Consider the following 121,896-nt stretch of genomic DNA (forward strand, 5'->3'; position numbering starts at 1 on the left):
AAACAGAAGTGGACTCTTTCGTGCATGTGAATTTTTGTGTGTGTATATGTGCGTATGTTTAATCCTGGTAGTTAATCTTTGCTTAATTTTGACTGCTTGATCTGCAAAGGCACAGACGTGCATTAAGCTCTCCCCACTGCCTTCCCTGTCTCCCCAGAGACACATCCTCTGGCCTTTGCCACCCTCCTTACCTTGTCATAAAACTAAAGTAATGCCACTTCCTGGCCCCTGTGATTTAGGACTGAGGGCCAGCAGGCTGGAGACGTTTTCTCTCTGATCCGAGAACCAGTCCCACGGCTGCTCACCGTGGCTCTGTTTGTACCAGCCTTGCCCTCCAAGGGCTGGATGGTACGCAGTCTCGGCCTCCCTCTCCGGGACCCAGCCTCCAGTGGGAAGACAGCTAGGCTTCCGCCTCGTTCCCATGTCTAGGCTGAGCTGAGCATGTCTAGGCATGTGGCAGCAGGAGCCAGGCTCTGAGAAGCGTCTCACCGGAGTCAAAAGCAATGGCTAGGACACACTTTGAGGAGAGATTTTGAAGAGCCTGGGCACTGGATGAGCACTGCTCAGGTAGGGACACACCATGCCAGCATCACCAACTCCGGCCCCCCCAGTACAGTTCTCGACTCCTCCTTCAGGCCCCAGGATATAACTCAAACTCTTTCCTCATTTCTGGTAAAACAGTGGAGACAACTAGGCACTTCCCAAAGGAATTTGACCGTGAAGCTTAAGGAAATGAAAGAAGAAAATGCCATAGACCATCAAGCTTATAAAATCTATGTGTTTCAGTTTCTGGAAGGTTCTGCCCCTCACCCTACTCGAGAGTTCCATTTATAGATGACTTCATATTATTTGAGATGGGCGCCTTCCTCCCAATCCCAACAAAAAGCCAGTGGGGGTGGGGAGAGAGGTCAGGCTTCCTGCATACATGTTTTCTGTCTCGCAGCCCTCATGGGCCAGGTTGTATAGGGAAGGGCAGGGTTGCCTGGACGGACAGGACTAAAGCAAGAGGTCTTTCCACGCAACTGTTCTTTCCTCTCTCAAACACGGGTACGTCACCTCCTTCCAGCCCAGCCCTTGTTTTCCTTCTAGGAGCTCACAGTTTAGTGAGGGAGATGGCTGCATACAATTAACTTACTGTGGGATCCTACCTTCAGTATCTCCAGACCACCGCCTAGATCCTGCATCATGTTTCATCGGAGAAACAACAGTCTGACTTTCCAAAGCACACACACAAAATGTCATTTACATTTTTATTGAAAATGAAATTTTTAATGGTGCCAGAAAGATGACGTTTAAGTGACTAAATGTGGCCTATGCCCCCCCACCCCCTCCCCCCTCCCGACAGGCATGCTAACGTCTACCCAGTTAGCCTGCTCCCTCTGCTTCTCCCACTACCCAGATCTCTATCACAAAAGCCCTGGGCGTCTGGTGGGCAAGAGGACACCAGGTCTTGGCAGGCTGCCAGAACGGGCAGGCGGGACAACTGCCGCTGTTTGTGTCCCCCGCGGGACAGCAGGCCAGGTGCAGTGGTGGTGGCAGTCTTCTCTCCTACCACTTTCTTCTGTCCGCCCCCAAGCACTATTGCTCCCCAGGGTCTGTACTGGGTCCTCTCACTTGGACTCAATTCACACCTCTTCCTGGACAACCTCACTTGCTCCCTGGGCTTACCCTGGCGCGGACATGCGGATGTCTCCCAAATCCCTGTTTCCCTGGGAACTCAGCTCCTGAGTGCCCGGGTTCTTCCAATATGTAAACTCCTCCCTGGGGGAACCTGGAGCTTGAGAGGGACCCGTGGTCACCTACCACGCTCTCTTTAGGACAGCAAAACCATGATTTTTAGGAGTAGGTTATTGATAATGTAGCTTGGAAATCACCCTGTGTTTTGTTTGCTTTTTGGTCTCCCCTCCCTCCCTGGCAAGTTGTGGCCTGGGATGGGGGTGGGGTGGACAGTGAATAGGCTTTTTGTGTTTCAGACCAGATTGGGCATCTCCAAAGCATTTATTTGTCATGTTTTTGGGCCCATCAAAGGATTTGGTTGGATTTCCTAAGAGACAGATCCCTGGATTAATTGAGTCATGTGTCCCCTCCCTGTGGCCATAGACTAAGACATATCTTAGTCTGGGCCTAGGACTACTGCCCACCCATGAACCAATCATGGTGGCAACTGATCGCGATTACGGTCATTGGTTTACGTCAGTCACTGGATACTCCTAGAGCTCACCCAAACCACAAGGCTCTCCCATTGCGGAGAAAGAGAGACTAGGTGGCAGATAAGTAAGCAGCCAGTGTCCTCTGCAAAGTTCCTCTTGAGCAATGGCTTGCAAACATTTTTTTGTACGTGATCCATGGTAAGACCCCCCCACACACAGCTGAAAACAGAACTTCCACAAACCAGTATTTACCCTTTGCTTGCTACTGGGAATACATGCTGATATTTTGTAGTCCTGGCTTCTTGACCAGATAACACTCAATTCTATCTCAGTTTTTAAAAATCCTGGTCTACATGCACTAGATTGATTTCACAACTCACTAGGGGGGGGTCACAGCCCACAGTTTGAAAAATGCTACTCTGAAGGTTTGCATGAACCGCTTGCATTGTTTAAATGGTTGTTAAAATGTGTCATAAATTTTCCAGGAATGTAACAGGGAAGTGTGTAAGGAAGTGGAAGTTGAATTAATGGAGAGTACAAGGTCATGAAGCATAGAGGGCGCGCCGCTTGCCGCTTATGATTCAGAAAGCAGGCCTTGAGAGCGGAGAGTTTTGAGTTCCAAAGTGGGACTCCAGCTTCAAGTAGTAAGCAGTCTGCAGGACTCTCCCCTGGAATACATCAGATCTGTGGCCACAAAGGACTTCTCTGGAGGCGGTGTGGGTATGTAATACAACTGGGTACCCCGAGATGTTTTGTTCCATGATTTCTGTTACCCAGAACCCGACTCCAAGCTCTGACTAGACTTCTTCGGCCCCTTGGTGACTGGATTATAGCGAGTAGACAGACGCTTTCTGATCATTCAAAGGCCACGCTAGCCCAGGCCGGTAGCCCAGGTGCACAGGACGTGTCTGTGTATGATGGGGAGGCTGCGTGGGGCAGTAAGGATGAATGGGCCATGTACCCATTTATGTAACATTAAATGACATACACAGGTTAAATAATATACTTTTAAGGATACATTGATATGATAAAATAATTCAAAATAGTAGTTGAGTAGATTGAGAGAGAGAGAGAGAGGGAAAGGACAAAAGAAGGGCCTTCAACAGGGATGGTAAAACATTTTATTTCCTAATCTAAGCGGTAGATACATGGCTGGTTGTTTTATTATTCATTAAACATTAAAGATGCAATGTATGCACACACACACACACACCTATTGGCATATGTGACAAAAATACAGTAAGCCGTGGACCCTATGCTTGGTGAGCTCAGACTCAAGTGGAAGACAGACATCATCACAACTAATATATTACACAATGAGATCGTAAGAAATATAAAGAAGGAATTCATTCTGGCTATTTATATGACCTTGGGTAAGTCATTTTATTTCTTGAAGCCTGAGGCTCTTGTGATATATTGGATACACACATGGATGGATGGATAGATAGAGAGATGATGGATATACACACATACAGAATGGGTTTATTGTGAGGCTCAGTTGATATGTGCTGCATGAGAAAATGTCTGACAAACTGTAAAACATGTGAGATAATATTATCACTCTGGGCATCTTTGCAACTGCTTATTTCTTCTGCGAAACTGCTATCCCACACAGTTTTGTGCTCAAGTGGCATCTGAAGGAAGCAGGTTGTAAGTGACTGTAAATTATTCTCAATCGCACATATTTTGTGTCTAGCACAATGAGACACAGAAATAAAAGCAGCACGGGCTACTACTGAATAGCTCGTGATTGCCAGAACAGGGACTTGGAGCTCCAGAGACCCCGGGGAGGGCTAGTCTAGGGGGACCAGGGGCTTTGAACTTGTGGGCTATGGGGGGGTGGTTAGTGCAGAGAGGAGAGTACTGTGCCTCCCCTTCCCCAGGGGCTCTTTCAGTCCAGCTAGCAGACCCCCATTGCCATTGTCACCCAGATCCTGGCAGGTGCTGCCCCTCCTTCATGCTCAGGCTGCAACATGGACACAAATCCCTTCTCCCAGCTTTTAGCAGCCTAGGAGAGCACAGGAGCACTCTGGCTTCTGAGGTTTGCAGGGCGAGCTCTCTTTCAGGAGTCCTGGGCCCTGTTCCTGCCCCTCTGCCGTAGGAAACGCCCAGCAAAAGCCAGATAGCAGTATAGCTCAGCGGGCTCCTTGCTCAGGGTCCTGATTTCTGGCTCGTTGCCATCTCCACGTGAGGAGCTCCACCCCAAGGTTTGGAGGTTTGTTCTCAGGAATAAAGTGAGAATTCATTATCAAGACTTGGGAGTTTAGGTTCAAGGCCACTCCAGGAAAATGACTCCTGGACTTAGGCTCAGAACGTTGTCTCTCTTGGGATAGAGTATGTCCCAGGGATTAAGAGAGACTGAAGGCCCAGGTTGCAGTTAGGCAGTTTATGAGTCCCAGCCGAACAGGTGACACGCGCAAATGGGGTAATTTGAGGAGCGTTTAATAAAAGGACCATTTTCAAAGGGATGCCGGGTATGGAGAGACCAGGAGGGAGAATGCAGAAGCCCACAGTGCTCCTGGAGGCAGCAGCGGCTGCAGGTGCTCTTACCAGCCCAGGCCTGAACGGGAGGGAGGTGCAGGGAGGAGGAGCCCTGGCGCCTGCAGAGAGAGGCCGGCACAGGATGCCGCTTGATGGGAGTTGTGCTTGTCAACGGAGGGATGCAGCCAGACCTTGGAGAGCCCAAAGACAGGAAACCTGGCAGACAAATCCCCAGACCTCGCACTGCTCTCTACGCCCCGCCCACCCCCCACCTCTAGCCAGTTGGCCTAACCCACCTGGGAGCCAAAGCACAAGGAAACCCAGTGCTGTGGAGGGCACAGAGCCAGGTGGGTCTGGAGGAGCAAGTGACCCCCAGGGCCTCACTGTAAAAGTGGGGGGCAGGTCGAGGGGGGCCAGCCTGAGCAGCACAGCACAACAGTTTGGATGGGGGAAACCAGAAGGTATCAGAGATGACAAAAACACTGTCAAGACCATCTTCAGACCACAGGAATTCAGAAATCCAGAAGGCCCCTGGGAGGCCGGGGCACGTCCTTGATGGCTGAATTCAAGTGTCCTGTGTTTAAACAAGGATAGAGGCACATCTTTGCAGAGATATTTTTGGCATGCAAGGATCTAATTCATTTAGCAATTTCCCTTGCAGCAGGTTGAAATTTCCCATCAACTGTTTTCAAGGACATTTAGAAGCAACGCTGTAGCAGACTCTCCATTATTTACTTTATGAAGCAGTCTTGAGTGACTTAGAGGCAAGATTCAGGTGCAACAATGCAGAAGACCTGGGTGCGAGACTTCACTTTGCCTCAAACTCACTATGGTCCTTTAAATCACTCTGGGCCTCAGTTTCCTTTTCTGCTGTGTGACAGGGTTGGCTGTGATCTGTAAGATCCCTTCTGATTCCAGCATGTTGACTTTCATAGAAACTATAAGATCAGAACAAGTCTTGACACACTGGTCTTAGCAATGATTTTTGGGGATAGGAAACCAGAAGCTCAAGCAACAAAAGCAAAAATAAACAAGCAGAGCTACATTAAACTAAAAAGCTTCTGCTCAGCAAAGGAAACCATCAACACAAGGAAGGGGCAACCTACAGAATAGGAGGAGATATTTGCAAACCATGTATCTGATAAGGGGTTAATATCCAAAATATATAAAGAACTCATACAGCTCAACAGCAACAAACACATAAAAGAGAACCCTGATTTTAAAAATGGGCAAAGGACCAGAATGGACATTTTCCCAATGAAGACATCCACATGGCCAAGAGGTACATGAAAAGATGCTTGATATCACTCATCATTGGGGAATGCATATCAAAACTACAATGAGATATCACCTCACACCTGTTAGGATGGCTATTATCAAAATGACAAAAGATAACTAGTATTGGAGAGGATGTAGGGAAAAGGGAACTCTTGTATGCTATTGGTAGGAATGCAAATTGGTACAGTCATTATGTAAAATAGTACAGAGGTTCCTTGGAAAATTAAAACTAGAACTACCATATGATCCAGCAACCCCTCTTCTGGGTACATATCCAAAGGAGCTGAAATCAGCACCTTGAATCTATCTGTGCTCCCATGTTCATTGCTGCATGATTCACAATAGCCAGGATATGGAAACAACCTAAATACACACACACACACACTGGAATATTATCCAGCCTTAAAAAAGGAAATAATGCCATTTATAACAACATGGATGAACGCAGAGGACATTATGTTAAGTGCAATAAGCCAGACACAGAAAGAAAAATCCTGTATGATCTCGCTTGTGTGTAGAATCTAAAAAAAGTCGAATTCATAGAGGCAGAGAGTAGAAAGGTGGTTACCAGAGGTGGGGAGGCTGAGGAAATGGGGAGACGTTGGGCAAGGGGTACAAAGTTGCAATTATGTGGTATGAATAAGTTCTAGAGATCTAATGTACAGGGCGGTGACCTTATTAATAATACTGTATTGTAGGGACGCCTGGGTGGCTCAGTCGGTTAAGCATCTACCTTCAGCTCAGGTCATGATCCCAGGGTCCTGGGATCGAGCCCCGCATCGGGCTCCCTGCTCAGCGGGGAGCCTGCTTCTCCCTCTGCCTGACGCTTTCCCCTGCTTGTGCTCTCTCCCTCTGACAAATAAATAAAATCTTTTTAAAACATAATATTGTATTGTATACTGGAAATTTGCTAAGGGAGTAGATCACAGGTGCTCTCATCACACACACACACACACAAATACACACAAATAGTAACTACGTGGAGAGATGGATATGTTAATTAGGCTAACTGTAGTAATCTTTTCACTATGTATATGTATGTCAAAATGCTGTACACTTTAAATATACACAGTTTTATTTTTTCAAAAAAGAACCAGTCCTGACACACCAGCGCAGCCAACTTGGCAGTCAGTCCGTGATTCCATTTTGTAAGTTACAAAATGGTTTCTTTGCAATCTCTCTTTAAAACTGCTCCATTTCTCTGATGCAGCAAGAAGGCAAGAGAAAATAATTGCTTTCCAGTGGACTCATGCCCATGAAAACAAACCCAAGGGCACTGCTGCTGAAAAGGATCCAGTCTGCCACACTTCCTATTTATTTGGCTTTGGAGACTCGGACAGAGCAGAACCGAGGAAGGCATGACACAGCGCCCTGAGTCATCACCTGAAGCGGCTCCCACCTCCCAGAGCCTCGGGCCGGCTGGTGCGAAGGCAGGACCTTCTCTCACCGCCAACCCTCGGTCGTACGCTCGTACGTGTCTCCACGGAGGAGGCCGTGGCGCTCACTTCCTCGTTGCAGTTCCTGCCCACAACGCGCATTTCTGGTTTAAGTTAGCCAAGAAAACAAAACCAGCCCGAGCGCGCACGCTTTCTTCGGTTCCTGGACTGCATTCAATCCGATCTCCGGTTGTGTTTGCCTAACTCCTTTTCCCGACTTAACAGAACCGGCGGTCTCACCTCCCCGCCTTCAAAATCTGCTCCATTCTGGTGGGGCTGCCAGTCGCAGATTCCGGACCCCCTCCCCGGGCGATGACGCCACCGAAGCCTGACCAATCACAGCCCCCCGGCCCGCAGCCTGGAGCCCGAGGGAGGGCACTGGGGGAGGGGGCCGGAGCAGCCGCTGGGACTTACACCAGGCTGAGCACGGGGAGGAGAGAGCAGCCTCCTCACTGCCTCGGCCTGGCTGAGCTAAAGAACGGGTCAGGAGCTTCTGGTGGCCACGCTTCCTGTGCCCTGTCCTCGCCAGGATGAAGCCACCCCAAGTAAGGGGAAATGGGGCCTGGGCACACAGGAAAGTCAAGATGAGTGATGCAGGGCAAGGCACGGGAGTCGAGGGCGAAAAACTTGACAATACAATTTGTTTACTTGGACACAGTGATCCCAATGCTGCCCCCCTCCCCTACCTTTGTACAAGCACCAGTAACTCTCCTTTTCTAGGTAAGCGAGTGTTAACTGGATTTCTGTCCCACATCCAAGGAAGCCTGAATCATACTGCAATTGGTCCCACACATGGGGATTTGTAAGTAATAAGGTAACAGACCCTAAAAGGTGGGACTGGCTCGGGCAAGGTGGTGCAGAGCCACCAGGATTCCTCTTTCCTGGGGAGAGAAGCTGGTATTCCAGGCCTTGGGTCGTCAGCAGCTGTTACAAGAAGTCTCCGTCAAAAGATGTCAGGATGTTGGAATGGGTCGTCTATGCTCTATCAAAAAGGATGCTTCCATCAAAGCTGGGCTGTTTGAAAGTGGAAGAGATCGGCAGACAGATAAAAGAGAAGCCCTTTCTCCTCACAGTAAGATTCCAAGGGTACAGAGCGCTGGATGACCTTTTTCCTTGAAGAACTGCAAAAGCGGTAGGTAATCTGCGGCTGGGAAGGAGAGTACTGGAGTAAAGAGGAAGCATCTCGTCTTAAAGCAGCATTGACTGCAGCACAGCCCAGGGCCTGCGTGGACCTTCCTCATCTCCGGAGCTTCAAGCCAGCTCGGGCCAGGAAGCTGAGTCCCCAGGAAATGGACACTCCTCCAGGCCTGTGGCCAAGAGAGGAAAGCCCTCCACTATGGGGTCTGGTTTGCTCAGTGGAATTCCCCCAAGGCCCCCAAGAGGCAGGACCACGAGGAGGGCAGAGGAATTTCCTCCTCTGCCAGAGAAGTGAGTTTTTGCCGTCTCTGTCCAGAAGGATGGGATATAGGTAGTTAGCTAATGACAACCGGGAATTGCTTCCCCGTTCCATTTTTTTAAAAATAAAATTTTGCGAACATATAGGGAGTGGTTTCGTGCATCATTTAGTCATAGACGGGAAGAGAATGAGTAGGTCTCATCGGCTTTTCAATTATAACCTGATACAACTGTTGCTTTTTCAATTATTCAACACATATTTATTGAGCACCTACTAAATGGCAGGTCTCTTTTAGATCCTGGGGATACAACAATGAAGAAAACAACCAACCAACCATAACTTATGACTTGGGGAGTCATTCCCATACCAGGAAGTAGGGACACCATCCAGGCAACCGGCCAGGCCCAAACCCCAGGAATCATTCTCTGACCACCGAGCCCTTTCAGGAGGCTCCTCCTAGATCCAACCCAAATCTGCCCACTTCTCACTGTGTACTCGGCTTAGCCATGGCCCAAGACATCATGGCGTCAGAGCTAAATCACTGTGACAGTTTTCAAACCAGGCCATTAGCCTCCATGTTGCCCCCCAGTCCATTCAGCACACAGATGTCACAGTGGTCCTTGCAAAACAAAAAATCAGTGCATACACTGTCAAACCTAACGGATCTGCTGAGAGCAAACATCTAGATCGTTGTTATCTATGTCAATAATAAAACGAATGCTAGCAGCAGGAGGCGAGTATGTGTTTGTGAGACTCTCTTTGTGTATATGAAGAGTCAATGCTGGTTTTGTGTTCTCGGACAGTGGAAAATATCATAATGATACACTCAGTTGTGTAATTTGCTGCCTCCGGAAAATAAATAAAACCAGTTCGTGTACCCCTCCCGCTTAAAAACCTCCAGTGGCTGCTCAGAGCAACCAGACATAAAATCCAAATGCCTTACCTTAGCTGGCAGGAGCGTGGGTGGTCTGCCACTGCCTACCATCCACCCTCGGCCGGCGCTCTCTTCCCCCTCACCGTCTCCTGCTTCAGCTCTACCAGCTTCTTTCTGCCCCTAACACATACCAACCGAGTTTGCATCGCAAGGCCTTTACCTTTGCAGTTCCTCCTTCTTGGGACACTCTTCCCCCAGATCTTTGCAAACCCATCCCCTTTCCATTGTTCAAAGGTTACAGGATACTCAGTGGGACTTTTCTTATTGTCCAGGATTTCCAGCTAAAGCCCAGAGATGAGGACAGAGGTTCTAAGCATCCCCACCCCCATCTAACCCCACACCCATAGCGCCAGTTTCCCCTGCTGGGGCTTACTGAAAGGTGTCAGGATGTCCCCATCAGCTGTCTTTCATGCCTCCTTTCTAATCTTCATGGGAGGACTGGGACAGAGGGAAAAAAGGTGGGCTAGAGCCAGAATCCTCTGCTCTGTGGGGAGAGCAGTGTTTGTAATGAGAGGTGACCCTCCCCCTAAGCCAAATACTGGGGAGGCGCCAAGGAATCAGCCATAGAGAAGGGGTCCCTGAAAGACCTGCTGTTGACAGCTGTGGCCAGGTGAGTAAAGGCCCTTTGTCCAGTTTCCTCTCCCTCTGCTCTCCACAAACACACTGGGAGAGCAGGACCTTGCAGAAGCAGGGAAGGGATATCCCAGAACCTGATCGCACTCCGTCCCCATCTCCACTCCGAGTAGTCGGCATCTGAGCTCAGGAGAGGCAGAGATTTAAACCACTTGAGATTGAAGTCTAAAGGTAGACTGGACTTGTAATCACCCAGGAGGTCATGAAATCTTCCTGGGTCCGTCCTGGGCCCATTTGCCCTCAAGGTACATTTCTCACCCTTTCTCAAACTTGGGGGTTGGGGACCTGATCCCGGCAGGCCACGCAGCCCAAGCCTCTGGGTCAGCTGACTTCTGGCTACTTTTGGTAGGTGAGGGATTGGAAAGCAGGAGGAAAGAACAAGTTCAGGCTTCTTCTTCCATCCTCTCTGCTTCCAGTGCAATTTCTGGCTGTGGGGTCTTCTTCCTTTAGGAGTCCCAGCTAGCATGGCCCAACTTTTGCTGTTTGCTCCTGGCTTCTGGACTTTGGTAACACATCCTCCTCCATTATGCCTCTCTTGATAATATCTGGAGAGTCTTACTGTGCCCTGTTCAGTTTCTAGGCCTTTCAATCACTTGTGTGACTAATTGTCTGCAGCAAATTTCCTCTGTTTCAAATACTTATAAAGAACTTTTTATCTTCTGGATGGACCTTTACTCATATAGTTCCCCACAGGTTTATAAGGGCCTATCCTGAACAGGACTGTGCTATAAATACAGCATCGTTGGGGACAGTATTTTTAAGAAATCAAATAATTTTATATTTATACCTTAATCAAGACATCTTAATACACCAGTTACAAATATCCCAACTCAAATGCTATCTTTTCAGAAGGGTATCTCAGCATCCCCTCCCCCAACCATATTCCTAACTTACTTTGTTTTCTTAGAGGAATTTTCAGTACCTGAATCCACTTATTTGTATATTTCTTTGTGTTTTTTTAAATATATTTTTTAAAAATTTATTTATTCATTTGAGAGAGAAAGGGACAGAGAGAGCACAAGCAGGGGGAGAGGGAGAGGCAGAGGGAGAAGCAGACTCCCCGCTGAGCTGGGAGCCTGACGTGGGGCTCGATCCCAGGACCTGGAGATCATGACTTGAACTGAAAGCAGACGCTTAACCATCTGAGCCACACAGGCGCCCCTATTTCTTTGTATTTGTATTGTCCATCCTCCCTTCTGCTGGAATAGAAGATCCTTGAGGGCACTCACTCTTTCTATACCCCTGTGTGCTCAGTAAATGACTAACAGTTGACTGAGCAGCATCAGGACCTGGTGGAATGACATGAACATCATCCAGAGATCTCAACTCGCAGCAGCTAGGATGTGACAGCTGGATGTCACTTTGGTTGTTACATCGGCAAGAGGGGCTGAATACATCTTTCCTATATGTGAGTTAAAGCAGCCTTGGAATTGTGTATATGGGAATTGTGGATAGAGAGAGACCCTCACATGCAAGAAGTGGGATGCAAGGGGTCTTTTATTTTTACTTGCCAATTTGCATTTTCTTTCTTCTGTAGCATCATCCTTTCTTTGAGGGATTGCTCTCTATCCTACTCATACTATCTAAGAATGCAGAATTTGGAAGAGATGACCAGATCTTTTATAATCTTTTAAATTTCACTTGTGGTTAGAATATTTAGGCTTTCTATTTATTTTTGCATCAGTTTTGCTCATTACATCTTCACAGCACATTATCCATTATATCTATGCTTTAAAATTCATTATCAGTAGATTGTATATAGAATCTTTTAATTTTAAAAATGGCTTCTGTGTCAGTGGTTTATAGACGGTTTCATTATAATCCTGTGATTCAGTGAACCACTTCAATCCATAGATAAAACTCTTTCAGCTCAGGATATTTTCTCTCATTATTTTGTTAATTAATATTTCACTTCTAGGGCGCCTGGCTGGCTCAGTCAGAAAAACATGTGACTCTTGGTCTCGGGGTCATGAGTACAAGCCTCACAGTTGGGTGTAGAGATTACTTAAAAAAAAAGAAAAAAAAAACAAAACAACTTCTATCCATTCCTCTTTCTGATTCTAAAATTCTTGTTACATAAATATTGGAACATTTTATCTATCTTCCTCTCTCTTATTTTTCATCTGATGAATTTATCTTTTTGTCTGTGTCCTGAGGGGATCGTATTCTTTTTTTTTTTTTTAAAGATTTTATTTATTTAGGGCGCCTGGGTGGCTCAGTCGGTTAAGTAACTGCCTTCGGCTCAGGTCATGATCCCGGAGTCCTGGGATTGAGTCCCACATAGGGCTCCCGGCTCAGCGGGGAGCCTGCTTCTCCCTCTGACCCTCTCCCCTCTCATGCTGTTTCTCTGTCTTTCTTTCAAATAAATAAATAAATAAAATCTTAAAAAAAAAAAGATTTTATTTATTTATTTGACAGAGAGAGACACAGCGAGAGAGGGAACACAAGCAGGGGGAGTGGGAGAGGGAGAAGCAGGCTTGCCACCGAGCAGGGAGCTCAATGCGGGGCTCGATCCCAGGACCCTGGGATCATGACCTGAGCTGAAGGCAGACGCTTAACCGACTGAGCCACCCAGGTGCCCCAATCGTATTAATTCTTGTGAGTTTATCTGATAACTCACTAAGTCAGTTTTCAATAGATATACATGCTGCAGTTGTATTTTATTTGGGGGCGCAGACAATTATTTTATTTTCAAGGATTGTTTCTTGTTCTCCCAGTATTCTATTTTGTGCTTTTTCTGCCCTCTGTCTTTTTACCGAAATACAAACTTGAATTGTTTTAAAAGTTACCTCCTGCTTTCTATAATAATTCTTCTTACTTGGCTCTGGTCGATCTTCTGGTTCCATTTTGAGGCCAGTTAATCTCCTCAGATGACTAACAGATGCTTGTTATTCGCCGGTCTTTATAAATCTGAAAGTCCATATTGAAAAGGACTGATGGGTCTTCCGAGGGCTGTGAGCGACTGTGCAGGTCACCGTGCGCCATCCTAGCTGCTCCTAGAGCACGTCTGCCTCCAGCCCCTACCGGTACGGTCCTGCGGACACCAGCAGCCGGACAGAATCACAGGCAGCCCGTGCCTGTGTCGTGTTGGTCAGATACCCGTTCGTGCCAGGTTTCTATCTCCCAACAAGGAGGTTCTTGAGGTTTCTGCCTGGTTGGCGTTGTTCTCGAAACAAAACCTGTGTGGCTTCCCATTAGATGGAGCCTGATTTAGCAGGTTTTACGGTGCCCAGCCTGGAGACCTCCAACTTGTGCTTGCCAGAGTCTACCCTAAGAGCCTTCTCTGGTAGCCTGAGCCCACTCTGCCTGGGCATGGCCACTCAGAAGCACTGGAATTGAACGCACCCCTGCCTTTCAGTGACTGATGGTGTGTAACTACCACAGTTCCCTTGTCTCTTAGGTGGGAAATTCTGTGGTGCCTATTCATTGCATACTGGCTCCCAGAGTTCCTAAGAGGAGAGCATGATCTGGTCATCCACAGTGGTGACTAGATGTCCCCTTTATAGCCTGCCTTCCCTTCTTTGTCTCACTTCCCCACTTCCCTGTCAAGTGTGTTCTGGGATCACCTGCCACATAAACTACTTGCAAATGAATGCTCATCTAAGGGGGAAACCAAATGACAGAGTGTGTCAGGCTCTTTAGAAGGTTCTCTCTCCTGGTGCGGAGAATGACCTGGAGGGGGAGAAGCTGGAGGCCAGGAGATCAGCCTGGAGGTGTGAGCAGCAGTCCCACAGAAGGTAAGAGAGGAGCCAACACCCCACTGTGTCTCGAAGACCAACACCTGCAACAGAATAGAGTGCTCTGCCAAGATAGTGGTAAAATATTGTGACATTTAGAAGAATAGAGGGCGCCTGGGTGGCTCAGTTGGTTGAGCGACTGCCTTCGGCTCAGGTCATGATCCTGGAGTCCCGGGATCGAGTCCCGCATCGGACTCCCTGCTCAGCGAGGAGCCTGCTTCTCCCTCTGACCCTCCCCCCTCTCATGTACTCTCTCTCATTCTCGCTCTCTCAAATAAATAAATAAATCTTTAAAAAAAAAAAAAGAAGAAGAAGAAGAATAGAAGTAGCCATCATGGAACTATCTAGATTTTGTTGACCTTCCTAGCACTTACTTTTTTTTAAATTGTTGTTGTTGCTGGTATTACTACTTCTAAGGAAGCATTCATTCAGTTAGTATTTGTTGAATGAATGAGGGAAGGAAGAGATAAATGACTCCTTGGCGGCTGGCTGGGTGGCAGGGCCATTCACTGAGAGAAGGCCCAAGGGAAAAAGAGCAAGTCTGGGAGGAGGAGTGGGGCATGCAATCTCCTCTACAAACATATCAGATAACAGGGCACTCTGGGTACTTTCTGGAACTCAGGGTGCCGGGCAGGCGCAGGCAGGGGGATCATCAGACTATTTCATAGTCACTGTAGCACGTGCTCCTGTCAATCAGGAGGAATCCAGCCCCAGTGCCAGAGCTGAATCCGGGAGCCCCTGCAGAGCCAGATGATAACACTTTAGCTGTTGGATTATGGGGAGGAGGGGCAGAGGGCGAGGGTAGCCAGAAGCTTGGGCCTCTCACCCACGTAGGGTCTCGGGGCAGTGGATCTTCACCAACAGGTATAGTTGTATCCAGCGTGTAAGGTGGAACCCAAGCCCTGGGCTTCAGGTCAGGCAGAGAAACCAGGCAGATTAGAAGACATCACCCGGCAAGTCAAGACCCCCAGCTCCTCCTTCCTGAGAAACATCAGGGTAGGCCAAAGACAGTGAGCACTTATGGATGCCTACTCAGGGTGAGAATACCCTTTCTAGAGCTTCCAACAACTTAACTCAATAGAGAGTAGTTTTCCCATTACTATCTCTGTTTTATAGATGAAGAAACAGCTGCAGGGAAAGGTTGAGTGTAGGGGACGATCTTCTGTAACTTGCCTATGATCACAAGGTTCTTTGGGGGCAGAGTCCAAATTCAAACCCACATCAAGGCCTGCCTATACTCTGCTGTCCTGCAAGTTGGGGATAAGATGGAAGGCAAAGGGGAAAGTCAGCCAGTAGGGATCGAAGAGCTGTGAGGGGCTCAGGGGTGTCTCGACCCAGGAGCTCAAGGAGTAATCAGAAAAGTGCTTCTCCAGCTGCTCGGTTAGGCAGAGGCTGCGCACATACACTTGCCTCACTGGTGAGGTCTCTGTGGAATTGGGGGAGAAGGAGATATACACGAGGTCCGCAACAGTCTGTGGCAAGAGAATGCGTTTGGTGGGTTTAAAAAGTGGGGAGCATCATCTGTCTTTGAACTTCCAAATCCAAACATAGTCCTGGGTACAAAATCATCATTCAAAAAGCATTTCGGAATGGATGAATGAATAAACAAAAGACCTACTTGATTTTTCTCAAGCAAAGACCTGATCCCATATCTCATCTTCTTAAAATCTTCCCAACATATGCCACCGATTGCGGGATCCAGTTCAAATGCCTTAGCCTAGAATTCAAGGCCAGCGAGATCTCACCTCTGTCCTTCATCCACCACCACACCGCCCACACTTGGCACTTCCTGTGTGTGCTGGGATTTTTGTTTGTTTGCTTGTTTGTTGTTTTCTCGACTTCCCGAGTCCCCATTTTCTGGTCATTGTAAACCTCACATGCTGGGGGGAGGAACCATTCCTTCTGCACAGCTCATCCTGGGTGGAGCTGCCGATCCCAGTTCCAGGCACACAACCCAGGTGGGCCGGATCAAGTCCTTTCTGGGAATTAATAAAGTCCCAGAAGGGAGAAGTCTCTCTCCTCTGAGGCCAGTCTCTGCGGTGGTGGGGCAACATAAGCCTGGGGCTGTCTGTGATCAACCCCCGCCACACGAAGAACTCTTGCTCCTCCCTGGAGGGAAGGAAGCCAAATACAGAGAAAAGCAGAAGCAAGACAGCAGACAGACAGTCTCTCTCTCTCTCACTCACACACACACACAGAACAGACTAAGTGACCACATCACTTGAGTTTCTTGCATTCCCCATCCTTCCTCCTGGTTTCCAGAGCCAATACATTCCTTTCTGCGTGTTTGCTGTTTTGTGTTTTGGCTTGTGAATTTGGCTTGTGTCCCCGTTACTGACTAGCATTCAGCGGACGGTTCCCTGAAGCCCACGCTGTCTCCTTCTGGCACTTTCCACAGGTTCTGACAACATAGTGCCTGCTGTACCAAGTCCGGAGGCGCAGGGCATGTAAGAGGGGCTCTTGTGATCCATCCTCCTGGTTTCCTCGGTTCCCCTCCTGGCACCAGCATGGGGAGGGCTCTGACTAAAATGGATGGCATCTTCACTTCGCGTCCTCAGGAGCCACATGCCCCCCTCCTCTCTCAGTTTCTGTCCATGCCAGGCAGCTCCCAGCCCCCCAGGCCCAGGTGGGCCTGTCCTCCACAATCCACTTCTGGGACTTTCCAACCTGTAACTGCCTTTGATTCTATGACTCATTAAGAGATTCTCATCACTCTTCCATTTAGGAAGCCCCTAAGTGGAGGTTCTGGGCTGTGTGCTTTTTTCTTTTTTGTCCTCAATTTCCTTCCTACCTCAAGGACTATTTGGGTGGATTCTCTTAGCCGAGTTTCTGGGCCAGCCCAGCTGAATGGGAGGAAGTATCCCTCTGCATGCCCCTTGCCTGGTGATTCTGTCTCTCCTGCGGGGCCGAGCCAAGAGCCAGAGCATCACAGACTTGGAGCTGGAGGGGGCAGACAGGCAGCCTCCTGCAGTGGCTCCTTGCAAAGAGCTGACACAGACCGAGTCTGAAAGTTGCCCCACCACTCACCAGTTAGGCGACCTGGAACAAGTGACATCCTGAGCCTCAACTTTTTTTTTCTTTCATTTGTAAAGTGGAGCTAAAAATACCTACGTTGCAGGGTTATTAAGAAAGGTAAATGGGGGCGCCTGGGTGGCTCAGTTGGTTAAGCGACTGCCTTCGGCTCAGGTCATGATTCTGGAGTCCCGGGATCGAGTCCCGCATCGGGCTCCCTGCTTGGCAGGGAGTCTGCTTCTCCCTCTGACCCTCCTCCCTCTCATTCTCTCTGTCTCAAATAAATAAATAAAATCTTAAAAAAAAAAAAAAAAGAAAGGTAAATGGGCCTTATAATAAGGCTGATGTTTAATAGTGGGGGCTGATATTAGGGTTTTTTTATTCCAACCCCCTTGAAAGAACAAGGCAGGCTTGCCCAAGGTCATGCGTTGCGGCAGTCACGGTTCACCGCGTTTGCCCTGCCCGGGTTCTTCTGCCCACCCCGCGCTGCCCCCACCAAGGGGGAGACAACAGGCAGGCGCACAGGAGCATGCCGGGAAATCCTCCTGTTCTCTGATCATCTCCTGAGGGCTGTGTAGCAGTGACAGGGTGAGCAAACCCGCCCCGGGGCCACTTCCACATCAGCAGTGGAGAATAAAGGAACTTAGGGCAAAGAGTCAAACAGAAGAAAGTGCCTGGAAAAGCTGTTTTTATGTTCACTTACGTGGAAAAAAAATCAAAGTATACAGCACGAAGATATATGCGCCTCAGAAAAATTCATCCTCATGAACCTGTTGGTTCAACGGCAGTTGTAATCCGAGAGTTGCCCCGTGGAGGTCATAAAATCGGCGGGGGGGGGGGGGGGGGGGGGGCCACCAAGGGAAAGGTAGTTATTTTGCGCTATTTCTCTTCTAGTTTCAGATCATTTGGAGTTCAAACTTTTCCAGCAAGTCAGAGTTATATAAACTGGTGCCATACTAAAATATGATTGTGTAAAAATATAAAACGCCTAAAGCACGATGGCAATAATATTTTAGGAAATAAACATTAAAGGCTGGTAATATCAGAAAATACAAATGGGATCATTTGAGCAGTTCTGTCTCTCTGTATGAACAGCCAAGGACGGCTGTATATTATGAAAGCATGAAGAATAAAGCGTTCAGTCGGCACATAACTTAGAAAGGGTAACATGTCTAAACACTGACTTTGTGAGAAAACATGAAGGACATCTTACACTCAGCAACAATGGTTAAAGGAGGAAATTTCTTTCTGAAGGATGCAGGGGGGCAGAATGCCAAGGCCTTTGTTTTCAACTCGCTCTTAACCGTGTTGGGATGTGTTCACACTGCATGGGGTCTCCTGCAGAATCTAGCACCAACAGATGGATCAGATTTTATTTTTGATCTGAGTCCTTTATGTCTTCAGTTTGGAGTGTATTGAGGTATGTTTTCTTTGGTTGCTGTTGTGACGAATGTGTAATAAAAAACTAGTATTTACAACATTTAAACCTTTTAGATTTCAGTGTCAACTCTTCACATAAGAAAAACTGGAAAACGCTTACGAATCATTGGAAGGTCATTACTTCCTGGCATCTGTCATGAAACTGTTTTCGATACACAGAACAATGAGCCTATTAGCACAGCTATATGTTTTCTGGTCGAGAATCTTCCCTGTGCTCAGTGGGGAGGCCAGTCCCGTGACTGCCATGTCAGCCGTTCGCCACGCTTCACAGTAGTTATCCACAAGACGCACTCCATGGGGGCTGGAGCCGTGCCAAATGACCTTCTGGGGCCTGCAAAGGAATTGCGGCACATTACTTTTGATATGTCACTTCTTTGTGGTGTACCTCATCGAAGAACAAATTGGCATAAGTTATGAATCAAGTCCAACTCTTGAGCCCTTCATGGTCTGACCCCACCACTGGGAGCGTCGCTCTTTCCAACTAGCTGAACACCCTGTCCTCCAACCCCACCAAGCTCGTACCTGCTCTCAGACCATTCTCTCTGCTTTTGTGAATCTGAACCTTTGCTCACAAGGTCCCTTAGTCTGGAGTGGCTTCTCTTTCCTTTTCAGACCAGGGATTCCTTCTGGTCTTTGAAAGTCCATTAAATGCCTCCTCTTACAGGCTGCTTTCTTGACTGTCAGCCCCAAATAAGGATAAATTTTTCCTCTATGCTCCCATCATAGTATCTGTTACTCCATTTTACAATTATAGTGTTCCGTCTAGAACTGTAGCTAGTTGGTGATTGTCCTCCCCTGTAGACTGTGAGCCTTGTAAAGGTTTGGGGTCATGTAGCTTATTACTATGCCTTCCAGGTGGGCATCGGGCCTGGCATAGGGTAGACACCGAGGAAAGCTTTGCCAAGTTGTTCTAATCTTTTCTTTTTCAGTGAGGGGCTTGAACTCATGAGCCTGAGATCAAGACCTGAGGTGAGATCAAGAGTCAGACACTCAACCAACTGAGCCACCCTGGCGCCCCAACCAAGTTGTCCTAATCTTAATAACACACATTGTTTCCAAAGAATTAGAGCCCAGCTCACAGTACAGGGTTAAAGGGTCCCCAAGAACAGTGTTCCTTACCACTTGCTGAGTGCCTGCAGCCTGTTAGACATTTGCACACTTACCATTTTAGGCTCACAGCAATCCTGTGGTACAGATAGGATGATCTTGCCCATTTCACAGGGAGGCAGCTGAGGCTCAGAGAGCGGAGGAAATCTGAAAGGTCCCTTATTAAGGTACTGGCCTTGGGTCTCCTGGCTGCAAGGCCGGGGGCTCTGTCCACAGCTCTCAGCTGCCTCGCTGAGGCTCTGTGCCAGCGACAGCCCTGAGGGGCAGCCGGTAAAGGCACCTCACTGTTAGAATGTCCCCTAAAACTGTCTATCACACCACATACTTACCAGGAAGGATCTGTCATCACGTCTCGGCCATCAAAGGAGTATATTGGAACATGTGTATTGAACTGACCTCCGTGGCCAGAAAAAATTGAGTCCCAGTTGTTGAAAAGTACTTGGCCCTGTGGAGACAGAAATGGCACATGGAGTCACTGTGCTATGGGCCTTCTAGTGGACTAGCTATTTATTCATTCCTCAAGGCCGAGAGGCCACCCCATGCCAAAGCCACCAGCCCCAATCCCAGAGCCTGGACAGAGCAGGAACTCAGGAAATGTCTATGGTTTGATTTTACAATCCATCCTTGAACGCTTTTGGTTTTATTCTTTATTTCTTGAGGTACTTTCTCTTATTATAGGTGTATAAAGGCTCCTCCCCATCAAAACTGTGTTTTAGGTCTTTATTAATTTTTGCCTTTAAAAATTTTCTACATATATATACGCCAAACTTCACATTTGTGCCAGGGCTTGTCCAATCTGCACTGTAGGTGATACAGAGATGACTCTCTCACTCCTTTTCCTGAAGGAGCCCAGTTTCCTTCAGTTATTTGTATTCCTAGAATACCGGTCACCTGAGTGGGCGAATGTGGCAGAACAGAACCTCAGGGAAAGAGACAGAAAGGGCCAGGTGTGGGGTCCGGAGGTACCAAATTGGAGCATGGGGGTCACAGGGACTTAAGGGTCTCGAAGTACCTGTGAGATACAGTGAGAGATCACAGTCTAGGATGTGTGTGAGCAGAAAGAGAGCTGTCCCTCTGTGGCCTTGAAGGAGCCAGCTATTTCCATGGTGGAACAGGGGGTCATACAAGGCCCTGCCTCACCAGCGAAAGGGGACAGAGAATTATCTGCCAGGTTCAGGCAGCTTAGATGTGCCGAGAGGACCAAAGTAGGGGGCAGGACAATGTGGCTCTGGTCTGGGACCAGTGCTCACCAGTTCTTTTCTGGTGCTGTCCAGCCCACGCCCTACAGAGAGCAGCCTCGGGTGGAACTGGGAGCCCCAGACTGGGTGTCAAGGACTTGACTTCTAGTTTCTAGTGACTTCCGGCAAACTCCTTTCTCCCTCTGTGCCTCAGTTTCCACATCTGACAATCTGAGGAAAAAATAACTCCCTCTTTTATTGGAAGCATCTATTAAGATAATGGGTATAAAGTTCTTGGTACTTGTCTGCTCCAATAGTTGTACCATCCAACCATGGTAAATGTCAGGAAACTGAGGCACAGAGAGGTTCAACTGACCCACCCAGGCACAGAGCCAAACAGGGACAGGCGGGGTCTGGAACCAGCACACTTCTGATGATGTCAGGGAGTGGCAGCTCCTATGGTCCCTGCGGAGCCCAGGGCCTCCAGGAGACAATGGGGAGAATATTTATGTTTACCTTGAGGTTCACTATGGGAAGGCTGTATCTCTCTGCTTTCCTCACAACCGTGGAGAGGTCTTGCAGATGGGAGGATAAGAAGGCCCGGTAGGTAGACAACAGCCCCGCAGCCCTGGCCTGCTGGAAGCACTGCAAATCAGCTCGAAGGTCCCCGGAGAATGGTGTGTTCAGAGCAACCAAGTGCAGCTAAAAAAGTAAGTGAGAGTTAAAAGAGTTAGAAGCAAACTCCAACCCGCATGCCCATCTCAGGCTGCCAGTACGACCCCGGACTCCCTGGGACGCAAGGCGCTACAGGTGGTCGCATTGAGCCTCTTCCTGAGGGTGGCGTTCCAGCCCCGGCCTGACCGTCTCCGGGGCAGGAGAGCTCGGAGCCCAAGCAGCCGGCTTCGGCTCTCTGAACAGCTCTACACGGTGGCAGTGTCTTCCGTTTGGGAGAAAACAAAACAAAATAAAGCACTTCAGAGATCTGAATCCAGTGTGCAGGCCATTTGCTGGAGACTCCTGGGTCTGCCCTAGTTCAGCTTCTAAGAGGGTTTTAAGCCAGCTTTGGTACTGGATCCCAGAGCTCCACCAAGCAATCTGGCCTTGCCCTTTCCTCTACCTCCTGAGTAGGCTTGGGGCTGATCGTGAGGGACCAGAGGGAAAGGCACTGAAAGGAGAAGGTTATGACATTTCTTGCTAAGACTGCTGGGTAGACCCTTTTAGGAATGAGGGGTCACACCGTAACACGAGCCTCACATTCCTGCCACCTTAGGCAGTAGCCAAAATAAAAGTCCTTCCATAGTCTGTTTTCTCTCACACTTTCTCTCCCTAAACCCTTCCCTCTCTCCTGGCCTTCGTGCTGTGCCCTCTAGAGTACATGTGTCCAGGAGTAGCCCTCTCCCTCCTCGTTGTCACCTCAGGAGTGACTTCGATCTCACCATCAGAGAGCTGGGGAGGGCTGGTGCAGACCCTGGGCCCAAGTCTCCAGAAAAGAAAAATACTCCAAAATATCTTAAACCAAAAGACATGAAATGAGCCCTGTGGGGCAAGGCAAGAGGTGGTCAGTGCTTCTCTCTCCATTCCTGCACTGCCTCTCCGGTCTGAACATCCCCAGCACCAAGCTCCTACATGGCCCGACACCGAGGGTTGCCATATTGGCATTCTCTGGCTCATCAAGGGTCCGGCCAGGTGGGCACAGCTCACTGTGAACCACAACATTCAGACCGCCCCATGCAGTCCCTGCACTTCTTGGGGCATTCTTCTCTGTTTTGCCACCCCTTTCCTTCCCCATTTTGAAGAGAAGAGACTCCACGCATGCCACACCTCCCAATTTCTTCCTGCTTATTCATCCCTGGTTCGGCCTGTATCGCCACACTAGATAGAAGTCCAGGTCAAGCACATCCCTGCCCCCACCTGAGACAAGGCTTCCCCTGCAGTGCCCCCAGCAGCAGCCCGAGGATGGGGAGGGGGTGGCAGCATCCTGCTCACTCACCATGACCGCTTTCAGGCCACCAGACTTCCAGCCCCACACGAGCTCTGTCTTCCTCCCCGCCCACGGATCTGCAGACCAGCACCCCAGGGATGAGGCCCCATGGTCTCATCACCCTCCAACCAGCACGCATCTGCTGGCTAGACCCAAGGGTGGTCAGCAGAAGATGGCGTGCCCATAGCAGGGGACACCTAGGGAAGGTACAGAGGTACGTGCAGAGCTTCCCTGCCATGCCTCCAATCCTACACATCTCCACCTCTCCTTTTTTACAAAGAAACATAAAGAACTGTCTGGAATGATGGTTGTTTCCAAATGGCGAGACTGGGGGCTTTTGTGCCCTCATGTCTGTATTTCTCTTAGGGCTGGGACATTTTTAATAACAAATATGCTATCGTTTTTATGAAGACAATACTGTTTCAACAATCAAGTGTTAAAAGGTTGATCTGGGGGATGGGTATAGTTTTGGTAAAGTTATCGGGGATTTGCTGTTTCCTTCTCCATTCTTTTTATTTACTGTCCAAATTTTCTACAAAATATGTATGACTTTAGAATTTATAAAATACTATTTAAAAAATCCTTCAGCTGCTGCCCTAATTTCTCCCCTTCATGGCTGAGCTTTTGGAAGGGTTACCTCCACACGCTTCTCTCTTTCCTTATCTCACCTCCCATTTATTCCTCAAGCAACTGGAATCTCGCTGGCATCCCCCCATGCCTGAGATATGCTCTTCTCTGCCTTCTAAATTTGGAGGACACCGTTTTGTTCATTTGACGGACCTCTTGGCAGCACCTGACGCTGCTGGTTTCTACCTTGTTTGGCATTCTTTCTTCCTCTTGGGGGCTATGGCTTCTATTTGTCCCCATGGTTCTTCCATCGGTTCCTTTTTGCTTTTGCTCCTCACACTCCAATGTCTGCTCAATGTGCAGACACTCTTTTGGGAATCCCACCACCCCTCTCACCCTTGCCATGGCTCGGAGGAAGCCTCCCAGGTCTTTATCTCCAGACCAGGCCCCCCGATCCGACTCCCTCTGGGCGGCCTCCACTCACATATCCTACGGGGACCTCAGACTCACTGGTGCCCCGATGAGGTCCTGCCTGATGAGTGGCAACACCACAGGAAACACATTTCGGTGCGAGCCCAGGCCCTGTTCTTTGAAAATGCCCCCACAACACTTGCTCAGAAGAGTGGCCTTAGGCCATTCAATCTCATTCTCTTGGTTTTGATTTGGCGGGGAGTGGGCAATGGGGCCAAGATGACCTATGTAGACAACCTCTCCCAGACCCTGAACTGAGTCAGGCAGTACCGGGCTCTGCAGCTGTAAGATCGCCTGGAATTGAGGCCATGATCAGCGCCACGGCAACTCAACATGGCATGCAAGCTTTGTGGAGGTGACCTATGTCTGTGTGTTGGGATGGGGGTGGAGAGGAGGCAGGAAGAAAAGGCCTTGCAGAACCTGCTCTGTATGGGAGCAGGCTAACAGCAGGGACAGGAGGCCCACAGGCCCAGTTGTACTTCCTGCCGTTGAGTGTCAGGAGGTTCCTGCAATTATCTGAACAAGATCTTCACTTAAGCTAGTAAAGGAAAAGAGTCAGAGTTTTCATTCTGGCAACAAAATGATCCTTGGGAGGGAAACCAGCACCACTCAATTATCCAAGCAGAAACTTGGGCATCATTCCTGATCTCCCTCATCCTCACGGCCCCATATCCATACCAGGGACCAAATCTGTCACTTCCGCCTTTTTATTTTCTCTCCAATCTTATTTTCCTACATGCTCACTGCTGTGATCCTGGTTCAAAGACTACAACAGCCACCTAACTGTCTTTGGGCCCCGGGCCTGTCCCTGCCGATCCGTTTGTACACTGTAACCGAGGTAACTTCTGAAATGCCAATCTTAGAGACCCTTTCCTTGTTTAAGACCCTTCAGTAGCTCCCCATTATCTGATGCAACAGGTCAAAGCCCTTAGCTTGGCTTACAGGCCCTTGATGACAAGCCCTTGTCCTCTGCAGACTAAACTTCTCCCTTCTCTGCCTTAAAACCTGCCTCTTCAGCCAGGCTGAAGTACCTGCCATTACACTTACACGAATGCCCGGCACTCCCCCTTGACCCCCGCTGTCCCAAATCCCCTCTGCCTTGAATATGCCCACTCTCTCCCTCCCACCTGGCTCTCTCCTGCTCTCAACTTTCCTTTAGGTCTTAGTTTAGAGGCTCCCTCCTCTAAAGAAGGCAGAATTCTTTGACGTTCCTCGTACCCCCAGCACCCTGTGTGCACCTCGCCTCACTGACCTACCAACTGTTGTAACTACCTGTTTGCCCCTCTTGCTAGTCTCTATGCACCTCGAGGGGAGGGCCCGTGCTCCAAGCACGCAGCAAGCACACACCAGACACGCACGCAGCATGTACAGGGAAAATGCACGAACCGCACTTACTGCAGGCCTCTCGTAGCTGACACTTGAAAGCGGCACCAGCGGACGTGGAGGCTGATGTGGCTGTTATATAAAAGAGGAAAACAAACGGTCCTGAATAAGCATCCAATCTGTTCTTCAGAGCGCACCGAGCTGCAAGTGCGATACTTTACATAGTCTGTCATTGTCTTCGGGCCACTCTTAACTGCCAGGAGTTTCATGCCCCCCCCCCCCCCCGCCATGAAGACATGACCCTCAGGAAGGGAGGGGATATTCTGCCATCTTTTACAGAGAGCACTGAACCGAGGAAGCAGAAGACCTGTGTCTTAGTGCCAACTCATCCACTGCACAGAGCAGTCAGCAACTCAGAGCCTCAGTTTCCTGAACGGCAGGCTGGGGATAGCAAGACCTGCCTCAAAGGGTTGCTGTAGGGCCAAAAAAATGGACAACGGAAGTTGCCAGTGTTCTTATCAGGCAAAGAAGTCTCAGACTGCAAAAAGTAAAGGGCTCTTCTAGATCGCGTATGCCAACCATGATTTCACAGGGGAATAAACTGAGGCCTAGAAGGGCTGGAAGCCCATTGCCCAAGAGGATTCAGCTACGACACGGAAATAGCAGGTCTCTAGCCTCTGGGTCCGGTCCCTGCTCTGCCCTCCTGTGAGAACATTCTGTTGGCACTTGGTAATTTCTGGCCTTCCGCCAAATCCTAAACCATGCAGAGCTGGCTGGCCAGAGTTTGGAGAGCTTGGTTCTGGACACCAAGGGGGATTTTGTGGATGCTGATGAGCAAAGGAGCGATAAGTAAGGCAGGGCGACTACTCACACTGCTGGAGAGCGCAGGGGGCGGCAGGCTGTCGGCGGGAATGGGGATCAGTTCTCCTAGCTTCAAGAAAACAGTACATTGAAAATGACACATCCACTAGAGATTGTTAGCCTATTTTCAAAACCGGAAAAATGGCATTTCCAGGGGCAGTTTATTATTATTATTATTATTTTTAAAGATTTTATTCATTTTTTTTTAGAGAGTGAGCAAGAGAGAAACAGCACGAGAGGGGAGAGGGTCAGAGGGAGAAGCAGGTTCCCCGCTGAGCCGGGAGCCCGATGTGGGACTCGATCCCAGGACCCTGGGATCGTGACCTGAGCCGAAGGCAGACGCTTAACCATCTGAGCCACCCAGGCGCCCGCAGTTTATTATTTTTAGAGGGTATCTGGAGGCAGTTTGTTAAAAAGAAGCTCAAGAATTAACCTGTAATTTCTTCCAACCATCTCGGACCCGAATGAAGAACTCAGTGCTGTCCCTCAGGTAGATGAACGTCCCTTCAATGACCAAATGTGCTTTCTGCAGCATGTCATCCATGGTGCTAAATGCCGTAACCTGTCAGAAAATTTTCCATTCCCAACAGTGCAGTTATCGTTAGAGCGGTGACACGATTTGAAAAACCGGCCGTCGCGAATTCAAACGGGAGCCATCCCCTGACAGCCAGTGAAAAGGCTCTTTGTGCCTTAGAGACATATGTACCTTCATTCATAGCCAAAGGACATTCTTTATGAGGAAACAAAAACACCAATTGGTTTGGAGCCCAAACCTGAACTGTAATAAATCAATGAAAACAGGAAGATGATATTCCAGGAGCACAAAGACAGTTAGAAACTGTACACAGAGTTGTCTTTCTTGGGTCTTGGTATTAGCAAAACCATGGGTACATTTTCCCACTTGCATCTGTGTGAGCCACTCGGTGGCCGTGACGTTGTTAAATGTGTTTAACTCCTGCTAGTCCTTAAAGAGTTTCGAGTTTGTTTTAGTTTGGAATAAGAAACACAAGCCGGTGAGCAATTCTGCTTAGGTTTTGAATCTTTTTTGCCCAGCTGGGTAGCTGTAATAGTAAATACATACGAGAGGCAGTGGGGGTCTGTAATTTCTCGGTCTAGAAAACGGCCAAAGATTAGCCATCCATCTCGGCAAATCCAAGAGCAGCCACAAAAGCTACCAAAATCTACTGAAAAGCATCACACCTCTGAGAAATATTGGCCAAGAGAGCTTTTATTTTTCATCTCAACGGAGAAAGATCATAAAAAGTTAATTTTCACCTAGCCTTGAAAATAATGACTTTGTGCATTGAAATGGCTTAGACAGCCCCCAAAGGTGCGAGATAGCAACATTCCGTCAGCCGCTAGATGGTTTTTTCCTTTGGCAGCCACATTTTCCAACTAAAATCCAGCCAAGATCCCAGAGCATTTCCAGGACTCCTGACATCCGTGTGAGGTGTTTGTCCCTCTTCCCGTGCATAGTAATAATCTCAGAGTGCTACACTCTGCACCCACGGTGTGCAGGGTAACAAAGGTACGGAAGATAACCCCGGGGAAGGAGCGAGAAGGCGGAATGACCCAGGGGAGATCTGACCAGCACGGGGCCTGCTGGGATCTTGTTGATACTCTGGTGCCTATGGTTTTGGATGTAATCAAATTGGTTCTTGTGACAGCTTAGTCAATTAAGGATTAGAAGGGTGGAACCGAAGTCATAACTGAGTTTGTATTCTGTATCTTTGTACTTGGTAAGTCACCTAAAGAGATCGTATATACCCCCCGTGTGTGGAATTGTTCCAATTCTATGGCCACAGGGGCCTAATTCTTACCTAAAAGCTGTGCCAGCCCCTACACACTTATAGCTGAAGTTCTAAGGAAACCCACCCAGAGCAGAAGGAGGAATGCACACTGATAGTAACACTGACCAGATTTCTGGATCCGGGAAGCCCTGGCTGTCCTGGAGGGCCGGGTGGGCCTGGAAGGGCCACAGCTAAGACAAAGCAGAAAAGAGGAGTTACAAAAAGGCACCCTCTCTGCAAAATGGCTCCAGTGTCGGCTGGTCACCGAGGGGAGCACTCACAGCCCCGTTCAGAGCGCCGCAGAGCACTTCGCCTTGCAAAGTGTACCTGGGGGGCTCTGGGCCCAGCCCGGGACTCAGCCACAGTGACAGGTTTGGGAAAGAGCCAGGATTCTTGACCATAGCCCTGGATGAAACCAGACTAGGACTTCCCAGCTTTGTAAGTGAATGAATTCCTGTTGTTTCTTTTTTTTTTAATTCCTAGAGATTCTCTTTTTTTAAATTTATTTATTTGAGAGAGAGAGAATGAGAGACAGAGAGCATGAGAGGGAGGAGGGTCAGAGGGAGAAGCAGACTCCCCGCTGAGCAGGGATCCCGATGCGGGACTCGATCCCGGGACTCCAGGATCATGACCTGAGCCGAAGGCAGTGGCTTAACCAACTGAGCCACCCAGGCGCCCCGAATTCCTGTTGTTTCTGATGTTTGTACAGGTCAGTCTGAGTGGAGTTTCCAAAAATGTCCGGACTCATGCAAGTTACCTCAGCCTAGAAACAAGCAGGGAACTGCTGAACAGAGGAAGCAGGCTCAGAAAGAGAAAGAGAAGGTGCTGGGCTGCAGAAGCGGGGCAAGGTAGCGCGCTACCTTGCAACAGCTACGGGAGCCTTGGCCTTGGGGCCGGGAGACCCAGACTGCGGCCCCTGAGCTGTCGTTTCTCAGCTGTGCGATCTCAGGGAAACAGTAAGCCCTGAACCCCTGCTTCTTCACCTGGGAAATGTAAACCAGTTTTTCCTTTTCACTAGGCTGTGGTGAGAACAGAGAAAAGATGGAAACTAGGGATGTGCCTTGCACAAACTGCATAGCATCCAGCCAGAGGTTTGCAGTGTTTGAAGAGTCCATGCCCTCTTCCCTAGAAAAATGCACCTGCCCGTGCTCTCCTTCTACCTCTCCAAACCCTGTCCCCCCTAAAAATCTGCAAAGCTATTGGCACTTCAGGATGTTTTTGCAAGTCCCAGTAAAATCATTCTGAGATTTTTCAGGTGCAAGTTAAGTCCACAGTTCTGACACAGGACTTGAAAATCATTACATAGATGCTGAATGTCTGGTGAAGAGAGGGTCGGAGGACTTGGATTTGGACCCCAGCCGAGCCTCGACTAGTATTTGTGACCTTGAGCAAGTCTCCTAACCTCTCTGAGCCTCAGGGTCTTCATCCATGAAATGAGTTTTACAGTAATAGCCATTTCCTCTCTCTCCCAGGGTCGCTGTGAAGATTAGGTGGGCTGACTGATAGGAGAACATTTTGTAAGCTGTGGCTGGCCGTGCATTAGGTGAGAGGCAGTCCTTAGTCAGTGGGGCGAGGAGCCCTGGGCAGCATCTCATGTAGAGCTGCTATGAACAACAGATTCTCTGCATCCTGTAATGTCCTTCCTCCTCCTGCCACTGCTGCTCATCCCCCAGGGTTATGGTGGCACCTATGGTTTTAACTCCCCAGCACCTTCTCTCTTTGTGGGGCCAGGATCCTCACTTTCTCTTTCTCTTGAGATCTTTCCCGTCCCCCTCTACAAACATTTGGATTCAGAAGGCACTGTCCTGTTCTCATGTGATCCCACCTTCTGGCCACAGCTGACTGGTCCAAGGTTGGGCCTCTGGGCCATGCCAGGCTCGTCAGAATTCTTCCCTAGGACTTCTCTCCACCCCGGGACCTTTCAAACTAAAACTGAGAAAGAAGGCCAAGATTTCTAGCTGACTGTCGGAAGTCTGAGTTGTCAGTAACCATATTTCCCACCGTGCAGGGGATGTGGTCTGTGGTGAAGAAACGTGAAGCTAGCCTATAGAGAGAAGCCGAGACAGGAGATGGCCAGAGAATCCTCGCAGGGGCTGAGTCCCTGGTTCTGGCTGAGCCGAAGGTCCCCGCTGTAGGCCGGCCCATCCCACAAAGAATGATTCGCCTCCTTCTTCACATCCAAAACATTTCCCTTCTGCTTAAGCTAGTCTGAGTTACATTTCTATCACTTGCAGCCAAAAAAGCCCCAGGCTAAGTGAAAGGCCCAGTCCCAAAGTCACCTCCTGTGTAAGGTTCTCCCTGATGCCCCCGACACTTCCCTTCCCGGGGTATCCTTCCACTACACATGGCTCATGCCAATGCCAGCAGCAGTGACAATTCATGCTATGATCGCTGCTTTTTCACCGTGGGCCGAGGAGAAAGAACACAGGCTTCGAGCGACACCGATCTGGGTCCGCATCCCGTTGGTGCCCCTGACTAGGCGTGCGACCTTGGAGACGTCCCGTGGGTCTCACGTTCCTCATCTCTAAAATGGAGATGCTAACACCTTCCTTGAAGGGCTTTGTGAGAATTCCATGAAATGATGGAGGAGAGTAACGAGCGGAGTGCCTGGCGCTTGGTAAATGTTCAGTAAAGGGAGATTTTCTTCGACTTCACCCATTTGTTGTTGGAGGGAGTGAGGCAGCTATGGTTAGGGAGATTTTTATAGAGGGTTAGAATCAACGCTGGTCCTCGGGGCCCCTCAGGGCCAGGCGTTAACAAAGCAGCCAAGAAGTTCCCACCCACCCATGAAAAGATGTTCCACGTCATTAGACTTTAGGGTAAGGCGAATGAACACCACGGCGAGCTATCAGTTCACGGGCTCGGGCCTGGCTGGGATAAAACGGGTAGAATAACAAGGGTGGGTGAGAGTAAGCAGACAGTGGGGCCTGCCGGCGCTGCTGGAGGGGACGCAAAAATGGGGTAGCCACTTTGGAGAGCAGGCTAGCAGGTCCTCGAAAGGCGAAACAGAGTGACCATGAGTCTCTGCCACCCGGCAAGGCCACACCTAGGAGTACACACCCGGGAGACTCGAAAACATATGTCCACACAAGAACGTGTACGCGATTGTTCCTAGCAGCGCTGTCCCCGATAGCCAAGGAGCGGGAACAACCCAGATGTCCGTGAGCCGATGAGCGCGTCAACAGAACGTAGTGTATACACACCGTGGGCTAGTACTCAGCCAAGCACGGAGGTGCTGACGCACGCTACCACACGGACGAGCCTGGAGCACATTATGCCGAGGGGAAGAAGCCAGACACAGAAGGCCACATGTGGTGTGATTCCATGGGTATGACAGGTCCAGAGTAGGCAAAGCCAGAGAGATAGAAAGTATATCTGCATGCCCAGGTCTGGGGTGGGGGCTGGGGGAGGGAAAGAATGACTGCTCATTGGTGCAGGGTATCTTTTGGGGACGATGAAAATGTTCTGGAACTAGAGAGAGGAGATGGCTGCACGACCTTGTGAATATATTAAAAAAACACTGAACTGTACCCTTTGAATGGGTAAATTTTATGGCATGTAAATTATATATCAATTTAAAAAAAAAGAAAAGAAAGAAAGCTCTGTCCAGGAAATAGCTCTCTGTCATACAATGTGGCCCGGACATGCCACTCGGATGTGGTGACTGACCCTGAGCACAATAGCAGGGACAGCATGACTGACCACCATTCACGGTACTGACCTGCTCCAAGGATCGCTGGTGGTCCTGGTGGCCCTGGGGGTCCTGGTGGCCCAGGGGATCCAGGTCTTCCAAAGCCAGGAGGCCCAGGCAGGCCGGGAGCCCCCGGGGGCCCCTGGGGCCCGACGACAGTCTCCCCTTTCTGGCCCTATCAAGGCAAGAGCACAGTAACAAAAGAGAGAACGCAGCACCGATCTCTAGAGGTCCCAGCCCTTCTCTGTAAGAGGGTGTTTGTAAAAAGTCAGTAACTACCAGCTCTGGCTATTGCCATCCTCCATGCCGAGCGCAGCTCGGGTGGAATGAGACCTAGAGAACAGCTGCCCTGTCATCATGCTCAATGTCAACGCGTCCAACTCCAGAGAGCCCTGGACTCAGAGGGGCCCCGACTTTGCATTTCACAGATTAGGAAACTCAGGCACAGAGAGGGGATGGGGCTTGTTCGGTGTCAAAGCCAATTTGCAGCAGAGGTGGAAGTGGACCCCTGGTCTCCTGGCTCTGCTGGGTCCACCCTCACGCTGAGCTCTGGGACCAGAGTTTGCTTAGGGTTCCGGAGGGTCATGGTCTGGTCTTTATCTCACTGGAGGCATAACCCGAATTTCTCTCTTGTGAGCTGGAGAAACCTGGCATCATAAGAAGACCAAGCCTATCTAGGGGCTCCTCCTTTGATGAAATCTCAGAAGAATCAAATAGCCCCCTCTAAAAATATCTCCCTCACCTTCCATTCTGCCTTCATTATCTCATATGTTCACCATCAGTAACTCCGTGGGTTGAGCAAATTTTCCACCCCTGACATGAGTAAGGCGGTGTGGTCAGTGACCTGGAAGTTGCCTGAATGCGTATGGCCACGGCCAGCTCCCTTTCCTCCGTGGGCCTCAGCCAACCTCCCCACTGGTAAATAAATACGAGGGAGAGAGGCCAATGCCCAAGTCCTGCCTCCAGCTTATGGTACTGTGACAGACCCTTGACTCTCCAACTGCTTAGTCCCACTGGGGGGCTTCAGGGAAGGCTGTGACTCACTGAGGCAGATGGCGAGGAGAAGTCACTACTCACAACCAAGCCAGGACTTCCTGGTGGGCCTGGAGGCCCCGACACAGAGAAGTCACCGTGAGAGTCTCCTTTTTCCCCTTTGATCCCCCGGTCTCCATTCTCCCCCTGCAAGCAGAGAACATTCAGTAAGAGGAAGATGAAGCAGGCTATGATGTAAGCCCAAGCACTCAGAAACACAGGCCAAATGTTTGGTAGAGAAAAACTCACCTTCAAGCTGTTCAGAACATGTCTCAGGTAAGCTGGATCCACCGGAGGGCCTGAAAAAGAAATGCTATGTAAAATTCACAACTATAACCTCAGAAATTCAAAAATAAAAGTCTCCAGGGGCACCCGGGGGGCTAAGTCAGGTGGGTGTCCGGCTCTTGATTTCGGCTCAGGTCATGATCTCAGGGTTGTGAGACTGAGCTTCACATTGGGCTCCGTGCTTAGTGGGGTGTCTGGTTGAGAATTCTCTCTCTCCTTCTTTCTCTATCCCTTCCCCGATAGTGTTCTCTCTCTCAAATAAATAATCTTTAAATAAATAAATGAATAAAAGTCTCCAAGTTGGCAACCATCATTATTCCCCAGTGGAAGTGACCTCACATTGGTTTAGCTCACAGAGTGGGTACCGGACTTGGAGACACAAACGAGTCCTAGGCTGGGCCCCACAACCCAGACACTGTGGGATCCTGGGCATGTCGCTGGCCCTCTTTGGGCCTCATTTTGCACAGGAAGCATGAATGATTGGAACTGGTCTCTCTTGACAATGTTCCATCACGGGTATGTGTGGCCCATGACTGGGTCTCTCTAGAACTCCGTGGAGCTTGTGGTCAGGGTGGTAATAAAATGTGTCTTACTTTCTGGCTCAGCTGGATTTCTCAGGAACAAAAATCAAAGGCGAGATCCAGAGCAATAGTTGGAATACCTGGTGGTCCTTGGGCCCCCTGGTCGCCTTTTTCTCCTTTTGAGCCGGGAAGACCCCAGGATCCTTTTTCTCCTTTAACACCTGCCACCAAACACATAAATGTTTAAAAAAAAAAAAAAAGGAAAATCACCTTCATTCTATATGAAATGTTGTTTCTGAGACAAGTTTTCACACTGAGCCCCTTTAGCAAAGTCCATTCAGTACACGAAGGCCTATTGAAGGTATGAAATCCTTTCCTAAATGATGGGGAGGACAGAGGTAGATACATCAGACCCAATTCCTCACCTTGCAAAGCTCTGTCTCCTTGGGGAGACGGACACAGTGAAGGATAACGCAAGGCAGGATGGAGTGGGAGTGTTAACCTCAAGGTGTCCGCGGTGCATGGTGGGGGCCCAGCAGAGGCTACAGGTAACCCTCTCCTGGCCAGCTTCACGCACGCAGCCTCACAGGCTCAATACCCAGTCAGGCTCCCAGTCCCATCTCTTCTCTACCTGTGCAGCATGGTGGTGTAGGGGAGGGGAGGAATCTCTCAGGAGGATCCTCAGAGGACACCAAGGGTGCTAAGTATTCCATGTAAAAGTTGGAAGGATGCCAACTGTGTCCCCCACCACCATCTCTTACGATTTATGAGAAGCACCCTCTCTCTCCAACTCCTTCTATGGAGGAGAGGCATGGAGGGAGCCTTCTGGAACTTCAGCATTGGGGAAGGGAAGCAATCCCCTGTCCCCACTTTGACGGGTGGGGGAGACACTAGATCTCTGCATTCCTAGTTCCCAAGAGGTATGACAGATCAACCGAGCAGTACCCTTGAGCCTAGAGATGGGGTTGGGGGCTCAGGCTTCTCAGCATGCGGGAAGGGGTGTGAGCACTAGAGGCACGATGCCACCAGCTGGGGGTCAGCAGGGAGATGCAATCGCAGGGCCACGGGGGCATGCCTCCACTCACCCACAGTGAGATCATAGGCAGTGGTGAAGCCCAGAGAAGGGGATACTGAGCTCACCACCACCGATGAGGCTGCTCACCTCAGGGAGCAGGAGTAACAACCACAAGTAAGTAGCAGGACACAGGCTCGCCGGGGGCTGCCTGTCCAGAAACGTCTGTTACCTCCCCTGCCTCCCAGAGCAGCCCCGTGAGGACAGGAAACCACCGGGGATCTGAGACAGCAAATCCAGCTCTACTCTGCCTCCCCAAGATCCACCTTGCACCAGGGGCCAGGGGAGAGCCTTGAACTGGATTTGAGCGTGGAGGGTGAAAGCAGTCTGGACCCTGTAACCAAAAGCAACAGAAAAACCACGGGGCCAGATATCATCAGGGAGACCACTGCCTGGCGGGCCACGGACAACAGAGCAGAGCCAGAGGTCAGTCTTGGGAAAAAAATGACCTTTACCTGTTTAAATGGCAAGTGTTCAGACCTCTCAATCAAAAGGGGGACAAACAGAGTGACAGGGGGCGTGGAGACAGGGACCAGAGTGATTGCTCCCCTGCGGGCTCCTGTCTCCTGACGTACACCCTCTGTGGATATTTACTAATGAGACACCCAGAGCCAGCGCCTCTCACACTTTACTGTGCATACACCTCAGTGAGGAGCTTAAAGTGCAGCCTCTGACTCAGCAGGTCCGCAGTGGAGCTTGAGATGCTGCATTTCTAACATGCTTTCAGGAGAGGCCGCTGCGGCTGGTCCAAGACCACTCTGAAGCAAAGGTCTTCTGAGCTCCCATGGCCCTTCCCTGTATTTGTTCTTGGTACATTGCATTATCATGATTTCTAAACTAGCTCCATCTCATGGAGTCTAAGGGCCTGGGTGGCAGGAACGGTGTAGGATTCCCCTGCCTCAGCCCCATGCACGGGCTACACTCATGAACTATGGTCTCATGAACAAATTAACAAAAATGTGGACAAATGGAGTACTTCTTGCTAGCTGGAAGTCCCAGCCAAGATGTACATAACATACAGATGTGTGACAAAACAAAAAGAGGTGCCCAGCCCCACAGTGCTCGCCCAGCAACCCCTGCTCCCACCACATGCAGCCAGACTCCCAGCCATGAGTCTTAGGTCCAGCACTGGGAGTGGAGGCCACCTCCTGCAGAGCTACAAGGGTCTGGAAAAGTCCCACAGAACCATAAGGTGAAGAAGGGAAACTGTACCATGGAAGGTGATGAGTTCTGAATTCCCAGGATGAGTGGCGTCAACCTGGAGAGAAAGAGAGTCAAGGTCATAAAGTGTAAACCCTGTCCTGGGATTTGCATCCACAGGCAACCACTGTCCCCCGTCCTGGGGGCATGTGGTAGGAGGCACACCGTCATGGAGTCAGGCCCGTCTTTGGCTCTGGAGCCCCCGAAAGCCCTGAGCTCCCCAGTGGCCCTCAATGCACAGGCCAAAGCAGGCCTTCAAGTTAGGGGGTGGTGGGCATTATGCAGCCAGGCCCAGGGGAGACTCACTGGCTGAACAACTCTGCAAGGGGAAAGCGCAAAGCTTCGAGATCAATTGTGGCCAGCTATGAGGGTTCTTAGCCTCCTTTCTTGTGATTTAGGACTGATTCATGTGAAAGGTCAAGCCTCTGAGTGAGTGACGTACCCAGCCATGAGGCTGGGCTGGCCATGAGATCTGCTGCGGCATAGAATCAAGGATGCACGTAATGAATAGGAGCTGATGATGGTAGCGGTAATTAATAAGGGGGGTTAGCGTTTGGTTGAAGGGCTATTCTAGACTCCCCATGACGAGTCAGGGGTCTGGCACCCAAGTTATCCTAGATAATACTCCTTCCTAGTTCATTCCCAGATTCCTGCATTTTCTTATTTTTTTTTTAAGATTCTATTTATTTATTTGAGAGAGAGTGAGAGAGAGAACATGAGGGAGTAGGGTCAGAGGGAGAAGCAGACTCCCCACTGAGCAGGGAGCCCGATGCGGGACTCGATCCTGGGACTCCAGGATCATGACCTGAGCCTAAGGCAGTTGCCCAACCAACTGAGCCACCCAGGCGCCCCTGCATCTTCTTATTTAAAACCAGAACCACCTGTGACCCTGCTTTTAATACCCAACTTCACCCTTCGCCAGTTGATATGTGGGATCAAAATGACCCCTCTGGCACCAGGATCCTCCTGCTTTTGGGTGGAGGGTCACAAGCTGCTCAGGGGTCACCGAGAGAAGAAAGGGGGCAGGGAGTGGAAAGGAATCCCTAAGAACAACAATTCAAAGCTACGGATGAAGGTGGCAGTGCTAAGCTGATATCTCAAGGCGATGCTGATCGGGTCCTTCCACTCCCGACGTGGGTTGACATTGTGGTGGTGTTAGGAAGGGGCTGAAAGCAGAGGGGCTTATGGCACGACGGACGCCGTCATGGAAGACAGCAGTTCTTTTTCAAGCGTTCATTTTCAGAGCTGGTCCAGAAATGTCCATGGTGTCCGGCCAGGCCATGTGAAATCCAAAACTCATCAAAAATGCTCTGAGCTCATCTTTGGTTTCTTTTCAGGAACCTCATGACCCCAGAGGCCGTGGCTACGGCAAAGGGTCCTAGCACAGGCCGTGGTCACTGCGGTGGCACTTGGACTACAATCTCAAGTTTGTCGAGTGCTGCCCCGTGGTTGTTCCACTGACACCTACAACTGTGTTAGCAGAGGGGGCTTCAGGCACGAACTCACAGGGGCCCTAGAGTGGACGGTCTCTCCTTCTGTGTAACAAGCAGGTGGGATGCAGCCATCTCTCAGAGGCGTCCCTTCAGGCCATGGACGTAAACGTGACCTGGCTTGCTATGGTCCTCATGGAGATCTGGGAGCCAGCAGGCCCCCTTGTCATCTCAGTGGGTCCTACCATCTGCATTCTAGGCCAGAGTTCTGGGCCCTGGGCTGCAGACTTGGGTGCCTCATAATTTCAACCCAGACAGATGTCCAGGCAAACACTCAGCCAGACGGCATCATTTTAAAAGCTTCTGACCCAAGCCTCACCACCACACCCAATTATGAACCCACTTCAAGGAATCTTTGTAAACTGTCATTTGCAAGCTCCTGAGAAGGGAGGCCACGCCTGTTTAGTTCACCCCTGCGTCTCCAGGGCCCAGCAGAGTACTTGGATCTCGGCAAGCCCTCAAGAAATACTTGTTGAATGAATGAGAAAGTGATCACACATCGTTCTTGTGACTAATGCCTGTGCACGGGGACAGGCCCTCTCTCCCTGGCCTTCCCCATGGAAACAGGACCCTCCCAATACAGGGAAGACCTCAGCGACAGTGCCACCATCTAGCTGGGTGACCGGGTACGTGCCTGACCCCTGGGAGTCACAGTGCCTGCACCTGCTGCCTGGTGGCCAGGGGACTCGAGTGACGACCCCAGCTCTGTCAGGCCCGTGACCCCGGACAAGTCAGTGAGCTTGTCTGAGTCACAGTTTGCTGCTCTTTATAAAGTGGGCAGGAGAGTGCTGGCCAACACACCTGCTGGGAAGGGACAGGACACACTCGGTTGTGGGTCTTAGCCCACAGTTCCTAATGCAACAGACACTGATCGGAATTGCTTTATTTTCCCATTGATACTTTTAAGGGGTTTGTCTTCCTTCTTACTATGCTGCTCCACGCATGAAGCTAATGTGGTTACAATAACGAGACACTGCTCTCCTGATGCATTAAAAGCACGTGTAGATCCTGGAGTCCCTGGATCGAGTCCCGCATCGGGCTCCCTGCTCGGCAGGGAGTCTGCTTCTCCCTCTGACCCTCCCCCCTCTCATGTGCTTGCTCTCTCTCATTCTCTCTCTCTCAAATAAATAAATAAAATCTTTAAAAAAAAAAAAAAAAGCACGTGTACCTTTAGAAGATGCAGTATGTTTCATTGCCTCGGTCTATTACCTAGAAGTTTCTAGCTACTCACTTCAGGGTCTGTACATGTGATAGGAGACATCAAAGAGGACACTGATGGATTGTGGGGGCTCGAGGCAAAGACTGATCACCGTCTCTAGGTTGCTTTCTAGCCCAAGCCTGGTCTGTAAGGCCGTGACTCCACACTACTTACCGGCGTTTTGCAGTGTGGCCGGACTGGTACGGGGAAGACAGCCTGTGCGAAGTGAGAACAAGAGAAGCGAGGCCATCAGGACCCCCGACTCCAGCTTAGGCCAGTCTGGGGTCTGTTCCCCGCTGTCCCCTGAAGGTCTCCCTCCCCCGCCCCACCCAACTTACTCCTTTGATGTTAATCACAGCTCCAGGGGGTCCCGGGGGCCCTGGAGGACCAGGTAAGCCAGGTGGGCCCTGAAGGGAGAAGAAAGGCCATGCCTGAGTTCAGGTTATTGCGAGCGCAGAGGCACTGCAGGATATTTTCTCCAGGATTTGGGGACATGACGTGAAAAGAAGAGTCCTCTAAAGTCGACTAACTTCTCCCACAGGTAGGCCTGACACTTCTAAAGAGCACGACTGCATCCGGGACTCCCATGGCATCTTTATAGCAACCCATGGGGGAGGCAGCGGAGCAAACAGTCTCCCTGGTTTACAAATGGAGGCCGAGGCCCCGAGAGGGGAAGTGACCCGCTCAAGGCCACACAGTCGGAACTCAGATTCTGACTCCCAGAGCAGTGCTCAGCCAACACAGAAACCCACCACTTCTCCACCAGCACATCCCTACTATGGAGGGGCAAGTGGGGTGGGGAGGCTCCTTCACCAGACTTGGTACCTGGGAGAGTGCCTCATAAATGCAAAAATAAATGCAAAACTCTTGCTCAATAGCAGAGCTATTTTCAAAGCCAGGTCAACCTGGCCTTAGTACCACACAATGTTTTCTTCTCCAAGCCTGGATCTGAAGCAGGACCTCACAGTAGGAGGGGTGAGGCTCTGACCACAGGCACGAGGAGTCTGGCCTGCTCAGAAGCCACACTCATTACCCTAAGTGAAGGCATGAGTGTCTGCTTTTCCGAGCAGCTGCAGCGGGCTTGACAAGTGTGAGCCAGTCCCCACAAGCTTCGGGAAAACTGCATATCAGATTTCTGGACATACAAAGGAGAGACAGCGTGGCCCAAACAAAAGCAGTCTTTGCAGAGTCTGGTACATAGTAGGTGCTCAATAAACGTTCGCTTCCTTATTGTAGATCCTGGAAACTGCGGATGTCCCCAGTGTCTGCCATCTTGTGAGGCTCGGCCTAAGTAGCTGACCTACCTTTGAAATGCACTCACAAGCGTGTCCTGAGCCCCTAGGGATGTGCGAAATCCCTGGGACTGGGTACGGATGGAAGACGGGATATTACCCCAGGGCCAGAAGACTGGGATTTGAGACCAGATTTCCTGACTACACCTGGACTGCTTTCTCCCACTCTCCCTTTTGGGTCTGGACAAGGAAGCTTATGTTCCATTAAGGTGCTTTCAGTGACAGGGACCCTCCTGAGAGTGAGCTGGAGGACAGCGATGGGCTGGAGGATCTTTGGAAGTGGCAATGGAGGAAGGAGAAAAACATTCCTAAAGATACTGTCTGCAAGCCCCACTCGCTGGACCTGGCACTCTCTCGGTCCTCCTCTGGGCACTGGACTCAGGGCTCTGTCCCCGGGGAGTGCGGGGTTGGGGCAGTGGTCATGTCACTCACCGGCATCATGATCCCTTGGTCTCCTTTGGCGCCCTTGAGGCCATTCAGTCCTGGGCGACCCTGAAACCCACACGTGATGCCTTAGTAAACCCACTGCCCAGCCACTAGCCCGGCCCACATGTCCGCCCCTCCCGTCCAGTCTGAGGAACACCAACACCTACAGGTCGTCCGGGAAGGCCAAACTCTCCTTTGTGTCCTGGCGGTCCTTTGGGCCCCTAGAGGCAAAACAATTACCAGATTAGAAAAGAACAGAAAGTCAAGGGCTAAGGCGATGGGAGACACTGGCCTGACTTCACGAGCAGGGGTGAGGATGAATCACTGAGGGGAGGAAGGAGGACAACAGGCAATTATGAAGTATCCACCTGCCTGCCACCTTGTCTCCCAACCTCTCTGCTCTTGGCTGGGACCACCTGTTCCACCCCTTACCTCCCCAGGCGCTCCTGCCGGCTCTGCCCCACCCCAGACTCCGGACCCCACCCTCTCAGTCAGGGCTAACAAAGGAGCAAGAGGTCAGTAGTTCAGGGCCTCAGCCCCCAGGTAGCAGGGTGCTGGGGTAGCTTAGAAGCTGGACCTTTGGGATGCCTGGGTGGCTCAGCCAGTTAAGCATCTGCCTTCGGCTCCGGTCATGATCCCAGGGTCCTGACTGAGATCAAGTCCCGCATGGGGCTCCTTGCTCAGCGGGGAACCTCCTTCTCCCTCTGCCTGCCACTCCCTCTGCTTGTGCTCTCTCTCTTTCTCTGACAAATAAATAAATAAAAATCTTAAAAAAAAAAAAAAAAGAAGCTGGACCTTTGCTCTAGGTCTTATGTCCCAGGACTCTCCCTGTCTCCAACTGGAATAATGCAGACCTGCCTCACCCCTCATGGCAGCCCAGCCTGAGAACCTGCTCCAGAATTGGGCTTCTGCCTTGCTCCTACCTGTCTCTCAGGACCAGAGTCTTGGTCTGGCACCCCACTTCTCCAGAGAAGTCCTTGACCTGTGGACCCTTATTCATCCCAATGGTGGCTTTCTATGTCTTCATGCTTCTAGAAACAGTGCCCTGTTCCAATCTCCTGCAGGAACCCTCACACCTTCTGGCATCTGAGATACATACAATGCACACGATCTCTTCCCAGAAAAGTTCTCCCTCCAGTCTGCACGCTCCTACTTCTGTAGCTGGGTCTGCCCTGTCTCCCAAGGGATGACTAGTTTAAGCCAAGTCCCTTCATCCTGCTGCATTAACATACATGGCCATGCCCTGGAAAATGGCAAATAAAGCTGAGTGGAAACAGGCTCTGTACATAAAAGACCCAGCCCACATTACTCCTAATGCAAGAAAAGCAAGAACAGAAGGAATCACAGGACACGGGCCACTTGGTGGTATGTTCAGTGCAGAGCTTCTCAAACATTAGTGTGTATGGGCATCACCTGGGATCTTGTCAAAATGCAAACCCAGGGTGGGGCCTAAGGCTCTGCAGTTCTGACAAGCTCCCAGGTGATGCTGATGCTGCTGATCCATGAGCCACGAGTAACACGGCTCTAGGGAATTTGTAAAGAAGTGTAGGCTGTACCGGTCAGGAAGGCCACAGCTGCCCTATATGGCACCTTTATGCAAATTAGGAGCAGGTGCTCCCTTACTGTCTGTACCTGGCAAGCTGGGCACACACTGGGCCTCAGCAGGAACGATTGAAGTGGCCATCTGCAGCGGCCTGCTGGCCACCATTGCTAACTACCGCTACTTCCCATGGGACTGGATGCTAGTAAGTGATTAACCAGTGGTTAACACAATACTCCCCCAGTCTGCCTTAACCCACAGTTTCTCCCCTGCAGGCCATCCATTCTGCCTGACATAGAGGACCAAAGGCCTCAGAAGGTCCTTTGAAGGATGCACCTTGGAGGTTATGGGCCATTCATTCACCAAAGACATGTATACATCTGTGAGGTCCTTTCTCCCCAGGCCTGGGGTCCGGCTTCAACCAAACAAACCCTGTGTGCAAATCTCCAGGCCAAAATGCTTCCAAAGAAATGTTTCCTGGAGGCAGTCGGAAAACCCTGGACACAAGAGTCTGACAGGCTTGGTTAAATCCCCAGTGCACCACTTACAAGCTGTGTGACAATGGGCAAGCTCCTCACTCTCTTTGACCTTGGTGTCCTGGTCTCTAAAATGGGGATTCTGATATTCACCTCTCAGAGTGCTAAGGATGAAATGAGATGGCGTGAGGTATCAGTGCATCTGAGCCGCAGTGGGGGTCCTACACCTGAATTTTCTTGTTCTTTGTCGGGGCCGGGGGGGACGACAAGACAAGAGAGGTTTGTAGTTCATTCTGGAGAGAACTGGTAGCTTACAAAACCATTCAGCAGCCCAACTGGGTTACAGATTCCTAGAGCAAGTAAGGTGAGAGGGCCCTATGATATCATCTAGTACTAATTCAATACCTTCACCTTACAGAAGCCCAGACAGAAGTGGACTCGCTCAAGGCCTCATGACAAAGGAGCCGAAAAAGCAGAGAGACTCTCTGGGACTCCTCCGAGGGGCTCCCGGGGCAATGGGTCCTCAGCTGGCAAGCACGGGCAAGCACGGGGTACCTGGGCGTGTGCAGCACCATCCGGGGCTCCTCGCCTTCCTGGGCACACAGCTCAACCACACATTTGTGCGTCCCGCCCCCCCATCCTCCCCCCGTGGCATCTGAGTTCTTTCTGGCCGTAGAATGTGCTAAAGGTAATGTTCATCATCTTCCATGACCTCTTCCCCCCCACCCCGCCCTAGCCTCAGCCTGCCTGCTGGAAGATGCCAGTGTGGCCTCGAAGCCACCAGATGGAGTCACAGGACGGAAGCATCCTGGGTTCCTGAGTCACTGCTGGGAGGGGAGATGCCCGCCGAGGAACCACCACCGTGGGCTTGCGGGACTGAGAAACAAGCTGCTTCTGTTAAACCAGTGAGACTTTTACTACATTACAATCAGCCTACCCTAATCCTCACGCATCTTGCCACATCCTTTCTATTTTCACAACCAGGACAACTCAGTCTAATGGAGCCAAAGTATGATAAACCCCTCAGCCCCCAGGCCAGACCCGGCTGAGAGATGCTCTGGCTTACCATTGGTCCCGGGGCTCCGTGCACTCCAGGTTCACCCTAAAGCAGGGAGACAGAACTTGTCATTCAGAGGGACACAGCCTGCAGCAGGAACAAACATGGGATGCTGACGCAGCTGTGTGCCTTCAGGGTCTGGTGACGTGATTACCTTTTTCCCCTGCAGCCGTTCCAGAGGAATGTCCCCTGTCAGGATGGCACCTGGCTCTCCCTTCTCGCCCTGCAATTCAGAGAACCTTTCGATGAAGTGGGCCCCCCTCCTCACTGCCTCATCTGGAGCCTCCCTCGGCCCCCGCAGTCCTGCAGTCCCGCCCCCGCCCCTCCAGCCCCACCGCTCTGTCACTGGAGAGAGAACTGCAGCAGCCTCCTCGGGGGGTGCCCTCTGGGTCATCCCCTCCATACACCACAGGACCAGGCAGGGGTCCTGCAAGCCCCCCCAGGGCTCCTGCTGCTGACAGATCTGCATCCTCACCCCCTACCCTCCAGGAGCCAGCCTGACGAGGCCCTCCCCACCTCTTGCTACACGGCACCCCTCTGAGAACCTCTGGCTCCTCATTTATTTGGTGGCTGGCTTTCCTAACAATCCTTATTCTTGTTAAAACCTCTGCAACTGGTAAAGAGACAAAGGTATGAACACCAGAAGCCTCTCTCAACACAGAGGCCTTGTGTCTCCATGTGGAACTTTGTCCCCTAACTCCAGGATCCTGTGCAAGCCTGATCAGGGCAAAGTTATCTCAGATGCTGGGGAACTGGGGAGATGGGTAGACTGGTGGCAAATCCTGCCCCAAATCCTGTCCTCAGCAGAGCCATCTACTTATCCCAGGAAGCTTCCAAGAAGGTATTTGTGCACAGAGGAGGCCAGGTGGAGGAACCCTCTGTATCATTCTGAGGCTTTGGCTCGGAACTTCAGCGCTGGCCCCTGGGGGCTGGGCTGGAGCCCGCTGAAGTCTCCCTTCCACGGGGCCAGAAGCAGCCGGGACAGTGTCTTCCATCCGTCCCCCTAAGGCCGCACCTCATATTCGGACCTTACCGCTCCGCTGGTGAGGGATGGCAGTCCTGAGCACGGCCGCAGCAAGAAGGACAAGCACAAAAGCGTTAGACACAGAGCAAGAGAAAGTGTGTTTCCCGTGAGGGCTGGAGCATAGCTGGCTGGGCGCGCATCCCAGTTTTCAAGATGGCAGGAGATTAGGGCGATGGCGTGCAGGTCTCGCTAGAAACTGTGTTTAAGGCAAGAACCACTCTTGCTTGACCAGGCCTCCTCCCAAGCCAGAGCAGCTGCTTGCCAAAGGCCCAAGGCAGCCAGAAGCATCCCAAGACATCACCCCATGTGGCGCCAAACTTAGACCCCCAGCACACTGCACCCCTCCCCCCTAAGACTGTGGTTCAACACACGCTGGAGCCTCTGTTGGGGGGCCAGGGTGAAATGGTGGGGGGAGGAGAAAAGAGAGAAGCTTAATGCTCCCTCCTCTTGAAGACATACCCACCCTCCGAGACTCTCAAGGCAGGCTCCGGGGCTGCTCCTACTGGCTTCGCACAGATCTCCAGCACAGCAATGGCCATACTTTCTGTTGGCTAATTGCACGTCTGCTCCTCCTATGTTACTTCTATGTCCCTAGTGCCTACTCTGGGAAACTGGCTGGCACACCCCAGGGAACGGATATACGACGGATGAGTACACAAAGGGACAGATGAATTAATGACCCAGTCCCCAGTCATTGCAATCTGTGTAAGGATGTCACTCTCCGCCTTATCTATAAAAACCAACTGGGGAGTTAATTCTAAGAGGCAAATGTGGAAGGGTATAAAGGTCCCTTCAGTGTCCTGGGGGTTCCAAGGACATGCTTTGCATGCTAAATATTTATTCCAAAGCTTTTGGACCAAGACTGCCATCCCAATGCAGAATGCCCAGCTTATAATTTCTAAATATTAGCATGCATTGTACTTATTAATTATCTATTCTTTCATCCAATAAATGCCTTGGGTGCCATCTGTGTACCAGGACCTATGCTAAGCACTGGAAGTACAGAAAAGAAATTGGCATGTGGCCTGCCCTCAGGGAACGCACACTCTAATGGGGGTGCCCAACAGGGTAGTTAGACAAAGCACAGCACATGTGACAACAACATTCAAGGCACATTGAGTTCTTTTCCAAAACTGTGATGAGAACCAATTTCTCCACCCATGGCCCACCTACACCTTGGAGGACCATGGAAATTAGAAAAGTTAATAGCTGGGGAGTGACTGCCAATAACTCTGGAGTTTCTTCTTGGCATGAAAATGTCCAAGAATTTGGTAGTGGTGATGGTCGCACAATTTTGTGAATATACTAAAAGTCACTGAACTTTACAATCCTTTAAGGAGTGGATTTTGTGGTATATGGATTATAGCTCAGAAATTTTTAAAAAGTTAACTGGGGCTTTCAGCCAACTGGAAATTCTTAGCAAATTCTGGAGCATGATCTCACTCAATACCTGGCTCCCTCTTACCTGTTCTCCTTTCAGTCCTGGAAATCCAGGCACACCGATGTCACCTTTTGGTCCTCGAGGGCCCTGGAAGGAATCATCAGGTTTTTTTGTGACTTGTTAAGACGAAAATGTCTTAACCAAATGGAAGTATTTCTTTTTTTTTTTTTTTTTTTTCAAAAAGTACAAGGATAGAGAGTGTCATTCCACCGGTGGGAGGAAGTGACCATGAGCCATGAAGTTGTGGTCTGGTGGAAAGTAGACATCACTGAGTGTGAGCAGGTCTGGGGCTTCCTCCGACAAGCACGGCTGAAACAGCCTGGTCCTGCTGCCTCTGCTGGCCCCGTGGGTCCTTCCAGGCCATCCTGCAGCCGGCCTCCACCCACCATCCACCTTCCGTAACCCCTACTTCTTCTCTGGCTCCCTACCATTTATGGGACGGGATCCAGACATCCCAGTCTGACACCCAAACCCAGCCCAGCCAGCCTCGGCACCTCATCCCCTGCCCCCTGTCACCCCACCAGGTGCCTTCCCCTCTGCGCCTCCACCCATGCCCTTCCCCCTGCAGGAACGCCCATCCGCCCCTCTACAGAGCCAAGTTCTGCACACCCAGCCAGAGGTGACCTCTTCTCAACTCCAACAGACACTGAATACCTGTGACGATGACTCATAGCCAGATGTCTGCCCCAAAAAGGCTTACACGCTTTACTGCCATGGAGCTTTGCACTAGGCCTGTCCTCTCTGCTGGGTTAAAGGGTGAGTTACCCACAAGAGCAGTGGCTTTCAAATATTTGTTATTATTATTTTTTAGCAATGAAGCTCTTTTCTTTCCTTTTTTCAAACAAGACTTCAGTGAAAACCCAATATATAAAATATGTCAAATGGAGCTTTTTTATTGGAGGTCAGGGGACCGGAACCTGCCTTTGTGGCCCCCTCTTTACTCCCTAAAAGTGGCCCTGGAGGCTGCCTCAGGAACACAGAACTACTCATCTAGAGGAAAACGTATTCTGGAACATGCCACCAGTTAGCAGCCAAGCCAGGGCCAGAGCTCAGAGGTGTGGCCTCTTCTTTCCCTAACGAAGAGGCGTCCTCCACAGCTGCCACTCTCTCTCATGTGTCTAAGGTCTAGTTCATACGTATTTTCAGTGTCATCATCGGATATGTTCCTTTTACAAAATGTAAAAAGTTCAGAAAAGTAGAAAGAAATAGAAAAAAAAATCGCTTATAATTCCACCATCAAGAATAAATTTATGCCGCAGTTTTGATAAATTTCCTTCATTTATCCGGAGACAGTGCATAGGCCTGTCGGCATTGGGACCTTTCGGAGCTGTAGTGTCTTGGAGAAATCATATAGATTTCACTCTGGAGCCCTGAGCTTCAGCACATGCTCAACGTTTTAGATAGAACTGATCACTTTCTCCACAGAAATGCACATGCACCTTCCACAGTGGAAACCCCAATAGCGTGCACACAGACTATGGATTGTTGGACTTCTAGTCTGTGATTCTCCTTCCCCCATCCTCCATCGCTACCATCTTCTCACTTCAGGAAACCGACCTGCTGGGACTGTATCGACCATATCTATCTATCTATCTATCTATCTATCTATCTATCTATCTATCTATCTATCTATCTATCTATCTTAGACTGAAATGCTTGACTCATCCACTTGCGTTCACAGAAAGCCCATCATTGGCTCTGGTTTCTGCTGGTACTGTGGGAGAAAGAGATAAGACCCAACCTCCACAAGCTGTTCACAGTAAAATCGAGAAAAAAAGACAAGGACACAAATAACTGTTATTCAGAGCAGAAAAGAATCACAGCAGAGCTGAAAATAAAGCCTATGGGACTCAGAGGAGGAAAGGATCACTCCAGGTGGAGGTCAACAAGGATAGGTTACATGCACAAGATGGCATCAGAGCTTGGTCATGCAGAAAGGGAATGGCATTCCAGGTGGAAGGAACAGAATGAACACAGATCCAGGGCGCAGAGGGAAAAGGTCTATTATACTTACTGGAAATCCTGGCAGCCCAGGTATGCCCTCCGGACCCTGTGACATACCAAAAACCAAGCAGGCGGGTTAGGGGTAGCATTTCCAGAGCCAGCAGGAACACTGTGCCTCAGGGGTCCACCCCTCCCAGAACCTCTCAAAGGCCCAAGCATGTTCCTGCGGAGGTGGGGGAGGTGGGGGGATCTCATGATCCGTTTGTAGAGGAGGATGCCGAGGCCCGGGAGGGGAAGGAAACATGCAGAGTCATACGGCTAGTTAGTGACAGAGCCAGAAATTGTGCCCAGGAGCCCAGAGGCCCCACTCCCACCCCACCCCCAGGCAGGACTCTGCATTTGAAGTGGCTGACTCCTGCTCTGTGAAATCACTCAGTGTCAACCTCCACACATGTTCTTGGAGAATAACACCCTCATTTCTGAGGAGTGGGCCCAAAGAGTGCACTGAGGTATTTGGGAGTGGGAGTGGGGGCGTGCTGGTGACACTCAGTTCTTCTCCCTCAGAGAAGAATACACAGAGAGTCTGTGGTTCCCTCCCACATTGGCCAGGGCTCTGCCTGCTGGCTCAGGTACCCACGTACTCATTAAATGTCTGTGAGTTTGGCAGAATACATGAAGAGAGACAACTGGATAGCAACACATTTCTCAATACCCTATCTATACAGTGGGGTGGGAAAGCATGAGGGTGCTGGCCAGGACTTGAGTCCCTTCAGGGAGGGAAGGGCCTCTGAGTAGGAAAATCTTGGCCCTTCATTAGGACTGAAAAGGACCCTTGAGGGCCTGGATTTGCTAAGGGGAGGACAGGGATTGGTGGGGAAGGTGGATTCTAGAGGTGGGGAGAGGGAGAAGAGGTGGGGGCAGACAAGGCCCAGGGACTCTTAGAACAGAGAGGCCAAATCTTTGATTTGAGCCTGTACGTTGCTTTAGTAATAACCCACCTAATACCCTAAACCTATAATAGTTTGGGAAATACCAAGACCCCCTGTGAGATGACTTTTGCTTGACAGCTGGTTTGCTTTATGGGTTGATTACTGGGGTGTTTTGAGTGATTTTCCAGAAATCAAGGAAAGGGAGCCCCAGTAGATGTAATGCAAAAGAGACAGTGGAAGGACCCACCAACAGAGGTCACCCAGCAGGAAAGACTGGCTCTAGAAGCCTAGATATCTGCAGAAGCCTCGGGGAGAGCACCAAGGTCCCCCAGGACATGGGTGGTGGGGGTCCAGGCCAACCTCAGTGGGGACTGCAGGGGTGGGTGACCCCTGAAGACATCTGGGCTGCCCAGCTGTGGACGCATAAGCCTCAGTCTCCATGTGGGCTTGCAAAGAGTGCGCCATTTGCAAAGCAGGTCCACATGCACCAACCTCTCACAAGCTGCCCCAGAGCTGGGGAGGCATTATCAGAGAACAGGCTCAGAGGCTCAGGGGGTGTGTGGCAGACGGGCTGGAACCCCAAGGCGCCTCAGAACTCTTTCCTCTCTCCCCAGCTGTCACCAGCACATGCTGGGAGGTGCAATGGGGATGTATGGCACAGACTGCAGGAAGAAGCTTCCTTCCTCTTAGGTCCTGTTGTGCCACAGACCAACTCTGTGGACTCACAGAGATACTGTAGCTTCACTGAGTGTTCCTGATCCCTAACAGGGGGCTAGAAAGACTGAAGCAAGTCATGTTCTCTCCCTGTGCACTGGTTTTCCCATTAGCACAAGGTTAGGTCTCTTTAGGCTCTTCCCATTCTATGAAATGAGATCACGTTAAGAAAAGCAGGCCAAAGCCATCACATGGACATCAATGGGTTTGTTACTTATGATTCTCTGATTTCCATGACGCATACTTCTGACACATGAGACTGGAAGCTTCCACTGCATTGGACAAAACTCCCCGATGAAATTAGTGCAATAGCAACTTCTCAGAAATGCAAAGTTCTTTTTCCATTCTAGTCTGATATATTCTAGCTCCAGTGCTTCAGGAGCTAAAAGGGCGCCAAACCGACCCAACTTCACTTCCACAGGGGCCTCTGGGTAGGACCCTCGCTCTAGGGCAGCTATGGATACGCACCGGAGGCCCAGTGAGCTCAGGGATGTCCGAGAGATTCACGAACCCATGGGTGACGTTGCTCAAGGACTGAAGAGAAAGCAAACAGACAATGAGACAGAGGGCGGCACATGCCCACCCTGCTCCTGGCAGTGGAGGCTGTAACTGAAGTCACCGCAGTGTGACAAAACACAGGCGGACAGGATAACACCCTCCACTCGCTGCCAACACATCCATCCCCTCCCCCACTTCTTTTTTTTTTTTTTTTTAAGATTTTATTTATTTATTTGAGACAGAGAGCATGAGAGGGGGGAGGGTCAGAGGGAGAAGCAGACCCCCCGCTGAGCAGGGAGTCCGATGCGGGACTCGATCCCGGGACTCCAGGATCATGACCTGAGCCGAAGGCAGTCGCTTAACCGAATGAGCCACCCAGGCGCCCCCCTCCCCCACTTCTTATAAAACAGCCCTGAGCTGCTGTAGCACCTTCTTCTTTCAGTTAACCTTAAACTTGCACAATACGTGAATGCCTGCTCTTTTAAAATTTTAAACACCCGTCTAGATTTTTAAGCGCACACACACACACACACACACACAATCTCCACAGTAAGCTTACAGTGTTGGTAGTGTGTGTGTGTGTGTGTGTGTGTGCGTGCGCATCTGTGCTTGTGTCCATGTGCCTGTTTTCCATAAAAGGCATTCAGGCTGTCTGTATTATTTTTCCACTTCTTTTCTCCAACCCTACAGCATGGCCATCCTTCCACGTGGAACTGGTGGTATGGACATGTTTAGTTTTAAGGGATTGCTAAAGGGCTGTCTAAAGGGGCCGTACAATTTACACGGTTGCTAAAGCATATGATATTAACGATTTCATCACACCCTTACCCATGCTTGATGTTTTTAATCCCCCTCCCTTTTTTTAAACTCTAGTCATCCTTTTTTCCTAGTTATTTGGGACTTTTTATCTTTCTGTCATCTACCAGTGTGACATCGTTTGTCTCCAAAGGGCCACAGTTTTTCACCAATGTGATGCCCTAACATGAAGGGGACCTTGCTCTGGTCTCAAGCACATCCCAGCCTTCTCTACAAATTTCCATCACTCTCCATCCCCTCCACAGCCATCAGCTCCCTGTGCCTTGGACACACTCAGGTTTTCTCTTCTGAGCTGTGGCTCAGGTGTGCCTGCCACCTGACTTCTGGAAGTTCTGTCCTTCACACGTACCTGGTAAGATCCTTCTCAGCTCTCGAGTCTCCACTCAAAGGTACTTCCTCCAGAAAGTCTTCCTTAATTTCTCATATCCCAAAATATCTTCCTTACTTGTTCCCCCACTTATGTTCCTCTGCCTCTCTGTTACACCTGTTATAGTCATTCTCTTGACTGCAAATGCTGCCAACCAGGGGAATGTTCTGGAAGCACCATGCGAGAGAAGTGGTACTGGGGTAGGAACAGACATGCAGGGCGTGCTGGCAGGTGAAAACTCCAATGTCAGAAGCCAGCTATGGGGTGCCTGGGTGGCTCAGTTGGTTAAGCAACTGCCTTCGGCTCAGGTCATGATCCTGGAGTCCCTGGATCGAGTCCCGCATCGGGCTCCCTGCTTGGCAGGGAGCCTGCTTCTGCCTCTGACCCTCCCCCCTCTCATGTGCTCTCTCTCTCTCATTCTCTCTGTCTCAAATAAATAAATAAATAAAATCTTTAAAAAAAAAAATTAAAAAAAAAAAAAGAAGCCAGCTATGTGCCCTCTGTGTAACCACCAGCTCTGAAGGCCCTGAAGTTGTGGACAACCTTCTCGCTCCTTCAGCAGAGGCAGAAAATACATAGCCATACTCCAACCTGGATGATACTCACACTGGACAGGACCTCGATGCGACCAGGTGGCCCCCTGGGTCCAGGGGGTCCCATAATGCTGGCTCCATCCATGCCCCTGTCACCCTGGATACAACAGTGATAGTGGAAAAAAAATTCACTGTACATGAATAACGCTCCTAGAACCTGGCTGGAAATTTCCCCCACCCCCACCTCAGATCTGTAACCTCACCTTGGGTCCCTGGTCTCCTTTTTCTCCTTTGGGACCCTGGTAAAACAAACAAACATTCTTTGGTTTTCTTCTCTTCACTTTGCTTACTCCCCATCTATCCTCCCATCTTGCCATCTCTCCCTAAGCGCCCACATGGATTTTGCCCCCAGATAATAGGAGTAAAAGATGATGGGCAAATTCCCCTTCCAGAGTCAGAAAGAAGGAACACCCACAGAAGCTCTCTCCCAGCCCAGGGTGTGTGTCCTCTTAACCCTGAATCTCAGAGCCCTCTGCATCTGGAGGATAGGGAAGGGTCTTATTTAATCACGGACGGGGCTATGCTGCTTGCCCCTATGAGGCTCTTTCTCCTGGACTGGTATGCTCAGCTCTGGGTCCCATCTGACAAAGATAATGAGATCGGTCGTCTCAAGAGCAGGAATCATTGCAGGAGATGGACCACACCTCCCTGGGGCTTGATGCAGGGGGGAGGAGCACCTGTCAGGAGCGCAGAGTTCTGAAATGAGGAAAGGGTGAGTACTGAGGGGGCAGCAGGTAGGAGACAATGAAACAGAGATGCTTGATGGTAAGGGACGAGAGACAGAGAGGACTTTCAAGTTTTCCCCTACGGATGTCTTGTGCAAAACGTCTCCTCAAAGAAACAAGCTATAAAGAGCACTTGGTCTCCCCATGGCACAGCTGGAAGCTGAAGGCATGGAGAGGGAGAATTACTGAAAATAGCAGAGGCAGGATGGCACGCCCCCGCTTCCTCACTCCAGCAAGCCAGTCCTCCAAATGAAGGCTTCCAAACTCAACCTACACTCGGAGCCACTGGTCCGGAGATTCTGGGTTCGTGTAACAGCCTGATGCTTCCAGACCCTTCGGTATCCTGGAGAAGGGAGGAGAATGAGAATTTCATATCCAATTCCTGAGCACCTCCTGGTGCCAGGTGTGGAGCTGGGCCCTGGGGCTGGGCTCAGTGTGGGAGTCACCACCATCCTTGCTGTTGGACCAGTGTTCTGTTAGCTGGTTTTTCCAACAGTCCCCAGGGCACACTGTTCTTGAACCACAGAAAGGGGGGAAATTACCTCAAACCCAAGTCCCGTTGCACATCCAGGACCTGGGGGCCCTGGGGGTCCAGGAGGCCCCGGGGGTCCCATGACCCCAGGAGAGCCAACTTGTCCATTTTTCCCTGGAGGTCCTGGTAAGCCTCTGTTGCCAGGGTCGCCCTGTAAGGAAGATGGCAGGTTTATTGTGTAGCCCTGGGTTCACTCGTGAAAGAAGTAACAAACATGCCTGAGTCCGAAAATCATTCTTTGAACTTAAGGAGGTTGATGCGTTCTCTGATGGGCACTGCTTTGAGTACAGAAACTGCTGTCTTGCTAGTGGACATTTCACTTGGAGACAAGCCGAAGCACCCTGTGTGGAGGGCAGGGGAGGTGAGCAGACACGGCAGGTTGTCAGCCCTCCATCTCCAGCCACTCTGCTTTCCCAGAGCAGTTCCTGAGATCTGGCTCTCTCTGCTCCCTGACACGCAAAGGCTTAGCACTCCAGCCCAACAGTCCAATTATAGTAAACCCAGAGGAAGGAGAATGAGAAGAAAGCTTTTTCTTTTTCTTTTACCTTTTCACCGACTGAGCCATTAGGCCCTCTTGCGCCCTGTAAAAAACACACGCACACAAAACAAAAAGCACAAAAAGGGCCAATTAATATACATCTCATTTGGTATAATCAAAAGAAAAGAAAATGCAGAATTATCAACTCTTAAGTAACAGGATCTTAAAATGGGCTTATGTCTCCAAGCTGAGTGCTTGAGTCAGTTTTCTAGGCAAGTTACACTGAAAGCTTGAGATATCCATTTTTCAACTATTAGCTCATTACCTGGAGAAGTTGAAGATGAACCAGGGAGAGACTGTAGAGGAAGAATTCCCTTGGAGGATTGTCCGTGTCCTAGCCAGTCTCTTACCCCACCCTCCCATGATGCAAGTAAAGGGATATGTCCCCTACTTGAACCAAGAAAGGAGCTCTAAGAACTTGATATGTATTCCCTAGATTTTTAGAGATTTGTGGAATGATGACTGACTTCCTTCTGGATATATCTAAAGACCAAAAGCTGGCTGGGGTGGCCCCAGAATGGGGTTGGGGGGTATCGCTCTGAAGTAGGTTGCATGTCCATCCCCAATGGGGACCACGGTATAGGTTTAGATGGGGGGGGGTTAGATGTGGATCCCGTAGAATAGAGCCAGCTGTGAGCTCTGAGCAGAGGAGAGGGCCAGTGGGGGCTGGTGGCCAGGAACGGTCAACCACAAGAGACATGGCCCTATATCAGGGGACTGTGGGCGGGGGGCCCGCAGTGGGAGAATCTCTCAGGATTCACAAAAGAAGGAGCCAGGAAAAGGTCCTGACAGCTGATTGTGATGTACCCACCCTCTATGGCTGTGCCATTCTCCCCAGTCTCCTCTTTCCCTGGGCTGGATGGCCCTTCTATATCAAATCCATAGAAAGGACAGAATGGATAGTTCCAAAATAATATGCTCAAAAGTAAGATGGCAAATGACACTGAACCTGAAAATAGCAAGGAACACCAAAGGGAAAACACAGGAAGCTGAAGCCAGAGGCTTCGGTAGTGGAGAGAAAGCACAAGGGAAAAAGCATCCTACAGAGTGGTGGGTGTGGCTCTGATGGGCGGAGAGGTTGAAATTCCGGAGCAGGAAGGCCAGCAAACCCTGCCCATGCCCCCTCACCTCCCAGTGCCCGCTCCGACAAGAACAATAAGCGTTGTTTCCTGGAGTCAGCGCAGAGAGCAGAGCACTGAGAGGCGAGGGAAACCTGGGGAGGTCCAGGGGTACCCCTAACTCATAAGAGCAGTTGCTGAGGGGCCCTGCCTGATGGCACACCCCACTGTCCCTGTCTTCTCCCCAAAACCTGCAAGTCTCCAAAGTAGCCGCTGCCCAACTCCCAACAATCTGAACACAGAGGCAGAAAACAGACCGAAGAGAGGTTCCAATTTCAAAAGCAAACACACAAGCAAGAAACACCACACATCCGAGGGAAGGCAACACGGTGAAAGGGAGGCGGCAGCAACGGGGTGTCCGCCTGGGGGAGGAGCGGGAAAATCAGCTGCCAGTTGGGACTCTAAGTGCATACAATACGCATTCTCAGGCACAGAAGGGAGGGTGGTCCAGCCACGGAACATGGGCAAACCATCATGAAATGAGCACAGTGGCTATAGAAGAGCCCCTGGAGATCTTGGAAATTGGAGATTGGAAATAAAATTGGAGATCTTGGAAATAAAAAGGAAGTGCTCTATAGGGGCTGAATCACGAGAGATGCACCTGAGGAGAGAATTACAGAACCAGGCTGCAGCACCCCACCGCCGCCCCCACCCCGGGACATTAGGGGGTGACGGGAGGGCAAGGGGTGCTGGGAGAAGGAAGTGGTGGTGGCCAGGCTCAGAGGCTTCTCTGCTGACCAGCCTGACCGGAGAGAAACTACATGGGACTTTTCACCATGGGCAGAAACAAAGAATCGCGTTCCGGTTCCACCGCCTAATCTGGAGGCTACAGTTTCTGTGCCTGCTTTTCTTGGGTGTGACCAGCCACGTGGTCCTCTGCGGCCTGTCGCCATCTGTCCTTGAAGGAAGTGCCAACCTTGTGCACCGTTCCAGTAACAAGTCACATTGCAGTCAGGGATATTGTGACATAGAAGTTAAATTAGCCTCCTCTCTTGACTTCTGGACTCTAACCTCTGAAAACCTTATTGTGTTGCCAGCTGATCAGGTTAAAGAAAATTACATTTGGAAAGTGAAAAACAGTCTTTTATAAGTTACCTTCCCAGCTCTTCAAATCAAGAGTACATCTTGTAGCAGTTTCAAAGGAAGTTCTAGAAGGTATTTTGGACCTTGAGTTATTGGTCTCGGAAACAGATGCTTTTATCCAGCTTTGTACATGCAAAAAGGTATTTGGACCCATTCCATTGGCTCACAGATTCGGTGGCCACCATTTTGGAATCTGAGCAGACTGGCCTGGGGCATGGAAGAGCTCATATTATTGGAATTTACATGAACAGGTACAGTGGAAACTGGGAACTCCAATTACAAGAGTCAGCAAAGACTCCCTGCTCCCAAAATGATGGGGTAGAGCTATACTTCATTGCTCAGTGTGAGACCTGAGGATCTTGGAATTCCAACCAGCCAAGCTGCAGGGTTGGAGAGGCCAGTTCCACAACGGAAATACTGCAAAAGACCAAGGTGCAGGAGTGCTACAAAATCATGCTTCAGAATTCATTAGAAATTTCCGCTCGTTATGGTAACTGGATTTGCAAAGGACTTTATTAGACTTCAGTGTACAGGAACATCAAAGAACCTAATAAATACATCAGTTTTTTTTTCCTGTTGTGGTATCTGAGATCGCACAACTTACTGCCTCATGCGTGTCTATCAGCTGAGCTCATGGTGTTTGTTAATACGGATAACTTCAACTTGTTACAATTATAATTGACCATGGTCAATTTGGTTTGATGGAGGCCTGTAATCCTGATTTTGTACCAACATCTGATGGTTAAAGAAGATATGCAATAGGAAATCGGGCCAATATTGGAATGTTCAAGTGAAATAAGCTGTTACCAGCTCCAAACCCATTACTGGATCTTTGTTAAGCAATGCTCACCACGTAGGTTTTTGGGGGGCACCCTGTTCTATGGTGTGTAAGATTTAGAGAATTGCTCAAAGCCCAAGTAGGGTTCAGTGGAGAAAGGGAAGCTGATGATGATTTATTTGCATTTCCCCTCATCTCACGGGCAAGACAGAATCTACTATACGAGGCCCAGCAATGACATTTCGGCAGCTCAGTGAGATCACTCGAAGCCCGTTCCTGGGAGCTCAATGCCCCTCAGAAATTCTGGGCACTGAAAAAAACTTCAAAACACAAACTCTTTCCTGCCTGGCTGTCCCGGCACCTTTTGACACTGAAGAATACAGTGAATGATTCAAATTATAAAAGGAGGACAAGAGTGATGATCGCAGATGCTTCATGCGTGCTGAAGATCTGGGTGGCACAGTGTGCCGGACACAAAGCAGGAAGGGATTTTCCAGAGATACATCTCTAGTACGTTCCAGAAGCATTCTTTCCAGAAGCATTCTGTAGCTGAGAAAGCAGGCTACTCTTCGCCTGTTCCTTCATGGGCTAAAGATCTCAGGGCAGCTGCTCATCTTAATTAGGGGAAAATAAATTGAGGAGTATGCCTATCATCCAACTCAAAATAATCTATCTCATAAATTCTTAATGACCATCCACATTTCGATGACAGTCCCAATTTGAAAATAATGAATGTATAGGATAATATTTTTTTTTTTTGCCAGCCAAATAATTCTTTGGGAGAAAATTCTTTATTCTTTGGGGGAAAACTCCCCTTTAGACAACTGCCCAGACTGGTCTCCACACCCTGCAAGTGAGAAGAGAGGCTGCTTTCTGAGCAGCATGAGGAACAATCCCCCTACATGTGTCCACGCATTGCCTGGCAGGGAATGAGTCCCTTGTCACGGGAGGTGTGCAAGCTGAGGAACAGATACCATGGAGGGGAGGCAAGGATCAAATGTGTCACTGGATCCTATGTTGTGTGACATCCCGGAGACTGCTCATTTTCTCTAGCACCTTTCTGTTATTTGACATCCATACTATGCTCCTTGGTTTACTTTTGTCTTTTAAGAAATTTTTTTTTAGGGTGCCTGGGTGGCTCAGTTGGTTAAGCGACTGCCTTCAGCTCAGGTCATGATCCTGGAGTCCCGGGATCGAGTCCCACATCGGGCTCCCTGCTCAGCGGGGAGTCTGCTTCTCCCTCTGCCTCTGACCCTCCCCCCTCTCATGCTCTCTATCTCATTCTCTCTCAAATAAATAAATAAAATCTTAAAAAAAAAAAAAAGAAATTTTTTTTTAGGTCAATGTTATCTGCAAGGTTTCCTTCAAGCTTTCTAGATGCAAATTTCCAAGTCCTTCTAGAGTCTGCTTTCACTTGACCAGAAAGCATCTTATGCACAAGGTACAACAAATTCGGACTCTTGGCAAATTTGGGGGAGAAAACTGTAATTTATCTCCAACAGTGATCCTGGGCGAGCCTGCTGTCCTGAGCATTGCAAACTGTGTCTGCCCCGTGTCAGTGTGCGGATGTGGGCATGGGTATTTTTAAATACCAGACAAGCATGGGAGGGGTGTGTGGGGGCGGGTAGGGGAGAGTTGGTAAGAAGGACAGGGAAGAACAGTGTAGGTCTGTGATGTTTCCTGAAAAATCTAATTTCTTATGAAATAGTTGGTACATGTAAAATGAGTCCTATAAAGCTTGACAACTAGTTTCTTTCTTCTTTTTCTGAGAAATGAGCTTTCCACGAAAATCGACTTACTCTTTCAATTAAAATAAACACACTTGAGAGCTGATGGAAACTGGAAATTCAGTTCAGCGAAGATGGTGGTATCTGGGAAGTTAGTATTTTCCACGACTTCCTGCAGTGGAGTCCACAGGTCTTGCTCCCTATCCCAGCTGGGAGGGATCCTCCCTCCTCCAAACCCCAGTGAAACTCACTACTGCATCATTGCAAGGAGGTTGACCTTTTTTTTTTTTTTTTTTTGGTGTTCCATGATTCGTTATTTGTGTATGTACCTTATCTTGATTGCTCTCCTTTGCAGAACATGGTTTATCTCATCAAAGAGGCTGGAAACCGCTGTAGGGGCAGGAACCCCGCCTCCACAGCACCATGTGGGGTTTGCAGACAGAGGACAACAAACACTTACAGAGAATGAAGAGAGTGAGGGAACGGCCGATTCGCTGATCAAACGTGCTAACGGAGGCCTGAGCCAGATTCTAAGGACACATAGCAGTACTAAAGCTGTTTGTCACAGATAAGCTAACATGGGCTCAGCAGAATCAATGCTGTGCTAATGGGAAGTACAGGAAGGAGGGCTGCTTTCTGCTCATAGGGAGTATGAAAGGGCTTCTCAGAGGATATAACTGAACTGGCCCTTGGAAGATGAGGAAAGGGAAAGTCACCCAAGATGGCAGAAAGCATGTGCAAAGGTCAGGGGGTCATCCAGGAAGAGCACGCCCAGAGCCCTGCAGTAGGGCTGCTGGCTGACCCAGAAGCTGTGTGAGGGAGCTGCAGGAGATGGAGCTGGCAAGGCAGGTCTGGACTCCATCAGCATTTGGTCCCACAGGCAGTGGCTAGCCCTGATACCTTCTCAGCAGAGACCAGCGGGAGCCTGCTGCAGGAGGAGGGACAGGTGGGGCAGGTGGGTGGAAGCTGGATTGTGGGTGGGGAGAACAGGACACTGGCAAGAAGCCTGAGGCTGCCGTGCAGGTGAGGAGAGATGAACCTCAGATCAGGGCAGAGAGAGGCAAGGGATGTGGATGGCAGATGGGCCAGTCCTGGCAAGAGGTGGAGCACGGCAGAAAAGGGAGATGAAGGAGGGCTTAGAGAAGATTCTGCCGTTGAGTCCTCGTGAATGGGTAGATGGCAGCACCATTCATTGAAGCTGGAGATGCTGAGCTCAGATTTGGGCATCAAGAGCCCTGGGATGGAGACATCCAGCAGAGAGAGGATTTGGAGGGGATTAGAAAGGGCCATTCACCTAAGAGGCAAGGATGAGCCTAGAGGTCAGAGAGAGGCGGTGTGGGCCTGGTGGCCCCCATGTGTTGGACCCCTCCCACCCTGTCCATACCTTCTCTCCCTTCATCCCAGGAAGGCCGGAGGCTCCATCAGCTCCAGGCTGTCCCTCAGGGCCCTGGGAACATCAATGACAATCAGCCCACAACATCTCTGATAAGAATCAAGTATGAAGCCTTCCGAGAGAAGGAAGCCATGGCTGGGAGGACCAAGCAGGTGAGGTCAGTGGGTCCAGGAGCCTTGTATCAGTCTAGGCTGGAATGCCAGTCCCTGGCCCCAGCATGGCCACTGCTGACCATGCACCTGTGGATGAGCGTCCTTCACTCTGTGGGTGGCGTCTTCCTCTCTTGGGGGGAGCTGGGGGCAGGGTCGGACCAGATGGTCTCTGGGGGCCTTGTGTTCCAGGCCCAGCACTTCGATGTCCTAGGACTCCAAGATTCCACATGAGTCTGCATCTCCTATACTGACTAAGATAAAGCAGCAAAGCAGTGTGTAGGATGGTATATTTCTTGGTTTCTGCTTCTTATGAGTCTTAGCAATGGCTCAGCTGAGGACTTTTTGTTTACAAACATTAGCTAGCTGCTCACTCTCTGTTATGAACCTTCATGTTGGGGTCTGGGGTCTCTACGCCCCTCCCTGGCTAGAGGAAGCCTCATGGCCACGGAGAGGGGGAGACGACCCCAGTGGCTCACCGGGGGCCCAGGTTCACCAGCAGCTCCATCCTGTCCAGGCGATCCAGGGGGTCCCATGAAAACATCAGTTCCTGGTTTTCCTGGAATCCCAGGTGAGCCAGGTGGGCCCGGGGGGCCTGGGGGACCCTAAAAAACAGATACTCTGTTAAGAAACAGCGGGGGAGGGGATAAACATATACTCAGCATATATGTTCCGTCCATTCTCTCTGTTCCTCACACTAGCACTGCAAGTAGAGACTGGTGTTCGCACTTAGCCAATGGGGGAAACTGAGGCTCAATGAGATAATGTGACTTGGTCTGAGCTCACATACTCACAGCTAATTATTAGAAGAGCTAGGATTTGAACCCAGGTCTTTCTGAGCCCCTTATAGCAGGTTTTCTCCCTAGGTGTATGTATATGATAAAAATCCAATCAGAATTTTCAGAGGTGTCCTGACTAATTTAGTTTTCTGATTACCTGACAGAGCAGTCAAAAACTGCCTGTTGCTAACCCTTATTAAAACTCTTTAGCCTCCGGCTGGGTTGGCTGATCCCACCAGTCTGCAAGACCCATGTGGCTCCTACTCTACTTATCCAGTGAGTCCAGAACCGTTCCAGCCCTATCCTGAGGAGTGGGCCGAGGGGCACCTGAGTGGAGCCTTCTGGGTGGGGATTCAGCACAGGGGTTCAGAGTGAGGTTGGGGGCCTCGGGACAAAGCCACCAGCTGCAGCTGGAGCAGGGAGGTGCTCCCCAGGAACCAGGAACCAGTGGGGGCCCTGCCTTGGGCAGGAGGCTGAGGGAGCAAGAGCAAAGAGGAAGAAGGGGTGGTTGAAGAGGTAGGAGGGGTTGCCTCAGGGTAGGGAGGATTTCCAGAAGGGTCTAGAAGCCAAAGTGTGAAATACTACCTCGAGAAGAGGCCCGTGGTTCTCTATAATGGGTAAAGGGGATGGGGGCAAAGCCAAGTAAGAAGTGAAGGTCATGGGCATACTTCCTGGATGCCAGGGAAAGGGGGCAAGTGGTGAAGTAGAGATCCTGAAGAGAAACTAAGGCTCATATTCACTTAAAACAGAACAAAACTGATCAAAGTGGAAAATGCCAAACATAGACACGTGGAGGGGAAAATACAATCCTCCCGATTACTGGGAAGGCAGTCCCAGACACCAGGTTGTTCCACCCTCACACTTACTCTTAACAGCTCCCCACCGTGCACCAGGTCACCAGAGCCAGAGCCGACGTCCGAGCCCCAGCCCAGGCCGGAGCCCTCGGCCTCAGCTCCCACCTGGAGAGAGAGGAAATTCCCACCGCTTGGTTTCACCTGCCACTCCCTAAGGACAGCCTTGTCACCTTTCTGTGCTCTTTCACATCTTCTCAGCCTCCCTTCCTGCCTTCCAAACCCCTACTCATCTTTCAAGGCCTAGTTCCACTGTCACCACCTCCAGGAAGCCCTCCCAGCCCATTTCCAGGTGGAGGTAGAATTCATTTCTCCCTACTCTGTTTTCTCACCAACTTCTCCTGAGGTCTCGATTTGGTGGTAGGACCACCTGACTTGAAGCTCAGCTGTGTGTATGTCTGTCAGCCCCTCTAGACTAGGACCCCTCCGGGGTTGGCCCATCCCGAGATACCTCTGGATGCCCAGTATCTTAGCACACGATCTGGTACCAAGAAGGTACTCGGTGTATACTTGTTGAATGCCATCAAATTCCTCCAAAGAACAAAAGGGTATTTCTAAAAAGCCCTTTCTGGGACTTAATTCCTGAGCACAAGAACCAGGGGAGGCTGAAGTCAATCATGGAACGTGCATGGAGCACTCCAGTCTGGAGGTTAGGGCCGGGTTGAGATGGGTGGCAGTGGTTTGTGCATGCAGGTGGGAGAAGGGAGGCAGGGACAGGGGGCCTGCTGCCACTGAGGGACCGGCTAGACCCGGGGCTTGGAGGCTGACTGGCTGGGCCATGGGAGGCGGAGGACCACTGGAGGAGGTTTCCCGATTTCTGTCTTGATATCCAGGAAGATGGGGTGCCACTCCCAGAGGTGGAGCATCCTGAGGGAGGAGCAGGTCTGGGGCATGGTGATGAGTCATTTGGGATGTGGCTGAGAGATGTGTGGGCCATTCAGGGTGCAGGATATAAACGGGATGTAAACAGACTGCTCCCGAGCTCACTGAGGGTTCTGATAGAGGTGAAGGTCCCGGCGTGTCACTGGAAGGCACCCTGAACCTCAGCCTGTGCCTATTTCTCGGCATCCCCAGCCCCCTGCACGCTGTGTGCGTGCCGAGCCTGGATAGGGGGTCTCACCGTGGGTCCGGTAGGCCTGGTAGGTTCAGGGTGGCCAGGAAGCCCCTCACCAGCTTCAGCCTAAAGAGAACAAGAAGGTCAGTGGAGTGCTGGTCACACCCCCCCTCCACACACACACACACACACACACACACTGTCCCCTCTCCTCCCTGTAGAAACTACTCATGTTTAAGATGGGACTTATGCAGGGGTGAAGAAGGCTTTGATCTTCATGAGCCAGCCCAAGGGGCACCTGACCCACTCTGGGTTCAGGAGCCCTTCGTTTCTGCACCACATGCAGAGCGTGGATGGGAATGATGGAAGGAAGGAGGCAGTAGGGACCCTCCCCATCCCCTCACTTAGGGTCCCCCCGCTCGACACCCCGGTCCAGGTCCTGTGAGAGCATGGTAGCCAGGCCCAATGTGTCTCCCTCTGAAGTGGGTCCTGGCCACCCTGCTCCTCCCACCAGCCTTACAGCCTGTCCAGAGCCTTTACTGCTCGTAGGCCTGCCCCCCTGGGACCGGGGGCTCCTGGAGGGCAGGCCTGGTGCCTGAATCACCTCCAGGCTCCAGCGCCTGGCCCCTGGCCGGTGCTCAGGAAATGCTTCAGAGTGACAGGAACACCCACTTGGAAAAGAGAAGGAGAAAAGAAAAATGAAGCAGAAAATGAGAAAGGGCAGCATCCCAGGGGACATTTAGCTGTCACAGAGTCCAGAGAAATGGCTGCTCTGATAAAAAAGGTGACAGAATGGCCTGAGCCACCAAAAGGAATGGAAACATGAACAGTGAACTCGCACAAAACCTGTGTGGTGTGATGCCCTCCTCAGACTCCCTTACTGCTTCCCGGAACCCTGTTGGCATCTGAAGCCCACTGAAGAGGCCAGCTCAAAGTGAGGACACCCCCCTCCCCAGACCCCAAGCCCTCCTTCCCCTCCATCCCCACCAGCAGCCTCATGGGGCACCAGGGCCAGAGCACCCCCCATCCTGGGGGAGGTGGCGCGGGGCGGGGGGTGAGGACCAGGACCAGCATGCAGACGAAAAGGTCCCCAGAGCAGGCTCTGTGGGTGGGACCTCCGCAGGCTGTGGGGCTCCTGGGGGCCCTGGTCCTGGCTGCTGTGGGCACAGCCCCTCGGTGACAGTTTAACGTCACCGCTGCTTCCAGAGGCGTCTGTTATCATTCTGTGGTGACAGACACCAGACAAAACATTCCCACCAACGTCACCTCATTTTATTCTGACAGCATCCTCGAGGGGGTAGTCATCATCACCCCCATTTTACAGATGGAGAAACTGGAGCACAGAAGTGGTAAGACCTCTCTGGGAATCCTACAACTACCAAGAAGCAAACCCAGGTCTCTGAAGCTCCTGTGTGCCCAAGCTTTCCCAGAAAGAAAATCAGGGGCAGAGGCTGGAGCTTAGCCACAGAAAACACCAGAATTGGAAGGACCCTGTGATTACAAATGGGGAAACTGAGGCCTGCAGAGGTCAAGGTCTCCAGTCGATGAAGAGAGGTGGCCAGAACTGAGCCCCACACCATTTTTGTGGTTCTCCCAGACTCCCAATTCAGTCTCTTTGGGGCTCAGTCCTCTTACTGCCTCTGCTATTTCCTTGATCAGAACTGAATAGGTTAACCCCAAATAGCAGGCTCCAGGCACCTGACCAGAACCAATGCATTCTCCAGAATGGTCACAGCACCAGCCTTTTCTGCTTGGGGCCCAACCTGCCCTTTCTTTCCCACATGGCCTCTCTGAGCTGAAGACAAGAAGATGTCATTGAAACCTGGTCTGTGTCCCAAAGACATGACAGAGCAGCTCAGCTCTGATGTGTGAGCCCTTTAGCAAGCTGAGGGTGGCCTGGGGGCTTGCAGCGAGCCCCTGCACAGAGGTGTGGCCACCTAGCCTCTGCCATGCCCCTCACACCCAGCAGATACTAGGCTCTTGATAAGTATTCCCCAAGTGACTAGTGGGAAGACCTTAGACATGGAGTGACCTCATTTGGACCACCTGGACCCTGCTGACCAACTTCCGGCTCATGTCTGGACGGGGAGGTTGGGGACAGTGCAAAACACAAAGGGACAAAGTCCACACACTAAGGCTTTCACCCCTACTCATCTCCTGGGAGTTGTGTGACTATGAGCAAACCCCTAACCCTCTCTGGGCCTCATCTGCAACATAATTCTATATACGTAATTGGTTGGGTGTATGCCATGCGTTAGAAGAACTTTTCCATGCACTGATTCAGTTAATCCTCACCACAACCCAAGAGGTAGGTACTAGGACCCCATGTCACGTATGAGTAAACAGAGAGAGAGATGAGAAGAGCTGTGGCACAGCCAGACTTTGATGTCTCTTTCCCCCACTGGCGTGGGTGACTGAGAGTCACAGGGATCCTAAGGACATTCTGGAGTGGGTGCTCTCTTGGCTGTCCCTACTGTGCTTTTAAACCATTTGCTCATGAACTGAGGCTTCCATTTCCCTTCACTGACAGTTCCTGACATGGGCACTTAAGGGTGATCTGTCTTCATCAGTCACGTGCCAGGATGAACTATTATCTGTTTGGCTCTCCCTGTCCCTGTTCTCCCCCCTGCCTGGACTCTTCTTAGAGCTTTTACAAATTTCCACTGTAAGAGTCATTAACGCCCATGGTGAAAACACCAAAATGTATTAGGAACCTACCAGGCCTCCCCAGGCCTACCACTTTGAAGTCACAACTGCTAACATTCAGGGATTTCCTTCCAGAGTTTGTGCATGAGCGTAGTTTTAGATAGTTAAGACCACACGATGTACTCAAGTTTATAACCAGCTTTTATCATCTAACCTTAGGTTGTATTTCCCCCACCATTAAATACTCCTAACAAGTATAATTTTAAGAGCTGCATAACGTTCCATTATTTGAATATACTTTACTCGATCAACCCCCCTACGGTTGTCTAGTTAAACCGTGTCCAATTTGTTTTCTATTATGGGTAATATGGAGATTAGCAAACTGGTATACAACCAAGCCTTTTTACATAGCAGACCATCTCCTTTAGGATTAATTCCCAGAACAGAAGCTTCTGGGTCAACACTATGTAGCTTCATGGTTGTTAATATGTGTTAGCAAAGAGCTTCTCAGAAGTAGTAAGCCCATCAGCACGGCCACCAACACGGCTGGTTTAACTAGACAACCACAGGGGGTTAGTCCTGGACTGCTGTGATGCCTGTAGCCTGAGCTTCAAGGCTTTGAAAGTGCAGGTGACCAGCTGTGACTCTGGTCACCAGACTGTCCCTTAAAAATATTCACCCCTGAAGAGCAGCTCCATTCAGATTCACACCCACCCATGCTAAGAACCAGCTCTGGGGTTCCCAGTTCTAAAACACAAAGTTATAGCCCTTAAGTGGGGACAACACTGGGCATGCGTACAGAGCTTTCCAAACATTCCCGGACCTGCATCCTCGGACTTGACCTCCCAGCCATCCTCCTATAAAGAGGAGGAAATGAGGCCCAAAGATAAGAAGGGGTTTGCATGAGGTCACACAGGTACGGCCCGGAATTATAGAAACTCATGGGGGAAGGAACGTGTCAGTCACCCCCACTCAGCCCCGAGTCCCTGATGAGTCTTACAAGCTTCCCTGAATCCGGGATGGAGCCCTCGTGACATCTAGATGGGGTCTTGGCATCTTTGGCCAGCTCTGCCTGTTACAAAATTCTCATTTGAATTTGGGGACAATTTGGGACATGAAGCCAAGTGCCCCACCTTTTTACCTCTTGCTATTTCCTCTGCACCCTGCAGCTTCCTTGTGTGTTCCCAGGTTGCATGCCCCTCAAATGCCCAAATCTGGAACTTTATGAACCAAAATGAAACCCGCCTCTAAGCAAGCCAGGGGCAGGTCCCTCCCAGGACTCTGGCCTTTCTTTTTCTCCTCGGTAAGACAGGCCACGCCAAATCTTTGTGCCTCTATGCCACTTACCAGAGTAACCCCTCTTTCAGAAGCCACTGTGGGTATGGGCAGTGGGGGCCCCTTAGGGGGACTGCTGTCCAGCTCTTCGGCCACAGTGCCGGGCAGGGGCTCCTCTCTTGCGGCTGCTGCTAGGTCCTCCTCATCACCAGAGCCCTGAAAAGCAAAACCAACGAGAGGAATCACCTCACCTGGCCTGTGATGCAATGCGCAGCAGGCTGCCCGAGAGTCTGGGTGACTGTCATTCTTACGGTGCTAGTCCAATTTCACAACACTTGCTTACCTTCAACCGTCGTTACATGCGACAGGGTCATAGGAGCCCAGACTCATAATCCCCCTCCCACACGTGCATCTCCTCCTTCCCCCTGTCCCTAGCAACCCCTTCTGACTTGGCAGCACTCCGAGAAAATTCTTGGACAAAGCTAGGAAGTAGCAGGGTTGGGCACCTGATTCCCTGACCTGCTTCCAGGCACCCTGCTTCCCTCCAGTGGCGCCGACTGTGATCTGTGCTCTGCCAAAGCCGAGTGTTGGACTCGCTGCTGGGGAGGCCAGCGACTGTTCCTGTCTCACGACGCTGACCCCTCTCCCTGCTGTGAGCCAGACTGAAAATGCTAGGAGACACTTACAGAAGCGACCACTTGCTCAGGGGCCACTGTGCGTGTTGGGGGAACCAGGCCACCTGTGGGGACCCCGCGAGTCTCCTCTTCCTCAGAAGTGCTGAGGGGCATTTCTGCTGCAGCTGCTGGTGTTGTGAACATTCCTTCACCGACTGCACCCTGAAACAAAAATGGCATGAGAATCGGCCACTTCTTCCACCCCCTGGTTCAGCAGGTGTGTGAGTGCAGGGGAGGAAGCCACCGGGCCACCAGATAGATAACTCACATGGCCATAGCTTTGCTCATGCAAGACCCGCCTTGGCCCACAGAGCCCCGGAACCCTAGGCTGGAGCGCACCTCTCAGGTCAGGGCACCCATCCCCCGGACGCCCTTACGGCACACCGCTGCTGAGGGCTTTGGCCGGATAAGTGTCCGATGAGCCACCCAGGTGCTCCTGGGATGGTACTTCCTTGACAAAGTGGTATTTGAGCTGAACTCTGAAGGATCAGCCAGGATTAAAGGCAGGGCAGAGGGAAGAAAAGGTTCTAGGCAGAGAGGAGAGGGTCCGGGCACATTCAAGAAACTGAAGGAAGGTCAGTGAGGTGGGAGAACTGAGAGCCAGGGAGACAGTGACCCAAGATGTGGTCACCGAGGCTGGCCAGGCCAGACCCTGAAAGGCCTTGTGGCCAGGTTGGGGAGCAGAGTCTGCAGTGAGGGCAATAGGAAGCTCCAAGCAGAGGGCTGCCCCCACAGGAGGAGCCGCGGGAGAGGATGGAGGAGGTGAGGCAGGGGCCTCAGCCATTGTCTGGACTGGGGACGTGCTGTCTCAGTCCACAGGCTGGCACTGGGGAATGGTAGAAGGAGGCAGGTGCATAGTGGATTTAGGTAGAAAAATCAACAAGACCTGATGCTTGACAGGACGTGGGGAGTAAGGAATACGGAAGAGAATCCTGGATTGGCCGACTAGGGGGCAGTGGTCCCAATCTTTTGAGGTGGGAACACAAGAGTGGACACGAGGAGTCCAGGTTTGAGTCTGAGTCTGAAAACTTGCAGGACTGCCACTGTGATGACATTTTAGGGACAGACCTGCCAGGTGTCCTGAAATACTTGCATCCCGCCTTCACGAGCTGGGAACGCTATCTCCATGCTGCCTAAGGAGAGGGTTGAGGAGGCTTGGCCCAGCCCTTGACCCTGAACTTCCTCTGCCCTCTGACAGCTCAAGCTTGTGTGCAGAAATCGGCCACGGCTGTGCCCACCATCACCTCTTCCGCTCACAGCCAGGCTCCTCCACCCTGGTGGAGGGAGTGGGCCCCTGGGACCACCCCACCTCACTGGCTCTCCACCTGCCCCCAGCCTGGCTCCCCACTGGCCTGCTGGGGCTGTCAGCGTGTGCAGTCCCGGAGCCAACAGGGCTCCAGCACACATGTACCCAGGCCTCGGCCAGCTCCCCTTCAGAGAAGTGCCCCATTCAGGCTCCTCTAGATGTGCTGAGCAGAATGAAGACTGGTCCTCCGAGAAGGTCAGGACCTGCTCCAGCTATGACCTTGACCCTGCGGCACTTGGCACTCCTCACCCATGTCACCCCTTCCCCGGCGTCCTGGATGGCCGTGGAGAGGGTGGCTCCCCCCGTGGGTACACTGCCAGCCTTCACTTCCCCGGCGGAGCTCCCGGGCACCTCGGCCTCCCCAGCTGCAGCGGCTGCCGAGCCTTCTTCAGCATCTGCACCCTGAACAGAAAGACATCGCGAGGGAACTGTCGGCGGTCCGCTGTGGTCAGTGTGGCTGGAGGTAGCCGACGGCCCGGGCCCCTCGGGCGCCTGCACCCCCCAGACCTCACCTTGTGCCGATGCCGCAAACGTGGCACCCATGCACAAACCCACACCTCGCACACCACTCGGGGCGTGAGCCCCTGGCCAATGTGCCACCTGCGTGGCTCACCCCGTTCCTCCCCGCCACCCTCGGTGCTGCCCACCACAGTCCCTGCCATCTCCCTTCTGCTACTCCCAGAAGTGGGACTTTCACCGACGCCCAGTCGTGGTGCTGGGGCAAAACCCAGGGTCTCGCAATGCACAGCCTTCTTTCTCATTAGAGCAGTTGGCTGCCCTCACTGACCACTTGCTCGTCTCACTCTCCTTCCACCCCTCCCGCATCCCCAAACCTGCGCTCCCCACGGTCACCAACAGTCACCGTGGCAGATCCGCTGGGTGCCTTCCAGGCCTTTACTCACTGAGACTCTTGGCAGGATACGACATCGCTGACCAAACCCAGAGCAAGCCAATACCACCCATTGCCCGGACCACGACCCAGCCTCCGATCCCAGCCCCCGGCCTCCAGGCTTGCTTCTCCCACCCTTCCTCCACTTTCTCAGTCCTACTCTGACTAGGTCACTAGCCCTTCAGTGACTCCCCACTTCTGAACACACTCCAGCTCCAACTCATGGCTCCCAGGGCCTCAGGGGCCTCTCTAGCCACATTCCCCGCACCCCCTTGTTCACACATGGACCCTCTTTCCATGTTCCTGTTGATGCCGCCAGGCCTCTGCTCCTGCTGGCCCGCCTCCTAGAGCACCTGTTTCACTCCCAGCTGCCAGGCTCCTTCTAGGCATCCCCATGGTCCCGCCTTCAGCATTCTTTCCCCAGGAAGGCTTCCAGGAGCCCCAAGTCTGGGTTCTGGGCCCTTTTCGGTGCTTCTCCTATTGCCTCTTATAGCTCTGTCCCCAGGAACTGGCCTATCGGATTTACCTGTGCCCAGCATAACACATCACTCCGCAAACATCTGCTGAATGAGGCAACAGACCCCTCAGCCTCCAAATCAGTGTCTACTCAGACTTGATCCCACAAGGCCATCACTCCGCATTCTGCCGACTGATAAGGAAGACCTGAGATGCCCACCCTCCCCCAGAAACAGCATATGCTCTGAGCTACTTACCAGAGTGACCCCTTCCCCCATGACCTCAGTGGACAAGGAGAGGGCTGGCCCCCTGGTGGGCACACCACTGGTCTCTGCTTCCCCGGCGGTGCTGGTGGGCACCTCAGCCTCCCCGACTGCTGCTGTGGCTGCCAAACCTTCTTCGGCATGCACACCCTGAAATAAAAGCATCATGAGGGACCATGTCACTGGGCCCATGGCTCTGATCAGTGTGCCTGTCGCTGGACAGAAAAGACTGCTCACACCCCTCTCTCTATCAGCTTGCATTTCTGTAGCTTCCTTCTCTCAATGCACTTTCTTATCTATGACGTCACCCCAGCCCCACGACATTCCCAGAATCACAAAATCCCAGGGACAGGAGAGGTCGCAAGGCAACTGTATCTCCTGTTTGATTCCAAGCATCTGTTTGCACATGCCCAGTGACCGGGAGATCCCCGTCTCCTGAGTCAGCCTGCTCCAGCTCCAGACACGTCTATCTAGACACATCTGTCTCCCTGTGACCTTCCCTATGTGCCCATCCAGAAGCCATAAAAACAAGTCGAATGCCTTTGCCCCTGATGGAGATTCAGAGATATGCAGGCAACAACTCTGTCCTCCCCAGCCTTCTCCATACTGAACCCCATGATTCTTCTCTCCCTGGGACTCAGTTTCCTTGGGAAAAGCATAACCTTCTCTGGAGGTTACACAGCAGATGCATGAAATGGAAACAGCAGTTTGGCTGCTAGGGTCATCAAACTATGTTTTATCTCAGTTTCCAAAGGTTTTTTGTTTTTTTTTTTCTTTTAAATTTGAGGGGCGTGGGGGTCATTCTGTTTTGTTTTGTTTTGCAAAAAGTAGCTCTTTACCACTAAGCTTATCAAGGTTAGATTTCCTTGCTGTGGGATTTTTAAGGGGTCTATAATAAGGAGGATATAAAGTGGAGAATTTCCCAAATGTATTTGACCACAGAACCTTTTTTCCTACAACATGAATCCTTGCAGAATTATTGTCTTCCCCCCAAAAAAGAGAGAAGAGATGATGTCACAGGTTTTAAAATGAGACTCTTTCTGCCTCAAATTCAGCTGAAGTCCCAAAGGGCTTACACTAAAATACAATTAAGAACAATTAATTCATTGTACAATTAAGTACACTTCACATGCTAGAAGCAGGAACCAGACCACTTGTGTGGGATGTACTAAGAGACAAGAAAGGAAATCAGTTCTATCAGGGTTAGCCTGCCACCTGCCTCTGGGCTATAGAGGAAAAGGTAAAGAATTCCTTTGGAGACAATCATCAGTGTGCTGGGACTTTCTCCTCCCTTCTCCCCACTACAAACCATTTGTGAGCTGGATATGTGTTCCTTGGAATTTGGGAGACAAAGGGACTAAATTTTGATATAATGCTGGACTGGACTTTGGAAGTAGCTGTGAAAATAGGTTATTATCAGGTCATGACTGGGAGAGCATGAGAAGTGCCTGAGTTTCATCCCAGGAGAGCAGAAAGAATGAGCTGAACCTGTGGGTTTTTAGCCGCGGTTGTTGTGAGAAGAAGACCTTTGCTTTAATTTCACACCTTATTGTGTCTAGCATTTAAAAAATTGGCTTTGCAGGTGTAAAAGCCAATTACATAACCATGGTGGACACGCACGTGCGCAGTCAATCTGGTTCTGTCTTAAAGGGGCTCTAAAGGAAAAGGCTGTGTGTCTTCACAAATGAGCAGGAGGGAGGTGGGTACTGTGGCGAGGACCCGGCACGCATCCCCGGGGAAGGTGTGAGGACCAGCTTGAGCTACATCTCCTCCCCGTCCTGGTGCTTCCCTGGAGAGCCTCCTGGGCCCTGGTCTCCTCTCTTCTGTACCATGATGTTCAGCGGAAACCCTCTTGATTCTTTACCATGCCTAACACAAGCCACCATCAAGTCTGAAATGAGCAAACAAACTGACTACTGATTTAGCAAATGAAATTTACCATTCACTCACCTCTTCAGTGACATGAATGAAGGCCCCATCCCCGGAGCCAACATCTGTAACGGGGGCACCGTCCATAGCATGAACTCCCTCCAGTGTGTCATTCAGGACCTCACCAGACCCTACGGAAGCAGGCATTCTGTAATTGATAACTGCATTTTGTAATCTTGGAAAAGGATGAAGTATCTTTTTACCTATTAACTTGAAAAGATGTCCATAATACAGGATTAAGAGGGGAAAAAACCAAGTTGCAGAAAAAACGACGTTGAAGGGCAGTATCACGCTGTGCTTCGATCACAGGCTCCGGCACCACCTGCGGGGTGGGAGCCCGGCTTTGCCGCTTACTAGGAACGTGACCTGTGGCGAGTCATTCAATCAGGGCCTCAGGTTCCTCATCCATAAATTGGGAACAACAATTCCTATTTTACAAGGTTGTTTGGAAGGTTACGTGCTACAAGGATTAAATAAGTTAATACAAAAAAAGCATTGAGGACAGTCCCTAAATAGAGTTAGCAATTTAGTTAGCCATTCATAAATGTTCACTGTCAGTGTGGTTCTAAGTGTGTAAAGGGAAAAAAACTATTTGAGCATACAAGTTTTATGATCATTATATATATAATCATCACTATATAACTAACACAATTATTAAATAACATTTGTAATATATAGATACATATGTGTGTGCAGATAAACCACACAAAGTTGGCTAACCCACAATGCTTAATACTGGTTTCCCCAGAGGATAGGAAAGGAAATTACTATTTTGGAGGGTTCATACAACTCTGCATTGATTGAACTGTTACCACAAGCACATATCTCTTTCGCAATTTAAAAAACAAGTGGGGAGCGCCTGGGTGGCTCAGTCGGTTAAGTGTCTGCCTTCGGCTCAGGTCATGATCCCAGGGTCCTGGGATCGAGTCCCACATGGGGCTCCCTGCTCAGTGGGAAGCGTGCTTCTCCCTCTCCCCCCTGCTTGTGCTCTGTCAAATAAATAAATAAATAAATAAAATCTTTAAAATAAAAAAAAAATAAACAAGTAGAGTCCTAAAGCCAAGAAAAAGAAATTATACTAATATGAATGTATGCCTGTCCCATGCAGTACCTCACTTAATCTTCCCGCTAGCCCATCTGCCCTACCCACAAGGACCGTCCCACCACCTGACAGCTGGGGGAGCAGAGCCAGGACAGGAATCCCGAGTTTTCAGGCCGCCCACTATCACCCCGTAGCGTGTGTGTTCTACTCTGATGTGCACATTAGCACTTTTTTAGGATTAACCCCGTTTTGCTGAGGAGGAACAGGGTCCCACAGAAAGTAAGTGACTGGGAGGGGCCCTGAAGCCAGGTCAGCCTGTCCCCATGTCAGGCCATATCCACCCATGCGGTACTAACTCATGTCCCACGGTGAGAACTGTGTGGGCAGGGGAAGATGCTGAAGGATCCCCTGCCGGCATCACCACTCTCTCATCCTCCCGAATCTGGCCACCAGGGGGTGCTGTGCAAACAGCAGGCCAGACTCCAAACCTCTGAGTCCCCACTCCTTGGAGGATGTTAAGTTCGGGGGTGGAGGGAGGGGTGCCCTGGGCCAAGATGGTGTCAGGAAAGCTTGGAATAAAACTACTAAGTAGCTTTTCCTAGACGGGGACAGGGCTCAGGGTTCAGGCCCCTTTCTCCTCACCATCTGGGCTGTCCACCCAATAAGAAGAACAGGAACACTTCAGCAAGCTCTGTTGTTTCTGTTTGGCCTTTTCTCTGCCAGTAAAGGAGTCTGGCTGATCGCAGGGAAACAGACGAGCGGTGCTTGGATCTCCGTCCCAGTCTGCATTTGGCTCCCACCTCCTTTACACTCACCCCCCAGTCTAGGAGAGGCTCTTGCCTGGCCCTGCAGCCTCTGCCCGCTCCTTGCCCCTCCTCAGAGATCCTAATTCCACCCAGGAGAACAGCATTCACAATTCATAAACCACTTCCACATCCCTGGGAAGGGTTCAATCCTCTAAACTACCTGAGAGGCAGGGATTGTGAACACTCCCAGGGGGCAGGTAAAGACTCTGAAGCTTGGGGCTCCTGGGTGGCTCAGTCGGTTAAGGGGCTGCCTGAATTCAGCTTAGATCATGATCCCGGAATCCGGGGATCAAGCCCCACATCGGGCTCCCTGCTCAGCAGGGAGCCTGCTTCTCCCTCTCCCCTACCCCTGCTCATGCACTCTCTCTCAAATAAATAAAATCTAAAAAAAAAAAAAAAGAATCTGAAGCTTGGAAATATTAAGCAATGTGCCCCAGGCCCAAGAGCAAATAGGTGGCTGAGAAGAGCTTCTGTCCAAACTGTCTGCTCTGTCCCCAGTCTTCCCCAGCAACACCCTGACTCCGTGCTTGTATTATGACTGTATGAAATCATGACACAAATTTTTTCCTATTCAGTACTCTATACCTGCTCTCACCCACAGACTTCCCAATTTAGTTGTTAAAATAACATGCATTTACTGATGGCAGAAGTGAAAAGAAGAATGATACATATGATTACAGAAGGCTTGTTAAACACAGAAGTAAAGAAAGAAAAGCCACCCACAATCCTACCACCCAGATAACTACTTAGAACATTTTGTTGTCTATTACTCTCTCTCTCTCTCTCTCTCACACGCACACACACAGCTCTAAGTGGCTGTATATAAATAGGTATAAATAATATATTCAAAGTTAGGGTTACAGCAGACATAGAGTTTTGAAATCTGCTTTCTTCGTGGAGTACAGCACGAGTCCGTCACTGGGTCATCACATCTTCTGCATCACCAGCATCAGGGCCGTACATATACATGAAAGACAACTTGCCCACCCAGTCTTTCCTACAGGCCGAGGGGGTTTTTGTCCTTGTTTTCTGCCCTGCATGTTGGCGTTCTTGCACGAGCAGTAACCTCAGTCTGAAGCTGCTGCCCTTCTGATAAAGGGCAAGAAGTACAGACCCGTCTCAGCCTTGGACACATTTCATGCTGCTGCCTGGGGGTCACAGCAGATCTTGGGTTTTGACCAGGTTGTCCTCTGCACACGTCGGGGGATCAGGGACGAGATCAGGGGCGAGAGCCCTGGATGGGGAGCCAGGGGGCCAGCACTCCCCCTGAGCCTGCTGCTGACCCGTGGGTGCCTGCCTGTCCCTCTCTCTGGCCACCAGTTTCCCGTGCGTGCCCCACAGGAGTTCTGATGACCTGATCTTATCCTCTGAGAGTCAGGAGTTTGCAGCTGAAGCTGGAAAGGGATTCTGGAGTTGGGTCTGGGTACGGGGTCCATCCCGCCACTCACTAGCTGTGTGACTATGGGCATGTCACTTACCTTTTCAAGCATCATTTTTTCCACCCATAAAATACTGGCCAATAATACCAACCAGGAGATGGACTGTCAGGATTGGAGATGAAGTAGGTGAACACTTGGCAAACAGTAGGTATTTAATTAACAGCAACAATTACTGCAAGCTTTGTGTTGGAACTCAAGCCCTTCCAGAGTCCAGGGTTAAAAGTGCAAGTATCAGGGGTGCCTGGGGGGGCTCAGTCGGCTAAGCGTCTGCCTTTGGCTCAGGTCATGATACAGGGTCCTGGGATTGAGCCCCACATCAGGCAGGAAGTCTGCTTCTCCCTCTGCTTCTGCCTCTCTCCCGCTCTTGTGCGCGCATGTTCTCTCTCTCTCTCTCAAATGAACAAATAAAATCTTAAAAAAAAAAAAAAAGTTCAAGTATCCAAGTTCAAACGCAGCTCTGCCATTTACAAGCCGAAATGCCCCAGCTAGGTAACCTAACTTCTCTGTGACATGATTTCCCCATCTTGTCTATAAAATGAGGATGGTTATAATTCCTTCCTCGGAGGACCGAGAGGAAGGTGAAATGAGAGGCTCTATGTGGCATACACCACACAGGCTGGGCACACAGGATCACTTCATGAAAGGCCACTGTGGATGAGGGCGCTTCGGGGACTTGCCTTGCTCAGGGCTTCTGTGCATGACGACACTCAGGTTGGTGGTTTCCGGAGTCCCCTCAGGTACAGGCTCGCCAGAAAGCTCCGCATCCTCAGAAGGAGGCGATAGAGTTGGAGGTGTGTTTATGGGTTCAACTTTTGCTTCTTTAGACTGAAGGGAGGAAAAACGAGAGCTGAAAGGATTCAGTTGGGAGGAAAGCAGAAAAAATGGCAGTGCTTTTCACTGGAGGAAATAATACATCCACAACACGCTGAACAAACCCAGAAAAATGCCTGGACCTGCCTATTATATACGTAGGCTATCACTGAACCTCCCAGGATCTGAAAAAGGTGCATGCTAGGGGTAATTAAATTCTGTTCTGTTTACAGTAAGACTCTGCTCATCTTGGCTGAAGCTCAAGCACAAGGACCCTGCATCTCGGACCAGCACAGAGGAGATGCCCAATAAAGATCTCTTAGGTGAGGGAATGAATGAGTAAACAAATGAATGAACCAGGCTGTCCTCAGTAAAAACCATATAAATCCAATCCCAGTGTGAACTGCACACCTATGAAATATAAGATGGGTGTGATTTCCTTCCAAGGAAACTTCAGGATCTGGGCAGCTTTTCCAAAAGCAGTCAATGTCTCAACTAACTTTACCAAGTAGAGAAAAATGAACAGACAAAAACCCCCAACAGTTGGAACCACAGAGCAGCTTCAAGATCTAGGCAGAAATCCTGATAGAGGGGCCACAAAGGTCATGACATCATCCCTAGAGCCAGGATCAGGTAGCAGCTCCTGGGGATGTTCAAACAGTCTCATCCCTTTCTGAGCTCAAGGAATTGCACATGGTGAATGGAAGGATCCTGCTGACCAGTGTTGGACCTGTGGTATGAATAAGAAACAACTCAGCCACTGAGATTTTAGGGCTGATTTTTGTTATAGTAGCATGACTCGCCTAGCCTAATAACAGAAGATTATTTCCTTAATGTCAGAATCTAGTATACAAACAATAAGTCTCTGGTCCATCAGAACAAAGGGGATTCTTATGGGCACCATAACTTGGGATTCAGTGGTTCAGTTCTTAGAATCAAGTTTAGGTCAAATCTCTGCACTCCACTTACTGGCTACTTTTTATTGGGCAAGTCATGTAACCTTCCTCCTTTGTAAAATGGGACAACAGTGACTACTCACAGGGTAGAAAGCACATGGAGGTGCTCAACACAGAGCCAGGCCCATAGTATGAACCTATGTATTATTATTACTATTCACATCACTGGAATTTTAAATTTTTGAGAAAGAACAACCCCTCAATAGTGCTTTTCTCTGGGTGTTGGTATTAAAGGTGACTGCTTTATCTTTTTTGCTCACCTGTAACTGCAGTTTTTCCAATAATGAGTATGGAATATTTATGTATGAAAAATAAAATATAGGTTATTGTACTGTAAAATCTCCAGGGTGGAAGCAGGAATGGAAGCCTCCAAGAAGTTGGGCCTTCAAGAATGAGGAGAGTTACAGAAGACAGGGATGGAGGGAGGTGCTGGGCAAGAAGGGACACAGCATTGTCAGGGCCTGGCTACCTGAGCCTGGCAAGGGTTCGAGGGTTTAGGGAGGGAAGAGGGGGACAGAGCTGGGGGTGGGGCAGAGAGCGGGGAGGCCGGTTCTTTGGTGAGAAGTCCCCTTGGACCTGGGACCTTCATGGGTAGCATGCTCAAGAGAAGTGTGTGCTTTGGGGAATTCACCCTGGCACCAATGAGAGCACGGATTTGAGGGTTGGGAGTTGAGGTTTAGGTCAGGAGACCAGGAGGCTGCACGACAGAGGCCCAGCGAGGCTAGAAGCAGGGCGGGCAGTGGGAGCAGAGAGCGGCTGCCACCACCAGAAGTTGTGAGGAACTCCACTCGGGCTTCCCCGCTCCTCCCCGACTGCGCGGTGCCCCGGCAGGGTGGTAAGAGCCTCTCCCCAGGCAGTTCCTCTCCTCTCCCTTCAAGGAGCAGGGGGCACTCTGCCGTGGTTCTTGGAGGATGTCCCTGCTGGTAAGCTGACCCTTGGTGGTTCGGGCCAGGTGTCCTGCCTCTAACAGGTGGCCGTTGGTTTTCAGGGGTTAGTGTGGCTGTGGAACCTGTGTGGCTGAAGACGAAATGGGACTGTCGAGTCTCAAGACTTTGTATTAGAAGTGTAGAGGTTTGCTGAGCCTCTCTCTCATTCACAGAGTTATTCATTCCACATCTATTTCCTGAGGCCCTATGGTGTGCCAGGTCCTTCGCTGGCCCCCAGGAATACAAAAATGAAAAAATACAACAGAGTGTCTACCCTTACATTGTTGGACTATGGGGAGACCCAGACTCAGACACGGTGTGGTTGAATGTGGCGCGTGGGACAGCAGAGGTGAGAGCCGAGTGCAGGAGGAAAGCTCCAACAAGGGATCCTGAAGGAGAAGTTAGGAATTGGCCAGGTAGGGTGGGGGGTGCGGGCAGGGCCCTCCAGGCAAACAGACCACCGGGGCCAAGGCCTGGACTAAGAGGTTACAAATGTTTGCGGAGTCTGGGAAAACTGTGAGCATTTAGGTGTGGATGGAAGAGAGCTCCTGGCTGTGGATCAGAATCACCTGCAGAGCTTTCATATGTACACTTTCTTGGACCTCACTCCAGACCCCCTGAAGCTGAATGTCCAGGTATGCAGCCCAGAGGCAACTGTCCCCCCGCCACTGCCCCACCACCCCCTGCCAAGACATACACACAATTTTGATGCACAGCCAGGGCTGAGAACCATAGGGACATTAATTTTAACTAAGCATGATAGAACTTTCCAGAAATGGAAAGGCATGTCAATAGAAGCTGACTTAGGGGGAAGCATGGGGTAGCAGGGACTCCTGCCCTAAATGGGGAAAGAGGTGAGGAGGGCTGGCTTTTTAAGTCCCTGTCTGCTCAGGCAGCCCATAATTCAGTTTGCTGGTCATGGCTTGTGTCTTGCAGCGTGGCAGGTTGGAAGGGGTGAGGACAGGGAACTGAGATTCATTCCAAGAGAGAAGCCAGACAGAGATGGAAGGGGAACGTCTGCATGAAGAGGAAAATTCCCCCGTCCTGGAGGGGTGGCCACGGGGGGGAGCCATGGAGCCCCTCCAGGAGATGGTGACATGCCTGACAGAGCCCTAGACCAGAGCTGGAGACCTGGCTCTGCCACCTCCAGGCTGGGCAGCCCTGGGGACAAAGCTCTTCGCTCCTCTGTGCTTCAGTGCCTCCTCTGAGGAATGAATGGAAAAGCACCTCCCGGCAAACAGCAAAGGAAAGTGAACGCTCTGCAGGAGCCATGCCGGGAGCCTGAGAACGGGACTCTGATACCAGGAACAGACCAGTTAGCATCAGGACCCACAGCCCAGAGAGAATTCTGTTAAGGACTAAGGGCAACCACAGCGGTTTGGCATACCCCGCAGCCCCAGTCTCCAGCCAACCAGGAAGCAGGTGGTGGGAAGGGGGCCCCAAGAGGAACAGGGCACTCTAGCACAATGAACTTACCAGTCAAGAGCGACACCCACCACCACGCACCGAGGGCTGCCGTGTGCCAAGCGCTGCCCGTGTCTCATGGGGGCCACGTAACTCGCACCAGCCTGTGATGTAGGCACGCCACATCTCAACCCAGGAGGAGGAAGTTACTGACTCTCGGTCCACAACGAGTAAGGGGCCGAGCTGAACCACACCTGGTGGGACTCGGATACGCACCAGTTCTCTTAACACCACTGAGGACAATGGGGCTGGGAAGTCTAGGAAGGAAAGTGTTCGGGGAGGCCCCAGGGACCACTGAGTCCCTCAAATGTCTTTTCTCTTCTCCAGATCCTGGAGGGATGTATTCCTTACTTCCTCCCGGCTGCAGCGTCCTCGTGCACCTGCCCTGCACCTGCGGCACTGCGGCCTGAGGTCCTGACGTCACCACTGCCTGGCCCTGGCAAAGCCACCCTGTTCCCTGAGCATCTGCTTCCACCTCCCGTGCGAGGCTGTTGCAAGGGTTAAATCAAGTCACGTATACATAAGCACCAGGCCCACAGTGGGTATCGAGAAATGTTGGTCCTCTTCCATCCCCTGCCTTTCTCGACCCCTGTCCAGAGCTGCCCAGCTTCAATGCCTCCTCCACCAGAAAGTCCTCCCTGACCAGTCCCTGCCGCCATGATCATCTCACGCTCTCAAACCTCATTCCCCTTTCCTGTCCCTCTTGCGAGGCCACCATGTGTTACTGGCATCTCTGCCTGAGCTGGACTCAAGCCTAGCTGTGAACTGGTACACTGGGGGACCGCATCAGGCTAGAAGGCCCAAGGGACCACTGCTCTGTGCCCTGCTGCAGGTGCCCTGGACATGCCAACGGGGGGGGGGGGGGGGGCCAGAGCTGTGGCACACAGGGTTACAACACTCCCCAGAGCAGCCACCATCCCCATCACCGCCCAGACCACCTTGGACCCTTGCCTCTTCCATCTCAGCTGCCCTAGAATTGGCTGTGATCCTAGGGATGAACCTCTGCAACACCGCCCAGGCCAGAAGCACAGGGCTGTAGCCTTACCCCTGGATGAGGCATCAGGGGGCCCATGCTCAAGCCTCAGCTCTGTCCAGGCACCCAAGGGCCAATCTTGTCCCCCCCGTCTGGGCCTCAGTTTGCCCATCTGTACAAAGGGCAGTTTTCCATATACGTCTGTACAGAAAGACGGTAACTTTAAGCACCACCCCCTGCACTAACAGACTACAGTTCTATTCTGCCCCACCCAAACCTCTGTCACCAGAGGTCTATAATCTATAGCCTCTGCCTTATTCCCTTGCTTTCTTTTATCAGAGATGAGTCTATAGAATGTACTAGACCAGTCAAGGAGATTGCTGGGCTTCTGTGTTCACTGACTCAGACACTGCTGGCTGTTTTCATTAAAAATGGGCTCCAGCCGTCCCCACAGTCTGACTCAGTGCTTTCAAAACCACTTCCTTGTCTGGGCCACAGAGTATATTCCCAGGAGGGAGGAGGCCCCCATCACTGTGAGGATGGCCGCCTTTCTCATGGGGCCAGAAGGGAGCTCCTGGGAAGACTCTGCATCTCCCAGGAGAGGGCCCTGCCTTCTTTCTCAGAGCCCAGAGCCCGGAGCAAATGTGACACCAGCCAGCATTCAAGGTCACTTCCCTCGTGCCAGACACCAGGCCCTGACCCTGCACTGCTTCATCTGACCCTCCCAACATGTCCTTGAGACAGGACTCTGATTAGCAGGAAGAGGAGCTGAGGCTCAGAGAAGCTGAGTACGCTACCTAAGCTCACAGAGCCGGGAGGCAGGACAGCACAATGTTTGCCTTTGGACAGTCCTCTTGCGGCCACGGCACAAGGTGGCCCAGAGATAACGGGCATTCCAGGGCACCGGGGCTGTGGCCAAATGCCTTTGGCCAGGACTTTCCTGACCTCCCCAGGTGAGCCCACAAATGAAGCCACAGATCTAAGAACAGAGATGTCAGGCCCAGGCACGCTGCATTGACTCTGGGCCCCTAAAAGCTGGCCAAGAGGTCTGGCGCTTCTGCCGGAGAAGAAGGACTCACCGGCGCTTGAGTGTAGCTGACAGCTTCCAGGATCTCAGCGACGCCCTCTGCCTCCAGAAGCCCGCTGGCTTCTCCTGAAGCCTGTGTGGAGACAAATCATGCCGGGAGAGGAGAAGTCACAGACGGTCACTCCTTTGGAGAAACTGCATGTGTGTGTGTGTGTGTGTGCGTGTGTAAGAGAGAAAGAGATGGACAGAGCCAGAGAGAGGACCTGAGAGAGAGCACAGTGGCTATTCTTTTCACTGTTCATTCCATATTTTATTGCTCACGCAGATGAGAAACTACAGTCAATATACAGTCTCTCTAACATACCCACTTTCATTATGTCCAGGTCCCTTCAATCTCTGCCAGAGGTACTCCCATTTGCATGGCTATCAACCGAATGAACGTTGGAGAACCATGACATTTGGAGAATGTCTTCCTATTGCTACCTTATCTTCATAATGAGTCGTCTGATGTCAGCCAGAGAGCCTGGGGGCCATCATTTTCTAAATAATACCTTACTCTTGGACTCTTGGGCAGCTTCTACCTTTCCAGTCCTGACAACACTGCAGAAAGAAGGGTATGAATATACAGAAGGTTTCCCTCCTCCCAGCTTCATAGGAACGTCAGGCCAGGATCATGGCCTCAGGGAGGGCAAACATTCTTACAGAGCCAAATTCCACCTCTGAAGGGCTCTCCCACTAAACAGGAAGCATTTTTTTCTAAATGAATGAAATCAACTTATGCTTTGCTTTGGGGTTGATACCCGCCCCCCCCAAAGAGAAACAGAAGCTCTAGGAATATGGCACGTTGTGCTCCCCTCTGACTTTTTGCATCAAGCTAAGGCATCTGCCTGAAATGCCTTTTCTCCCTCATCCAGCTGATACTTGCTTGTCACTGGTCAGGTATCAGCTCCTCCCTTGCCTACTCTGGTTCCTCTTCTTTCACCTTCATGTCCCCCACCCAACCCAGAGAGCTTGGGTTTGAGGACCTCCCGGGTTCCAGTCACCCCTAGCTCTGTCACTGCCTCTGGGCGTGTAAGTGTGTGTGAGCAGCTTGAGGACAGAGACAGTTGCCCATGTGTCTCATTATTTCCAGCATCCCCCAGGACTGTCACCTAGCAGGGACTCAGTAGATCCGTAGATCCTGGGGGCAGGGAGGGAGGCAGAAGGGGAGGGGGGGCATGGAAGGACCCATCTTTCTTCCCTGCCTGCCACTCCATCCCCAACTTAGGAACAGATTCATTTGCCAAGCATAAATGCTAAATTTAGGTTGGTTTTTATAGGAATTTTCACTCATGCCTTAGAGTTTTAACTTTGATTTCAGAATCCTGACACCCTTTCTTGGCAGGAAGTCTGGAAACCAGGCCACGGACTGCCACAGCCACGGAAGAACCCAACACCTTAGAAGAAACGCAACCCACCCCCAACCCCCCACGCCCCCACAAAAGAGATGGCTGAAGCTCTCAAAAAAAATAATAAATAAAGCCCAAAAGCCCAAAATAGGACTTGAGGCAGCGCTTGACAAGTTGAGAGACTTTAGAGACTCCATGACGTCGGGAAAGAGGAATTGCCTGGGCATCCAGCCGTCCCGGGCCGATTGGCGGCTGGGGGCGGGGGCAGGGGAGATGGGGGCTTACCGAGGATCCTTCGGCTTCACACATCTCCTCGGGGATCCTGGGGTCAGGGTGGATGGTGAGCTGCTGTATGGAGCCCTGGGGGAAGAGCAAAAGGTCAGAAGCCACCACTTGCTCGCCCACAGCATGACCACAAGTGGCAAGCATGATTGTCCCTGGAACGGAGATCAGGCCACCAAGAGAGAGGACAGGTGTGAGAAATGTGCTGCCTGGAGCCATGACAAGGGAACAAGCCACCTCTTGGCCTGCTCTCATTTACAGGGCCCTCCTTGGGCCAATGTAATATGAGCTCCACTAGCTGGAGAAGCCCCTGGGGAATACTGTTTTCAAAGCACAGACTCACAGCAGCTTCCTAACTGGTCCCAGGTCCCCAGCCTGTAAGTGGGTACCCTAGGATGCCTGTCTCCCCTCTCCCAGAAAGTGTCTTTCCCCTGTAGCTCGAAGCTCCTTGGCTGGCAGGCCTCATGTGAAGAGGAGTGGCCAGCCAGCCTCCCTGCCTCCACTCCTGCCTCCTCTATCCACCCCTGACAGTTCGTTCTCCATGATGCTCCCAAAGTGAGTGTGGAAAAATTGTAACTGGATTTTAACTTCTTCAGATTCACTCATTGTCTCCCGCTGTACTACAAGTAAACCCAAACTCTTCCCCCGGTACCATCTTGTATCAGTTAGCTAAGGTATCAGTTAAGTATGTGTGCTGACTAGATGCGTAACTACAGTAACTTAGGGATTTTCTTAGAATGGCTTATTCCTAAAAGCCTGTTTTGACGGGAGAGTTAATTTTCTGCTATTTTTTCAGGGCATGTTGTCCAAAAGGAGAGAGAGAAGCTACTTCTCCCTCTGGCCTTCTAGCCGCCTCCACCTTTGCAGAAATTACTTAAATGCACCTGGCACTCCTCTCCAAAGGTAAAAAAATTGCTGAAGAAATAATAAACCTTCCTCCTTTTATAATGTCTTAAAATGCACAAAGAGCTTTCACTCAGGCCATCCCACTTGACTCTACCACTCCACGGCGTAGGTTTGCTTATCATTGCGTACAGATAAGAAGACCCAGAGAGGATCAGAGAATCCACGCTCTAACGTCATCAGGCTAAACTGAAAACAGGACTGGAATCTAGGTTTTGGGCCCCAGGAGTAGAGCTCTTCCCGCCGCACACACACGCCTCTCTGAGGCTCTAAGAACAAAATAATGAGAAGAGTTGCTTGGGTTGGTTGCCTGGCATCCAGGGGCCTCCCTGATCTGCAGGGCTTGGACTCACGGTGAATCTATCCAGCCCCGTTGCTCCTGCATTGCCCACAAAGATTCCTGCACTGGGCTCGAAAGCCAAGGGCCAGGAGGACCGCTGGAAGGGGACGTGGCTGTGCTCCTCGCAGTCCACGAGGAGGATCACCTCCTCGCCCTGGACGACCACCGCAAAGCGGATCCACCTGTGGGTCATCACGGGCACCGGGAAGGCAGCAGCCTCGTGAGACACGTGGGAGCCTGGCTCCGTGTAGTAGAGGATGACCCGCTGGCGGCCATCCTCCACGCCCGAGAGCCGCAGGCCCAGGTAGATGATCTTCTGGAAGGCATCGGTGACGGCAAAGAGCACGCCGCCTCTGTCACTGCTGGGCTTCACCGTGACGCTGATGGCAAAGTCCCTGAAGAAGGTGGGTGGGATGAGGGTCCTGGCCGGGCGGCCGACGTTGGCACCAGGCCCGAAGCTGTAGGCTGGGAAGCCACCATAGCCCGTGACAAAGGACACAGATGAGGGCAGCGGGACACCGATGAGCTCCGTGAGGTCCAGGTGGCCCTGGGAAGCCAAATCTGCAGGGAGGGAGACAGAGGCCATGGCTCACACATATATTCTACTGTGCTTGGAAATGGGGAAGAAAGAAAAAGTTCCAAGTGAAATGGGATTCCTCAGAAACCCCACCGTAGTTCCTTAATTACTAGTTCTCAAACTTTTTTGACAATGACCCACAATAAGAAATGAATTTATATTGCAACCCAATAGGCCCGTTCCAATAAACACATATCTGTAACATCAAAACAATGTTTCATAAAACATTATTTGCTTTCAATACTCACCAGGCACTCTGATATTTTCCTTTTGGGGATTCTTTTCCTCTTTTTTTTTTTTAATTTTTAAATTTTTTAATAATTTTTTAAAGATTTTAGTTATTTATTTGAGAGAGACACAGAAAGAGAGGGAACACAAACAGGGGGAGTGGGAGAGGGAGAAGTAGGCCCTCTGCCAAGCAGAGAGCCCGATGCGGGGCTCGATCCCAGAACCCTGGGATCATGACCCAAGCCGAAGGCAGACACTTAACGACTGAGCCACCCAGGCACCCCCTCTTTTCCTCTTTTATTTTATTAAAAGCATGCTGGAGGGGGTGCCTGGGTGGCTCAGTCAGTTAAGCGTCAGACTCTTGGTTTTGGCTCAGGTCATGATCTCAGCATCATGAGACTGAGCCCTGCGTTGGGCTCCATGCTCGGCGGGGAGTCTGCTTAGGATTCTCTCCCTCTCCCTCTCCCTCTGCCTCTGTCCACTCCCCTCAAATAAATGCATAGAATCTTTAAAAGCATGCTGGCAACGACCTACTAAATTGATTTCATTACCCACTAAAAAGTCCTGACCTGCAGTTTGGAAACATTTTTAAGTATGTCCTAGAATATTCACAGACTATATAAGATTCTCCCATCAACTTACAGATTGTTCCTCATTTCTTTCTATAAAACTGGGTAGGTTTGTTTTGTTTGTTTTGAATGAGGTCTACTGTTGAAGTGCCTCAGGGTATGGGGAAAAACTGGGACAAGGTGAAGTGTTCCCAGACCTCAGGGCAGTTGAAATTCACATCATCATCATCATTATGGACATTCCCTGAGTTCTTCTGTGTGGGGCCCTGCTCTAAACTCTTCACATACACTAGCTCATCTAATCCTCACAACTCTGTACCCTTAGCCTCATTTTACTTCAGGGAGAAGTTAAGTAATTTGCCCTGGTTCAAAGCCAGAGCATCTGACCCCAGAGTCTGAGCTCTTATCTGGCTGAAATCCTAGGGCTCCATTGTGCTGGCCTGGAAAGGCCCCCAGGCTCAGGAGCCTTGATCCGCCCAACCCTGGTACCCTGGGAGCAGGCTTTGGGCTGGCTTGCAGTGATGGGAACCCATTCCTGAGGAGATGCCCAGGATGCCAGCAGTGAGACAGGAAGGCAGGTGTTGGGGACAGGTGGACAGGACCCCTGCAGGCAGGACAATGGACCCTCAGGACACCTTGGCCTCAGAAGTGAAGCCAGATACTGAGGATTCAGTCCAATGAGGAGGGCTGGAGTGAGTGAGGGTCAGAACTGAGCAGGGTCCTTCCCCAGAGACCAAGGAGCAGAGCAGACATCTGGTGACTACCTGGACTATGGCCAAAGGCCAGATGACCCTGAGAGTCTGAGTGACCACAGGGGACTTGGGTTTGTGTCCAGAGAAAACGCAAGCCATTCAAGGGCACTGCAGGTAAAGCCCCATCTGACAAATCAAGGCTGCCTTTTAGTTTACCAACTTGTCCCTATCTGACTGGACCATTAATTAGCCAGTGAGTCATTTCACTGCTCCAAGGCTGTGTCTCCCTCTGTGCTATGGGCCCCATGAAAATGATTACAGGAGACCATCCATGTAACCCTGGTAAATACGGTGGTAATGCAATAACCGTTCACTACTCTTTCCTTTGATTACATCCACTCGACAAGCCCAAAAGGTTGATGGACAGGGGTTTCCGACCACACTGTGCTGACAAGGAGAGGGAGGCCAAGATGGGGGCCTGGACACCCTGCCTCTGTGTCCCCTGAGCTCCCCACATACAATAAAAATGACCGGGTTTTTCATACGTGATTTTACTTCATCCTCACTGCAGCCCGGGATTAACTGCCATTCTCCCATCCTACAGATGAAGAACCAAGGCTCGGGAAGATGGAGTGACTCCCTGAGGTGACACTGTAAATGGCAGATGTTTTCAAGCCATGACTGGTCTGACCTCAGGTTGGTTCACTGCCTCAGTCTCTTAAGACGGGGGCTCCCTCCCAGGGGTTCTGAGGGGAGCTCAACCTAGTCAGCCTGCCATGCTAATGACTCTTTAGCAGCACGAGGGTGCAACTGAATTCTGGGTGGCCCAGGAACTCAAACTTCCCTGGAGGATGAGAGGGAGAGAGAGAGAGAGAGATGCCCTGACTCCAGTGCCCTTCCCCTGGCACCCACAGAGAAGACTGCACAACATCAGCAGCTAGCCTGTTGTGTGCGTTTGTGTGTGTCACAAAATTAGTATGAAATATTTAGGAACTACCAAAAAGCATAAATGATAATAGGAAACACATATTAAATGTTAAAATGGTCGATTTTATGTATTTATATCTTGACCCATGATTTTAAAAAGGAGTAAATGAGAGGATTAAATGAAAGAGTCTGAGGTGCGGCACTTGCTCAATCATGGTGGAAATCATCATCATCATCTTTGACGTTCAGGTTCTGAAAGGAATCTCAGAGGGTCCCTGATACAATGTCTACCAGAGATGCCCCACATTGTCCAGCACGGTAGCCATGAGCCACGCGTGGCCGTTGAGCACTTGAAACGTGGGCTGTCCCAACTGAGCTGGGCCGCAAGTGTACCATACGAACTGGATTTCAAAGACTTCATTTGGACAAAGGAATGTAAGATACCTCATTAACCATGTGTCTATGGATTACATGAGGAAATGATAATTTGGGGAAATACTGGGTTAAATAGAATATATTGTTAAAATAATTTCTGAAGAACATGATGACAAACACGCATGTGTCCACCCCTCTGCTGGAGAAAGTACTGATTCAGCTCTGGGCCACTCTCCAGTCCCATTCCCCTGGCCACGCCCCAAGGGCAGCCTCTCTGAGGCAAGCGGTGTGCATACTCCCGTGCATGTCTCTACACCTCATGTCAGCGTTGGTATGTTGCGTGGACTCCTCCGACATTCTTTTTTTCCCACTCGACATTGTATTTTGTTTTGTTTTGTTTTAAGATTTTATTTATTTATTTGAGAGAGAGAGAATGAGAGAGAGCACATGAGAGGGGGGAGGGTCAGAGGGAGAAGCAGGCTCCCCGCCGAGCAGGGAGCCCGATGGGGGACTCGATCCCGGGACTCCAGGATCATGACCTGAGCCGAAGGCAGACGCTTAACCAACTGAGCCACCCAGGCGCCCTCGACATTGTATTTTGAAGGTTGACCTTTGTTTTTTTTTTTTGTTTTGTTTTGTTTTAAGATTTTATTTATTTATTTGACAGAGAGAATGAGAGAGAGCACATGAGAGGGGGGAGGGTCAGAGGGAGAAGCAGGCTCCCCGCCGAGCAGGGAGCCCGAAGCGGGACTCGATCCCGGGACTCCAGGATCATGACCTGAGCCGAAGGCAGTCGCCCAACCAACTGAGCCACCCAGGCGCCCCACGAAGGTTGACCTTTGTTGACGCATGCGACTCTGGCATGCATCATGACATTATACTTTCACAACAATACTCTACGGCATCAATAAGCCATACAGAGTGGCTCACTTTTCTGTTGGTGGGAAGGGAGGTTTTCCTGACTATTAAAACACTACTGCTGTGGACCTCTTACACACATCTCCTGGTGCTTACCTGGGGCGGGGCGGGGGGGGGCAATGATTGGATGCTGTGGGGCTATACGCCTGCAAATTCACTGAACGCTGCTACAGTGTCCTCCGAAGCACCCGAGCCGACTTTTTTTTAATTGGGATATAAGTGATATATAACACTGTAGAAGTTTAAGATATACAATGTGTTGATCTGATCTACTGCTATATTGCAATATGATTACCACCACAGCTTTAGCTAACACCTCCATCAACATCACATAACTATCATTTCTTTTTTGGTGGTAAGAACATTTCAGATGCCGCTGTGCCCACCTGCAGCATATTCCTACCAACCTTCGGGGGGGGCAGGGAGATGAGCCATGGGAGCAGTCTGCGGGGCTTTTCAACTATAGCGATAATGTTTACTTCTGAAACTAAGCAATATTTACAAATATTCATTGTGGTATTGCTTATAAAACATGTCATGGAAAGTATTTCACAACATTTTAACGAAAACAATTACCCATCCTCAACAAAAGCGTAAATCTGATCATGTTGGCACTCTGCTGAGGGCCCTGGGTCTGCAGTCAGCATGGGGGGTGGGGGGCGGCTGCTGCCTCCTGGCTTGAGAAGCCCTTGTGGTCCGGACCCAGCTGCACTCCCTGCTCCCCAGCAAGCCCTGACGCAGGTCCTGGAGGGCCCCCTGCTGGGGCAGGTCCTCCCCTCTCCACAGTGAGTGTGCTCCCCTCTCCACAGTGAGTGAGCTCCCCTCTGTCGCCCACCCCATCTCACCCCACCCAGAGAATCAGAGCTGATTCTCCATCCAATGCTTTTCCTCTCCAGTTTGCAGCTTGCATTAAAACAGGAATTAATTTTAAGTATGAGAAACCCCAGAAGGCATACATGAAAAGGTTGATAAATCTGGTTAAATTTAACTGCACCGAAATTCTTCAAGTTCTGCATAGCAACAAAAATTCCCAAACTGGTGTCAAATAAAATCCCAAACTGGACAAAAATATTTGCTACATACCTCACAGACAACAAACTAGTTACCTTACATACAAAACAGGTGAGCAACAGCCCCATGGAAAAATGGGAGAAGAACAGGGAAAAACCATAAAAAAAAAAAAAAAAATTAAAATGGCTCTTAAACACGTGAAAAGATACTCCACCTCACTCAGGAGAGAAATACAAGCTAAGGCTGTGAAGAGATACCATTTTCCCCTCTCAGACTGGCACACATCAGAATGTCGGACAGTATGCTGTCTCATGTGTTGCTGGTGGGACCACATACTGGTGTAATGTCTGTGGGAGGCTCTTTGACAATAGTTATCAAATTACAAGTATACATGGGCTCTTTGATCCAGGAATTCTACTTCTATGGATTCTTTAACAGATAAAGTTACATATGTGAAATACAAAGCATGTACAAGAATTTTCACTGCAGCATTGTTGAAAATGTATCTAACTGTCCATCTTTGGGAATGGTTAAATAAATGATCAGTTTTGATATACCATGAAGCCTTTAAAAAGAGTGATTCCTTAGGTACTAATAGGAAACAATCAATAAGATGTATTAAGTAAAAACAGACCCCAAAAAAGCGTGCAGAACAGAATTAGTATCAGTTAGAAATACATAGATTAATACATATTTCATATATAAATATATATTTTTTAAAATATATATTAGATTATCTCTAGAAAGATACACAAGAAACTGGGACTAGAGATTGTCTCCAGGGAAGGAAGCCAGTGGGTGGGGAACATGAGACTTTCTTCTCTCCTGACACTCTTTTGTACTTTTTGAAATTTTATACCATATACATGGTGTGAAATAGACATTTACATATTTTAAAGACATTAACTCCTTCCATCCCCTTTTAGAAATTATAAACCCTGCTCTCCTTGTTTGTCCTCACTCAGATATGGCCTGTCTCTGTATAGAAAGAAAGGGGAGAGAAAGAGTGAAAAGGAAAGAAACAGAAATAAAAGCCAACACCCCACTGGGATTTCTTTTCTCCCCTCCAGGTTTAAAGATAAAAACACAACCAAACCAACAGCCCCCTGCTGACAGCCCTGCTTTCTTCTTCCCTGATTCCAAGTGAAGTTCTTCCTCCTGGTCCAATCTCCCCCCCTCCCAAGAAGAAAGGAAGCCCCTTTCTGGTGAGCCCCGCCAGCTTTGGAGAATGTGCCCTTCGAAGGAGAGTAAATGGACCAAGCTCTCATCCAGCCAGCGGCTTATTTCCAAATGGTGTCCCCACGGTTTCAGGGACAGGTGAGGGTTCAGAGGACCTGGGGGCAGAGGCAGAGAGGCCAGGAAACCTGCTTAAACCAGCACAGCGCTGCCATGGCCGGTATAGCCCGGGCTCCCACGTGGCAATGCTGGGAATCCTGTCGTCCCCAGAGAATCCTGCTTTAAAAAAAAAAAAAATCACAAGTCTATCCAACCTCCTTGTTTTATAGCTAGGAAAATGAGTGGTCAGGAAGTTCTGTGACTATAAGCCACAGCCGGGAAGTGGCAGACGAGCAGAGGGCAAGGATGAACAGAGGGGAGGTGTGATTCGGCCCTGCTGTCCCAGCCCCTCCGGGCACTGGTGGTGGGTTGGCCATCTGGAGAGTGGGCAGAGGAAGCCACCTGCAGAGGAGAATTCTTGGCATTGGGCAGAACTGGGTTCGGATCCAGACTTTGCCATTTACCACGTGGGCAGCCTTTGGGTGGATGACTTAGCAGGGATGTGGGGACATTCAGCCCACCTCACATGTGGGGACCAAATGAAACGAAGGGTGGGAAGTGCCAATGCTCAGCAAATGGTAGTGACTGGTATTCTAGTTGACTGAAAGGTATAAGCTTAGCAAAAAGCCAAGCCTGCAAAGAGGACCCTCCCTAACTGCCCCCTGCCCTCCTGCTGCCCAGGCCCCAGCTGTGTGAGGGAAGACAAGGGCGCAGGAGCCTGGCCACAGGCCTTGTTTCCACTGGGTTGGCCACAGAGGGAGCCAAGCTACAATCTGCAGGAAGCCCAAGTCAACCCAGCTCTGCTCTCAGCAACCCCTACCTCCCTTCAAACATACTGTCCCGTGGCGCGGTGTGGTGGGGAGCAACCCCTGGCCTGGAGTGACCCACACTCAGGGTTGCACCCGGGCCTGCTGGCTCATTTCCCCTTGGCTTTTGCAGGAGGGCCACCTGCTCAGGCGGCCACCAGGGAGGGGAGAGAAGCCAGGGAGCCAAGACAAACAGGCCCAGCAACTTGGTCCATAGGCTTGTCCTGGGATGGCTCTGTGCTGGGTGGGAAGTGGGAGGGTGGGGATCACAGCTGGTGGGAACACATCCCACCATCGGGGGGGGGGGTGGGCAAGATCGGAGAGGGCAGTCTGACAGGGTCTGATCCTGGAACTCTGGAACTCTCTGGCCTCAGGAACCTTGGGGCCCTTCGTGGGAGGGCCCACACTTCTCCACAGAAATTAATACCTATTCTCATAGGACAGCTGTGTAACTTGAGTGAAATAATACATCTCAAATGCTTAGCACACAGGAAGTGCCAGGCTCAGAATCTGAGGCCCTGGTGAAGGTGAGTGAGATCAGGCTCAGGCTCCACATCTAACAAGGATCTCACTGCATGCTCATCCATCACCTGGAGATCCAAGCTCCCTCCCATTCCCACGATGTTAGGTCCACGGGCCCAGGGAGCCCTCCAGGCATGAACACAGACATGGGGCCATGAGAGATGCCCAGGGAGGGATACAACTCTCCAGTTGAGTCCCAGCTCTGCCACTGACTCCATCTGTGCCCTTGGGCAAGCTGTTCTCCATCCCTGACCTCAGTTTTCCCATGTGCATATCAAGGTGTTAGATGAGATGGACTCTCAGAGCCATAGCCATATAGACATCCTCTAGGTGTCTTCACTGCCTTCCAAATACCTCCTGGGGCTGACTCTGACTTCAGTCTTCATCTCTCACTTCATTAATGCATAACAATAGCTTCATCTCCAGTGGGGATTTCTCAACCCATTTTTCCAATCCATGAATTGATAACATTTATAAAGCCCCCACATTCTGCCTATGCGCCACTGGGGATATGATGATGAATCTAGAATGCAGGTGCTCAAGAAGCTCATGATCTAGGTGTCTTGGTTAGCAGTTATCCATTCATGCTACTTACAAGCTCCAAAGCCTTCCATGGCTCCCTAGTGCCCAGAGGATCAAATCAAAATTCCAGAGTAGACACCCTCTGCTTCATCTCTTCATTCGCCCCCCACCCCCATCTCTGTCTCTGCTCAAGCTGTTCCTTCGATTCCTGTCTTCTCAGAGCTGAATCATCTAAGAAGAGCCCCACCCACTTCCTGCCCTTGCTCAGCTGCACTCATAGACACCAGGGCCCTCCTTCCACCCTATACACAGAACCACAGCATCAATCCCTCTAAATACTCAAATCAGGGCTGGGCACAGAGCAGGCACTCGGTGCCATGGCCTGATGAAAGGGGGACAGACAGAGGCCCCTGTGCCTCAAGTCTTTGGCTCAGGCTCCTAAGCAGAGCTCTGGGCGGCCCCTCCCGAGGACATGGGGTGGAGGCATCAGACGGCTTTAGAGATGGACCAGGCAGAGGAAAATCTGAACAGTCAGTCACTGCAGGGTGCAACTTTCCTCCCAGGGGTCCAAAGCCAGTTTCCATGGAAACCAGGGCAGATTCCTAGCGATGAAGAAACAAACAGGACAGGGTTCAGGTTTTCTTCCACAAAGACGACTGCAACCTGGCCAGAGGAGGTGAAGCACAGGAATCCTTCCCTCTCCTCTTCGCAGCCACAGACTCCGGGACATCTGGCATCTCTCTTCCCCAGGCAAGCCTCGGTTTCTCCTTCTATGTAATGGGCTGGTTCAGCCCTTCTATCTGTGGGGTGCTGAGGCAGTGCCTAGGGCTAGTCTGGGCTTTGGAGCCTTGCCTCTCTAGGGAACTGTATTTGGCTTCGCAAAGCTCCATCTCACAGATGATCATCTGGGACCTGCGCCCAGCGCTTGCGCTTGTTAGCATTTAAGGCCGGAAGGAGCCAAGGAGCGTTCCTCTGGCTCTAGGTCAACTAGGGCTGCAGAGAAGCCAGACAGGGAGGGAGGCTGAGGACACCCCAGGATGGTGCATGGCAGCGGCCCCCAGTGGCCACAGGGAGAACTGCGCCTCCGTGAAACCCAGGGCAGTCTTCCCAGGCTGCAGTTAGGAGGGACAATGCCTGTGCCTGGGGAAACTGGGAGCACGAGGATCGCAACAACAGAACCAGAGCCAGAGGTCTGGGAGGGTCCCAAGAGAGCAGGCCTGAGGTCATGCAGGTTGATGTGGCCAAGCCAGGCCTAGAACTTAGATGCCTACCTCCTATCCTTCTCACTTTTCCCTGTGCTGGCTGCCTGGGAAAGCAAAAGATGCCCCCCACATCTCTCATGCCCACCTGTGACTATGAGGACCCACAGGACACTTTCATCAGCTTAAATGGGGACACAGGATTCCTTCAAGCTGGTTGGTGTATTTCACTGGAGACAGGGCTCAGGGGATCCAGAGGACCCCGTGTTGTTGTGGCCTGGGGCTGGAGCCAGTAGGCTAAGGGAGTGCAGGTAAAGTAGGGGTGACTACCCTGGGAGCCCCAGCAGGGCCCCTCTGCACTCAGGCTCTGGGGAGAAAGGAGTTCCCCAATACCTCTTTTGCTCCAGCAGCATAAATTGGGGAGCCTCAGAGAACCAAGGGTCCCTCCTCTTGCTCCTTCTCAGGCCATCCTGCCTGGGAGGGAGACATTCTTGCATCTTCTCAGGACTGTTCTTTCCCTTCCCTTTGGATACTGCTACAGGGACATGGCCCCCAAGGACTCTAGGTTATCAATCAGACCTCCTCGCCCCTTCCTCCCCCTTCCCCACAGAGACAGGAAGCTGGGAGCGCAGCAAGCCACAGGCTCTACGAGGGAAGAGTACAGCTCACCATCTGGAGAAGGGGTTTCCTCTACCACATACCCACCAAAAGGCCACGTGCAAGGGTTCTGTGTGCACATGTCCACTGTTGGGGAGCTCGTCCCTCTCGTGACAACCCTGACCACTGCTGGACAGTCTTTAGGCTTCAGACCTCTTTCTCCTGATGGACCAAGGCAGTCTCCCTTAACTCGCACCCACCAGGCTGGGCCCTTCTCTGCACTCTGGGACCACACACAAGTCGGCCTTGACTTCTGCATCATGGCCTCTCAGAAGCATGGAGTGGGGGAGAGGGCCGGCCTGGGAGGCAGACTGTTACTAGCTCAATGTATGATCTTGAGCAAGCCCTTCTCTTCTCTGAGCCTCAGGATGATGGTTTCCAGAGGCCCCTGCCAGGTCTGCAAGTCTCCAAACCTGCATCCTTCTCGTCTCCCATCTATTTTCCAGTTTCTCTAACCACTCTTCACTGTCCGTTCCTCCAGTCCACAGCCTTCAGGCCTGGAAGGAATGACTCCAACAGGGAGCAGGACAAACCCAGCCCTTCCCAACAGACTTCCTCGTCTTTGGGCAGCACAGCCTGGCCAGAGGCATGGAGTGCTGTGCCCAGGAAAATGTCACAACTCTGCCTGCGAGGAAGGATCGCCCCACCCAGGCTGGAGCCCGCAGAGGCTCCCGGCTCTACCTGACTCCCTTCCTGAGGAAAAGGAACACAACAGAATTCAGGCTGCATGGGATCCATCTGCACCCAGCAAAGATGCAAGAGGTTCTTAGCAAAACCTGCCACCCAATGCATTCCTTAGAAAAAGAACCATTTTCCTGCCAGGGGGGAAAAAATCCTGGATCAACTTAGAAAGGAGACCTGGGCTTGGCAACAATCAAAGACCTCATTTTTCTGAATTACAGAAGAGCATTTTTCTACATGTAAACTTAGAACGCCTCCTTCCCTTTTCCGGTTTTCATATATAGCATAGGAATTTTCATGCTCAATGAAGTTACTGTGTGAGCTCTCCTCCCTCTCTTTCTCTTGCTCTCTCAGGTCTTTGGCCGAAACCGAGAGAAGGATGGCTTTGAAGGTGCCTGGATGTGGGTGGCGATGGACCAGCTGTGGGCCTGTGGCCTGCCTGCCCCACCCACCCGGCAGGAAGGAGAAGTCGTCCCCCACCCAGCACCCTCTCTGGCTTCCAGAGCATCCCCTTGCCTGAGCAGCCCCCACCAGAGGGGAGGCAAGGCATGATCATTCCCTCCTTTCAAAGAGGAGGAAATCAAGCCCCAACCTACTGTAAGCCCCAGTGCAGGAACCAGCACTGAAGACTCGACGCTGGGCTCTGCCCATTACAAGCCACGGCCTCCCAGGCTGCCCTGGGACTCCTCCAGGTGCAGCACACCTCTGTGTCCCCACAGTCCCCACCCATCCTTCCACCCAAACAGCCTCATCTCTGCATTCTGGTGGTGTGTCCCCTTCCCTCTCTGATATGACGACACATGAGCTTCTGGGCATAGACCATGGGGACCCCTCTCAGTCCCCAGTGCCGGCAGAGCCTGGCAAGGATAATCTGTGAATGAAGACAAGAAAGAAGGATGTCAGCAGCTAAGATTTACCGTGGGCTTGCTGCATGACAGGCATGGTTCAACGAGCTTTCCATGAATCATTTCATCTTCCTACAGACTCTCTATGAGGTAGGTAATATTATTAGCCCCATTTTACAGGTTAGAAAACTGAGGCTTGGAGAAGTTCATCACCACTCTAAGGCTATGAGGATAATAACCAATTAAAGTCAGGATTCAAATCAGAATGGGTGGTACAGCATGGTGTGAAGGTTCCAGTCCTACCCACACAGCAGAGTCACCCAGGGAGCTTTTAAAAAGACTGCCCCTCCTGCCTGGCCCTGGGGACCCCAGTGTCTTCCAGGGTCTAGCCTGGGTAAGTCTGATGCCCTCTCCCAGGGGGCAGCCACAGGTAAGGGTTACCCCTCTCCCCAACCCCAGGCTTGGCTATCAGGCAGACCTTGGCTATCAGGCAAACCCGTGTATGGCCTTGGGAACCGACTTCACTCCTCTGAGCTGTACGGAGGGGCAGCAACAGAAGCTGGCTCACAGAGTCATCATGAGAATGGACAACACAATGAGGACCGTGCCTGGCAGAGGGCTGACACGTCTGAAAACTCAGGACCCACTGTGGGTGCTAGCCAACTCGACTGGGCCAACTCTGGGGGCAGTACTCCCACGCTCTCGCCAGCCAGCCTCCAACTGTTAGCCATTAAAGACTTAATAATATAATTGGATAAGTCGGCCCAGCACCTAAGGAACTGAGGAGTTTAGTCTGGAGAGAATAAATGATGACTCCTTCATTCTGTGACCCAGGTCTGCTCACTACCTCCTCCTATGCGCTTGCGCACACGCACACACGCGCACACACACACGCACTCTCTCTCTAACCCCTTGGACTAGGCAGAAATCAGCTCCAGCGCAAGAGCCACATGCAAGCCTCAGGAAGCATGCAGTGGGTCCTGCCGTCTTGCTGCAGTGAGGGTCTTTGCCAAACTTGTTCCAGAAACCTGGGTACACAGCCACCACAGGGACCACGTGTACCAGGTGCTGCGTGAAGGCCGGCAGGTGTGGGCAGGCGGGAGCATCTGAGAAGAGTTGACTCGAAAATTCTTCTCAACGTATGGACCTTCCTTTTCCATTTGGGGAACAAAGACTCTTTGAGTGTGATGAGGGCCTTGAATCCCGAGGATGACATCAGCTGCAATGAGCCATCACTCCTGGCAGGCAGCTCTGGAGGACTCGGCTCAGGGCGCCGTGAGGAAAACTCACGGAAAACGAGCGTGGAGGGGACAGGGCCTGTCGGGGGCACCTGAGGGGCACCGGACGGGAGCATGCAGCAGCCTGCTAGGAGTGGGCACCCTGCAACCCGCAGCTCCTGAAAACTGCCAGGCTTGGCACCAGATGGAGACAAGGAACCAAGAGCCGGAGGCCAGGCATGGTCAGCGCAGACATCTGGACCAGAGGGTTTCAGACTGCATTCCCCAGGGCCAGGGGTGGGGCTCAGGGGAGGGAGTGTACGGAGGGGGCTGCCAGCCGGAGGAGCAGATGAAGGAGGAGAAAGCCTGCCCGTCGGGCCCCTAACACACACACACATACACACAGCCACACGGACGCTCACGCACACGCACAAGCACACTCACACACGGATGCATCTATTCATACACACACGTTCACACACGTACACATACACCCACTCTGACACCCTCACTCACACTCATCCCCTATACACACTCACGGAGTCACATGCACACTCGTCTGCTCATACACTCACACTCACACATTCATTCGTGGATACTCTCTCACACATTAACACATATTCGCACACACTCACCCACCGTCACACGCACACTTGCACCAAAGCAACTCAGACTTCATTTGTTTCATGTATTCATGTGATTTGTTCCAATCACAGCCTCATTTGAAGAAAGGGTTCAGCAGCTAAAAACCAACCAACTAACCCAAAACCCCACCATCAAAAGTCTTCCGTGTTACTAATGTTCACAAGGGAGCGCTGCAAGGGAAGCTGCTGGCCAAGGGGCCCACGGAGAGTCTGCAGCCCACTCCTTCTTCTCCAGCTACCTCTTTAAGGGTTTGGAGACCTTTGCCTACATCCTACACACAGGGTTTCTGTTTCTCTCATGTGGGCACCTTTTCTGAATTTCCCCCCTCATCAGTAAAACCTTCTCAGAATGTCAGATTTGGGTCATGTCTTCACAAAGCATTGAACCCAACTGACTCATTTCCTTAGAAGCAATGCTAGACATGGTTGATCAATGAATATGAACAGCTGGCCTGTACAGGTGATACTTGGCACAGAGCCTGGCACAGGTAGGTGCCCCATAAAGGTCAGTTTCAGGAACGTATGAGGGCATTTCTGCGTAACAATAGCTCACGTGCATTGAGCCCCCACTGTGTCCTGGGTGCAAGTGCTTTACCCGCATGGTGGTGGTTCTCAGCTCTGGCTACCCAGCGGAATCACTGGGGAGCTTTTCAAAAATACTACTGCCCATGCCTCACTCCAAGAGAGTTTGATTCAGATGGTCAAGCGTGGCCTGGGCTAGTGAAGCTGCATAAGGTGATACTCATTCACAGCCCCTGAGTTATTTTCGTTTTTTTTTTAAGATTTTATTTGAGAGAGAGAGCACACACGTGCAGGAGGAACAGATTGAGAGAGAGAGAGAGAGGGAGAGAGAGAGAATCTCAAGCAGACTCCATGCTGAGCATGGAGGTCTACATGGGGCTGGATCCCAGGACCCTGAGGTGATGACCTGAGCCGAAATCAAAAGCCAGACACTTAACCAACTGAGTCACCCAGGTGCCCCAACACAGCTCCTGAGTTCTTCACAACAATCCCACTCTTATTGTTACCAATCTACAGATGTGGGAACAGAGGAACAGAGCAGTTAAATAACTTGCCCAAGGGCACACAGCTAGCAGGTCCCCAAAATGGTGACTTTAAACCTTCATCTGTCAGATGTGAGTTGAGTCTCCATCTGCTCCTGTCCAGGAATGTCACTTCAATCCAAGGCTGCCCCACTCCAGGGAGCACCCCCTGTTTAGCCCTCAGTGATCTTGTGCCCATCTGCCTCTCTATCCCCATTGCTCTGACAGCCCCTCCCCATTGCTCTCAGGATCAACACAGCCTCTCCCTACCAGCTACCAGGAAGAGGGCTCTGCTGCCAGCCAGAGACTGTCTCTCCTGGGCTTCATCTTCTGAGCAGATCCAGGAGGGCCAGAGACTTCAGTCCTGCTGGCCACTGGGGAGCTACATCTCTTATCTTGGCTGGCTGGACGTATTTTCAGAGCTGGGAGAAGGATCTCCAAGCAGCACGGTGTTGGGGAGAAAGACAGCTCTGGCTTCAAATCCCAGCTCTGCATTTAAAAGCTGTGCAACTTTGGACAAAACACTTCCCCTCTCTGAGCCTCAGGCTCTAAATCCATAACATAGGAATAATGTCACCTGCTGCAGGAAAGAGTTTTGAGAATGACCTGAGATAGATAACAGATATAAAATACTGAGCGGAAGGCCTAGCAAACACAGACACTTAGTAGAGCACATTGGTTGTGGGTATTGCTATTACCATCAATGACATAAGCTTTCCTTCCTCTCCCCTGAACCACAGTAATTGCCGTGAAAGGCAGCGTTGAGCAACTTTCCCTCTGGGTCTCAGTTTTCTCACCTGCAGATAGGGTGACACCGCTTCCTTCCCTGGGTTGCAGAGAGGGCCACATGCGGCTCTGAATGGGCAAATGCTTTGTCAAGTGCAGCCTACTCAGGTGTAAGGAACAATTTGTAAGGACAGAGGGCCCCAAATAGGTGTCTGGGAGCTGAGAGTGCTCTTTTTCTCAGATCAGTGAAATCTGAACCCATACAGAGCGGCTGTAATGTGGCCAGCGTCACTCCAGAAGCAGAACTCCCTGCCCCAGGCCGGGAATGGCCCGAGTACCATGGGGCCCGCACAGAGGAGCTGGAACCTGGAAACTGGTTTAGCACCCCACTCAATCCACCTACCCATTGCCGCCACGCCAGGGCAAGAAGCTGGGGTCAGGCCTGACTGCAGCTGCTAGAAGAAACAACAACTAAACAATAATAATAATGACCACGTTCACCGCAGTGGGTGGAATGATGGCTCTCCAAAAAGGTATGTCCACGTCCCAGTCCCCGGAACCTGTGAGCGTGACCTTATTTGGAAGAAGGGTCTTTTGCAGATGTATTTAAATTAAGGATCTTGAAATGAAGAGATCATCCTAGATTATCCAGGTATGCCTTAAATCCAATGACAAGTGTCCTTACAAGAGACACACGGGGGAGCTCAGACAGATAAAAGGGAGGAGACAGGGCGCCTGGGTGGCTCAGACGGTTAAGCGTCTGCCTTCGGCTCAGGTCATGATCCCAGGGTCCTGGGATCAAGTCCCGCATCGGGCTCCCTGCTCCTTGGGAGCCTGCTTCTCTCTCTCTCTCTCTGTCTCTCATGAATAAATAAATAAAATATTTAAAAAATAATAATAATAATAAATAAAAAAAAAAGGGAGGAGACACTGTGAACATGGAGGCAGAGCTTGGAGGGAGGCCACCCCAAGTCAAGGAATGCCAGCAGCCAGCAAAAGCCGAAGAAGGCCAGGAAGGATCCGCCCCTGTGGCCTCCAGAGGAGGTGCGGCCCTGCTAACACCTGGATTCTGGACTGCTTGCCTCCAGAACTTTACAAGAACAAATTTCTGCTGTTTGGAGCCAACGAATTTGCAGTATTTTGTGACAGTGGCCAAGGAAACGCATATATTCGGTGAAGGCTTACTCTGTGCCAAGTGGGACCTGGATGGGGTCATTCCGTGCTCACAGTAGCCCGGATTATAGATGAGGAGATTGAAGCGTGGAGGCATGGGTTCGCACAGATGGTAAGTGACAGAGACAAGATCTGGACCCAGATAGCCTGGGTTCAAGCCCCATAGCCTGGGTTCAAGCCCCATAGCCCACTGCTTAACCATGACACTCATGGTTCTCCAAGTGTGGTTCCTGGGCCAGCAGCAACAGCATCACCTGGGAACCCAGAGCTACAAAACCTCAGGCTCTCCTCCAGACCTAATGAATCAGGAACTCTGCAGCAAAGGCCCCCGTCTGTGTTTGGACCATCACCCTCAGGTTGGTGACACCTGTCATACACAGTGCTGGTGGAGGCTAAGGTTGTGGCCTAAGGCCAAAACTGAGGGCCAGTGGTGGGTAACCACAGAGGAGATGTGAGTAGACAGCCAGCAGCAGAGAAGTCCGCTGCAGGGCTAGGACCCAGACATAGGATTGGGCAGGACTCCAGCCGCTTCCACAAGGTGATCGACCTAGGCAGGGCCCCAGCCGGCCATGATGAGCTGCAAATGAGTGACTTCCTAGCCAGGCCAATGGAATGATAAATCCCCTGAGTGATTAGATCCCACTGATTGACAACAGGAGGGCCTCAGGGCCTGGAGTGAGTTGGCCAAGTGGCCCCAGGCTGGAGGTAAGCGGATACAGGGAGGCTTGGGAGCCCCAGCCCAAGGGCCCGGGTCTGTCAGGTGAGGATTCTGCAGCCAGGAGTAAGCTGATGGCCTCCAAGGGAGCTAGTACCCAGGGAAAGCCTGTCCTGAGCAGAAGGAGCCCATGCCTTCCACAGGGGGTGGCGACAGCTACCTCCCTTGCCTCCCCCACCTTCCCCTTGTCCTGCACTCGGCTTAAGGGGCCTGAAGACATCCAGGGAAGTCCACTTCAGCCACACTGGGAAGCTGGGCCTCAGGGCCCACTCCTTCTAGATGACTACAAATGAGTCACCCCATCTTGCCAAGAAATCCTCCCTGGGTGAGTTTCTCAGGAAGCTCCAATTTCTCACTACTCTGTTATTATCTGTTTACTTGCCTGTGTCTCCCACCGGCTTATGAGCCCTTCAGGGTACAGACATCATGTTCTGGCTTTATTTCTGTATCTTCCAACTTCACCCACCCCTCTAGCATGGGACCTTGCCCGGGATAAGTAAAAACTGAGCATGGACGGATGGATGGACGGACGGGACGGATGGACAAATAATGCACATGTGAGTGAATGAATGCGCTCAGTGGATTCTGGACAAGAGTGATTGCATGCTTGCCCTAATATCTCATGTTAATTGTCATCAATCAAAAGAATTCTAATGAATGCCAGCTGTTGTCATAGTAATCCCACCAGCACCATTAGCTCAATATGCACCTAATAGCCTAGCTCTCAACTGATCCCCACTGTTGAGATATAATAGAATATTATTATTATAATATTACAAAGGCTTGATGTTAACTTTTGTGAGGGCTGCAGTCTTCCATGCTTTTGGCTGACCCTTAAGCAAGAGGGCTTTGAATGACCAGTCTTCTGCAAAATTCCTGCCCTTGGCTCTCACCCACTGACTGAGTTGGGAGTGCCTCCCTTAAACACACTGGCCTCTCAGACTTCAGATTAAATTCCAGCCGCCCCCACCTTCCCCCTCCCTGAAACGAGGGTCTGGGTGGAGGATGTGAGCAACACATGCCTCCCCTTCTCTCTTACATACTGTTAGGGTCTTGAAGTTTGGCTGGAGGTCTCGGGGAAATTGCTCATAGCCTGTCTGGTATTAGACATGAGCTGGGGCCACTGGACAAGTGGGATGGGATGGGACAGGCCAGTCCTCCGGGTCTTGGGGGGAGAAGGGAAAGATTCCTGCTCCTGGCTGCATCCCCTACCCCCACCCTCACCCCCACCCAGGAAATAAGGCACGGGTGGGAGGGGCATCAAGTGGTGGGAGGAGCTTGAAAGACTTAACAATTCTGGAGCTTTCTGAGTTTTTCTCTAAGTGAGGCATATCCTCGGGTGTTTCTTGAATTTTTTGGCATGGGTGACACCACCTGGTCAGTAAAATCTCTTCAAGAGTTGCTATCCACATACCTCAATTCAGCCATCATTTACATTATCCCAGCCCCAGTGCAGCCACAAGGGGAGAATGGATCCTGGAAGGATCTTTCCTTTCACTCTATCCTGGTCCCAGTCGAGGGTTCTGGCCTAGCCTACAACCAGTGTCCCGTGGCTGAGCTGGTCCAAACTTGGCTCTGGGGTAGACTCTGGGAGATGGAGAGGATGCAGCAGCTGGTCCCCAAGTAGCTCTCCGCCTAGTAGAGGGGACAAGACACCAACGCAGAGCCCCATTACAGGTGGCCTGAACTAGAAGGCTTTGCACATGTGAACATGGTGGAGGGAACAGAGCACAGGCTAACCCACCGTAAAGAAAACGAGGGGTATGTGAGTGGTTCCGGGGGAGTGGAGCAAGGGACCCTTAGATAACCTCTGGCATTAGAGCAGAAAGGGAAGATTTACAAATCCAGGGAAATACAGACGTAGAAGTATTAAAGTGACATGCAGTAGCTCACTTAATCTCAGGAGAATTTGGTAAGGTGGGGACTACTGCTCTCTCATTTTGCAGATGAAAGCCACAGAGCTGGTGAGCAGATGGTTGGGACCTGCAGGGGGTCACCTGAGGTCCTCCCCAGCTCTTTCTACTCTCACCAGTTTTTCACGCAGGAGCCAGGAGCCACATTGCAGAAAGGCTTGAAAGCCAAGGAGACCAAAATGTATCCAGGAGGCCACAGGGAGCCTCAGCAGGCTTCTGAGGAAAGCCACTGCTGACCATTTTAGGAGGCATCGCCACCTCACCCCGAGCTGCTGCCCCTGGCAGCCGAGCCCCCCACCTTCCCTTGCCAAGGAGAGGGTGGAATTGGCGAAATGGAATGCGGAGGGAAGGCGGTAGTCTGGCAACAGCAGGAGACATACTTTCCTGCAGCCTCTCCAGGCACTTGGCATGTTATGCCCCGGGCGAGTCATGCCGCCCTGGGAACAGCCCAGGGCGTCCCAACAGACGAGTTTGTGTGAACTGAGCCAGGGCAGAGAAGCGGCCGGGCAGAGTGAGCTCACGGCTTCAGCAGGCACCCTGAAATCTGGCCCACACAGACCGAGGCCGGTGGAGGCCTTCAGAGCCGGGGAGGACCTCAGGAAACACCAGTCCAATGTCCCCAAGATGAGAAAACCAGGGCCCAGACTGACGATGGAGTCGCCCAAGCACCGATGGCCTGTTCCCACAGCTATCTAGCCCCCAGGTCACTCTCCCCCGAAACCCTAAAGGTGTGGGATGGGAAGCACCTCAGCCTGTGCTTGGCACACAGTAGGGGCCCAATGTGGGAACGAATGCATTCGTGCCTGTGGTGGGGGCCTGTGGTCCACACATACAATGACTTGGGTGCTGATGTGCAGGCGGAAACAAACCACCTGTCCCACAGCTGTCACCACACTGCTTCTTTCTACAGATTGTCCCGCTCAACTATGCAGAGAGCAGGGAGCGGTCCCTGCTGGACACTGGAGCCCATTTGGCTCTGCAGTGGGACTGGAGTTTCAGAAACAGCTGGAACAGATGGTGACCCTAAAGTCATATTTTGCAACAGGCTGACTCTTGTTTAATCTAGATGAAAGTATGGTCTCCACATGTTCGCTGGAGGGAGAGGGGTGCAGTGACCAGAGGGGGAGTCAGAGCTTCCAAGACTAGTATGCAGGAGATGCCCCACCTGGAAACCCAAAACTGAGGGTGATGTCAGAGGAATCCCAGGAGGACCAGCGTCACCCCACAGGTGCAGGGGAAAGGACGGGGAATTTGGCGCCAGACAGACCTGTGTGCAAGTCCTTGCTCTACCACTTACTTGCCGGTGACCTTGGGCCCGTTCTTTAACATCTCTGAGGCTTAGTTTCTTTCTCTGGCCATACAGATGGTAATAGCTAGCTCTCAGGGTGGTGGTGCAGGGCAATGTCAGGTGCCAAGCACATCCTGTCCATCTGTTCGTTCACTCATTTATCCATCCATCCATTCGCGCACTCATAAATAGTATCAAGCACCAATCACCACATAATCACCACATGCCTGTCACTTCTAGTCTTGGAGATTCACCGGTCTTCATGGTCTGTGTGGTCTAGAACTGAGCTCCTCATCCTTGGCAGAACCACCACCGGGGGCTTTAGAACACTGATGCCTGGCGGCCGCCCTATCCACAGCCTCTAGAAATGGATGAGGCCAGGGATGCCGCTGTGCAGTAGCGTGAGGTTCACGGTTTAGGGAAACCTCCCATCCACTGAAGGCCTGCTGCCTCTGGCTCTCTCCAAGCCCTCCCCTAGCATTACTTGCTGAATGCCTCACATAGCCCTGGAGGCAGGACCTCCACCCATCCCCGCCCCACATCCAGGTGAGGAAACCATCCCTTCTTCTGAGCGATCTGCCCAAGCCACATAGTTCAGAAAAGGAAGAACTGGGATTTGAAGTCCATCTGATGTTTCCAAAGCTCAGTTCTAACCACATGCTGCCACATACAAAAGGGACCTCAGCATCTGTGAATGCCTGCCCTCGGCTCTCTTCCCACGTCCCTGGGGGTGGGACAGACTGACCATGCGTCTAGAGTCACGCTGCACTGGGGAATTTCAGGGTGGTGCGATGCCCTCACCTGGACTTCAGAAGACCCAGATCCAGGCCTTCTGTAGTCCAGCTGTGTGGCTCTCATCTTTCTGTCTGTAATTTAGAACTAGAATAGATGATCCTAAAAGCCCCACATGTTCGGGGTCCTCAAGGTTCCCAGGGGGTTTTGATGGAGGCGAGGTGTTTGGGGGACCTCTGGGCCCTTCAGAAGAGCGCCCTAGGAGCCCAGCTCTCCAAGGTGCATGAACAGTGAACTGTGCATTCTCCATAGGAGCCACTATGTGGCACGGACCACACTGGGTAGGAGGCTGCCTCCAAAGGGAGGTTCTTAGAAACCCTGAACTTAAGTGGGACTGGCCAGTCTCCCGCATGCATACGCACGAGCAGCATTTCTCACATTCCACTCAACTTCCCATGCTAATGCTGCCCCACACACTCATTCCTGGAAAGGTAAGTGCAGATTGAGAGGGGAAAGCTTCTTGTAGCCATGAACACACACACATACACACACATCTATTCATTCAACCAGCATTCACCGAGCAACTGCTGTCTGCCAGGCACTATTCGAGGCCCTGGGGATCCAGCAGTGACAGACAGACAAGTTCCTTCCCTCATGGAATGGACAATTCTAGTACAAGAGTTTTGGAAAGCAATGATCTTCCTCTTGTCAACAACAACAACAACAACAAAAAGTTAATAACCCCTTTCGCACAAAAGCACATTAGATATCTGCAGACAGAGAAAATGTTTATACAAGAGTGGGTTGTGGCACCCACTGCCATGATTCTGAATCTCCCCCACCAGTTGGGGACCTCAAATCTATATATAACATCATCTCCACTTACGCATCCTACCATCAGGGAGAGGGGACCCCTATGCCTGAGGATCTGGATCTAGACAAAGAGCCCCCAGAGCTTAGAGACTTAATGAAAGCCTCCTGCTTTAACTCTAAAAGCACTCAACTTTTGCACCCTACTCCATAATATATGTGTGCTTTTCCTTTTAATATAAAATGTTCTTAATTATTCCCCAGTCATCACTGGACTTCCCACCCCACCCCAAGTCTCCAACCTCTGAGTAAAATGGATGCAGGAAATAAACAACATGACTTTGCATGCCATGGTCACACAGCCACGAGCCAAGGGCACAGCAAATATGAGACGGTCTCTAAAGGAAGGGCCTGGAGAGGAGGGGGTAATGCATCATCCATATCCCACCATTTCTAAAGAAGTTGCTCTCCTGTGTAGACACATATAAAAGCTTTCCACCAGAGTTATTAGCCACAAGATCTTGTTTCTGTTCCCTGGTGAGAGAATTCTGCATTGTGTTTATGGATGCACATTCTGACTACCGAGATCCAGAAAGGGACAAAAATCAAAAGAAGAGTATCAGATCTGGATGGGCCTGAGAGCTGGTCTAACCCTTTCGTTTCCTAGACAGGAAGAAGCTTTTCAAAGCCAAGACTAACTGGAGTCTAACTGCAGAGGGCAATTCTTAGAATCCTTTCCCCATATGACATTCATGGCCTCTTCGTGAGACAGCGGTGACAGGCTCTGGGTGGCTCTCACTCAGCCCTGCTCCCCTATCATTTTGCTGCAAGTCTCTTAAATGCACTTCTCCTGTGCAACACAGAAGTGGAGACCCCGTGGAGACCTCCTTGAAGCAATTCACTCTCAGCAAGTAGAGGCACGAGCAGGGCAGGAGGCAGGACCTGGAGGCCCCCAGCCCATGGATCCCGGGCTATTGAGTACTGCAAGAGACCCACAGGACAGAAGGAAGCCAGGATGCTCACCCAGGGCCAGGCTTGAGAAAGCACCTCCTGGATGGAGGTTCTGCTTTCCACCTGAGACTCCCTGCACCTACAGGCTGCCGTCTCCACCCTCTCTTCATTCTGCTCCCTTGATCTGGAACATTCCATTTCCCTTCCAACCCACCAGCCCCACCCCCTTTCCTGGCTAAATCGATTCACCCCTCACATCTCACCTTAAATGTCACTCCTTGTGGAGACTTTCCTGACACCTCAGTGCTGATCAGAATGGCCAGGGCTGTGGTTTCAGAGCTCCCTGTTACTTATTCATAACATTTGTTCACCACGTACAAATACTTAGGGTTTTTTGCACAATTATTTATTCAGTGTCTGTGTCCTCCATAAACTGTAGACTCCCTGAGTGGTGGGAACTATGCCTCTCTTGTTCATCATTTGATGCCCAGCACATACCACATTGTCTTGTACCAAGTAGGCAGTCAATGAATAACCATGAGTGAACAAATGAATGAATGAAAAACCTGGGGCGCCTGGATGGCTCCAGTGGTTAAGCATCTGACTCTTGATTTTGGCTCAGGTCATGATCTCAATGGTGTGGGATCAAGCCCCGAGTTGGGCTCTGTGCTGGGCGTGGAACCTACTTGGGATTCTCTCTCTCCCTCTGCCCCTCCCCCTCTTTCTCTCTCTTAAGAAGAAAGAAAGAAAGGGGCGACTGGGTGGCTCAGTCGTTAAGCTTCTGTCTTTGGCTCAGGTCATGATCCTAGGGTCCTGGGATCGAGCCCCGCATTGGGCTCCCTGCTCAGTGGGAGGCCTGCTTCTCCCTCTCCCACTCCCCCTGCTTGTGTTCCCTCTCTCGCTGTGTCTCTCTCTGTCAAATAAATAAATCTTTTTTTAAAAAAAAAAAGAAGGAAAGAAAGATCTACAAGGTATGACAGGCAGGATGGCAAAGTCTACTGAGGCCAGAAGCTTTTAGGATTAATTCTATCCCACCTACCTACCCACCCTTGCAAAGTCCTTGTATAGCTATATTTCATTTTTCCCACAACAGAGCATGGCTTTTTACGTTTCCTCCACTAGAAGCTCAATGATTCTAAAGATGAATGACCTCGTCCCAGCCCTCCTCATCCTTGGCAAGATGGACCTGCACAGGAATTCAGAGCCCTGATGGACTGAAGCAGGTACAAGCACTGTGCTAACAGCTATGGGGATGTGAGCTCATGGCCTCATCACAAGAATGCTGAGACAGGCACCATTATTATCTCCCACTCTACAAACAAGGAAACTGAGGCTAGAAGAGGATTAGTAAGCCATCCCAAATCACCAGCCAGTACGAGCAGAGCCTGGACCTGAACCAGCTCTGTGTGGCCCCACAGCCCCAACACTTAACCACCATGCTACAAAGGCCAAGCGTGCACACCCGCATCCCTGAGGGGCCTGAGCGATGCTGACCCAGGACCCTGCATTTCTAGCAAGCTCCCAGCTGATGCCCATGTGCTGGTACAGGGACCAGTACGAATAGTAAGTCTGTCGAGGAGAAAAGGCAAATGAGGACTTCAGTAGGGCAGGGAGAGTATCCCAGCCTGCAGGTAGGCATGTGCAAGGGCTGGGTGAAGGGAACATGCTGTGAAGCTCAGAGACCAGCAAGTAGTTGAGTGTGGCTAGAGCCAGGGCATGAGGATGGATGGGAGGAGACAAGCAGCCTTGAGCTCCAGCCCAAAGAGAGTGGAATTTAAGGTGTAATGGAAAGCATGGAAGGGTTTTAAGAGGGGGCGTGACATGATGGGACCTGTGTTTCCACGAGCCATTCTGCCTGCAGGGTGTGCTTGGGAACGGAGACATGGAGGTCCCACCGGCAAGGGAGCTTGTTACAACAATCCATTAGAGGACATGACACAGGCCTGACCCCAGGGGGCGGGGGGCAGAGGGATGGAAGCGGGACGTTGGGTGCAACAGACATTGCAAGGGTAAGACCAATTTCTTTCCAACAAAGCAGCAGTACTCTTTCCAGGTACTAACAATTTCCCAGCCCCTCCACGCCCGGGGGCCACGATGCAGAGCTGGTGGCAGACGTAAAGTCAGGTGCATACAATTCCACTGGAATCTCAAACAGAACGACTCTTAGAAATGGGGCCCACCAACCACTCCTTCCAGTCTCGCCACACAGTCTCCACAGGGAGCTGTCTCCAAAGGACAGCTTTTCCTGCCTTGCTCCCTAAGCATCCGAGTCCCGGAGTGGCAGTGACTTGGTCAAGCTCCCACAGCCAAGCCCGACACCAAGGAATCCGACCACTAGGCTAAAGCTGTGCATTTCAGGGAATTTCCCCCGGCGGAGAAAACAGAGACATGCAGTTGTAATGTGGTATCAGCTTCCAAATATTAAACAAGCAAAAACATTCCATTTCTTAAACTGGAAGTTTACATTCTAAAAGAAGAGGGGGGAGACCCTGAAACGGAGCCATCTACTCTAGACAGTTAAACCTGAAGTAAAATTAGAAAATATGTCACATGGAAAAACTCTGCAGTGAGAAATAGTTTCTTCCCCCCACCCCTTTCCTTCTTTCTGTGGGAGAGTGAGTAATTTGGCATTTTCACTAGACAGGGGGAGAGGGCAGCTGTGGTCTCTGTTTTGTGCCAAACGCACAGTTGTCGGGCACGGTTTTGTATCCTGCCTTGTGGACGGGGATGCAGTGAGGCATCTGCCTAGCAACCAGATGAGCAAGGCTGAGAGCTGCAGAGTTCAATCGCTTCCCCCGAGTGCCACAGGGTCTGGCCAAACCGAACTCAGGCATGCTAGAATGTTCATGCTAACGGTGCTTTTAGGGTTCACCTGGTCCAACCCCTTCACTTCTCAGATGGGAAGCCGAGGCCCCCAAGGAGGCAGAGATCCATCCAAGACAAAAGAAAAACAGGGGAACATCAAAGTTGAGCTTCTGGGCAGGTGTCTACCATGTCTCCCCTCATCATTGCTGTCTTTGCCTCCTGAAGATAGGGGAGCCCCTCCATGGCTGATGGTCACCTGAATGTACCAGGTTTCCACCAGGTTATTCGTTTCACAAGCATTGCCTGAGTACCTACCAGGGGCCAGGCAAGGTGCTAGGTGCTGGGGGTAGAGGGGAGAAGGTCCCAAGTTTAGATTCTTGAGGTGGCCCTCCCCCAGATCCCAACCACTCTGGAGGCTGTGCAGTTTGAGATCAGGCTGTGAGGAGGGATATTCTGGGAGACAAGGCCAGAACAGCACATTGGTGGGATGTCAAGGGTCTCAAATGCCAATGCTAGGAAGTGTTGTCATTGCTGTCTATGGCTGCTGTAACAAATCACCACAAATTTAGTGACTTACAGCAAAAAAAAAAAAAAAAAAACATCTTATAATCTTACAGTTCTGTAGGTCAGAAGTCCAACACAGGTCTTACTCGACTCGGATAAAAAGTAAGGTATCAACAGACAGTGTTCCTTTCCGGAAGCTTTAAGGGAAAATCCATTTCTTGCCTTTTCCAGCTTCTAGAGGCCACCTGTGTTCCTTGGCTCATGGTCCCTTCCTGTGTCTTCAATGCCAGCAAAGAAGGCCGGTCAAGTTCTTCCCATATTGCATCTCACCGACCTCCTCTCCTGCCCCCGCTTCTACTCTTTAGGACCCTTGTGATTATGCTGGGCCCACCTGCGTCATCCAGGATCCTCACCTTCTTTTAATTAACAACCTGAATTCCATCTCCAACCTTAGTTCTCCTACACCATGTGACCGAACACATTCACAGGCTCTGGAGATTAAGATGCAGACACCTTTGGAGGGCCATGACCACCCACCACAGGTGGCTAGCACGGGAAGATGACAAAGGGCTTTAAGCAGGGGTGATATGATCAGAGTTGGTGTTACAGCGCTGCTCAAACTGTAATGTGCACATGAATCACCAGGGATCTTGTTAAAATGCGCATTCTGATTTACTGGGTCTGTGGGTGGGACTGGGGATGCTGCTGATGCTGCTGGTCCTCGGAATATATCCGAGTAGCAAGAAGCTAGAAGACCACTGTTGGCCGCAGGTGGGGGATGCACTGAAGGGTGGGGGGAGACAGACTTACGTGCTGAAAATAAAGATGGAAGAAGACAGTCACTAAGATGTACGGCTGGGAGGGGAGAAGCAGCTCACTGACCCACCTTCAGATGGAGTTGTGCATGTGATGCTGTAGAAATTGCATGAATTTAGGTTCAGTTTGTCCACCAGCGTCTGGGCTCTCTGGACTTCTACTCTAGAATGGTTATAACTTTCCAGCACCCAAAAAGCGGACCTTCATTTTCCTTTGGTGACATGTATGCTATCCCCGACCTATCTATTATATCCAGGTCCCTGCTCCACCCCCGCTCTGGTCCCCACACCATCCATCGCAGAGGATGGCTGCAGGTGGTCTCCCAGCAGGGCTGGAAGCATGCACAGACTTTGCTATGGTCAAGGGTTCATAATGCTGGGTGTTTGCTCAGATCTCCACAGTCTCAGGCTTTGAATGATTCATTCATTAATGTATTCAAATGCTCATTGTGTCCGTTTGGGGCCATGTCAGATGCTGAGGAAACATGGATAAATAAAATAGAGTTCCTACCCTCAGGGAACCCACAGTGATGTGGGAGCAGGGAAGGAAGGAGGTACTGAACGGGTCACCAATTACAGGCCCAATGCTCACCTCCTTACTCTTCATAGTAGGAATTATTATTGGCTTAATCTACAGGTAAGGAGGATAAGGCAGAGAGAGGTCGCTCAATGGGAAGTGGCAGAGCTGAGATCTGAACCCAAGACCCAGGCTTCCAGAGCTCATCTGCCTGAACTATACCCCCTGAAGCTCCCTCTGAGATCCAGTGCCGGCTCTGCCCTCCTGTGTTGCAATCATGGGCAGGTACTTTCCTCTCTGGGACTCAGGATCACCACGTTGGAAAAGAGGCCTTTGGGCTGCACCAATTATTCTCAACCCTGGCTGCACTCCAGAATCACACCAGGAGCTTTTAAAAACCTGCCAATGACTCAACCTCACCCCGGATGAGTTCAGCATCCTGTAAGTGGGGAAGGCTGGGCAACAGGTTCGTTCTGAATCTCCAAGTGATTCTAAGGTGCAGCCAAGGTTGAGAACCACCAAGGTCCTTACAACCTGACCTCCGGAACTCCAATTTCCTGAAAGATGCTCTTCTCTTCCAGCCCTTACAGGACATGTGCAAAATGAATGAAGGAAGCGGGAGGGGAAAAGGGAGGAAGGATTCACAACTCCATTCAACTAAGGGCAATATGGGGCAGTCATGCAGCACTGTCCCTCTACCTGCTGTCACTTTCTCCCTTTGTTTTGTTTAAGATTTTATTTATTTATCTGAGACCAAGAGAGAGAGCAAGAGAGAGCGCAAGGGTGGGGGAGGACAGAGGAAGAGGACAGAAAAGAGGGAGAGGCAGATTCCCCGCTGAGCAGGGAGCCCAACACACAGGGTTCGATCCCAGGACCCTGAGATCAAGACCCGAGCTGAAGGCAAACGCTTAACTGACTGGTCCACCCAGGCACCCTGTCTCCCCTTAGATTCGAGAAGTAGCAGCAACAGATAAAGGTGGGGTGAGCTCATCCTGTATGCTGCTACAGGGAGTACAATCACCACTGGCTTTCCAAAGAATGCAACGGAAGCTTTAAAAATGGGCACGCACTAGAGCCAACAATTTGCTTCAGGAATTTGTGCTAGGGAATAACTGCAGAAAAGGTCAAATACAGAGCTGCATAAATGGGGTCATCACGATAGTGTTTATAGCAGCGGACAACCAGAAACCGTCTCAAGGCATAAAAGGGCACTAGTTTAATTATGGGACGTACATACGTTGAAATACTATTTCAATGACAAAGGATGTTAGGGAACAGTATTTGATGCTCCAGAGGAAGTGTTTAGATGATGACGAAGGGAAGAAAAATGCCAAGCAACAAAACCACAATGTACAGAATGATCTATTCTTTTTATAACCTATGTGCATATTTAGGCAAATATTTGAAAAACTGTCCACCAAATGTTGGCAACATTAATCGCTGAGTCATGAGAGAATATGTGGCATTTGTAAACTCCTTCCCCCCCTCCAGATTTTTACAATGACTATGAATTTTACTATCAATTTTTTAATGTAATTGAAAAAATAAAGCTCCTCTTTCAAAACCTGCTTCCCTCCCCGCCCCCGCCCCGCCCCATCTTCTGGTGGAAATAGACATCCCTACTTTGGTAGTGCAGAGACTTGCTTGCACCCGCATTAGGACACACAGGATAAGCTCCCTAGCATTTAAGCTGGCTGCAGCACGCTGGTTTCTACTACTGAACTGTGAGTCACTCTAGGATGGGTCCTCAGTCCAGTGCATCCTTTTAGTCACCCACCACCCATCCCAGAGACCTCTGTGAGAGGAGGCGGTCAGGAAATATGGGGAGAAGACAGAAATCTATATATCTCTAAGTGTATACATCTATATAGCAGCCAGAACACAGAACAGGGCCGATGGTTTTTCAAAGACTTCAACTTCGTGGAAAGAGTAGTTGAAAAAGCCCTCCTGGTGGTAGAGGGGGCTTTTAAGCTGGGCCCCATGTAAATCCCTCAGTGGTGGAAGGGTGACTCCTGGAGATGCTGAAGGCAAGGCTGCTCCCTACAAATCAGACTCTAACCAAGCTTCCCCAAATACCTGAAGTCAGGGGTCTTGCTCATTTGAGGGTGATACCAGGACCCTCAGAATAGTTTTCTTCCCTGTCCAACCCTTCAAGTCAGCCATGCCATGCAACAACTGCAAAATGAATTGGATTGGATAAAATTGGGTTGGGTTGGGTTGGGTTGTATTAGATTAGGTTGGGTTGAGTTGGGTTGAGTTGAATTGAGTTGAGTTGAGTTCTGATGGGGATAAGGAGTGGAATGCACTCATTAGGTGACCCTGGTCTCACACTTCCCTCATGAAAGCTTGCCCAATAGTAGGTCTGGACCTTCTTCCAGGTTCTGCTCTAACCCTAGACTTTTTCTCTCTTGAATTGGGGTGGAGCAGAGGAAGGTGGTCAGTCAGCAAACCTGATCCTCCCAACACCTCTGACGCATCTCTGCTCCCCTGGGCTCTGTGTCAACAGTAGTAACTCAGGCCCCATGATCTGCTGCTCTGACTTTGAAACTTGATTTGCTCATTCATTCTCCTTATTGCACATTAGTATCTTCAGCTGAATCTGATTATAAGATTTCCTCCCTTTTGATAACCCTCACTTGCCCACCACCACTCCAACACTCTCACTACCCAATCATATCATGAGAAAATTCTATGATAAATCAATCTGTACTAAAAAATATATGGCCTAATGAATGAGACAGGGGTGACTTCCCTTACCAGATTTTAAAACATATTACAATGCAGTGATTATCAAGACCATGTGAGATTTTATTTATTTTTTATTTTTTAAAGATTTTATTTATTCATTTGAGAGGGAGAGAGAGAGAGTGTACAAGCAGAGGGAGTCGATGTGGACTCAAACCCAGGACCCTGGGATCATGACCTGAGCCGAAGGCAGACGCTTAACCATCTGAGCCACCCAGGCGCCCCAAGACCATGTGAGATTTTAAAAACAGGCACACACATAGGCACAAGAAGGGACCAACAGTAGAGATTTGAGAAAAAAATTTCTATCATTCAAGAAAAAAAATTACATGATAACCAAAAGCAACACAACGATGGGTAAATCACTCACATCTTAATTAGTATTTTGGGGAATCCTGGATACCACTTTGAAAAAAAACTGACTTCAGATTACATGCTACGTAATCTATGTAATTAACCTAATTTACGGTCCATTTTAAGTAGGCCAAGCTGTAGACATTCAAAGAAACCTTGAAAATAAACTCAATATTTAGCGAGCAGAGAAAAGATACATGTAACAACTTTTGATAAAATGGAGGCCATCAGGAATAAAGTGAGGGGGGATAAGCTAGACAACAAACTGTACAATTACATATAATAAAAAAAAGATGAAGAGCAAAATAACATTAGCATCAATTCCTAACTAGTTATTAAAGTTACTAAAGAGAAAAAACCTAAAAGCCCCATAATGTACCCTCATTACTCAGCCATGCTTACCCCACAGTTGGCAGAGCTGTGGAAGAATCGAGATGAATTACAATTACAGTTGACATGGTAAGCTGGCACATTGTCTCCAGGAAATAAGCTGGACCTACCCATTCATTCCCTCTTTGATTCACTGACAGAGTTTTTGCTGAGTGCTCACTCCGCCAGGCCCTGGGCTAGGCTCTAGGATTCAGAGTTGGAAAGGCCCAGTCCCTGCCTCTTGAAGATTCCTGTGTAGTAGGGAAGGCAGAAGAATCATCAGTGGTCACCGTCCATCTGAGAAGCCCTGTGACTGAGGGATGGGTTGATCGTGTCAGCCCAGAGGAAAGACAACCAACAGGCTTCCCAGAGAGGATGGGTAAAGGATGAATGGTGGGCTGCCAGATGGGCAAGGAGAAAGGTATTTTCAAAGAGTGACCAGCCTAGGCAGAGACACAGAGGTGAGTCATCGTATGTCTTATTCCACCAGCTACCAGTGGTATGGTGTGAGCCCAAGTCAGTGGGAGCTCTATGTAACTGGAGAGACTGGGAGGCCACAAAGGGCCCTCTGCAGCAAGGAGCATGACCCCCTCTTAGGTACAGTAAGAACCCAGTGACAGCAATTAAAGTAGGAAGGAGAATGATTAAATTTGTATCTAAGACAGATCCATCTAAATTCAGAAGAACTGGGGTGCCTGTTCTTGGGAGGGTGGCTCAGTCGTTAAGTGTCTGCCTTCGGCTCAGGTCGTGATCCCAGGGTCCTGGGATCGAGCCCCGCATCGGGCTCCCTGCTCAACAGGAAGCCTGCTTCTCTCTCTCCCACTCCCCCTGCTTGTATTCCCTCTCTTGCTGTGTCTCTCTCTGTCAAATAAATAAATAAAATCTTTAAAAATAAATAAATAAATACAGAAGACCTATCCGACTACTTCTGTTCTTTAATGGGCAAGTCTGTTCTGTTTTGGGTAATCTAGGAAAAAAAAAAAAATACAAAAGGAAAACAAAGGCCATTTGTCAGAAGATGGTCCCAGCAGCACCGTTCATAATAATGACAAAACAGCTGAAGTCCAAGTGGCTAACTCTGGACAAGCAAGGCATGACCCACACTCTCAAAGTGCTCCCACGGAAAAGAGAGACAAATAAACATACTGACACTAGAGGGGGGACAGTGGCTGGTGCCGGGGGAGACAGATGAAGGTCATGGGGAATTCAGTGGTGAGAAAGCTCATCTGGAGAGATGCCTCTACCATGTAAGCTGGGAGGTAGCATTAGGCCTTAAAGAGAAACATAGGGCAAGGCAGTGTGCCCTAGAGGGGGCGATGAGTTCACATCTTGTGCAAAGTCAAAGAGACTACAAAATCCCAACTTGTCATGGGAAGCTGTGAGTGGCTCCATGTGCCAGTTTTCAGCTCACGCTCTGCCATAAAACACACAGACAGCACGGGATGCTCCCAAGGGCATTCCCCACCTTCTACAAAACCGAAAAGTTTACCCACTAATTCAAACACTACAATCATTTATCTTCAACACAACTTCTAATAGTACGTGAGCAACAGTAGCTCAGTACGGGCCATGGAGGCAAGAGGCCAGAGACTGGAAATCTCAGGTGTGACTCCTCCTCACTCCTCTCCCTTCAGGAAAGCACATCAGACGGACATGAGCGAGAGTGAGATGGTTAGAGGAAAATCCCAAACTGGCTCTGATGAGCATTCAGATTTGTCTCTAAAGAAGATCTGCAGATGGCCAACAAACCCGTGAAAAGATGCTCAACGTCATTAGTCATTAGGGAAACGCAAATCAAAACAACAAGGAGGGACCACTTCACACCCACTAAGATAACTGTATTTTAAACATGGAAAATAAGAAGTGTTGACAGGGATGTGGAAAAATCAGAGCTTTGCTCACTGCTGGTGGGACTGTGGAATGGGACAGCCATTGTGGAAAAGAGTTTGGGAATTTCTACAAAACCTAAGCATGGAATGACCACAGGACCCAGCAGTTCTACTAGGTATAGACCCAAAATAATTAAAACAAGTACTCAAATTCCTGTACACAAATGTTCATAACAGCACTATTCATGATAGCTAAAAGGAGGAAACAACCCAAATGTCCCCATCAATGGAAGAATGGATAAATGAATTGTGTTCTATCCACGCAGTAGAATATTACACAGCCATAAAAAGCAATGAAGTCCTGACACATGCTACAACATGGATGACTCTCAATAATATTATGCTAAGTGAAAGAAGCCAGACTCAGAAGACACAGGTTATATGATGCCATTTATATGAAATAGTCAGAATAGGCAAAACCATAGAGACAGAAAGCAGATCAGTGGTTGCCAAGGGCTGGTGGGGTGAGCATGGGGGTAACAGCGAGTGACTACTTAGTAGAAATAAGGCTTTTCACTCTTTGGAGTGATGAACATGTTTTGCAACTAGACAGAGGAAACAGCTGTACAACAATATTAACGTATGAACTGCCACCGAATGGTACACATGAAAGTGGCTAGTTTCATGTTATGTGAATTTCACCTCAGTTAAAAAAAAAAGTCAACCAGGATAACCAGAGATCCAATAAATATATGAAAAGGCAATCAACTTAATAATCAGGAAAACATAAGTTAAGACTACAGTAAGATTCTACTATGTACTCCTCAGAAGGGCTGAAATTTCAGCCCAGTGACAAGACCAAGTGCTGGCGGGGATTTGAAGACGGGGGAGCTCTTATACCCGGCTGGCGACCGTGTGCCTCGGTACAACCATTGTGTAAGATGGGCGGGCACTGTCTGTTCAGCTGGAGGAGCTACATACGCCATTACCCAGCACTCCACCCCTAGATATGGAAGCAACAGCAATACGCACCCCTGTGCACCAGGCACATGTACGAGAATGTTTAGAAACACACTGCTGTCTCTGCCAAAATGGAAATGCCCCAAATGTTGTTGGAGAAAAATGGACAGATAATGTACAGCATATTAATACCAGTGGGAAATTACACAGCGACAAAGATAAATTCACTACGGCCACATACAACAGCATAAATGAATCTCAGAGCTTAATATTCAGTGAAAGACGCCATGTGTAAAGTTCAAACTCAAGTCAAGTGGAACTGTAGAAATTGGGGATACATGCTCAGGTACTAAAGTTATTTCTAAAAAGTAAGGAAGCAATCACCATAAAAGTCAAGGTGATGGTGACCTCTGAGGGCAGGGAGGGAATAATCACAGCCAAGGGGCACAAGAGAGCTTCTGGGGCTATCCTATTTCTTGACCTGGGTTATATGGATGTTTGCTCCATGATAAATCAGTGGGCTGTACTTCCTGTGTGCATTTCTCTGCATGGAGGTTATATTTCATGGTAAAACAGTTTAAAGAAAAGTAAGTAATTTGCACGTATAAGGATTTTATTAGCAGGAACAAATTACTTGTAGAACCACTGCCCCCGCCTATCTGCTAAAATAGCAGGTATTCCAATGGCACTGTAACTTTTTTTTTTTTTAATATTTTATTTATTTGACAGAGAGAGACACAGCGAGAGAGGGAACACAAGCAGGGGGAGTGGGAGAGGGAGAAGCAAGCTTCCCGCCGAGCAGGGAGCCCGATGTGGGGCTCGATCCCAGGACCCTGGGATCATGACCTGAGCCGAAGGCAGACGCTTAACAACTGAGCCACCCAGGCGCCCCTCCAATGGCACTGTAACTTTACTGGCTCGGCCATGATGTGTTAGGGGCACAAGGATCAGTGTGGAGGACACGGTCCCATTGACAAGGGTCTCTTTAAACAGGGCAGGCCAGGAAAACCTCAGGAGCTGAGAAGCCTTGAGACACTGGGCCTTGGTTTCCTTATTAAAGCACAGAGATAATAGCAGTCCCAGTCCCTGCCTCCTGGAGTGATTTTGAGGACTGGATGAAGGTAACCCAGACCTGCTCACACCTCTGCCTGAAAGCATCATTGTTTATAAGTGTTAGCCTGATTAAACTGCATGCAAAATTTGGTTTGCAGGAGGATATTTCACAGGCCTAGGAAGAGTCTCTGCAGAGGCCCAGAGGGACTCTGAATACCCATCAGTTGCAAGTGGCTCTTTCGTTGCCCTTTTCAGCTCCTGAGGGTTTCCTGGCACTCCCTTTTTACGTTATGGATGGGAACAGGACTTCCTCTGTGTTGTTTCTGACAACTGACTTGACATCAAGGGGTCCAGCCTTCAAACACAGGAGAAGAAAGAAATACCAAGGTCTCTTTCTCCAGAATCTTCTTCCTTTTGGGAGGTGGGGGTTATGGCAAAATTCACGAAAGACCACGAAACATGAAGCTGCCCTCTGCCGCTGTGCTGGCAGAACCCTCTATCACATGCAAAACTGCAACATTTCGACATGGGCCGTGGTGCTGAGAAGCCAAAACTGGGCCCCAGCTGCCCTTTGATCTGCAAGAAATGCCAGGCTGGAGGCTCTGGCAGGAAAAAGTGGCCTTTGAGTTTGGGTCTTGTTCCCAAGGAGACAATGGTCTAGGCTGTCCAAGGCTTCCTCTGGCACACAAAGAGTTAACCCAGGCCGCCCTCAATCGTCAGTTTCCTTCAAAGGGACAGATGATGTTCCCCCTTCTCACACACTCTATTGAGGCTAAGTACTGATTTTCTAAATCCAAAAGGGGTGGGAGGCTACTGTTGGGCCAACAGAGTTCTGCAACACGGCAAGGAGAAAGAGCCGAGGGAGGAAGGTTGGGAGCCCAGGAATCTGGGCTCAAGTCCTGCCTTTGGGACAGGCCACTTCCTAAGCCTCTCTCATCCTCAGTGTCCTGTCAACTGCTTGCATCGCTTGCTCACACAGCTATTTGAAGGATCAACCCAAAAGTTCTACCACTTACTTTGTGCCTAGTACAGGCCACAGTGTGGAAAGCCTATTATTTCTAATACCTCTTTTAATCGTCACAGCATCCCTAGGAGGAAAGGTGGTCTAATTATTCCCGTTTTTGGGAAACTGAGGCACAGAGAGGTGAAATTCATTGTCCTGAGTTGGGTCACCTAACTCAGCCAACAATTCAAGCCCAGGCAGCCTGAACACACACCTTAACCAAAATCTATTTTAACTCAGACCCTACTAGTCATCCCCCTGCCTCTGGGTTCTGGTGGGGAAACTGAGGCTCAGGGAACAGAAAAGATCAGATCCCCTGGCTCCGCACCCCTAGCTCTTCTCATCACCCATGGCGCCACTGCCCACGATGGATGGGACTCCCCTAGGTAACTCAGGACTGTTAGGCATCGAGTAATGCAGTCCCGTTATTTCTTGTGCGGCAAAGATGCCAGGTGTCCCTGCCGGTGGTCACGCTCCCGCACCTGTGTACAGAGAGGGCACCAGACCTGCCCTTACAATGAACCAGCCAACATGCACGCCCTGCGCATGGCGCTGGGTGAGCTGGAGCTAACTGTCCCCGCGGAGCCGCTGGCGCTGTCACTGGGCTTCCAAAGCCCCTCTGTGCCCACGATCCGAGGGGCCGCGCCTCGCTCCACAGTGCCCAGACGGCGCGCCACCCGCCCGGCGGGTCAGGGACTCCCGTTCGCCCCTCACATGCCCTGCACCAGCCGGGGGAAGCGGCGGGACCGCCAGAGCGCACGGAGCGGGAGGACTCCCTTTTATGTCCAGGAATGAGGAGCGCACCGCAGGCACGCCAGCCGCCAAACCAACTTCCCCGCGGCGCGGAGGCAGCCGATGCCACCCTCGGGCCGGGTCGCTTACCTGTCGCGGAGCGGGTCCGGGTGACAGCGGGGAGAAGCGAGGAGACCGAAAGCAGCCACAGCAGGCGCCAGCAGCGCGCGTTCCTCCTGCAAGAAGTGGCGGGGGGCGAGAAGGTGAGGCGGGCGGGAGGGCCGAGGGGCCGGGGCGCGGGCAAGCGAGTCCTACCTTGGCGCCATCTCGCAGGCCTGCCGAGCCCTCGAAGGCACTGTGCGCCCGGCTGCGCTAGGGCCGCCGCTCGCCCTTCCTGCGGCGAACAAAGGCGGCGCTGGGCAGTGGCGGCGGCGGGCAGCCTCGCGGCTCCCCTGAGTCACCCGCGCTCTGAAACCCGACTCCGCCGCGCCCTGCGCTCACCCGCGCGCCGCGCCGCGCCCACCTCGGCCAGCGGCGCCGCACTCACGCCCCGGGGGTCCCCGCCGCCGCTGCCGTCCCCACGCCCCTTTCCCCCCTCGACGGACGCGCGCTCCCGAGCCGTGGCCGCCACCCGGGTCTGCCTTATGTAACCTTCGAGAAAAGCCCCGCGCCCGCGCTCCTCTGGGTAAGCGGGACGCGGCTCCCTCCCGCCCTAACGTCTGTCCCAGTCGCGGCTGTCCCGCAGACGACGTCTCCTTTCATGGGCCAGTGGAATTCTCTCAGCAGCCCGGGGAGGCCGGAGTCGCTGTGATTTCCTTAAATGACGGATGAACAAACTGAGGTTCAGGGAGATGGAGCGAATGTCCAAGAGCACACAGCGGGGCTGAGTTCCTGACTGCTGTGCCTGCCCTGCACGCCTGACACTCGAACCCCCCAGAAGTGGCCCCGTTTTGAGGGGTACAGTGATATATATAAGCACATGCGGCAAAGATCATCCTAATAAAAAAGTTAAATGTATCTAATACTGCCAAGGTTTTCCTCGCGCTATAACTTGCCTGCTGCCCCCTCCACCCCCTGCCGGGGAATGTAAGTTTCAGGAGGGCGAGAGTATATTTGTTTTGTTATCTGGCTACAATAGTACACGGTGGTAGGAAATGCCAATAAACACTGGGTGAATGAAGGAGCACAGTCTCAGGTGAGACCACTTCAGGCACTGTGATGATGCGGGAGAGGTGAACCAGGATCAGCCTCCAAAAGCCATCCCCGGTGTGTGTACTGAGCTTAGCACAGGG

General features: G+C 50.7%; 1 protein-coding gene across 1 annotated transcript; it reads right to left on the reverse strand.

Moving 5' to 3' along the window:
* Positions 1 to 17,728: 17,728 nt before the first annotated feature.
* On the reverse strand, positions 17,729 to 121,109 carry COL15A1 (collagen type XV alpha 1 chain). Its single transcript, XM_035016219.1, has 41 exons — positions 120,920 to 121,109; positions 120,755 to 120,840; positions 83,916 to 84,463; positions 82,663 to 82,737; positions 81,042 to 81,122; positions 75,511 to 75,658; positions 71,568 to 71,677; positions 69,612 to 69,767; positions 68,259 to 68,411; positions 66,716 to 66,865; positions 66,102 to 66,245; positions 62,175 to 62,234; positions 61,070 to 61,162; positions 59,904 to 60,029; positions 59,267 to 59,329; positions 53,184 to 53,219; positions 52,649 to 52,789; positions 52,381 to 52,449; positions 51,585 to 51,620; positions 51,395 to 51,478; positions 49,576 to 49,641; positions 47,535 to 47,570; positions 45,545 to 45,607; positions 43,210 to 43,278; positions 43,065 to 43,100; positions 40,150 to 40,203; positions 39,989 to 40,048; positions 38,603 to 38,671; positions 38,439 to 38,480; positions 35,589 to 35,634; positions 33,445 to 33,525; positions 32,748 to 32,797; positions 32,544 to 32,645; positions 31,497 to 31,641; positions 27,902 to 27,966; positions 26,419 to 26,547; positions 25,996 to 26,055; positions 25,197 to 25,256; positions 21,299 to 21,484; positions 19,934 to 20,049; positions 17,729 to 18,828 (listed from the first exon to the last, which is right to left on the reverse strand). The coding sequence occupies exons 1-41, from the start codon at positions 120,928 to 120,930 to the stop codon at positions 18,615 to 18,617; spliced, it is 4,119 nt and encodes a 1,372-aa protein (XP_034872110.1). The 5' UTR covers positions 120,931 to 121,109; the 3' UTR covers positions 17,729 to 18,614.
* Positions 121,110 to 121,896: the final 787 nt, after the last annotated feature.

Source organism: Mirounga leonina, unplaced genomic scaffold (assembly GCF_011800145.1).
Source record: "Mirounga leonina isolate KUSES-001 unplaced genomic scaffold, KU_Mleo_1.0 Mir_170, whole genome shotgun sequence".
In the NCBI taxonomy this organism is placed as follows: Eukaryota; Metazoa; Chordata; class Mammalia; order Carnivora; family Phocidae; genus Mirounga; species Mirounga leonina.

What these genes read in the sequence shown, in the direction of transcription:
- COL15A1 (XM_035016219.1), bottom strand. An exon ending in CTGGGATGAAGGGAGAGAAG is followed by an intron (nt 53,220 to 59,266) that starts GTATGGACAGGG and finishes TGTTTTTTACAG; the next exon opens with GGCGCAAGAGGGCCTAATGG. An exon ending in TTCCCGGATCCAGAAATCTG is followed by an intron (nt 26,548 to 27,901) that starts GTCAGTGTTACT and finishes ATTTTCTGACAG; the next exon opens with GTTACGGCATTTAGCACCAT.